At 32.6% G+C, this 142,100-nt stretch overlaps 13 protein-coding genes, 2 long non-coding RNA genes and 2 pseudogenes across 25 annotated transcripts; 9 read left to right on the top strand and 8 right to left on the bottom strand.

Annotated features, from left to right (window-relative positions):
- Positions 1–3,875: 3,875 nt before the first annotated feature.
- LOC111009590 (low affinity inorganic phosphate transporter 1) lies at positions 3,876–9,739 on the top strand. Its single transcript, XM_022282719.2, has 3 exons — positions 3,876–3,964; positions 7,347–8,169; positions 8,790–9,739. The coding sequence occupies exons 2-3, from the start codon at positions 7,390–7,392 to the stop codon at positions 9,615–9,617; spliced, it is 1,608 nt and encodes a 535-aa protein (XP_022138411.1). The 5' UTR covers positions 3,876–3,964; positions 7,347–7,389; the 3' UTR covers positions 9,618–9,739.
- On the bottom strand, positions 8,692–15,416 carry CRY2 (cryptochrome 2). 8 transcript variants are annotated; one of them, XR_002601236.2, is made up of 7 exons: positions 15,134–15,374; positions 14,290–14,720; positions 13,015–13,236; positions 12,042–12,748; positions 10,343–10,990; positions 10,026–10,122; positions 8,692–9,674 (listed from the first exon to the last, which is right to left on the bottom strand). XR_002601236.2 is itself a non-coding variant. In XM_088126809.1 (7 exons), the coding sequence occupies exons 3-6, from the start codon at positions 14,627–14,629 to the stop codon at positions 10,346–10,348; spliced, it is 1,914 nt and encodes a 637-aa protein (XP_087982935.1). In that variant the 5' UTR covers positions 14,630–14,720; positions 14,811–14,933; positions 15,134–15,374; the 3' UTR covers positions 9,903–10,122; positions 10,343–10,345. The 8 variants fall into 8 exon arrangements, 4 of the variants coding, with proteins under 4 accessions (XP_087982935.1, XP_022138409.1, XP_022138406.1 ...); XR_002601237.2 differs by having other exon boundaries at positions 8,692–9,634; XR_015792378.1 differs by having other exon boundaries at positions 10,347–10,990.
- A 16,069-nt stretch (positions 15,417–31,485) lies between these two features.
- On the top strand, positions 31,486–33,390 carry LOC111009610 (transcription factor MYB14). Its single transcript, XM_022282744.2, has 3 exons — positions 31,486–31,756; positions 32,125–32,254; positions 32,546–33,390. Exons 1-3 carry the CDS (start codon positions 31,624–31,626, stop codon positions 33,105–33,107), a joined length of 825 nt encoding a protein of 274 aa, XP_022138436.1. The 5' UTR covers positions 31,486–31,623; the 3' UTR covers positions 33,108–33,390.
- Positions 33,391–35,929: 2,539 nt separating this feature from the next.
- Positions 35,930–36,994, bottom strand: LOC148210488 (uncharacterized). The gene is made up of 2 exons (XR_015792228.1): positions 36,845–36,994; positions 35,930–36,223 (listed from the first exon to the last, which is right to left on the bottom strand). It is a non-coding gene; the product is annotated as an uncharacterized LOC148210488 (long non-coding RNA).
- A 2-nt stretch (positions 36,995–36,996) lies between these two features.
- On the bottom strand, positions 36,997–37,674 carry LOC111008800 (L-type lectin-domain containing receptor kinase VII.1 pseudogene; annotated as a pseudogene).
- Positions 37,675–37,776: 102 nt separating this feature from the next.
- On the bottom strand, positions 37,777–40,937 carry C-NAD-MDH1 (Lactate/malate dehydrogenase family protein). Its single transcript, XM_088126533.1, has 7 exons — positions 40,777–40,937; positions 39,780–39,938; positions 39,491–39,666; positions 39,097–39,377; positions 38,884–39,019; positions 38,689–38,800; positions 37,777–38,202 (listed from the first exon to the last, which is right to left on the bottom strand). The coding sequence occupies exons 1-7, from the start codon at positions 40,817–40,819 to the stop codon at positions 38,108–38,110; spliced, it is 1,002 nt and encodes a 333-aa protein (XP_087982659.1). The 5' UTR covers positions 40,820–40,937; the 3' UTR covers positions 37,777–38,107.
- Positions 40,938–41,787: 850 nt separating this feature from the next.
- LOC111009783 (putative E3 ubiquitin-protein ligase XBAT35) lies at positions 41,788–47,084 on the bottom strand. Of its 2 annotated transcripts, XM_022282991.2 has the most exons (11): positions 46,947–47,084; positions 46,644–46,764; positions 46,395–46,509; positions 45,301–45,381; positions 45,095–45,183; positions 44,657–44,748; positions 44,351–44,432; positions 43,624–43,726; positions 43,450–43,530; positions 43,112–43,203; positions 41,788–42,643 (listed from the first exon to the last, which is right to left on the bottom strand). In XM_022282991.2, the coding sequence occupies exons 2-11, from the start codon at positions 46,743–46,745 to the stop codon at positions 42,011–42,013; spliced, it is 1,470 nt and encodes a 489-aa protein (XP_022138683.1). In that variant the 5' UTR covers positions 46,746–46,764; positions 46,947–47,084; the 3' UTR covers positions 41,788–42,010. The 2 variants fall into 2 exon arrangements, with proteins under 2 accessions (XP_022138683.1, XP_022138682.1); XM_022282990.2 differs by lacking the exon at positions 46,947–47,084 and having other exon boundaries at positions 46,644–46,931.
- A 1,492-nt stretch (positions 47,085–48,576) lies between these two features.
- LOC148210487 (11S globulin subunit beta-like) lies at positions 48,577–50,558 on the top strand. Its single transcript, XM_088126532.1, has 3 exons — positions 48,577–49,205; positions 49,303–49,740; positions 49,970–50,558. The coding sequence occupies exons 1-3, from the start codon at positions 48,624–48,626 to the stop codon at positions 50,360–50,362; spliced, it is 1,413 nt and encodes a 470-aa protein (XP_087982658.1). The 5' UTR covers positions 48,577–48,623; the 3' UTR covers positions 50,363–50,558.
- Positions 50,559–56,239: 5,681 nt separating this feature from the next.
- Positions 56,240–61,149, top strand: LOC111009562 (putative methyltransferase PMT3). Its single transcript, XM_022282678.2, has 8 exons — positions 56,240–56,487; positions 57,484–57,841; positions 58,025–58,189; positions 58,311–58,493; positions 58,725–59,319; positions 59,929–60,041; positions 60,119–60,339; positions 60,457–61,149. Exons 2-8 carry the CDS (start codon positions 57,587–57,589, stop codon positions 60,776–60,778), a joined length of 1,854 nt encoding a protein of 617 aa, XP_022138370.1. The 5' UTR covers positions 56,240–56,487; positions 57,484–57,586; the 3' UTR covers positions 60,779–61,149.
- A 4,785-nt stretch (positions 61,150–65,934) lies between these two features.
- On the top strand, positions 65,935–73,645 carry LOC111009563 (uncharacterized). Its single transcript, XM_022282679.2, has 14 exons — positions 65,935–66,168; positions 67,086–67,465; positions 68,325–68,499; positions 69,453–69,536; positions 69,615–69,856; positions 69,971–70,190; positions 70,456–70,535; positions 70,621–70,705; positions 71,468–71,599; positions 71,698–71,811; positions 71,909–71,956; positions 72,292–72,376; positions 72,958–73,014; positions 73,132–73,645. The coding sequence occupies exons 2-14, from the start codon at positions 67,245–67,247 to the stop codon at positions 73,245–73,247; spliced, it is 1,659 nt and encodes a 552-aa protein (XP_022138371.1). The 5' UTR covers positions 65,935–66,168; positions 67,086–67,244; the 3' UTR covers positions 73,248–73,645.
- Positions 73,646–75,738: 2,093 nt separating this feature from the next.
- On the top strand, positions 75,739–81,998 carry LOC111009564 (uncharacterized). The gene is made up of 9 exons (XM_088126329.1): positions 75,739–75,877; positions 76,129–76,151; positions 76,489–76,585; positions 77,201–77,394; positions 77,821–77,996; positions 79,850–80,024; positions 80,962–81,045; positions 81,124–81,365; positions 81,480–81,998. The coding sequence occupies exons 1-9, from the start codon at positions 75,739–75,741 to the stop codon at positions 81,733–81,735; spliced, it is 1,386 nt and encodes a 461-aa protein (XP_087982455.1). The 3' UTR covers positions 81,736–81,998.
- Positions 81,999–88,999: 7,001 nt separating this feature from the next.
- LOC111009684 (splicing factor U2af large subunit A-like) lies at positions 89,000–96,764 on the bottom strand (annotated as a pseudogene). Its single transcript, XR_015792241.1, has 14 exons — positions 96,583–96,764; positions 95,371–95,658; positions 94,972–95,097; positions 93,813–93,883; positions 93,428–93,515; positions 93,101–93,174; positions 92,918–92,965; positions 92,781–92,840; positions 92,365–92,425; positions 92,147–92,259; positions 91,598–92,044; positions 89,998–90,133; positions 89,633–89,697; positions 89,000–89,293 (listed from the first exon to the last, which is right to left on the bottom strand). The product of XR_015792241.1 is annotated as a splicing factor U2af large subunit A-like (transcript).
- A 7,330-nt stretch (positions 96,765–104,094) lies between these two features.
- Positions 104,095–106,530, bottom strand: LOC148210486 (splicing factor U2af large subunit A-like). The gene is made up of 4 exons (XM_088126328.1): positions 106,474–106,530; positions 106,009–106,359; positions 105,835–105,900; positions 104,095–104,214 (listed from the first exon to the last, which is right to left on the bottom strand). The coding sequence occupies exons 1-4, from the start codon at positions 106,528–106,530 to the stop codon at positions 104,095–104,097; spliced, it is 594 nt and encodes a 197-aa protein (XP_087982454.1).
- LOC111009789 (uncharacterized) lies at positions 105,776–108,601 on the bottom strand. Its single transcript, XM_022283000.2, has 5 exons — positions 108,329–108,601; positions 107,068–107,127; positions 106,694–106,754; positions 106,474–106,587; positions 105,776–106,359 (listed from the first exon to the last, which is right to left on the bottom strand). Exons 1-4 carry the CDS (start codon positions 108,464–108,466, stop codon positions 106,553–106,555), a joined length of 294 nt encoding a protein of 97 aa, XP_022138692.1. The 5' UTR covers positions 108,467–108,601; the 3' UTR covers positions 105,776–106,359; positions 106,474–106,552.
- A 9,278-nt stretch (positions 108,602–117,879) lies between these two features.
- LOC111009715 (casein kinase 1-like protein 10) lies at positions 117,880–123,476 on the top strand. Its single transcript, XM_022282905.2, has 14 exons — positions 117,880–118,682; positions 118,798–118,838; positions 119,172–119,241; positions 119,348–119,496; positions 119,579–119,674; positions 120,213–120,283; positions 120,492–120,553; positions 120,644–120,707; positions 120,800–120,884; positions 121,142–121,268; positions 121,433–121,506; positions 121,626–121,686; positions 121,991–122,115; positions 122,782–123,476. Exons 1-14 carry the CDS (start codon positions 118,607–118,609, stop codon positions 123,061–123,063), a joined length of 1,383 nt encoding a protein of 460 aa, XP_022138597.1. The 5' UTR covers positions 117,880–118,606; the 3' UTR covers positions 123,064–123,476.
- A 1,359-nt stretch (positions 123,477–124,835) lies between these two features.
- Positions 124,836–130,575, top strand: LOC111009717 (putative serine/threonine protein phosphatase 2A regulatory subunit B''delta). Of its 2 annotated transcripts, XM_022282907.2 has the most exons (13): positions 124,836–125,413; positions 125,687–125,911; positions 126,043–126,148; positions 126,238–126,337; positions 126,600–126,705; positions 126,890–126,980; positions 127,475–127,616; positions 127,990–128,137; positions 128,240–128,349; positions 128,763–128,919; positions 129,024–129,149; positions 129,256–129,404; positions 130,149–130,575. In XM_022282907.2, the coding sequence occupies exons 1-12, from the start codon at positions 125,261–125,263 to the stop codon at positions 129,394–129,396; spliced, it is 1,605 nt and encodes a 534-aa protein (XP_022138599.1). In that variant the 5' UTR covers positions 124,836–125,260; the 3' UTR covers positions 129,397–129,404; positions 130,149–130,575. The 2 variants fall into 2 exon arrangements, with proteins under 2 accessions (XP_022138599.1, XP_087982331.1); XM_088126205.1 differs by lacking the exon at positions 125,687–125,911.
- Positions 130,576–136,492: 5,917 nt separating this feature from the next.
- On the top strand, positions 136,493–138,149 carry LOC148210485 (uncharacterized). Its single transcript, XR_015792321.1, has 2 exons — positions 136,493–136,744; positions 137,654–138,149. It is a non-coding gene; the product is annotated as an uncharacterized LOC148210485 (long non-coding RNA).
- The last annotated feature ends 3,951 nt before the right edge of the window (positions 138,150–142,100 follow it).

The raw sequence follows: 142,100 nt of genomic DNA, 5'->3' as shown, positions 1-142,100 counted from the left end.
AATAGCACATGATATCATCACTCCTAGCCAATGCCATAAAATATTCAAATATTTTTATCTGTATCATTTAATTCTTATCATGTATGATCAACTTGAACATATCTCAACGTGAGTTCGAATCCCTTACCCTTTATGTTGTATTAAAAATAAATAAATCTTTACAATTTATGATTTTGTTTTTTGTTTTTTGATTTGGTTGAAAAACAAATTTACATATAAAATATGAGCAAATAAATGAAATTAATTAACCTTCTCAATAATCAATTTTTATTCAATGCTCGTGATTCAGTATTACATAAATATAAAAAGACCAAAATCCTATCAGAGTCGAATTATAAAAACTAAAAAATATATATTTAACTATTTTTTTTTGTTGTTGTTAAAAAAAAAACAATTTTTGGTTGAAAAATCCCTTGGCCATACCTATTTACTTTTATTTTTCTGTCCGCAAGTTAGACGGAAGAACGTAAATGACAACGAAACAAGACAATAAACAAAGTATTACATCAAATTATTCTATGAATATGCTGCACAAATTCAAACGTCCAAGTTTCTATATAATTAATGTTTTAGAAATTTCGGGATGTTAATTTAATAAATTTATAATCCTTTTGATGACGTTTATACTTTCGTGTTTGTTTATTTCTTTTATTAGTTCAATAATACGTCGGGGTAAGAATTCGAACGTCCAACCCTTTTTAGTTAAAGATATATATATATCTTAACTAGTTGACTTGTGTTCCTATATTTTAATCCGGGAAAGAGATGTATATTTCATAATTTTATTATTTTTAAATATTGTTTGATATTATTTTTATTATTGTAGTACAATATATGGTTGTTTTTCTCGAGGTGATGGTTTATTTAGGTTCATATTCTTATATTGTTATATTCACAATTATTTTAAAGAACAAATAAATAATAATTTACTCAAATTGCAATGAAATAGATCAAGTCGGGCCTATAATATATTGTTAAATCATAATCGGTTATGTCAAATCCTACTTTATAAAAATTTTAAAATAAAACCAAATTAGATTAGATTTCAAACAAAGGGCACTTTTGTTAATAAATTAGATGTAATTGAAATCAATATTGCCATGTTTATATTATGATTTACTTAATTGGGAAAAAATTTCGTCATTAAAATTTAAATACTTTGATGTGACAAATAAACAAGAATTTTTTTAAAAGAATGAAAAAAAAAGATAATCAAATCTGTACGAATGAGAAAATCTCTATTTTCTACCATTTGAACGGAATTCAAAATGGAAGATATATCTGCTTTATCATTCAAGAGACTATATTCAAAAGGAGAAGATTCTATATTATGTTTTGCAGGTGTGTCGATTTTTTTTATTCTACAGCGAATTTGGCGAATCCAAGAAAACCAAATTTCTGGATCAACAAAATCAAAGATTATCCGTCATTTCTAAATGTAATTATAAAACAAAATTATGTTATACTATACACTTTTCACATTGGAAACCATAAATATCTAAGTAATTATTTTGATATTACTCAGAACTAGATAAGATACATTTGAAAACAAAGATTAAAAATGTCAAAATATTTTTTTATTGCTCAAACTTGTAGCAAAAACCGTTGAAAAAACTGTCTTTCTTTTTTTTTTTTTTTAATAATTCTTGTGAGCTAAGGACAAAAATAAGTTGGTAGAATTTTCTTTGATCTCTCCCGGATTTTCTTTGATATACCTCATAAAATGTTCCCACAATATTAACATTACCCGTGATGATGGAATCTGAACATACTTCAACGGTTAAAATCTATCCATTTTTTAATCTGAAAATTTAAGTCCTCATTCCTACATTTGTTGTATTATAAAAAAATGTAACGGTTGCATTATTCTATATAAAATTTAAAACCACAAAATATTGTATTTATGTGTTATAAGAAAGATATTTTTTTCGTCAATTATAAACATAATTCAATAGATCAGAACATGAATGTCATTTAAGTGAGTCGTAGTGGATCCAAATGTGAGATTGAAGACCATTAACTTATGTGGTGTGGGTTGAGTCAAGTTAGTCTAGTCAACCTGAACCCTACTCGTCTATTCAAGATACAAGTTCGAGAGACACAAATGACTCAATGCTAAAACAAGTCACATCAAAATTGCATCTAATTATTTTATCATTATTTTTTTTTGGCTAAAGAAGAAACTAATTATGCTACCACATCATCGTGAATTTGAATTTCCATTATATGTTCTCCTAAAAAGCCTCAACCTAAGATTAAGATCAAAATCTCAATTTTATATAGAAATGTCAATGAAAATAGAAAATTTATATTTAAAAAATCATAAAAATATTTAAACTAACAAATAAGTTTTCATCTTTTTAAATGAGTGAAATTATTATTATTAATATTATATCTATAGTTTTTTTGTTGATTTTTTTTATAATGATAAATTTTTTAGATGTCGTAGAAATGTCAATTCACATCGATTTGAACTTATAGATACATATACACGTCGATAGAAATGTTAACGTGTCAACTTTAATTAGCTAAAAAAATATTCTTACTTTGGACTTGTTGGACTTTTCTTAATCTTCAAAATGCAATTCAATTTAGCTTTAAATCGTCTAATTTCGGTGATAAAAGTTTCATTATCCTAACAAAATAACATTATAGTATATATTTAAACAAGAATTAAAAGGTACCTCTCGAAAATAATAATTCTTTTTTCTTTCCCTGTTAAGGTTACATCTATTAAGGACTCTAGTATTACCTATGTATAGTAACCTCTCTAAGTATGAACATAACTTTCTAAAAAAGAAAATATGTCTTTTTCATACCACTAAAAACATAAAAAAAGAAAAATATCAAAGCAAGCATAGTTCAACGGTAATTAATAGATATTTTTTAGGGTGTACACGGATTGGGTTGGGTTGAAGGGGTTTTTTGAACCAACCCGAATTTTCAGGTTGTTTGGTTTAGTGACCCGATAAAATTCTAATGAAAGAGAAATACGAAAATGATCCAAGAATGAGAGGTGTTGGGCAAGATGTGAAACAAAAAAAATGTGAGTTTTGGTTCGATTGCTTCTTTTTTTTAACTATATTGCAAAAGAAAAAAATCACTCAAGAATGGGAGGTGTTGGACAAGAATGGGAGGGACGGTGGTGGACAGCATGCGACGACGATGGTAGATCGGACAACCGCGATGGGAGACGGACAGCAGCAATGGGAAACGAACGGGAACAGCAAACGGCGGAAATAAATCATAAGTGTGAGAGATGGTGAGATCGAGATTGAGAGACAAGATTGGGAGAGGCTGAGAGGGGTGAGAATGAGATCGAGATTTGAGAAGAGAAAAAGAGACTAGAGAGTGATTGAGAACCTGGAGATGGAGGTCGTGAGATCGAGATTGAGAGGTAGAGCTTAAGAGGTGGCGCACCCACACCCGGTTCGGTTCGGGTTGAACCGACTATTTTGTTATTAAAATCGAGAACCGAACCGAATTGGTCGGTTCTTAAAATTTTTAACCCAGTCCAAATCGAAAATTTATCTAACCCAACCCAACCCTTACGGTTCGGGCTGGGTTACTCGGGTTCTTCGGATGATCGGGTTTTTTGAACACCTCTAATATCTTCATGTAGAAATTGTGATTTCGAATCCCACCTCACATGTTACGCTAAAAAACAAAGCATACAAAAAAAAATCTACATGTATAAATGTAATCATATTATTAATAATATAGAAAGAGCCACGTACTCAATGGTTTAGATCAATTGGGACATTAAAAAAATTGTGTGGAAGCCATTGACTTGATGAATCATTGGTTGTAAATTTGAAATTTGGTATATACCAAAAGATGCCCCCAGGGGCAATTCTGGTATTTTGGCTGTTTCACTTATAAAAACAGCCCCTTTATTTTCATCCCACCATTAAAGCAGGCTTCTCTTCTCCACCAGTGTCTATCATTTTCCCAGGAAAATCAGGTTCTCTCTAAACTTTTTAACTTTTAGAATCTCTCCAATCTTTTAAGAGTTAATAAAATTTATAACTATATTACTATGTTTTCTGTCGTACAATATGAGAATACGAACTTACAATCTTTTAATCCAAAATAAATACTTAAACCAGTTAAACTATGTTCCGGTGAGCATATATAGTGTTATTTGCCTATTTATAGAATTTTTTAACTCTATTTCTATTCCTCGGTAGCTCTATCATTACTCATTAATCATAATAATTTTATTTTTTAGTTTTTTTTCATGAAAAAGAAACCATTTTCTAACTTTTAAAAACCAGTTTTAAATTTTTAGGCAAAGTTACATAATACAAAACTATTTTTAGACTAAAAAATAAGCTTAACATGATGATAAACTGATCAGTTCATCATGATCAAGTAATTAGTTTCTTTCTTTCATGTTGGAAACCGTTATTATGGAAGATTTTGGTCTATTTTTCATTTATCTTCATTATAATTAGGCCATTAATCAAATTTTATTATTCTACATAAATTTTAAAATTCAAAATGTTTATGGAAACTAATTTTTCTAGTTTTCTTTTTTTTCAACAACTTGTTGAAGTTATTTTGATGTGTTTGTTTTATTGTATATATAGCATTTGAATACTTTTTTTTAAATATGAAATTGGTTCAAGATGTTTACCTCATAAAATAAATTAAAAATTCTAATTAATGTTCATGTCCAATCCATCATTCAAACTTGACAAAAATATCACTATCTTTGCGTCCATTCAAAATATTTAAAATACACTAAATTTCTCTCTCAATCATATTTTTTTAAAAGAAAATGGGTTTGAATAAATATTATTGTTACTAGTATGTGTTAAGAAGCTGCATGAAGCGAACTTAAAAAATAAATTAAAAAAAAAAACTGATAATCACTAATAAAATAGTTTCAAAAAATTCAGAACTGAAAACAATTTATACTAAAAAATTCAGACTTTGAAAGTTTAAAATTCTAACTCCAAAATAGCAAGTTTAGAACTCAGAAATCTGCTATTCTCTGAAAGTTCAAAAATATTGTCCAAATAGATTGACTAAAATAGAATTTTGACTTTAATTTTTTTTAATACATCTTTTATTTTATATTAAAATTTAAAATTTTAACAACTTTCATGCACTTTTAAAGCTTTTGGGACTTGTCATAAATAGTGCAGTTGTTAGACTCTCAGGACAAATTAAGTTTTTATACTCGAGAAATTCTTCACAAAATTTTGTGAGGATTAAGTTCCTTTTGTCTCGTTTATTTTGTCATTTTAAATTTATTTATCAATTAAATATTAATTTAAAATATATAATTAATTACTTAATCTCTATAATAATTGTATTCTTTTAGTATATCTTCTTTTAAAAAAAATGAAGCGAGATGTGGAACAGAGAATGGAGACGAAGAACGTATTCTCCATCTCCGTCTCCATTTAGGTGATGAGAAAAATATCCGCATCGTACGGAAATCTAAACGAGGATTTGTTCCCCACAGGCTTCGTTCCCTGGGAAAAAATGGATATCCCCACGGCAAATTACATATTTTGCACTAAAAAAAATTGAGGAAAATATCCTATTTTAAAATATAATTTAAATATTATTTTTATAAAGTAAATAATAGAAACCCTGATGAAAAAAAAAAAAAAATTGTTCGGTGGTCCATCACTTCATCCATAGGTTTCATGATTGACAGCTTTTTCTTTAAACAGCAACCTTAAGAAAAGTCAAATGAGTTTATTATGTTTTTTAAAAAATTGAAATTGAAATTAGAATTTTATTTTTATTTCTTGATTTTCTTATCAAATTTATTTGTCAGAATTATTATTGAGTCATTCATAAAAAATAATGTAAACAAAAATTCGAAAGTTTAATCTCCTACTCCTAGAACTCGAAAAAGAAATTAGAGGTTAGTTTTCTTGGTTTTGAAAATTACTCTCTTCCTCAAAAGCATGTTTTATAATATTTTTATTTTTATTTTCGAAATTATACCTATTTTAGTAACAAATTTTGTTATATTGTGATTTAAAAAATTATTTAAAATTCATGCAAAATTTTAAAAACTAAAAAATATATGTGTTTAAAATATGTTTTTTTTAATAAAATTAAATAAATAATCTAACTAAAAAATATGCTTAAGTGATTTTAACAGATTTAAACTAATAATAATAATAATAATAATAATAATAATAATAATAAAACGCTATTATCAAGTTTTCAAACATGTTTATTAAAAAGATAATAGATTTCATCGAGGGAGACACAAAGTGAAAGAAAGAATATCCCTTTTGTCGTAATTGAAATATATATATAAAATTACACCCTCTTCCTATGGGTTGATGGAGGTATTAGATAGGTGGATCCCCTAGAAATTTAAGAAGTTGACAATCAATTCAAATTTCTTGACTTTACTTCAACGAATTAAAGTATATATGTCCAACCAAAAGTCGTGAGTTTGAATTTCCGCCTTCAACATATTGTATTAAAAAAATCTAGAGGGGTAACCGGTTGAAGTCGGCGGAATGAATCAATACCAAGTAGTTTAATGATAATAAGTACTAAAAATGACAACTTTTTAAGATTAACATAGATTTTCTTAATTTCGATCAACGTACTTTCAAGTTTAGTTCATTTTAACTCACGTGCTTTTGTTAGATATCTTATAAATGATTATATTTATCTTATCTTGAGTTTTTGTATTTATTAGTGGTTTAATTAATCATGTTTAAAATAGTATCAAAATAGGGAGTCTTGTGTTCAAGCTCTGTATAGTCATTTCTTCCCTATTTATAATTTGGTTAGATATCATACAAATGATTAGATTTACTCTAACGCCAACAAGTGAGGGGAAGCGTTAGATATCCAATAAACTTAAGCTTTTTGGTTCATTAGTGTTAACATGTACTTAGTCTTGTGTTCGAACACTTGCATCGTTGGACAAATTTAAGCTACCAATGAACCAAAAAGCTTAAATTAATGGGTTGAATAAATTTAATTCAAATATTGATATCTTAACGACTTTTAATATTTTGGTTTTAGTTCTACTTTTAAAATGTTACATTTTGGTGAGAGATAAAAAATGAATCAAAGCTGTCACATCCATCAAAATAGTGTTTTAACCATAATTAGACAACAAGACAGATAAAATAAATCAAAACGAAGATGGTTAAATGGTAATTGACATATATTCCGATTTATGAGTTTAATCCCCAACTCATGTTCTACCCATAACAGATGAAATAAACTTCATTTCAAGTAGATTTTTTAAGTGACAAAAAAAAAAGTTAGTCAACAAGATTTGATTCTTTTTTAGATATAAAAATAAATAAATAAAGTTTTAACCTTTTTCCTTCTGGTAAAATGAGCAGAAAAAAAAGGGGGATTTCCAAATATATCGGAGAAGAAAAGAAAATGAGTCAACTCGGAGTACTGAGTGCACTCGACATCGCGAAAACCCAATGGTACCATTTCACGGCGATCATCATCGCCGGAATGGGGTTCTTCACCGACGCCTACGATCTCTTCTGCATCTCCATCGTCACCAAACTCCTCGGCCGTATCTATTACCACGTCGAGGATTCCCCCAGGCCCGGCTCCCTCCCTCCCAACATCGCCGCCGCCGTCAACGGCGTCGCCCTCTGCGGCACCCTCGCCGGCCAGCTCTTCTTCGGCTGGCTCGGCGACAAGCTCGGCCGGAAAAAGGTGTACGGCATCACCCTCATTCTCATGGTCATCTGCTCCCTCGCCTCCGGCCTCTCCTTCGGCGACTCCCCAAAAGGCGTCATCGCCACTCTCTGCTTCTTCCGCTTCTGGCTTGGCTTCGGCATCGGCGGCGACTACCCTCTCTCCGCCACCATCATGTCGGAGTACGCCAATAAGAAGACCCGCGGGGCCTTCATCGCCGCCGTCTTCGCGATGCAGGGCTTCGGAATCCTCGCCGGAGGGATTGTTTCGCTGATCGTCTCCGCCGCGTTCAACAACAGATTCCCGGCTCCGCCGTATTCCGAAAGTCGCTCCGGTTCCACCGTGCCGGAGGCTGACTACGTCTGGCGAATCGTTTTGATGTTCGGCGCAATCCCGGCCGCGATGACGTATTACTGGCGGATGAAAATGCCGGAGACGGCCAGGTACACAGCGCTCGTCGCGAGGAACGCAAAGCAAGCTGCGGCCGACATGTCGAAAGTCCTCCAGGTACTGTTCTATACCCATTTTAATTAATTTATTAATTTTTGGATAAAATCCATTTTTGTTTTTATTTGGTCTGAGTTTAAAAATTATCATATCTTTTGTCCTTACAAATTTAATTTAGTTTCAAATTTGTTCTTAAGATTAAAAAAATCTTAATTTTTAATTCTTAAGATTAAAAATTAAAAAAAAATGATATGTTTGATATACGAAATTTGAATTTAATTTTTAATTGGTTTTAATTAACCTCTCATTCGAGTTGAAGAGTAATTTTTTTTTTTTTTGAAATAGAGTTAACGAGTAATTGACTTAACAAAATGAGAATAATGAAGGGTAGTAAAAATTTTGCGAATGCATATTTTTTAAATCAGTTGACAAGTCTAGTTAACCTATATCGACGGTTACATTATCATTTAGCTAGAAAATTTAACTTTAAGAACCAATTAAAAATGAAACTCAAACTTAACTAGCATGGAAGTTACAGGTACTCAAATTATAGGATAGTTTTTTAAATTTAGAGACGCAAAGTTCAAACTATAAAAAATGAAAATTTTATCCAAAGATTTTTAATCTTAAATTAGTGAGTTGATGTTTCCTTAATTTCTCTTAATTTTAATTTTTAACAGGTCCAGCTCGAGGCAGAAGAAGAGAAAGTGGAGAAAATCGCGACCCAATCAAGCCATGGATTCGGTTTATTCTCAACGGAGTTCGCCCGACGCCATGGGGCCCACCTAGTGGGGACCACGACCACGTGGTTTCTCCTGGACATCGCCTTCTACAGCCAGAACCTGTTCCAGAAGGACATTTTCACGGCGATCGAGTGGCTGCCGCCGCCGCCCACCATGAGCGCCCTCGAGGAATGCTTCAAGATCGCCCGCGCCCAGACTCTGATCGCCCTCTGCGGCACCGTCCCCGGCTACTGGTTCACCGTCGCCTTCATCGACTACATCGGCAGATTCCTCATCCAGCTGATGGGATTCCTCATGATGACCGTCTTCATGTTCGCCCTCGCTTTCCCCTACTATCACTGGAAGGAGAAGCCCCACCGGATCGGCTTCGTCGTCATGTACTCCCTCACCTTCTTCTTCGCCAACTTCGGCCCCAACTCCACCACCTTCATCGTGCCGGCGGAGATTTTCCCGGCCAGGCTCAGGTCCACCTGCCATGGAATATCGGCGGCGTCCGGCAAGGCGGGGGCGATAGTGGGGGCGTTCGGGTTCTTGTACGCGGCGCAGAGCAAGGATCCGAACTTGACGGATCCGGGTTACCCGACGGGGATTGGGGTGAAGAATTCGTTGATTGTTCTCGGGTGTGTGAATTTCTTGGGGGCGCTGTTCACTCTGCTGGTGCCGGAGCCGAAAGGGAAGTCGCTGGAGGAGCTCAGTGGGGAGAATGAAGGTGACGACAATGCCGGAGGGCTGCAGGTCAACAGGACGATGCCTGTCTCTGTCTGAATCTGGGGACTCTAAATCTGTACGTACATACAGTACCAACTTACATGCAACAATCACCTAGTAATATAATATTTCAAGAATCAAGACTTAGATATTTGAATCTACGAATTTTACAAATTTCATTCTGGAGCTTCTACGATACATGGGATGAGATTCATCTACATGGGTCACTAATTCTCAGTTACGGTGACTAAACTCAGCTCCTAAAAGTAACACAGACAAATTTGAATGATATATGCTTCAATAGCGATACAGTCGAGAAACTCGAGAGGCTGACTGCAGAGATTTGGACACAAATTGCAAAAAGAGTTGTATACACTTTTATGCATTACGAGTGTATTTGTTTATATGTACAGATAGATGGGAGAAGGCATCTAAACTAGGTAACTTGGAGATGGAAAAGTGTACCAAATGTCAGGTGCGAACATGCCAACAATCGGTGTCTAGTTGTGGTAGAACTAGCGTCGTTTAGTAGAGATTTGAAACCATTATCATCCAGCGGCTCCTGCATAAATTTGACATAAAACATGCATTGTCAGAACACATAAGAGACGTTGAAACCCAAGAGTAAAATCAGGTTTGAGAATTCAGAATGTATGCACAAGATATAATCATGAGAGTTTAGAATGCCCACGGCATCAAAATGCGGCGGACGCAATGGTTCTGATGTCAATTTATAACCATAAGCTAATTCTGTAAAGCTACTGAAGTAATTGAAAACTCACTCACTATCCTTGATTGAACCCTCCATCAGAATTTTCTTCAGATGACTGTGGCTGCCCTTTTGATGAGGAACAAAACTGTGGAACAGAAAAAGAAGTTCTGCTGGTGGTTGGGGTTGGTTTCTTAGATGATGAAGATTCGGCAGTAGAACGTAAATCTTCGTCCGATTTCGAGGTCCCAGCTTCACTGGGTATGTTCTTGTTGTGGTGAAATTCCCCTCTCTCTTCCAGGGCTTTGGACCGCTTTCTACTCAACGGATTGTTAACCTTTGAATTTTGAATTGTGGGCACCTTCTGATCATTAGAAGAATTAGTTGCACAAGTTTTTGCTACTGACACAACATTTGTAGTAGGCAAGCGTTGAATCCCATCGGCATTATCCATAACAACTTCATTTGTACCATTTGAGTTCGCCCCAACAGCTGCCTCGATTTCCCGCATTTTGACTATGGCTTCTGTCAATCGTTCAACAGCCAAATCTAACTCGACTACTGGTCTTGGATAGTTTAAACCTAACTCAACTCCCGAAGCTTGTAAGACAGTTTGAGGTGCATCCCAAGGGTGATGTATCCACTCGGTCGGCATTCGTGCAAGCTCAGGCAGCCAATGCCTAATATATTCTCCGTCAGGATCAAATTTGGAACCTTGAATCTGGTTTCAAGAATGAACAATTAGCACGACGAGATAAAGAAGTAGAGGCTGCAATGTTATCTGACTTACTAGCAGTCATCAAGTTGACTTTCATCATCCTTAAAACAGTAATACAACAACAGCGCTAAATTCAACAATTCTTGATAGTCATACAATGAGGCATCACAATATGGTTTTGTATCCAAAATTACTGTAATATGCCAATCAATATTCTTCTTCTTCTTCCTTTTAATTATAAAAAAGAAACTGAATTATATTATCAATACAATGTAAAAGACGTACAGGAGTATGAGGAAACATAAAGAACAAGATGACTATAGCAGGCATTCGACATTTACAGAATGGAGCTGCAGTTACAACAGTATAAAAAGACATCAAATCCAAAGCCAGTGCCCAATCAATGAAGCAAAATTTTGAATTTTTGGACTGGAACAATAATCTGATGACACAGTTCGACAAACTCATACCAACTTCCTCCTGAATTTGAGATCAGAGATTGGCACCTAGACTGTCATTTAGTCATCCCAACGAGATAAAAACAATAAAAATGAGGTAATTCTTTGGAATCCTCAAACAAAGTAGGCAGAAACAAATGGTGTGTGTTAACATGTGGTAGGGAAGCAATATATCAAGAAATTAAACACATTTTGGTTTTAGATACATTAATGTAGATGCCGCTTAAATGTTGATACATGTATGAATAGGTTCATAGACCTAGAGTCATTAATTAACTCAAATGTGAGAGAAATTGTAAACCAAGTTAGTATTTTAGGAAGGATTTCGATACGAGCAATTTCATCTTATCTCAAATATTTATCGTGTTTGATTTTTCTTCTTTAAGTATCCACCGCATTCTTCAAACATTAAGTAATGTTTATAGGAAATGAATAATTCATGTTTTCTTTTGAATATCATCTTCCCAGAAGACTGTTGAATAGCTCCATAGCCGACAATTAAAATTTAATCTTTAAGACATTTAAGTTCATAAAGGTACGTATGATCTGTGTGGTCTACTATTAATGTTTTTAACTCAAAGAAGCTAAAAATATACCTGTGGATCATCCAATCTCTCAAGTTCATGGCCGTCTGGCAAACTCCCAGAAATATATTGCCAACCAAGGATATCACTTTCCAAATCTGCATCTAAAAGAGTGTCCCAGAAATACTTCATTCCCCATTTCCATGGAAGAAGCAAAACTTTAACTGCGAAGGACGAAACTATCACTCTTATTCTGTTATGTATCCATCCACTTGCCCAAAGCTCTCTCATTCCTGCATCAACCAGTGGGTAACCAGTTCGACCCTGCCTCCAAGCCTTAAAGTTATCCTGGCTGGCATGCCAAGGAAAGAACTTCAGGCTGCTCAGTAATGATCTCTCATGGGTGAATGGAAAGTTAAAGCATATATAACGGGAATATTCTCTAAACCCAATAGCCCGGAGAAACAGATTCGTGCTTTGTTCCCCCACGGAGTTTCCCTCTCTTGCCCACAATATTTGTTTCATTCTCACTTTTTGGAAAATATTGCATACACTTACTTCACCAAAATGTAGGTATGGGGACAGTAGAGATGTGGAGCTACCAATTAGCTGTTGCCTATTTTTGGCATATTCTAGCAGATGATTTTCTACAAATTCAGCCAGAGCCTTGTCAGCATTGCTCCAGCCTGGAGACCAAGCTCTTGCTAATAATGCATTGCTAGATTTCTCAGATTCATCTTCAAGACCTAGTTCCTCAATGGAATAATTATCCACCGTTCCTGTCAATGTTAAAACAGGGGAAAAGCTCTTAAGACAATGCACTAAGTTTTCTTAGTTCATAGTAAGCTCCTGTACAGAATAAATATTCAGAAGCTACGATGACTATTCTGCTGATTGATGATTTTAAAATTTTGTTAAAGTAGCAATGCAGCTTCTTACTACTTATCTTCCAAAAGTGACAAATTTAAATTCTAGAAGCATCAGAGAAGGTGTTATCGAGGAACAGTTCAGTTATTAGATTACATATTTCCTGTCAGAAATGTACCTGCAGCCTGCCGTAGTTTCCATGGAGGGAGAGTTGAAACAAATTCCTTTTGCAAAAGTAGACATTTATCCCAATATTCCTTGAAGATTGTAAAAGCATTCCCACTTTCATCACATACATCCCATGGCTCATAAAGAAGATCAGCATTGTAGCTATGCACAGAAATTCCGAGTTCTACTAGTTTTTCTTTAATATCATGGTCTCGGACAAGTGAATTGGGATCTGAGACAAAAAAAAAAAACCAACTGTTAGTAGAATGACCTTGATCTTCCCCTATCTTGACACAGTCACCCCGCTAAACATAAAGATGACAAAAATTCCTTTAAAACTATTTTTTGGCCCAACGTCAAGGAATAAAGTTAAAGATATTCATTTACTAGGTTTCATTTTATTGCTAATGAATGAATCCTCCTTTTGTAGTGGAGGAATTTGTGGAATGAGATAATTAAGTTCCAACAGGGGTGCCTCTCCACCAGTTAAATGGAGATAATTAAGTATCATGACTTGTGTATTTTATACAATATCTACCTTGAATTGATGGTGATTTATGTTGTGTCCATACTCAATGACAGCGTCCCTACAAATTTGAACAAAGTATCAGCTTTCCATTTCTTGCTTGATGTGAAAAAAAATAATACTTCACAAATTGTATGGTTATGTTAAAATACTGGCTTCTTTTGTTTTGTTTTGTTTCTTTTTAATTTGTACCATCCAAAATTTCTGCAATTTTCTATGAATTCTGTTCTGCTTATTTAAGAGGACTGTGATTTCCAATTAACCTTTTCGTGGCCAATTTCCATAATCTAACGTGTGTTGTGAAGCCAATAACTGACTTCATGGCAATCATATTATGTATACTTCGAGATATCTCTTTTCTCCATATTATTCCCCTAGCTTCCAACTAGGTAGAAATGAAGTTATCAATCCGCACCAAGTTTGCTAAGATTTGCTACTAGAAATTTACTGGATCTTTTTAACGTCGTGGAAAAAGTATATATTTTGTTCACCAACGTAAAGCAACATGCACAAGATATCCCAGAGTAGCATCATAACGATCCACTATAAAACTACAACTCAATCAGCTGCAACTCTTAACTAGGAACATGAGCATGCCAGCACATTACAATTTAGTGACGATTCCAGCACACAGAATTCCCAAGAGCTAAATGATACACATAATGAAATAAATAAGTGCATTAGGAGTGTCATATTTGAAAATACCATCAAATTGCAAGCAAAAATAAAAAATAAAAACTAGAAATGAAACGTGCATACCGTAGAGAGAGTTAAATGCTACTTTTGTTGCCCCAGTAGCATTGATACACTCCAGAAGAGAGAAAATAGTACTCCGAGTTTTCATTAGCACAAGATCAGCGCCAAGGGATTTCAATGACTGCTTTAAATGGGCAAGGGATTGCTTCAACCACCACCTCGATACCCGACCAGGATAGAATTGTCCCTCCTCTTTAGGACACCATATGTACACAGGATATACAAAACCATCCCTAGCAGCGGCAGTCAAAGCAGGATTGTCCTCAATCCTGAGGTCTCTCCGAAACCATACTATGGTCTTGTTGCTACCCATATTTGGGGATTCAGAACTTCCAGCATCCATTACAGTATCAAAAAGGTTAAAAACCTTCTCAACATCTCAGAAATTGAAAGCCCTGTGAGGAACACGGATGATTTCACATGGCCCCCAGTTGCTGTCAATCGATATCATAACAACTAATCAGAGATGACTCAAATCATATCACAGATCAAAAAAACATCACATAAGGAGCAGACAATTCAACCTTTGATTTTGGCAAAATCAGTTGGAAAGTACTCTTATATCTAAACAGAACAACATAGAAATTGCACAGTCAAAGAAAAACAGGAACTGCAAAATCCCAGTAGAGAAATAAGCAGTAAACCATCTGGAAACAGAAAAAAGACCATCACTAGCGCAGATTATTGGGTTGACCAGTCTCAAATTAGCACAGTCTTAACAGCTCAAACCAATCATGAGCTCAATTTACAACCAGAAGTCGTTAAAAAGAGAGAGAGGAGAAATAAATGTACTAAAATGATAGCAAATACAGAGCAGCTTGAAGAATAAAGTAGATCTGAGACAAACCTATCTGACTTCACAACAACCTTCAAAAAAGAACATCATTCGCTAAAACCAGAAAACACTAACAAGAAATCATTCCGCAAGCTGATTTCTTTCAAGGCTTTCGAAATACTCAGTTCTAGATAGACTAGAACGATTTCAACAAGATATCGGAAACCCACTTAGCCCTACCTACCAGAAAACAAAAAGGGGTTGAAATTTCAGAGTTCTTAATACTTGAGCCAGAAAAAGAACAAATAATTAATGATACACATAAACAGGAAGAAAGAAAAGATTTTCAAATACACTCACGTACGATGGTATTCGCCTAATTCGAAGTAAACAGTTAGGCTGAGGTTAATTAAGTGAATCACCAAAATGTCTACACGTGAGTTACTCGAAGGATCCAATTTGCTGAAAGATCACATGGACTGCTGACGGTGACGGTGTTAGCAGGCACTTCTTGTCGCCGTATTGATTGTGAGCCCACTGGCAAAGAGATAAGGCTTGCCCCAAGCATGTGCCCCCCTCTTCAGTCAAAAAAGGACTCACGTTTGAATTTCCATGGCCTATTTGGGAAAGATTAAGCAGTTCCTTCAAGCGTGGGCATCTCCAATTTTCAACAGTTGATGCAAATAGAAATGAGAATAATATAACAAACAGTAAAAACTTGCCAGTTTCGAGCTAGAGATTCTAGTTTTTACTAAAAATTTGACAAGGGGAGCTTGTATTGGCAGTTGAAAAGTTAGTAAAAAGCCTAGTTTCCCAAACCTGTCTGAAATTTTTTGACAGCGCTCTGCAGGATCTTCTTATTTAATCAAATTAAATAGTTCATTCAGTCAGACAATTGCTTAACAATTCCCACGTGCAAATGAACAAGAGTGGGGTGTGGTGGTGGTGTCTGTTGATGAACTTTTAAGACTCTGATGGAAAGCTGAAACAATGTGGGGCATTAGAAAACACCAACAATCGCCAAACACGCACTTCAAACTACATTTTAAACCTAGAAAACAATATCTAGCATCGCGATTCGGCTTAAACTCAGATTATATAAATAAATAAAATACCGATTTAAACTTGACTTCTTAGAGATAAATTCAAATGATACCTGCCAAATTTGGGCGTCTGAATGTACTCGAGAAATAGTTTATCGAGACTCCAATGGCGGCGAGAACTTGATTCTCAATCAAGATGAGGCCGATTCCAATATGAATTAGGTCCCCAATACTCCAATTACAAACTCAATCCCTTCCAAAATGGCAAGAATTTCAGAAGAATTGGCGCTAAAAGGGAGGCGAATAGTCTTCGATTAAGTCTGCAACAATGGCTCCTAATAGATGAATTTACCCTTCCTTGAGAGCAGAATGAGGATCAGTGTTGAGTCGAAGAACATTATTATCAAATATGAGGATTCGAACACAGGAACTCTCAACATTTTTATTATATTTAGTTGATGTTCTGCCGTATAATAGAAATGTCACTGGTATATGAAATTGAAAATATCAAAAACTTTTAAAATTCACATTGCATGGTCGAAATTACTTTTGAAAACTTATCACAAAAAAGCTAAAAAAAAAAGTATCTTAAACTTTTGTCGGTACGTGGTACGTGGTTGCTACTAGATAAAGGAGGGCTTAAACCTAAATCTTGGATGTCTTCTTGCCACTGTACCAACACCCAAAAATGTGAACTCGACATCAACATTTAAAATCTTATAAGTTACGTTTAAATGATCTATAATTGTTTAGTAAAACGTGCCCAGTGATAATTCTTTGATGTGGTTTATACTCTTAAAAATGTTTTCGGGTAGTTTTGGGTCACTGGGCCAAAAGCTCTCAAAAGTGTTTATGGTGTGCTTTGGGCTTTTTTTTTCTTTTCAAAATACTTTATATTACTTTCAAATATATAATTTTGAGTGGAAAATATTCAGAATATTTTTTAATAGTTTTGATTAATAGTACATAATGTTTTGCCGTAATTTCTATCCTAGTAGTATAAAATCAAACGAGACCTTAAATTCTAAAGCAATATTTTATTAATATACTAATTAGGGCATTATGTTCCTGTGATATATTCCTTTAATTTTTTAACTCATTTTTTTATAAATAAAAATAGAATTACATGGTCCCAATATCTATAGATTAAAAAATGATGATACAATATTTTTATTATATTTTGGAACAAATTGGAAACGAGAACGAGAAACAAGAAACTTGTTTGTATCGTTTCCATAATTTCTTTATAATTTTGAACACGTTTCTAAAAAAAAGAGAAACAAGAAATATAAATAGTTGCAAAATATGTTTATAGTCATAAGTGCAATAACTAAAAGAAATAAAATAAAAATAAAAAAATTGTCGTGTGAAAAGGTATCTCCATTCAAAAACTTCTACCAAAATGGGGAGGTAGGTATAAAGGTAATTAGCATAAATATATTGTGAAAATCATTTCATTGTCTACTTGGATCAATTAGACTTTTAGAAACGTTGTCACTACTTGAGAAAATTACCAAAACAAATGCTTGATTACACTTTTTTTCCAAAACTTTTAGAAATTCATGTTTTTTTTGCCTAAGAGTGTATATCTAAAACACACAACTTCCAAAATTTACACGTTTGTTTTCATATAAGTTTCGTTGGACATGTAATAAAGAAGACAAAAGTAATAAAATTCAAAGTGTTGGACTACTCCCTAAGAAAATTATCCCGACAATACAAATCCAGTAAGTTTGACCAATATTTTAAATGTTGATATCCATAAATATTTCTAAAATAATTATATTTATAAAAAATTTTAAATTAACAAATACATCTTCCACACTTTTTAAATAAATTAAAATTTTATTAATATTAGTATCATATTATGTTGATATTTTTTTTATTTTATCGATTTTTCTTTTTGGCAATACTATGGAAATGTCAATTAAATCCTTACACCCATGTCTTGAATCTATTAATATATAAATTCGATATATTTATGGAAATTTAATACTCTGCTATATGGTAAAGAAAATTTGAAAAAAAAAATGAGAAAAAAAAAGATTTTATAATTCTAATTATCTACATTTACCCCCAAATGGGTTGGTGGGAAAAAAAATCTTCTCTCTAAAAAAGGAAAAAGAACATGTTTTGGACCCTTTATTAAAATCATTCAAGTTACTTTTTCATCTTCTAATATTCTGCCTAATTCAGTAATTCTCACATGCAACTCGAGTGCTCCTAAGTTCAGAAAACAAGACCCTATGATTAAAGAGAGACAATGGCGAAGCTAGAATTTTTAATAAGAGACACAATCTTACTTTCTAAGGTATAATATTTCCATTCTAAAAATTTACCATCTAACTTTTTATAGATATAATATTTTCATTCTAAAAATTTACTACGCAAATTATATATTAGAAACTTTAAAAACTTTGAATTTTTAGTAATTTTTTCTTTTTTTTTTCCGAGACGAATGAAGATGGATAATTATGCTCCTTGTTCGCCCCTAAATGTTGGGTTTTGGATATAAAATTAAAAAAGAAAGAAAAAAAAAGGTGAAGATCATTCGACCATGAAAAGAGCCCAACTTTTTTGTTGCTCTACTTTTATCTCAACTCGCGTGTGTATATATGTATGTATCTATATATATGTGTGTCTGTATATATATATAGGTAGGTATATATATAGATACATATATTTATACACACACATATACACATGTGTATGTGTATGTGTATATGTATGTGTGTATATATATATATTTTGTTATTATATTTTGTATCGTAGTCGTAGAAAACAAAAGCACTGTGAGTTTTTTGCAGCAGATTTTAGGGTGATTCTACAACAATTTCGTGGCGGTGGCTCGAGTGTTGGCAATATAGAAAAAGCAAATCGAGATTGATATTTTGGGATAATTTGTTTTAGATTATTTTGTGAGTTTTTCATTCATGTACCTAAGTAATTGTGTTGGATTGCTTAGAAGCTAGGGTAGGGACCTTTAGAGATATTTTTGGGGAGAGTTTATTGTAATCCAATTCTTGACAATATTAGTGAATTACCCACATCTGAGTAGTAGATTAGATGTAACCCTTAGTTGGTGAACCAGCTATGTCGTATTCTTGTGCTTTACAATTTCTTCCTTATTTGCATATTGTGGAGTGTGTTTAGATATTTCTATAGAAGAGAAATTATTCAGGACCATTAATTTCTCAACATTAGCTGCGTCAATCTAGTATTAACCAATGAAGTTTGATTGGCAAATTTCAATTCATCAAATAATGAAGATGAATAATGGATGTTTATAGGCAAAGCCAAAAGTTGCCTCTGAAATTCTAAAGGGTTTTCCACATGCAAATTAGACTGAGTAGGCAGCTTGAATTTTTGGGATCTATGTGAATGCATTGTATTAAGAAAAAATAAACTTTTGAATGGAAATATTTTATATGTTCCAACTTGGAACTTCCTAAGTTGTGTAACACCAATTCATTTTTACTTACAATCTTCTTCTGAGAGATCTTATTAAGTTTCCATGTGATCATAAAACTTAGAGAGTTCATTCACTTTCTTTCGCTTTTTTCATTATTCGTGTTGAAATAAATAAATATATATACATATATAGTTCAAAGTTTTAATACAGATATACTTTAAAAATTACCTTCAAAGACTTTCGAATTAAGCGCAGAGTTCATTTAAGTCTAAGATATATGTTCCTTCAACATTTTCATGTATCAGTGGGTTCGACATCGACACAAGGGTAAATCAACATTTTCATAATATTACAAAAAAAATAGACATATATGAAAAATATCAACAAAATATCAGATTAATACATACAGAATATCCATCAATGATACATTTTATCGATATTTCTATCGACGTTTTCCTGATATTGAGACATTGACATTTTCATCGACATCAACATTTAAAACTTTGCATATTTGATGATTTTGATAAAGGAAAAGTCAAGGTACTTAATTAATAGGATCAAAAAATAATATTGACACTCACACCGGAGTTAGTAATTTTTATATACTACTTGTGTAGAAGTTTATTTGTATTAGATTAAAAATTTTAATTAAATCCACTTATTTATTAAAAATAAGTTAATGACTGAAATATGAACTTTTAAGTTAATGACTGAAATATGAACTTTTTTTAAAGAAATAATTGAAATAGAATTTGACCATACTTATAACTTGGTTGACATATTTTTAGATTTGAATCTCTCCTTTACCGATAAAAAATAAAACCCTCCCTATTTTATTACATGTTGTATTTGTGAATATAAATGTGACCATCAAGTATGACGATGCGAATAAAAAATTACAAATTATTTTATAAGAAAATTACAAACTAAAATTATTATTATTTTAGGTCAACAAATCATATGCCAACTTTGAGCGGTTAGTATTAGCTCAACTTATTAAGATTCGATCAAAAGGGTAAAAATTCGAATCCTATTACAAGTTATTAAACTAAAAAAAATTTCAAAGCATATTTCAATCACCAACAAAATATATTTAAAGAGTAAGTGTTAAAATATTTTAATTTTCAAAAAAATTTATGGCTCATGACATGACATCAGCATGACATACGTGAATAAAAGTTTGGACAAATAATTAAAGAAAAAAAGCATATTTCAAATCACCTTAGCCGTCGCACATAAAATAAGATCCGATAAATATAAATACTGCTAGACCCCATTTGATTGCAACTTTTAATAATTTTTTCTCTGTTGAAAGTTAAAACTTATTTATTTACCAATTTTAAGTTTTGTTTTGTAGTTATTTAGGCTTTAGGGTCTAAATAAGTAGTTGGGACTTCACTTGTTCGTGGTTATTGTTTTTTTAATTAATTAAATTAATTTACTAACCATTTAACAAATTAATTAGAAACGGAGATAATAAATAAGAAACTTATTTTTATTATTTTCTAAAATTCTATACAATTTTGAGATTGTTTTAAAAAATGAGAAACAAGAATCATAAATAGTTGTAAATGTTTAGATTTTTTAATAAAATTGAGAATAAAAAACAACAAACAAACCGTCCCTAAACAATCCCTAAAACCAGTGTTAATGTTTTTAAAGTTACTTTTTAGAATCTTTAAATCGCGCTTAATTGTTGTTTTTCACATATTAGTCCAATTTTAAAATTAACTTTCTTTTTATCTTGTAACCCATTTTTAAAATCGTACCAAACTAAAAGTATTAATAAAATATCTACTTATTAGGTAAACATAAATAATTCATAAAAATGGAATATGAGTATAATTTTTTTATTTTTTTTAGTCCAACAACATGTAAAAGGATGGTCAAAGTGAGCATAGTTCAACGGTAATTGGCATATACCTCCAACCATGATGTTGTGAGTTTTCTTACCCCACATGTTGTACTAAAAAAAACATGTAACAAGATGATGATTCGAAACTCTAAACCTTCTATTTAATAATATATAGATTAATTAAGCTAGGTGTATCCTAATTAACTAGTCAAGAAATTAGAAACTTTACTTAATCACATATTCAAATCTTAAACTCTCTTGTTTGAATCATAATACTCTAAAATTAAGAATAAAAATACACCATACTACATAATATATATATATATTATAATGGTATACACATTTCAGGACCAAATTTAATATATTTCACTTCATATTTAATTAACTTATCAAAATTAGTTACATGACATATGTAAATATAAATGTGACATCAACCATGACCTAGGTGAATAAAAATTGACAAATTATCTTTTTAATTATTATTTTAGGTCAATAATACAAAGCATATTTCTATCACTTTAGCCGGTGACACACATAATATAAGGTCCAAATAAAAATAAACACAACTCCCATGATTTATTTATTTATTTATTTTCTTCTTGACAAGAGCAAGTGACCAGAAAAAGAAAACTCAAACACTTAGAAATATTTAGACCAGTTTGATAGCAACTAATTTGTTAATACTTTTTCTATATTTGAAAAGTGAATTTATTTACTTGTATTATTGTTGTTATTTTGAAATCTCAATTAGATTTCAAAAACAATAAATAAATTTTGTAGACAAAATAAATTTTAGACTCTATTGGTGTATAATTATTTTGTTGTTTTTTTTTTAATTAAACTTGTTCGCTAAGCATTTCTTTTCAACTTTTCCTTTTCGAAAAGACTTTTGAAATTTTGATCGAATTTTAAAGTGAAAGGCCGATTTTGGAAAATTACTTTAAGATTTCTTTGTTCATTTTTTTTTTTTTTTTACATTTTTTAACATCTTAATTAACTTTTAAAGGAGGCATTCACATCCATGGAAAATTAAAAAATAAAAAATAAAAAATCTTTATGAAATGGCAAGATAATGTTCAAGCTGAGGTTTATAATATTTTTATAAATAGACTACTATGCAAAATAAAGATAAATTATTATAGTAAACAAGCATGACTTTTTAAAGTAGAGAATCAAAGATGAAATAAAATAAGTTATTAATAAATCAACCTAACTTTTAAAGAAAAATGTTACTTGTCAAACAAATCTTAGATCTTTTACTTTTCCACTGCATTTTTTATCTTCAATTCTATGTGAATGAAATTTACCCACCAACTTTTTCCTATAACCCTTTTTTAAGTAGTTTTTCAAATATTTTATTAACCTAATCAAAATTTTAGGGTTTAGAATAATTTTTATTTTCTAGAGCATTCGTTTTTACCCCAACTTTTTTTTTTTACAGAGTTTTTACCAACTTGGACTATCTATGTGGGGATTGTGAAGTATATGTTGATACGGTATTCAAAATTTTAAGATTTAAAATTTATTATTTGGCTCCATAATAATTAATTAAAAATTATTTTAAAAATTGCATGGATGATCAAGATGGAGAGATATTAAAAACTAATTAAGTGATAAATGTTTTAAACCAACTTATTTTTATTAATTGAGTGTTCTCGTGAGAACACGAACACATATTAATTAATATTATGGTAGTCTATAGCGTCATTTATTCAAAATTTTAAATCAAAGATTATTGTTTAATATTCTTAATAAATACATTGTACGACAGATAAAAGAAAAACCAAAATTGGGCACAAAAAATTGACTTGGATTATTATAAATGTTACAAGTATCAAGAAAATGTAATGCTCAAATCAATAAGATACATTCTAAAAATAAATAAATAAATAAAACAGATTAATGTCTATTTTTTTGTTGCCATTTTCCAATTTGTACGCTTTTACTTTTAAAAAATTTAATAGAGACATTTTCCAATTTGTATTGCATCACGAAATGTTCCGGTCACAAACTTAAAATTCTTGTAATGTTTTTTCCCTTTCTCCATAATCAAATTTATAAATTTTATTTATCTATTTTAATCATACACTCATACAATTATTTAGAAAGATTGTGAAGTTAATTATTAAATTATTTAGAAAAGTTGTGAAGTTAATTATTTAAAAGCTTATAAAAGCTTAGGTCAAAACATCTTGTTCGTAGAGGTTGGAAGTTCAATATCTCATCTCTATATTTGTTGTGTACTAAAAATAAATTGTTAAAGTTAATTCTTCTATTCATATATAATTTAAAAATTAAAAAATATATATTTTTACTTTATTTTATATATATATTGATTTTTTAAATCTAATTCTTTATGATCAAATAGGTATTTAAGGAATGGTTTTGTAATTAAAAATTTTAATAATGTGATGGTTAGTTCTTAGCATTATATATATACTAAGTTTTGTGGTCCATTAACAATATCAACACTCATTATTGGTCGAATAAGCATACATATTAACAAAATATATATTAAAGTCAAATAATCACTTATAATAATGAAGTTGAATGTGATTATAAAAACTTTATTGTAAGTTTTTATATTTAAGTCATAAAGACATTTGAAAATTTTAATGATTGGTAACGAAATTGAATTTCAAAAATTACGTAGACATTTGAGAGGAAATTATATAACTCAAATTACTGATTTTACTGCTCTCCAGAAATTACTTATTCTACTTGTTTGATATACATATATATGATTAAAATTTTAAAGTTTCCACTCCTAATTTTATCTCTTTGATTTTTAGCATTGAAATAATATAGATTAAAAATGAAATTTTCCTCACCCATGAATATTTTCGTTTAAATTCTAATTTTAAAATGTTTATTTTCTTCCATCTATTTTCAATTTCGATTCATTTTAGTATTTGTACTTTTAAAAAACATTTGTTTAATATATATCTAAATCAAGTGCTTCTCGATTGAATTGAATGAATATAATTTCTATGACTCCAACAAACAAAATAAATATAGATAACACAAACATAGAAAATAGCATAACATTATCTGATTCATAGATATACGAAAAAATCTTCCAAATACCAAAATAGAGAACAATAACGAAAGGGTCGTCAATTTTTTTATATTATGATATGTTTTTTATTAAAAAAAATATTTTAATTACTATTAAAAAAATCTTAAAAAGCAATTTCAGTATAGTATGAAAATCTTTTAATATAAAGTTATAATGTATTCGAACAAATTCATTCGACATAAACAATATCATGGGCTAAAATTATAATAAAAGATAAGATTAAAAATTAAATGGCTTTCTAAGTATACGAGACCAAAATCAAAATTTTAAGAACTCAAAGAAAAATATCATTTAAAATATCATTTTAAAGGAGGTAAAATGAACAAAAACTTAAATACCATTATCAAAGTGGGTAAAATGCACAAAAATCACGAAAATATAGTATAAATTTTATTTATTTATTTATTATTATTATTATTATTTTAAAAAACGTGTAAAAAAATACAACTTAAACATGTGCTGTCAAACACTTAAAATCAGCCGACTTTTCATTTTTCAGTTTTCACTGTGCTGCGTGTTCACTTGAAATACAATATTGGAACAGTCAACAAGAGGGGCAAAATTAAATAATTAATAAATTAAAATAAATGTAAAAGTACAAAATTAAAAATAATAATAATAATAAAGGCACATTAAGAAAATAATTATGAAAATTTCTCGACTTGATTCCATTCATGCATTTATAAATGTATTTTTGGTGGGCTCGAGGCTTTGAGCTTTGAGCTGCATAACTTTGAATTCCAAATGTTCTTTTCCTTTTGTTGCAAAGTTTTGAATAATTCAACTTTTGCTATGTATTGAACCCATTCACATTTTAATTATATTGTTTTCCAATAGATTTTTTTAGATCAAAGTATATCCACCTTTTAAATGATAATTATTTATTGAGTTATGTTGGAAATAGTAAAGAGATATTTTTTTTTCTTAACCCAACAATAAGTAGGATAATAATTGGAACATAGCCAGTTGAATTATGCTTAGATCGACTAGTAAAGACATTAATTTAAATATAAAAATTTTCATATAGTAAACTTTTATTTGATAGATATTAGATTAATTATATGTCATTCTGAGTTTAGCTCAACTGGTTAAGATATATATCATCAACCAGAATATTGGAAGTTCAAATCTTCACCCTACATTATATTATTGAACTATATACACATATACGTGTATCACATAAGTTGCTAAATATAAACACAAGCACAATGAAGATATTTATTCTTAGAGTATACTAAAAATATTGAAGCAACATTTTCTAGGGATTATATATTCCAAATTTACAAGCAACTTTAGTATTGTTATTCATATTTATCATCACAAGATCGATCATCTTAGTTAATATCACAAAATATGTACACGATTTTTACTTTAATTAATATTACAAAATTGATACATACACGTTATTCTACATAAAATTTTGTTAAAACGATATAAAATCAACTTAGTTTACTGTCAATGTTTTAAATTTTCATCAATATTTCTATATATTTCATAGATTCGATATTTACATGAGCTATGAATTTGACATTTTTATTATATAACAACCAGTCAATAAATATTAAACATATTTCAACAAAATATTATAAACATAATTCTAATAACAGAAGTTTTAAATTTATTTAGAAATAGTCAAATGATTTAAGCCAACTTTATAATATCTTTTTCTTTCTGAAATGTACATTCCCATCTATATTTCCATAAAATTGAGACCTCGAGACTTCTGTCAATTGTTTAAAATCAATGTTTCAAAGTTCAAACACCGTCTTCTTTGTTTTACAAACACCACTTTCAAAAGCTTGAAAAAACAAAAATCACTCAGAAAATTGAAATATCAAAATAAAACAAATGGGTAAGTTCAATGTAAACAAAAAAAAAAAAGGTATATATATATATCTAAACACAAACAGCTCTCATTTTCTTGAGGGTGTGGAAAAGGGAAAGTTGATGGATAGGTCATGTTTTTAGATGAAAAGGAAATGGAGAAAATTGAAAGTGAGAGTAATGGAATTAATGGGATGGATGGATTTTTGATAGCAAAATCAATGAGAGGAAATTAATTGAGGGTGTTCAGTTTTCTCTGTTCTTCTTCTTAATCATTTGTCAAAGTCAAACTAAACCCCAAATATATAAAACTTTGACCAACCATGTTACCTTTTTCCCTTTGTTACCCCCACCAATTTGGTAATTGTTGGAAAATTATTGGCCACATTCTTTGACTTTTCAACTCATCCCTACAAATCCAATTCATTTAAATATATGGTCTTTTTTTTTTTAGTCAAGCAAAATTATCCATGACTTAACCAGATGGGTTATGTTCATATCAGTCAAGCTCGTTTTTAACCTTATTTTATTTAGAGCTTAATCTACTTCGATTATTATGGACCTCTCCAACGAATTTTTTTTTACATAAATCTTGTTTAGGTTCGTGAACTTTAAAGTATATTTTATTTCTTGTTTCTGAATTTTCGGCAGGTCTATTCTAATCTCTAGACTAAAAAATTAATAATAATAATTAATAAGTTAATAAATAGATAAAGTTCTCATTCTTGGTTGTTGTTCTACAACATAATATTCATTTACTTAATACCCACAAATATTCATTTACTTAATACCCACTCTATGATCTAGGAACTAAAATAGTTAGCTAACATTGTCAAAATAGATATTTTAAAAGTTCGAATACTAAATTTGAGATTTAAATCAATTTTAATTGATATGTTTTTATATTTTTTATAAATAAAATTATAAAAAAGGTTTCCCAACTCTATAATTTTATATATAAATCTAAACCGGTAAAATTCAACTTCTATAGTGTATTATAACTCTTACCATTATAGATTATTTTCTTATGAATATGATAAAAAAGGGGTTCCCCCGAAATATCATAAAAATGTCTCAAATAAAATGTCCCTAAATATTGCAAATATCTAAAAATGTTTTTATTTTGCAAGGAAATAATGAAATAAAGATGATTAAACATCGGATAAATGGATATTCCTTCAACCTGACTTGTAAATTATAATTATTTTTTTTCAAACAGTAAATTATAATTGGATAGCTAAACCCAAAAATAGACTTAGATAAATAATAGAATAATTCAGGTTTTTTTTTTTTAGCAATGAATAATTTAGTTATAGATTGTTAGATTCGAATGAATATTAATTTATGTCTAAATCTATATATGGTTTAGCTTCCACGTAGCAACAGTATATTATTCATAGTAGCTACATTAAATATTCTTTTGAAATCGAATATATAATTAAAATAATAAAAAAAAAAGACAAACCAGGCCAATGTGCATCCAACTACGACACTAGAAAAATATTTTTTTAAAAGAAGTGAAGCTTTTTGAAGTCTGCAAGTTTTGGGGAAAATTTTAAAAATTAAAAAATTGAAAAAAATTGGAAAAAATTGGACAGGCCGACAGTGGTTTACTTTTTTTTTTTTTTTTTTTTGGTGGGGGCATGTCCTTTAGTGCATAGATTCTCTTTTGTTTCTATTTAAAATGAACCATTTATTCTTATTAAAATACCTTAGCCACCAAAATAAAATTAAAAAATACATTTGCCACCTCTAAATTACTTCTTAAAAGAATTAATTCTTTCTCTAATTATGAATATATAACCTTCTCTAAATATTTAATGTACAAGAATGATTGAAAGAGAGAATCTTATTATGGCCGGTAGTTATTTGTGATTTTTGTTATATATATCTTTTTACTAAAATTTCATTTGATGTAGTTAAATTGGTTAGGATATCTATCTCCAACTAAAAAAGTTGTGAGTCTCAATCCTCACTCTCATATATTGTACTAAAAGATGTATTTAATAATTACAATTTCTTATTTTCATTTATTTGAAAAACAAAAGTTTAATTAATTGAACATTTTCTACTTCTCCTCCTTAGTATAAGAAAGTTTTATTTTTTAATTACATAATAGGTTCAAATCTAGTCCCATAGCATTTAAGAAACCTTAAAAAAAATGTAAGTAAAAAAGTTCAGGAGCCAATGAAGATTTAAATTTAAACAATATTATATGTTCTTTCTAGGGCTATGATATTTGTACATAATTTTATAAGTAAAAGGAAGAGAGTATTAAATCTAATATTGGTATCCCAACCTTTAAAAAGTCTATTTTAATTTCTAAACCTTTAGATTTATTTCATTTTAGTCTATCAATTTTTGAAATGTATATTTTAATTTATAAACTTAAAATATTGGTTCACTTTGTTATTTTCTGTTTAATTATTTAATATATGGTAATATAACTTATAATATATGCATTAACCTAGTGATATTTATTAGGAGACAGGCTTTAGAAGGACAATAACAAAAATCAAAACAGTTAACCTTAAAACGTTAAATGTCATATTTTGAAACTCTAAAGATCGAAATAATTATTTTTTAAGTTAAAAAGATTAAATTCAACATTGGAATTGGAAAGTTTAATTAGAACTAAAATAAGATAAGCCTAAAAGTTGGATGACCAAAATGACATTTTAAACCACCATTCTTTTACAATATTCTAAAATACCATACTTTTTCTTATAGAATAAAACAAGAAACCACGTATACTTTTATGTCGTAAATAAATATATTTTTTACATCATTAAAAAAAATTCAACTCCTTAAAATATCCAAATCAATATACGCGAAAATATGAGATCATAAAATTCATGGTAAGTCAATAAAAAAAAGGTTGAATATTGGACCCAAGATGAGAGTACTGAAAAAGACTCATGATTTGTTGTTTACTATAAAGTTTGATAAATTAGAATAATTCAAGTTAGGTTTAGAAGCAAATTGATGAGGCTCTTAAATAAATAATAACATATTATATTAAGTTTAACGTCACATAATTTAAAATATCGCATTAATATTTGACTATGATCCAAATGGGTCCTTATGCAATTAACCCCACTGTTGTTTGTCATGTGGTCCAAAATAAAAACTTTTAATTTAAATTTATCTTCTCCAAAAATAAATAAATGGGTTATTATAAATTTATAACGAACCCCCACGTGCCACGAAGCGACGTCGAATCGTCATAGTGAAGTAGCAGCCAGTTTCCTCGAGGGTTCTCACGACGACGTCGTTTTTAGTTTTATAATTTATAGTTTAATTTTTATTTTTTAGGCTGCTTTTATTTACCACTAGAGAGCCATAGTGGGGAATTGATTATTATTTTTGGACCAATTCGCTTCTTTTCCTTCCTAACTGACTTAATTTATCTTTTTTATTATTATTTTTTTATATTACCGCGTATTTTTCATATGTTATATATCTTGGAGTCAAACATTTTCTTTTCTTTATATATTTTTTATATTAATTAACAAGCTTGTGAAAAGTTAGGAAAATTTTATGTTCTTTAATAATTTGAAGTCTCCTGGATGAACACTCACAAGTGATTGATGATGACGACTAAATTAATAAAAAAAATTTAGTTTAAGTTTAATCCCTCATAATCATTATTATATGTATGTTTTTAATTAATTTTTTGCTGTTGAAAATTTGAATTTATGTATTCAAATTGAGTTCTTGGGCGTCTACCGACGCACACGAATGAGAGATGGGAATGAAAAAGGGTTTCATGTGTTATACTTTTCAATTGTTACAAGAATTGTATCTTTGAAAATGAAGGTCGGTTTGATATGTAAAAGTTCATCTGTATCTTTGGAAAAGAGAAAAAATAAGTTTCCAAACAATTGTATAGGGAAAGCTCAACTAAACGTACTAACATTTGAATGGTACTATACCATTCTTTTGATAATGATTTCATTTTGTTTTTACTTTTTAACCATATTTAAATGTGTAGAACAATTTCCCTAAATTATCTTGTAAATATCCATTACAAAACGATGTTTAGAGAATATTTTAACTACGTCCTCAAATTAATACTAAAAATATGGTTAGCATATATATTGAGAAAATATATAAAATAATACTTTTTTTTTACCCCCTAATTTGTCTGCTGTTAAAATGCTCAATATTGTGTAGTTTTCTTCTCATTCACCCCTCCTCCTCCCAAAAAAAAAAAAAAAAATTGAAACAAAAATCTAGAATTTAAATATTTTTATACACAAAAAGATTAACATGTAAAATTTTGCAAAGAAAAATCCATTACATATATACCCTAACTTAAATATTAATTTAAAATTTTGAGTTTAACTATGGTTGAACATGATATATAAGCATGTGGTTAAATATATCTTTTGATCCTCAATGTTTGGATATTTTTTCAATATAATTTCAATAATTTAAAAAGTTTCAATTTAGTCTCTCGCTATTGTTAATTGTTAAATTTGGCTAATGATAAACTTACATGGCATATTACTAGTGAATTAGAACAAAAAATTTTAAATGAGAAAAACTTAGAATTTCATCTATCTCTTTGAAATTTGGAGGAGGAATTAGAAGTTTTTGACCTTTTCCCTCTTTTGAATTTTGGAAATGTACCAAGTAATATGATACATAAGTTTATCATTAGTCAATTTTAACATTTACCAATATTGAGAGACTAAATTAGAAAAACACTAAAATATTCGTTTTTTTAGTGAGTGATTCAAATTCATAACCTCTTAGTCAAAGATAGATCTCATTGTAATATCATTCACACACTCCTCGATGAAACGGATATGCACCATCAAGCCTCGAGCTTTTAACTACCCAAATTCTTCCAATCACTCATATAAAGTCTTTTAACTTCTCCCACAAAATAGTAAAAAAGAAAGCCCCACTATTATTATTTATCATCCCATATTTTTTAATAAAAAATAATTAAGAAAGCCCTAATTTTGGCGGCTAGGATTGGCCCTTTATTATCATTATTATTATTATTATTATTATTATTTCTTGGACTAAAATTCAGAAACCTCGTTCGTGGAAGTTACCCCAACCCATTTCCAATTTGAACGTAGAGCTGTTTTTGTCGACTTAGACTATTATTCATTCAAATTTTATTCAAAGCACCTCCTTTTGGATTTGTGGACATCCATTTCCTCTCTCAATAACATCTATAAATACCAATCCATTATTCACCCTCTAGAGTCTCTCAGTTCACACCACTTTCAGCCAACCAAAAAAAAAAACTTATTTGAAGAATTGAAGAACATAAACAAGAAGAAAGAAGAAGAAGAAGAAGATTTTATAGTTGAATTTGAGATCAAATCAATGGGGAGAGCTCCTTGTTGTGAGAAAATGGGGTTGAAGAGAGGCCCTTGGTCGCCTGAAGAAGATCGAATTTTAACCACTTTTATTCACAATCATGGCCATAGCAATTGGCGTGCTCTTCCCAAGCTAGCTGGTGAGTTTAATTTCTTCTTTCTTTTTTATTAATAATTTGTGGGTTTGGAAAAAGAATGAATTTTTAGCTGATTTTCTCTCGGGTTTTCTCGGGATCCAAACTGAAAATAAGTAGAGAAAATAACCCATGTCCCAAATCTACTCTTTTTTTCCCCTTTCATATCAGAAACCCAGAAAATCCCACGTCTTGAAATCAAAATAAAGATAGAGATTTTGATTCTCTCTGAGTTCTCTCGTTATCCAAACAGAAAAACCAGAAGAAACCCAGAAAAAACCCACGTCTTGAAATCAAATTTCTTGAGAAAAAGTTTGGTTTTTTTACCCAATCTTTCAGATTTTCTGATCTTTGTTTCTGTATTTTTGGTGTAGGTCTTTTAAGATGTGGGAAAAGTTGCAGACTTCGGTGGACAAACTACTTGAAACCAGATATTAAGAGAGGCAACTTCACCAAAGAAGAAGAAGACACCATTATCAACCTCCACGAATTACTTGGCAATAGGTAAATTCTTAAAACTATCCTAAAGAAGCAAAATTTACCATAATAGTAATTTAACATTAAAAATCAAAACAAAAGAAATTTTAATACATCTTTTTTATTAGTTAATAGATCTAGAAAAAGAAAAAAAATAAAAACACAAGCACATGCATATGCTCAAACACAAACACTAAATACTATTTTTAATTTGGCTACATGAAATGAATACTCACTTTATTTCTATATTAGGAGTGAAATAAATTTGCTTTTGAGCCTAATTTGTGTTTACTTTTTTTTTGTGTTTGTTTACTATAGATGGTCGGCAATTGCAGCCAAGTTGCCTGGTCGGACAGACAATGAAATTAAGAATGTTTGGCACACCCACTTGAAGAAAAGGCTCCAAAAGAACACCAAAATCTCACCTCCAAAATCCCAAAACAAACGAAAAAATCAAACTAAACCTCAAAATTCTTCACATTCTTCCTCAATAATAATAATGTCTCCTTCCTCACAACAATCTTCCAGCTGCGAGATCTCTTCGGTCACGGATTCTTATGTAACTGAGAATGAGTACTACAGCTATGAGGCGGAGGAGGACGCGGTGGCTCTGGTGGAAGCTCTGCCGCTGATCGACGAGAGCTTCTGGTCGGAGGTGGTAATTGAGAATGAGATCAATGAAAATGAGAATAATGAGAATGGTTCGAATTCTAATTATTACGGTGAAGTGCAGACGGAATTCCCAATTATGTCGATGGATCATATGGTGGAATTAAATGATGATGACAAGAGTAATGGTCAAAGCCTTGATGATGACATGGAATTTTGGTACGATGTTTTCATTAAAGCTGGAGGAATTTCAGAATTGCCAGAATTTTGAGATGATGAACCAATAATAATGGAAATTAAAATTCCTGATTTTGGAAGCAACTCATTATTCAGAGAATTAATTCGCTCGAGGAGGAAGATCTTTGAATTGTGGAGGTGAAAATGGTGAGAAAATTTTAGAGTTTGGAAGAGATTTGGAGATGTGAATAGAAAGCTAGTCGTAAATGGAGAGAGAGAGAGAGAGAAAAAGTTTCAGATTCATTTATTTGGGACTTCAAATTGGGATTTGTATATTCTTTTTCAAGTGAAAAAATGAATTCTTTATTTGTTTTTTCTTTTTCTTTTTTACTTTTTTATTCGCATCAAGTTCTTGAGACAATTTTAGTTCCAAAAGTTTGGAGTAAATAACTTGACTAGCGTTAAAATGACATGGCAGTAAAACTACTAATTTGACAAAATATATAAATTTAATTATATATTGGTGGGTTCTATTTTTTTCTTCCCTTCCTCTCTCTCCTTCTCTCCCATCTCTAGCGAATCTTGTCACGCCATCGTCTCATTTCTATCCTCCCCATCGCTCATTGTTGCACCATTACTCTCACGGGAGTCGTTTTAGTCGACCTCACCGGAGAGAAGGAGACACCTCATTCTAAATTTTAGGGATTAAAAAGGGGTTGATTTTAACCAAATAGACACCTACTTCCAATCTAGGATTAAAAATATTTTTTTTCATTTTTTAATTAAAAATATATTAAGTGGGCAAGATATTGTAATGGTTTTCTTATTTTTAACGTATAATGATAACTTTAAAGAATAACAATTTTAGGAAAAGTTTGGATATAAAAATCCAGTCTTAGTTATAATCATACTTTTCAATTTTGTCTTCTATTTTGAAACCCTTTTTTTTTTATTTTATCTTAGCCTATGTGTTAAAAACATGTTATTGCTAACAAAAGTATTATGTATGTATACGTAACAGGAGTAAATTACACTTTAAATTTAGTATTTGGAATTTGAACACATCTCTATAAATTGCTACTAAATCCAAAATTTTAAATTTTGTTATATTTAATCTCTAAACTAAAAATCTAAGAATATCCAAGGCCTGCATGGAAAAAATCTCATACTTGTATCGTAGGAATAAGCAGAAACTAAATGAGAAAACAATTAAAGTGAAAAGAGAAAAAATCACGGTCCATAAAGAAAAATTCACTATGTAAAAAATTATTACAATCTCACAGATTTCTCTCCCCGACTCCAATTACACAAAAAACACTCTCAAAACAAATACCGCTTAGTTAATTGGAGTTGATATATTAGACTTAAATATTTCAATCGGGATTATTAAAACCTAAGTTTATGAGCTCCTTTTATAGTTGTTGGAACACATCCCCTTGTATTAAGTGGGACAATTTTTTTGTACTTTTCCAATGTATTCATCTAACTCTTCAAGATATTTTTAATTCTATACCATCGTATCTTCGACTTTTCTTAATAGAAAATTACGATCAAAATAAATTTATGTAATAAGAATAAAATCAAAAATTAAAAAAAAATATATATATATATATAACTAAAGTAGGGACCAATTTTTCTAGGATTCTTCGGGATATGCCTTACGAATGAGCTCACTTAGTTGGTTTCGTCTACATTACTTTTGTCTTATTCATTATCGATTTTTTAAATTGCTTTTTTTTTTAATTTAAGAAAAAAAGAGCTTTAATAATTGAGAAATATGGACAGAGAGAAGAAGAAAGAGTGAGGGACAAGAATATGGAAACATAGGAGATGACGAACTATCACTCAAGATTAATAACTTGGATGATACGTTTGATTAAATTTCTAGTCAATAATATGTTTTATTTGTCAAAGATTTGTTAAGTCAAATTATTCCACCTATGATCATCCCAAACAAAAATGTTTCGCATAAAATATATTTTTTGATCTCTACATTAGAGGATATGTTCATGTTTGGTCCCTATATTTAAATAGTAGAAAAATTATGTAGCGATTAACTTTGGCTTACTTGGCTTGAAATTTTTTAAATGAGGGTTTAAAATTATTTTATATTTATTTTTCGGCGGGTGTGACACTTTCCCTCTCTTTCCCCATCAATTCCTTTGGCCGTTGTTGTTGCCGCCTTCGTCGTGCCTTTTCTTCTCAAGCACTCAAGTGCCTTTTGTAGTAGTCTTGTTAGGTGGGCCATTTACGCGAACTAATAATCATAAATCTCTACTCAGTGTAACTATAGAATCCCGAAATAAATTAAAGTTTGATTTTTCCACCAGAAAGAAAAAAACATGCTTGAAACCATTCGTGACATCTTTTCATTGCCATGAATTCTCAAAATAGTCAAACTAACTGTCATGGAATATTGGAATTTTTTATTTTTCATTACATATATAAAATGTCATAGAATATTGTAGAAATTCCTAATCACTATTTTAATTTCCTGTCCAAATCAATCGTGCTTCGACCATTTCGTGACAGTTGTTGACTACGTTGAATCTAAAAAACAATTCATATTTTGTGACAGTTTTTAACTGTTATAACATTACAAAAATCCTGAAATTAGCTTTTTCTTTTCGGCAAAGGATCCCACGTTTATAAGATAAGAGACCTAACAATGGTTTATAATATAAGTGGGCTACCCTCTCATTGTCAATTGGTTTTGAGATGAACCCCATGAATATTAATAAAACGCGTTCCACAATTTGTAATAATTTTTTTTTCTTAATTTGCAATCTTTTATATTGTTTGTTAAGGATCTCACATAAAATGAACCTTACAATGGTTTATAATAAACATGGACTATTCTTCTCATTACCAATTTTCTTGATCGGAGATGATATGACAATTACCACTAAGACTCCCTTCAGCAATACAATAGTTTTATCAATATTGAAAAGCCTACCATACAAATAGTTTCGGACATTTGCAAAAACAATGAAAAGCCTAAAGTACAAATATTTTCAGACATTTACAATAACAATAAAATTAGCTTAGGATACATAAACTATATTTTTATATTGGCATAGACTTTTTGCTTCTTGTTTAGTTCAATAATGGCCAGAAATAGTCAAAGCGAGTACAGGTTAGCTGTAATTGACATATACGTCCAACCATGAAGTTGCGAGTTCGATCCCTCACTCCACCCCACATGTTGTACTAAGAAAAAAACAATGACAAAAAATACAAAATAAATACATAATATCAAAATAGTATATCACTAGTATACTTTATCAAACATAATAGAATAGGAGAAAAATTTTGTAATATTTGACAAATTTAAAAATACCACTATAATATTTTTTCCGTACGGAAGAAAACAACCAAATAGTAAAATAATTTACTTCAAAAAATTAATTGCTATTTTAATTTCAAATACATGTTTAAAATGGGCTTTTTTTTATTAATATTATTTCTATTAATATTATTGTAAATGAAATTTATTTTAAAAATATCGTAGTTTAATTAAAAATATTAAAAGTAGGGTAGGTTTTGAAATTTATTTAAAAAATATCGTAGTTTAATTAAAAATATTAAAAGTATGGTAGGTTTTGAAACTTTTTTTAAAAATATCGTAGTTTAATTAAAAATATTAAAAGTATGGTAGGTTTTGAAACTCATTTTAAAAATATCGAAGTTTAATTAAAAATATTAAAAGTAGGGTAGGTTTTGAAACTTTTTTAAAGATATTGTTGTCTTAAAAAACTGAAGACAAGAGATGCAATTTTTTTTTAATTTTGAACGTCTGACCACCTCTTCGTTTTTTTTTATATTAATCACCTCTTCGGCTAGCCGTCGCACCCAATCCACCAATGACGGCTTCTCTTTTGTCGCCGACTCGATTTCTTGATATGTGATTCAGTGCGGCCAATACTCCAATTCACAATCCTCCATTTCCGCTCTGGATCTGGCTCTCCTCCGATGCCCGACGATCAAAATCCACGAAATCGCTGCGAGGAAACAAAGGATGAGGAAATGCTGACGGTCACTCTGGCGATGAACCACTTCGATTTGGTGATTGGGTCTTTTGGGAGGACGAATGAGGGCAAACCAGTGGTGATCAAACTCTCGCTTAACGAAAAATTGATGTTACTGAAACTCCAGGCCAAAATCTTGTGGCTCTGTACCAACTGCCCGGTGGCGCTCGTGAACCCCACAAATATTCCGTCGATGAAAATTTCAGAGAGATTGACAGAGACATCAAACAATGGCCGCCACGGCGTTCTCATCCTCGCCGGCGCCATGGTGACGTTCATGAGAAAATCGGAATAGTCGATCCAAACTTGGTAATTTTCGCCGCTATTAAGCTTGAGTCTATTGAACGAATCCCCTCCACTACGGCCGCCGTTCGACCAAAACCCAACCTCTTCGGTGGAGTTCGAGGTCAGAGAATTAAAGTTGATTCCCACATGATTGTCGTTGGGGTCGTTGAATTCTTGATTGGCAAACACATCAAATTCAATTCCAAAGACGTGGTTGTTGGGGTTCCCATTGAGCGAAAATTTGAGAAAACCCAGATTCTGGGCAGAACTAGTCCTTTCGATTCCCGCCACCGGGACGAAGATGAAAACAAGGCCATGACCGGGCAAAATGCCCTTGTAGGGAGCCATGGCAAAGATTTCAAACAAATGTGAATCTGAGCCAAGCTCAACCTAACGACATGTGTTAAATCCTACCTTATAAGTTATTGTAAAAAAAAAAAAGAAGACAAATTGGAGAGAATTATTGAGGTGGGAAATATTATGAGAATCCAATCAACAAAGTTCATGTAAGACTCATCACACAAACAGGCAGTTGATGATGGGGGTTTCATTGCCGGTTGAAGAAGCTTGTAAGGAAATTAAAATCCTCAACAAAATGGAAAAACAGAGGGAAATACATAAACCAGAGGCAGCAGAAATATTGTCCTGTTTCCACTGCTTCCTATATAAGCTCAAGCTCTTAACAATGGCATTATTCAAAACTGTAGCCACTCATCAAAAAGTACGTAAATTAAGAGCCACCTTACTACGAACGTGAAGAGGAAGAAGAAGGGAAAGCTGTTTAGGAGAGGCACGAGTAAGCCAAAGCCTTTTCCTCGCTGAGCTCCTCTGCAGTCAAGTCCAGTTTCTTCCTTGAGAATTCATCAACAGAAAGTCCTGGATCCAGAGAGGATCACACACAATCAGAAAATATCTCACCGTCGACTATAACTTTGCAGCATAAGAAATCCATAACTTTTACCCTTAAATTACATCTTTAGTCCTTAAATTTTAAAGTCCAAAAACTTTTTTGATATTTTTCTAATAGATCCCTAAACTTAATAAGTATAACTCAGAATTCAAGGACGTATATCACACAAAACTGAAAGTTAAGAACTTAGTATACAAAATTTATAGGTTAAACTAAAAAATTAGCTAAACATTTTTTAAAGTCTATGGACTCGTTAGACAGACGTATCAAACACTCCTTGTCGTATAAAGACTTATTAGACACAATTCTGAAAGTTCGGGTTCGAAATTTGTAATTAACCAGATTTTTGTCACCATCTATTGTTTTACGTTACTGGAAGGAGTCTCAACATGAACGTATCAAAAGTATATCAGGATCATGACGTGGTATCTGAGGAGGAAAGTAAACAATACCTTGCACAATTGACCATTCACCGTTACGACAGGTGACGGGGAACGAATAGATCAGTCCAGCCGGGACATTGTAAGATCCATCAGAGTAAACTCCCATGGAAACCCAGGTGCCCTGGAAGGAAATCAAGTTTTTAATGAGCTTTTAAATCAGTCTTTCAAAGCACAAAGTTAAAGGACTATAGAAAAATCACCAACCTCCGGAGTTCCAAGAACCCAATCACGAATGTGATCGCAAGCTGCACTAGCAGCAGACAACGCACTTGAGAGCTTCCGGGCTTTGATGATTGCAGCACCACGTTGTTGAACAGTGCTAATAAACTCTCCATTCAACCTTCAATAAAGAAAAAACCATATATTATTGCAAATGCGTCTCTTTAAAATTGGACAGATATGGTACAGAAACTCTACCATGCATCATCGGCAACAAGCTCACGGACAGGTTTCTCCTCACCAGATGGTAACTTGACAGTAGCATGGTTAACATCAGGGTATTGTGTAGATGAATGGTTACCCCAGATAATAACATTCTTAACATCAGATACTTGAACATTCAATCTCTCTGAAATTTGGCCTAATGCCCTGTTGTGGTCCAATCTAGTCAAGCAAGAAATATTCTTCTCGGGGATGGAGGGAGCAAATTCCTTCAAGATCAACGCATTAGTATTTGCCGGGTTAGCAACAACCAAGACCTGCAAGAGCAAGGAGACCAAGAGTCAGTTGTCTGACCATTCAAAAAAATTAGAAGAACATTACTTTTCAGTAAAATTATTTATTTATATGGAATTCAATCAACAAAAGTTACCTTACAGTTGGCGGCAGCGTGCTTTTCAAGGGCAGAAGCCTGAGCCTTGTAAATTGAGACATTTTTAGACATCACGTCTTTTCTTTCCATACCCTCTTTTCTTGGGAATCCACCAACCATAATAGCAATATTGACACCAGTGCATGCCTCAACCACATCAGTTGTAGCAACAACACCTAAAACATTGTACCAGGCATTCATGCATTATAAGATAATCAACAGAAATCGAAGGACAGAAACCACAGAAGGAGCTCGTTCAGTATTAGTGAAAGATTGCTGTATCATATACCTTTAAGAAGTGGGAAAGCAGCATCAACCAACTCCATCTTTACGCCATTCAATGACTCGGCAGCCGGTGGGATATCAAGCATGTGCAAGATTACAGGTTGGTCAGGTCCTAGCAACACTCCTCTGGCAATCATAGGCACAAGGGCATATCCGATTTGTCCTGAAAAAAACAAGCAGTAAATATACTACTTCATATGTAAAATATTTAAGGGGTCAGCCAAACAAATCAATTAAGTTTTGGTCTTAATAATGTATTTCCTCTATGAAATGACAAATCAATTCCAGTAGAACTGCTCACGTGCACCTATTCACGAGAGAGAGAGAGAGAGAGAGAGAGAGAGAGAGAGAGAGAGAGAAGGATAGCTATTCAAAAAGAATAAGTTGGGATTTAATTGACCAAAAATAGGAACTCTTATCCAAATAATTTTGACAAGGAAGAAATATACGAGCAGCATGAGGCGAGATTTCTGTTTACAAGAACTAATCAACATGCAACTGGTGACATCTGCCCATTAACACCCAAAGTAAAATCTCTCGTAAACATCAAGCCACACAGATTCACAGGCTAGATCCACTTCAGTTTCTCCGCCTATATCCTATAGCATTCTTACTGCAACCCTTGGACGCGTAAAAAAATAAAACTCAATGATCCACGAAAGAATTGGCATAACAGAACGAAAACTCTCAGCGATTGTTCAAACTCCTAACAGAAAAAGATGAAGAAACAGACGAAATCTCAAACACAGCAAACGAACGAGCAAAAACGTCAACCAGTGAGAAAATTCGCAGCAGAAACTTTAAGAAATGGATTATAACCAACAGATCTGATCGTAAATTCAAACCAAACAACAGATGTGATAAGCAACACAGTATCAGATCTCAGGCGAGCAGAGGCAAAAGACAAAGAAATCAAGTGGCGATTGGATAACATCTCAGATCAACTAGATGAGCATCAGTAGAACCGAAAAGAAAGAAATGCAATGGTTTCAGTACAGTACCTGCAGCTCCAGTAACGAGGACTCTAACAGGTTGTTTTGCCATGGCTGAGGACGAATCGAAACGAGAGCCGGAGAAGAAGAAGATTGAAGAACGCGAATCAGTGGGGGTTGTAGAGGAAGAAGAAGAAGAAGAAGAAGAAGGGATATTTATTGGCGTGAAGAAACAGAAGACACTGAAACCTAAGGGAGCAGAAATTTCTCTGGTCACCAATCAAACGACGCCGTCACCACGACCGGGGCTTGACGGCCGTCAAGTCACGGTTTTAACGGTGCTGACTTGGCGGAAAAACAGGTCTCTGTCTGAACGCGCGTGGGATCATCGTGATGCGCGCGTCAAGCATATTCCGCTTCAGATGCGACAGCGGGAAACTACATGTCGTAGCGGTGGGCCATTAAGATTACAACTACATGTCGTAGCGGTGGGCATTTCACGAAATGATTAAATATCGCTTCAACTTTAATTTATTTGTGGCTGTGAGGCTGACGCTTTTCAACTGAAAATTTGAGTGCCGGAAAAAGAAAAATGATTTGAGTTTATTTGACGAAAGAGATTGAAAATAAGCTTTTTATTTTTGTCAAACTTTATTTTCTAATAGATGCAACCCGTATGTTTCCTAGATTTTTATGCCAAAATAATATAAGTTATGGAATGTATTACAAAATTAACTCAGTTCAATTAAGTAAGACAATCAATAGATTTTTATGCCAAAATAATATAAGTTATGGAATGTATTACAAAATTAACTCAGTTCAATTAAGTAAGACAATCAATAGTGAGAAGCTCATACAGCGGACTGTTAGTTCAGTGGTAAATCACATCGTTGATATTCAGTGGTAAATCATGTCCTTGATAATTGTATCATTGTGCCTGGACTGTGAAATCTTATTGATTGATTCACGGTGCCGCCCTCCTACTTATAATCCAAAAAAAAAGTTGGGTTTTATGAGCTTACATTTATGTCACCAGTAGGATTGACACACTCATAATTTGATTGAACTGAACACTCATAATTTGAAATAAACAAATTTATATACAAAATATATGTTCAACTGTGTTACACAAATCTAACTCATTAGCCAAATAACTCACAATATATTACCACACTTTTTTTTTTGTTGGAAGAATAACAATCTGCCAGTTTCGTTTAGAGGAATTTACATCTATACTTCAGAAGTTTTCATCTCAGACATCTATCGTACAGTGGAAGGATTTTCACCTGTTTGATTTGTGGGCTCAAACTGCATACAACTTTATGACTTGATTAATCTTGGTGCGACAAACTGGGCAGCCCCAGTTCTTGGCCTTGACCTCATTCAGACAAGACATACATCCAGCCATATGGCCACAGGGCACGCATGCTCCCTCCACTGGGGCATCCAAACATATCACACACGACGAGCTGCCACTGCTTTGATTCATTTGATTCTCAGTGAATGAATATGGTACGTCATCTACGGGATGAGAATTGACTAACGGGTAGTCGACTGTACTGGTGCCAGCCTCGAAAAGTCTGGTTGCACCTGGTGGAGCTGAGGGGACTGCATTTGGAGGGTGTGTCATCTGGGTGACAAGGACCGTGTTGTTCAGCGTCTCGGCGTGATGGCTTGGATTGTAACCGTGGCTAGCTTCATGAGCTGTCCATTTGTCGGTACCTGTTTGCGGAGGCACATGTGGGGGTAGCTGGCTACTACTGGAGGAACCTACCTCAGAACATGAGTGGGGAGTATGAAGCCGTGCTCCTTCCTGCGCAGCTGACTGAATGGAGGCATTTATGGCCATTGCAAGCTCCGGATCTTCCACACCGGCCGGTACAGTCGCAATGTTGATCGGGCTCTGGTGATTATGCCAAATTGTAGGCTGCACCACCTGAAATTTCAAAACAGTTCTTGATGTGTTATCATCAACCTCAGAGCAACATTCAATGGCTACACCGGGCTTACAGGCTTAGCCAAAAAAAAAAGCACTTCAAAGACAGAGGACACCGATGAGTACACATGAAGAAATTATTCCAGAGTTTATAGTACTAAACCTCTTAGGAATGGCGCTAAAAAACTGTTCTCGATTTTTTTTTTTTACAATACTGTATTTCGAATACTAAAATCCATTTGGATAATGAATTTGATAAAGTTAGTTTACAGTTAAGTTTTCTCAAGACGGTATGGATATGCAAAACCAAAAGCTTAAGGATAATTTAAAACCTTCAGGTGTAAATTAGATATAAAACTTTAAAATCATAATTTTTCATATTATCTTTTTAAATATAAGACGAGGGGAGACCTCCTTTCTTCTTTGCTCTGCCTTGGGTTTCAGTTGAAAAAAGAAAAGGAATAGTACCTTTGGCTGAGGAATTCCTTTGCAAGCATCACAAAACCATTGAAGTTGTTGTCTGTCATACTCATTGGCAGGTGCAAGTCGAAGACGTATTGCTGCAAAAACCAGAAATGAAACAGAAATACTTGCTACATCTCAAAAATAACAGCAAAAATATGATTTCATGTGCTGAAGAATTTGGAGTATGGAAAAACAGTGAGTATATATATAAGACATTTTGGTATTTAAAACACAAAACTTTCCGAACTCTATAATTTATGTTGCAGGTAATTTTCAAACATTAAGTACGTGAACAATTGATTTTTAAACAGAAGCATATGAACGAATATTTTCATGCGTACTCTTTGATTTTCGAAATCGACTTCTGGTCTCCCAGGAAGTGTGACAACTCCGTCTTCGCCTCCTTCCTTTTGAAACTAAGTCTGAGAGCAAAGTTGAGACCAATAAATAAAAGAAAAATGAAGAAGTCGTTAACTTATATTGAAATAGGGTGTCTTCCAGCAATAAGAAATTACTTGGAGAGTTGTCGACAATAACAACAGACGGGTCAGCTTCCTGTATCTTATGTTCTTCTAAATATGATTTCCACAATGGAATAATTGCACGTGGTTGAGCATCCTGTCCATCATGAGCGAGACAATGTAGAGTCCCCCGGTATAAGTAGTATAACAACATAAAATAAAAACAGAAGTATCTCATTCACGATAAATTACATCAGATCAGAGCAGTAAAGACAGATTTTCAGAACACTCGCAGGAACCAACCTTTTTAATTTTATTCCAAATGTTCACCAAGCGGTATATTCCCTTTTCTTTTTCAAAACAAATAGGAGCTAGCTTATACGGTCTAAAAAAGAAACTCCCTTACTATCCTATATATGCCATAGCTGATCCAGAGATGAAATGATTACCAGTTTGATTCAACTGCCAAAAGAAAAAGATAGATACATAAAATAAAATCTTCTTGCTGGAAACCAGAAACTGGTGAAACGTTTTGCAAGAATGACATAGAAGTTCTATGAATCATTCAAAGGGCTTGGAACTAAGGATATGGCATAAAACTCACACCAGATTTGACCAGCAGAGCCCTATTTCTTTCTCTCACTCTCCCTCCCTATTGTGACCTTGATATAAATCATATATATTCATTTTCTAGAGGCCAGAAAAGGAACTGTTTCTGAATCAGAATAATTATTAAATACAGTCAGAGGAAGAAGAAGAGCGACATATGTTAGAACCATACCTGCAAGCTACTATATATGGCAAGCTCCAACTTATTAGGCTTCATATGATTTCGAGAGCCACAATGTAAAACGACTACCCAACTGCAGACATTGATTGTAAAGTACAGGTTATATCGTGCATAAAATCGTTCATGGCTTTACAGAAAAACTGGACAAAAGATTTCGTCAATATAAATATCAAAAGATAGTGTAGTGGAAAAAATTACTTAATGGCTTCAACTGCAAACATACAAGGAGAGTACCAATATAAATGGAAAAAGAGGAGAGGATAAACATGACTAAAATCACTTGGAAAAAGTACTCACACTTTTCTCGAAAGGAGATGAGGAGCTAGTACTTCGAGAAACTCCGGCCCATAAAATTCCCGCATCCAACCAGAGAACAGACTCATATGATTCTACAAAACGTCATAAGAAGCATCCTCTTCAGAACAGAAATTGGTAAGAAGATGAAGTTGCTAGTTGTTAGGTTAAAAGACAGCTTCAACACCATTAAAAAGCCATTTTTGTGTTAAAGAACATATGTGTAAGAGATGAAATATATCCGAACCTATTAATTTAAGCATTCAAGTGCAATGGTAATTTAACATAGTATCAAACCAAGAGGCCCTACCCCTGATATGACGTAATTTTCTCCTCCATTGATACTAATAGTTCAATGGTTCGATTTCGTAAATCAAATTAACATCTGAGACGTAATATGAAGGGTATTAAATATATATAAAAAATAATATTTATTCTAACCTCAATGGCACGAACAACATTCTTGTGCCTTGCTTCTCTCGCAACTTCCAATGGAGTTTGACAAGCATCGTTAATTATCAAAGTATTTGCTGGCAATTGGAACAACAGTTAGCAATTTTTATAGCGAAAATGGAGGCTGTGTAAACGATTATCAGATAATGGATGTAGACCAAGTTATTATATTCATGTAACAAAAATAAACAAACCTCTGTAAGAAAGAAGTAATTTAACAGTGTTTTCCAAGCCTCTTCTAGCAGCATGGTGTAACGGCGTCCCACCATTACGGCCTATTAGAACATGAAGCCAGCATCAAAGAGTTACAAGAGAATAAACAACTACAGCCCAATTTAAACATATGTCCCACAAGCACTAAATTCCAATAACAAACTGATATGAAAAGATGAAATATTAAACTCATTGGATAAATTGCCATAAAATATCCAATATGTAAGGCTCCATTTCATAACTATTTGGTTTTTTATTTTTAGTTTTTGAAAATTAAGCTTATAAACACTAATTTCACGTCCACCTGTGTGTATTTTTGTTTTGTTATTATCTTTCTAAAAATGCCTTCAAAATCTAAGCTAAATTATGAAAACTCAAAAATATAAGTCTCATTTGATAACTATTTTGTTTCTAATTCTATATTTTACAAAATTATGTTTGTTTACTCACCAGTATTTAAGCATATTTTTCACTTAAAAACATATTTGATTTCTAACCCGAATTTCAAAAACAAAAACAAGTTTATAAAAACTACTTTTTCTTAGTTTTCAAAATTTAGCTTAGGTTTTAAAAACATTTTAAAACGTTGATGACAAACCAAAATAATAAAAAAATACATGGGTAAAAGTAGTATTTATAAGCTTAATTTTGAAAAACATTTAAAAAAAAAAAGAACAAAAGCCTATAGTTTTTAAAATTTTTATTTCTGTTTACAAATTTTGACTCATAATTCAAATATATGTTTAAGAAAAGTTTAAAATATATCAAAGAAATAGTGAGAAAGTAAGCATAATTTTGAAAAATAAATAAATAAAACTAAAAATGGAATCATTGTCAAAGAAGACCTAAAGCTTTCAATAATGTAACCAGAATTTTGAAGACACATGTATATGCATATCTGATAACTCATGTAATTGAAACCAAAAGTAACAACGGAAGGCACATTTTAACCAGATTTGAAGGCCCGTTCGTATAGTTGCAGGGATTGACTTGATAATTGAAAAAACAATCTGTAAATTCGTATCACGAATGTATAAAAAACTCACGAACATCACAAAGAAAGAAACTCGCAAACCTGGTCCAAACGCATTGACATTAGCGCCAAGTTCTAGTAACGTTTTCGCCACGTTGTAGAGCTCGGGATTCAAACAGGCAACGATCAAGGGGGTCTTTCCTTCCCTGTCAACCCACTACACCAAATGCCCCAAAAACAAGAACAAATTACATCAGACATGAGAACATAATACAACACAACAAAAACGCAAACAAATTCATCCACGACCGAATTAACAGATTGAGAAAAAGAATTTCAAATTAGAATCACCTCGAGAGTTGCACCTTCTGCAGCAAGGGCTTTGATTCCTTCAATATCGCCATTGCCGGCGCGCTGATACACGACCTCATCTTTGGACGCCTGCTGCCCCATTCGGAATCCAGATACAAACCTGACACGAGAATTGACGAAGAAGATAATTGAAATTTTTTCCAAAAAGAAATCTCTCGTTTGTCAGGTAGTATCAGGAAAATTGGAAGATTCAGAATGTGCGGAAAGGATTGTTCTAAAAATAAATCGAAAACCACGCAGGGGCTCAACTATAAACAAAATTTGTGAGAGTGGGTTACTTACCGGTGAAGAAGTTTGAAGAATGCGAGAGAAAAAAAATGGAGGACTTAGAAAAGGGGGAGTGACGTAATTTTAGAGAAATATTGGGGCTTCTTGGGAATTCTGAGGAAATTTCCTATCCGTCGTTTTCTCGCGTTTAATTCATTAATTAAGATCTAAAATAATGTGTAACGCTATGTTGTTCGGTGTTATCTCACTTGGGTTGGGTTCATTCAATGGACGCGTTTACGTCAAAACGACGGCGTCTTTAGTTTTTCTTTTTCCTTTTTTCTCAATTTTGTTTTTTACCCTTTAAATTTGTCAAAAATGTTGCCAACGTTGAGCCGTAATTAAAACTTACTCCTCCCGAAATCAAAAGTTCAACCTTGTACTCATAATTTATTGTACCGAAAAATTAGAGAAATGATGAGTCAGATCAAATGTTAAAAATATTTACTTATTTTACTAAGATCAAAAAAATCTTCATTTTCACTTGTACAATTAAACTACACTCGCTGCTTCCTACTTGTTTACAAGTGATTATAATATATAATTTACTAAGAATAAATAATTCATTAATTTTATTTTTTGTTTCATTTCTTCCCTCCCCATTGTCAAAGAGAGAAAATAATAATAATTTTATTCTACTTTCATCCCTCCCATTGTCAACGCACAAAAAATAATAATAACAAATTTAAAAATAGTCAAATGAAAATTAAGAGCCAATATTTGAATTAAGAAATGTATAAACATGAATATGTAATATAAGAACTAATTCAACAACCAGTCACACACAATAAATCTAATTTTAAATAAGGGAGAGTGTCTATTGAATTGAAATAAATACATTTAGTAACAAATACAAAAAGTTATTGGTAATATTTTTTGTCCCCAGGAATGAGAGATTGCTTTGAAATCATCTCCTTATACCCAACTCTTGATGACATGTTTCTATGAGAATTAAACTGGATCGATACAATAAGTTATATTACATAACTCATTTTATAGTCCCATCATCAAATTAAAGAAATTCAATAATATTCTAACTTTACATAACTCATTTTAGACGTTGATTTCGATTTTTTTTTTATAATTACTTTGCATAACTCAAATTACCTTACACTTAGCTCACTGAAGAGTGGCCCTTGGAAACTACTGCTATTTTAAGTAAAGAGTGTGCTGGTGTTTTATTTTAGTTGTATTTATTTTCTATATAAAAAAAACTTGAAAATTAGAGAGGAGTCTTCGAATAGCATTGCTGGGCCGAAAGGCCCAACATTTTTGAAGGTGGGTTCATCACATATATCCACTTATTGGGCTGTCCAAGAGAGAGGACCAACCAGGCCCAGTACAGCCTATATATTATATATAAACAAAATTGAAAAACAAAAATGAATTTGAGTTACCTTTCGAAGTGGACAAAAATTGAGGTGGATCTTTGAGAGTCCGTGCTGAACGTCCGTGGCGGCTCGAATATGCAGTAGTCAGAAACGCCATGGCAACTGGTGCGTCTTTTCGAGAATCTCTCCACCACGTATTCTGCCACCACTTCATTATGTGTTTGAACCACCGGCGACGCCACATCCATTTGTCATCCGTCACCGCCCCACCGCTCCTCCGCCGCCCTCTTATAAATACTCCCCCACCTTCCTCTACGTTCCTCACACCAACAACAGAACCAGCATCCTTCTTTTCTCCGCCATGGCTCGCGCTTCTTTTCTTGCCTTCTTGTGTCTAGTCGTTTTCATTAATGTCTGCCTCGCCCAGATCGAGCAGATTCCTTGGGAATCCCAAGGAGGCGAAGCGGCGGATCAGCACCGATTCCACTCCCAGAGACCGTGTCGTCTCGACAATCTGAGGCCTCAAGAGCCCGTTCACCGGGTCCAGGCCGAGGCCGGTTTCACCGAGGTGTGGGACCAGACCAACGACCAGTTCCAGTGCGCCGGAGTTGGCATGATCCGCCATACAATCCGGCCGAGAGGTCTGCTTCTGCCTGGATACACTAACGCGCCCAAACTCATCTACGTCGTTCAAGGCTCCGGCATCCACGGCGTCGCGATCTCCGGCTGTCCGGAGACGTACCAGACGGATTTGAGAAGATCGCATGGGGGAGCGGCGTTCAGAGACCAGCACCAGAAGATCCGGCAGTTCAGGAAGGGATTCATCCTCGTCGTGCCGGCCGGAGTTTCTCACTGGATCTTTAATCGCGGACAATCCGACCTGGTTTTGATCGAGTTCGTCGACAGCCGCAATGTCGCCAATCAAATCGATCCTTACCTCAGAGTAAGTTTAACAAAAAACTAAGTATTATGATTGAATTTGCTTACTGTTTTGAAAGAGGAGTTCTGAGATGATTGTGCGGTGGTTATTTTTTTTTCAGAAATTCTTCCTCGCCGGAAGTCCACAACTAATTGAAAGAGGCGCCTGGGAAGGAGAGAGCCGACGAGGAGGAAATGTGTTCAGAGGATTTGCAGACGATCTTCTGGAACAAGCTTTCAAAATCGACCACGAATTGGTCAGGAAGATTAAGGGAGAAAACGACGAGAGGGACAGAATCGTCCAAGCCAACGAAGATTTCGAGGCGCTTCTTCCGGAGTCTGATGAACAAGAGAGAGAACGCGAAAGACACATGCAATCAGAATCAGAAAATGGCATAGAAGAAACCATATGCACGCTCCGATTGAAGCACGACATCGACCGATCTGAACGCGCCGACATCTTCAACCCACGCGGCGGCCGCATCTCCACCGCCAACTACCACAACCTCCCCGTCCTCCGCCAAGTCCGCCTCAGCGCCGAACGTGGAGTCCTCTACAGCGTAAGCAGAGTTCAATTTTTACTCTAAAATCTCTCCCTGATTTCTTCAAAACTCCAATTTCAAAAACCCTAACAACATTTATTTCTCCCAATCTCCAATTACGAAAAACCCTAACAGCGCTATTTCCATGAAATCTCCCATTTCAGAAACCCTGACAATGCTAATTTCTTCAAATCTCCAATTTCGAAAAACCCTCACACTGCTAATTTGTTCAAAATCTCCACCGCAGAACGCGATGCTGGCACCGCACTATTCCGTGAACAGCCACACAGTGATCTACGCCACCAGAGGCAGAGCCCGGGTGCAAGTGGTCGACAACTTCGGGCGCTCGGTGTTCGACGGCGATCTTCAGGAAGGGCAGGTACTGATGATTCCACAGAACTTCGTGGTGCTGAAAAAGGCCGGCGATCGAGGATTCGAGTGGATAGCATTCAAGACGAACGACAACGCGATCACGAACTTGCTGGCCGGACGGTTGTCGCAGATGAGGTCGCTGCCGTTGGGCGTTCTGATGAACTCGTACCGGATTTCGATGGAGGAGGCGCAGCAGCTGAAGTACGCGCGCCAGGAGCTGAGGGTGCTGAGCCCGGGGAGGTTGTCGCAGCCGGGAAGAAGAGACTGAATGAATGAAGGAGAAGAGGCTGGCAGAAGGAGTAATGGCAATATAATGGAAATATGTAGTAAGTGGAATTTAGGGAATAAAGAGCGAGCTTTCAGGTGCCGCCGCCGTCGAGAGCTTGTAACCGGCCGGAAAAAATGGAGAATCTCTCAGAGAAACTGAGCTTTAATAATAAAATAATAATAATATTTGCCTTGTTTCTTCTGCTTCACGCTTTAACTTCAAATTCAAATTCCATGCTCCGCGGGCTTTCTTCGATATTCTCTTTGATTAAGGATATATTTTTTAAAATATTATTAATTTTAAAACTTATTTTTAAAATGAAAAATAACTTTCAATAAGCAAAATAATGCTTAAGCTATAGTCTAGGTTTCAACTCCCAATATTCTAATCTTTTTTATTTCTTTAGCAAATAGAATGTTATATTACCATTATTTTTTCCTTTTAAATAAGTTTTAATTTAAACAAATGGTACTTAATTGAAATGTATCCTCTCCTTTGAATAAATAATATTTATTAAAATCTTCTTAAAATCATCTTCAAAAAAAAAAACCTCCTTAAAATATTTTTAAAAATCTCTCAATTAGTACTTATTGAATCTCCTTAAAATCATCTTAAAAAAAGCTCCCTAAAATCTTTTTAAAAATCTCTCTTCTCTCTTCTATATTGTATATTTTTTTTCCGTTTAAGTATTACTTATTAAAATAAAAATATATCATTTTTTAATAGTAGTTATTTTATTTTAGGAGGGAGGAGAGGAATTATTTTATAGTAATTACTAACATTTTATAGTAACTATTGTTTATTATAAAAAATTGAAACTTTTTCGATAGTAATTATTTTATTTGGAGAGAAGATAGATTTTAATAAGTAACCATTTATTTCAATTTATACTTATTTAAAAGAGGAAAAATTGCAACATAACATTCTATTTGTTGAGAACATTAGATTCAAATTGGAAAGTTGAATCTATAGCCCCATACATATTGATATAGGTCTTTGTTTAAAATATCACATATGAACATTATTTTTTAAATAAGTTTGAAAGTTATGAGGATTGAAATGATTTGGAATTTCTAATTTTGTTTTGGAACATAATTAATTCTTAGATTTTAGATTTTAAATTTTAAATTTTGTTTGCAATTATACCCTTAAAAGTTATAATTATATATATGTCCTGCCCCTCTTTCCTTCCTGTAGCACCCCAGTTGCTAGCACAGAACTTAAAGATTTTTTTCTTAATTTCTTTTTCTTCGTGTTTTGGCTTCTTCAATTCGACCAGATCAAGATAAAATTGGAATTTAATGGGATATTTAGGTTATCAAAACTAGATTTTAATTTAATAAATCTGCCTATCAAACATTTGTTTTTCATTTTTACTCTTGTCAATTAACCAAATCGAGTCCAATAATCAATAATGTAACTTAAATTTTTGTATTTTTATGTCTAACATGTATATTCTAAATTAATTAAGTCGTAATAAGCACATTATATAATATTAGACATAAAATTGAAGTTTAATTATTAAGGTGCCATCCTTTTTTCAAAAATTTGACTTCAATTTTTAGAACGTTTACAAAAACTTTACGTCGGAATCAGGAGGAAGTTCATTTAAAAAAGTCATTTCTTTTATGATATATGTCAATTATCGTTTAACTATCCCTACGTTTTGACCTTAGAAAGTTAGTTTTGGAATCTATAGGAAGTTTTAATAAATAAGATACAGTCAAAATTCAATAATCGGATGAATATTTATGGTAGAGGGAAGACAGCTGTCGGCATATGTGAACTCTACATATTTGAGATCCATACCAACTTTAATTGACCTTTTTTATTTTTGAGAAAATTTTAATTGACACAAATTAATTCTCCATTTTACTTTCGTTGTCATTGCCGACGGAGTTTTTTTTTTTTTTCTTTCTTTTTCTTTTTCCTCCCAACAAATTATAAGATTGAGGGGGTGAAATTAAAAAATAAAAAATAAAAAAATCGTTAGTCATACGGGCGGATTGATATGTTAATGTTAGCAGACATATTGTTAACATTGGATTGAGGTATAGTATTGAAATGTTACATTGAAAATATCGACATGAAATATAAATAAGAGGCGATGAGTATGTTTTAAAATATTATAAAAATAAAAATTATTTAAATTGACAAATAAGCATTTTATCTTCATTCATAATATCTGATATTTTGTTGATAGTTTATAATACTTCGTCAATTTTTTTTTTTAATATATAATGAAAATATCGATTTCATACCTACGTCAATGAGTTCCGTATGAAAAAAGATCTGAATTTTAAATACTCTGGATTTAAGTATGTCAAATTTTGAGAAATTCGTTGGTTTAGTTGTAGTTATTTTTCTAATTTAGTTTAAACGTGTGTTAATTTTACAATTTGTTATAAGTTTAAGATTGATCATGTGAAGGAATTTATTTATTCGAAGTTAAAATTGTTTTACGAATCTAAATGTGAGATAAAAGAAAATGAGCTAAATAAAGGATCAAGAATCGTTTTAAATATTCTCTTAAAATCAAATGAACTCACAGTTATTTTGAATTATAATTGAAATAAAATTTGGATTGATTCTTGCTCGATGATGATTTTATTTTTAATTTTATGTTTTTAAAAATGATTCCCGACACATAATTTCTTTTAGTTTTTTTTTCTTTTTTTTCATCTCTTTAAAACACAATTAAACTAGTCAAATAAAAAAAAGAAACAAATAGAAGCTTTTTAAAATTCTTTTTGTATTCTAAACAATTAGACTTAAATTTTGAAAGCATCCTAAGATTAAAAAACCACAAGTTAAATAGTGTTTATAATTTAAATAAAAATGGTTATTGAAAAATGTCTAACTTATAAATTTGGTAATTGAATTCATAAGTTTGTCTATTTTTTTATTCATCTTTTTTTTTTGTCATTGGATTTAATATGTAGTTTCAATTTTGTACTATTAAATCACTATGTTAAATTTTGCTGCGTTAACAATTATGCTACAACTTTCAAATCTACTTGAAACTAACCTTCCATGTAATTCTTTAGTGATATAATTAACGTTGACGAGAAAAGTACTAAATTGATGTAGTTAATCATAGAGACTTATTAAACACAAAACTAAAAATTTTAGTGACTTGTTAAAGACCTTTTAAAGTACATGTACCAAATAAACAAAAACCATAAAATTTCAAGAACCTATTAAACATTCAAAAGACTTAGATACAAAACTTTTAAAAGTCTAAATGACCAAATTTATAGTTTAATGAAAAAATTATTATTAAATATTAAAATACATTTTTTGTCTCTAAAATTTGGATTTGATTTCTATTTGGTCCATAAGTTTAAAAAATATCACTTTTAGTTCCTAAGATTTAAATTTAGTTTATATTTGGTCCATAAATGTTCAAAATGACATATTTGGTCATTGAAGTTTTAATTTAGTTTTTAAATTGGACCTTGAGATTTGAGTTTGAGTTTTTTATTAATCACTCAAGTTTGGGTTTTATTTTTAATTTATCTATAAATTGAGTCGACCATTAGTTGACCTAACAAAATATAATAATGTGACGGCTAACGTATGTTTATTAGACAAAAGAGAACGAAGAATGTAGTTAGATTAACTAGTGGTATGGCCAAATCATGTTACTTTTGAAATTTCAATGACCAAATTGAAACTAAAATTAAATCTTATCAACAAAAAATGATAGATTTTTAAACTCAATCACGAAATAGAAACTAAGTACAAATCTCATAGAATAAAAATAATAATAATAAATTAAATAAATATATTTTGCGACATTTAAATTTATCAAATACAGAATAGAGATTAGAGAATGGAATACTACAAAATCCAACTGTAAAGCAACGATAAAGGAGAAATAAAGGAAAGCGACTCATTAGACACAATCTGCCGAAATTTGACAGCACAATTAATTAATTAATTCTCTTTTTGAAAAGAGAAAAACAAATTTAACCGTGCTGTTAAAAATTTAAAAAGAAAAACATTATAAATAATATCCTCGTACTATTTTTTTTAATCAAAGGAATATCCTCGTACTTTATTTACGTGATGCTGTTTTTAATTTTTTTTTAAATTTTTTTATAAGTTATAAACTTTTAAGACTTAAAAAAATTGTATATTTAATGTCAATATTTGTATGGGAATGTGAAACTTTTGTCTTTTTCTTTTTCTTCTTTTTAAAAAATAATATATAGAGAGAGATGTTTTTTAAAATTAAAAAAACTGATTATGATATCAAGCAACCGTTGTATTAAAAAATCATGAGCAAAAATTTAAATGATTGTCCAACAACATTCTTTTAGGTAAATATCTATCATTTCTATTAGTGGGTGTTAAAACATGGTTGTCAACTTGGAGAAAGAATTAATCCATTTATGGGATAAAACAAAAACCACAAAAGAGAAAAAAAAAAAACTTCAATCAATTTTTCAAACATTTTGGGAAGGAATTATGAATTTTCTTCGGCTAAGGTGAAGCATTTTGCAGTTTTGTTTATGAAAACTGTTATCCTAGTAGTCGAAATTCTAAAAACAATATTAATAAAATTTTAAAATGTAGAATTACATTATACATGTAATTATAAACTCATTTTATTTTTTTTTAAAATTAAAACAGGTAAAATATAATATATTGTAATAAATTATATAACATTGTAAAATAATAATTATACCAAATTTATAACAAAAATATTAATAAATTAATTATATTTTAAATTAAACTAAATATTTAGTTGGTAATTATTAATAGTTTGCAAATATATCCTAAATCGATAGACAATTCTTTTAAATTGAGATTCAATTTACAAATCTGTCACCAAACACGTATATTAAAACAAATTCTAATTTCCATTAAATCATTTGTTTTCATATTTATGTTTTATGTCACCAAACACTCTATTCTTAGTCTAAAATGATGCTATCTCAGTAAACATCAAACCAAATAACTTCACTATCGGCAACGTTCAACATATAAAAATATTAAAAACACAAGACATCAAATTAAAATTTTTTAGACAATGAAGGCTAAACCCAAAGAAAAAAACAATATAGGGTAACATCCGTATTTTTCGTTTACAATTTTGTAAGAAACGTAAATATTCTGTAGCTGTTCATATTTTTCGTTTCTTATTTTTTAAATCACATTTTAAAAAATGTGTAGAAATTTCTTTCTCGGTTTTTAAATCACGTTTTCAAAACTGTACACAAATTTTGGATTATAGTTTATGATTCTCATTTCCTATTTCTTCAAAACATAAATAAAACCATCATTTTATAATACTTATGCATAATAAATGTTTGAAATAAATGAAAGGTAAAAACTTTCAATATTTAATTTAAGAAATTAATCTTCACATAAACTTTTTATTTTTAAAGTTCAGAATGGAGAGCCCAATAAACCATAATCGATTATTTCTGTTTTCCAAATAAAAATAAAAAACAATAAACAATAAATAATTACTGTACCAAAATAAAAAAAATAAAAACCTTATCAAACAAACTCGACTAAAACATCTATTATTTTATTATTTTCTTTTTTCCACGTTACCACATCACAAATGAAGGGTGGTGATTTGAGCCAAAAAAACAAAAGGGTTAATCACAATTAACCCAAGTGATATAATTATTTAGCATCATAATTACTAATTAGTGGAGATAATCAATGATTTAATCTAGCAGTAGGATTGCGCTTGAATTTAGGAGCCAAAGGCAAAGCCGTGGGTGGGAGTTTAATTAAAATTAAATCTGAATATATATATATTTATTTATATTTACACACGATAACTATAAGGTAAATTAAACTTAAACCCTCGTCCATGGCGACGCAATCACTCTGTAAAAACATCACTCTCTCTCTCTCTCTCTCTCTCATCTCTCTGTGGCAGAGGCAGAGCACTGAGTACTTAAGACCAGGTCCTTCCCCAAATTAGTATAATCTCTGCATCATACCGAAACTCCTAGATCTGATTTCTCTTTCTGTCTCTCCGTCCTTCACATTCTTCTTCTTCTTCCTCTTCTCTCTCTCCTTCTCCTTCATTTCTGCTTCAATCAGTCACTGGACCAAGCTCTCGCCGTTTCCCGCATTCGCTTTCCGATCCGGTGCCAGTAAGATTCCGCGGCTGTATACTTGTTTTTCTTTGTTTTTCCGACTTTCGGTGATTTGGGTTTGTGTTTGCGGTGTGTTTTTGTTGGTTTTTTGGATCTCAATTGGTTTAGGTTTATGGATCTCGTTTGATTTGGATTTGGTGATTGGTTGGATTGGATGAGTTATTGATTGGCTATTCTTGATGCATTTATGGGCTGTGGGTGGGATTTTACTCTCGCGATTTTTTAGATCTGGGGATGGATTTGGTTGAGTGCACCGACACACATTGCTTTCGTCTCCTTCACTGTTTTAGTATTTTGATGTCGGTTTGGTGATGAGATGATCGTTTGAGCGTATCCGATGTTCAATTAGGTCGAATCTTGCGTTTGTTTCTTCTGTTCTTCTTACGCAAGTGTCGGTTCAATTTATCGTGTCTTCAGTTGCGTGAATGTACTGGATAGAGTCTCTCTCTCTCTCTCTTCTTCATGCGAACTTCAGCTGCAAAATCCTTGAATGCATATAAGAATGTTATGTGTTTTATTCCCTCCATTTTTTTTAGACTTGAAAGAAGATTTATTGCTCAAACTTACGTCATGGTGTTTGAGAATATCAGATTTGTTAACCCTTTATTTTCCGGGAACGGCTAATGACACTTATCACAAGTTAGAGTAATTAATCTATACCGACATTTTGGGCTAGAAGCTTCTCTAAGATAAAAAAGTTCAATTCTCTGCTGGTAGATAACGGATTGCAAGTCAAGTAATTAAATTCTGCATTTGAGTGCATTTTGACCTGGCATTTCGGCTTTTCTGAGGCGATAAATAAATTGAACTTTAAGTCAATTTCAATAATTTCAAGTAAAACAGGGTTACATATTTGTACTTTTTGCCTTTTCTTCTGTAGAGGAACCTCATGCTTTCATGACATTTTGGAGGCCGGACCTCTTATTCTCCAATCTACCCGATTCTTGCTTGTTTCGTGGTTTGCTATAAACTTATTGTCATTTTCTACTGTAGCTTCAGGAGGGGAGGTTATCCAGTTTCCCTTGAAGTGATACATGCAACATTGTTTTCATACTTGGGTCAAAGTATATAATTGAAAAACTTTAAAGCTTGATAAATGACGAGGGGAAGATCCGATGGAACACAGAAGAAGCGTTTAATCGCTACCATTTGTGTTGTGGCAATATTTCTTGGGTTTCTATATGCATATTATGGATCCATTTTTGGCAATCAAGACCGTGGTGCATTAGCTCTGCAGCGTGGCAGCAAATCCTTGAGCCATTTTTTGATGGGGAATGAAGACTCTGAAGAATCTTCAACTGCAGCTGAGCAGGAAGATGTGGAAGATGATGTCGTACCAAAAAGTTATCCTGTAAGTAACTGTCTTGACTCGTAGGTGCTAATAACAAACAACTCTCTTTTCTCAATAAATGCGAATAAAATATTCATTAGAGTTCATTTCCATTTTTGTTTTTAATTTTTGTTCAACTTCCAATATTTTGAGTCTTGATGTGATTTGAATAGCCCTCATGTAGTTTCTCTCCTTATCTCAAAGGTCTGTGATGACCGGCATTCGGAATTAATTCCCTGCTTAGACAGACATCTCATATATCAAATGAGATTGAAACTGGACCTTACTTTAATGGAACACTATGAAAGACACTGCCCACCACCAGAGAGGCGGTTCAATTGCCTGATTCCTCCTCCAGCAGGATATAAGGTAGCAATTTGGCAATTTGATAACAGTTAGCATCACCTGAAGGTTTTGCGTAATACCAACTGCATTATCTCAATCTATGGTTGGTTTCTAACTTTTACTTGTTAACAATGTATTGCTGCAGGTCCCAATTAAGTGGCCAAAGAGCAGAGATGAAGTGTGGAAAGCAAATATACCTCATACTCATCTCGCACATGAGAAATCTGATCAAAACTGGATGGTTGTCAAAGGTGAAAAGATTGTGTTCCCTGGAGGAGGTACTCATTTTCACTATGGAGCTGATAAGTACATTGCTTCAATTGCAAATGTGAGATTTCTGAACCCTTATTTATTGTCTAGAAACTATCTTGACTACAAAGTTTGCCTTTTGGACTTTGTTTCAAATGAGAAGTTTATTAAATGACTCAAATTTGCATGTTATTAGGGAATATCATGTTTTATCTATAACATTCATGGTTTTGACTCAAGTTTATGAGTTTATGTGCAAAATGCTTAACGAGCAATTGATTAAATGAAAATGTTGGCCTTCATCTTTCAGATGCTCAACTTTTCAAATGATAATCTAAATAATCGAGGAAGATTGCGTACCGTTCTTGATGTCGGTTGTGGTGTCGCAAGTTTTGGAGGATATCTTCTCGCTTCTGATATTATAGCAATGTCCTTAGCACCAAATGATGTTCACCAAAATCAAATTCAGTTTGCCTTGGAAAGAGGAATTCCTGCATACCTTGGTGTTTTAGGAACCAAGAGGCTCCCTTACCCAAGCAGATCTTTTGAACTTGCACACTGTTCTCGTTGTCGTATAGATTGGCTTCAGAGAGACGGGATTCTTCTTCTTGAGCTAGATAGATTACTTAGACCTGGAGGTTATTTTGCTTATTCATCACCAGAAGCATATGCACAGGATGAAGAGGATCTCAGAATATGGAGAGAAATGAGTAACCTTGTGAGTCGTATGTGTTGGAGAATTGCTGCAAAGAGGAATCAGACTGTGATTTGGCAAAAACCTCTAACAAATGAGTGTTATCTACAAAGAGAACCTGGGACTCGTCCCCCTCTCTGCCGATCTGATGATGATCCTGATGCTGTTTGGGGTGTGCAGATGGAAGCTTGTATCACTCCTTACTCTGACCGTAAGTCCCTTATTGATAAACTGGCTTGATTTAGATTTTTGTTTTCCTACCACTAAATGCATCATTTTTCTTAGAGAAATTTTACCGCATAGCATAAAATAATATGCAACTTTTCTTTTTCTTTCAAATATAGCATAAGTGTGACTTTTCTTTTTGTGTTTTATAATTACATTTGAGTTTGATTGTGCTATTTTTTAAAAATTAATATTTATTTTATGCTATTTATGTGAATACTTTATTTTTATTATTATAAGTACCTCTATTGAACTTGCTAACTTGGAGTACTAACCATGTGCCGCTGCTTCGCCAATGGAAATTATTTAATTTGTTGGGTTTAAAGCTATGTGGCATAGAGCATATGACATTCTTCGGTTAATGATTTTTAGCATATATTAGCAGCCTGCTACTTGCTTTGAACGAAGTGGAACTGGTTTCTCCTGCTTTCTTTGTTACAAAGTATGTAGTGAGATTTCCATTGTGCTACTCGCATATGCTGACATGTATCACACCCTATTGCCAGTTAACTATATTGGCATGCTAAATTTTAACGTTCATTTTGGGTTCAATCCATATGCTTGCTCAGTGATCACATTGGATTTGTCGATGCAGATGATCATAAAGCCAAGGGCAGTGGATTGGCTCCTTGGCCAGCTCGATTAACTTCACCTCCTCCACGACTTCAGGATTTTGGCTATTCAACTGAAATGTTTGAAAAAGACATGGTAATTTATGACCTGGGTAAATTTGGCTAATTGAAATCTGGATGAACGAATAACTAAACTTTATCGTCTTGTTGCAGGAAAGTTGGCGGCGTAGAGTCGAGAGTTACTGGAATCTAATGAGTCCAAAGATCGAAGCGGATACTGTTAGGAACGTGATGGACATGAAGGCATATATGGGATCATTTGGAGCTGCTCTGAAGGACAAGAAGGTTTGGGTGATGAATGTTGTTCCAGAAGATGGACCGAATACTCTGAAGTTGATATATGACCGAGGCCTCATAGGCACTACTCATAACTGGTAATGCAACTGAAAAATGCACATTCTTATCCTCAAGGTTTCAAGGAATTGCGGAATGTAATTTTAGTTTCCATCAAATTAGTATGTTCAAAGTTTCTCTTGATATGCTTTTACCAGGTGCGAAGCCTTCTCAACATATCCTCGTACATACGATCTGCTCCATGCATGGACCGTCTTCTCCGACATCGAGAAGAAAGAATGTAGCGTAGAGGACCTGTTGCTCGAGGTGGACCGCATACTCAGACCCACAGGTTTTATCATTATCAAGGACAAGCAATCTGTTGTAGATTTGATAAAGAAGTACCTACCTGCATTGCACTGGGAAACAGTGGCTCACGCCGACGCCAACTCGGATTCTGATTTGGAGAGTGACGAAGTCGTGTTTATCATCCAGAAGAAACTGTGGCTGACAAGCGAGAGTGTCAGGGATTCAGAATAAGACCAAAAGAACCGTCTTCTTTACAATTCCCTGTTGCTGTTAAATTTTCCGGCGCCCATCGCCGCCCAGAGGGATCAGATGACCAGCAAGCAAGTCAAGAGCAGAGATGCCAGTAAAAATGGTTCCTTCTGTTCATTAACGAGATATTTCACATTTCTATTTATTTACTCGTGTAATGCTTTAATTGATAATCCATAGAGGATGGATATTCTTCATATTTTTTCCCCCTTTTGCTGTCTGTTTTGGGCCATTGTCTCTAGTCTGCCTAAGTTATTTGATTATTAATTGAAGAATGGAAGATTTGGCCTGAAGGTCATAGGAATATATAACTCTTTCTTCAGTGATATATAAGCTTATTTTCTCTCCTTTAATGTTCTTGCAATGCCATAGCTGTTATACATTTACAAAATGTTGAAAACAGAGCCAAATGGGCTCTCAATTCTGTGTTATTAATGAATAATTTGCCTGTTTTGGGAAAGGTGATGTAGAAGAAGAAGAAAATATGTGGAAGAATGAATGAAGTGAGTTGTAAAAGGTGACCGACGTGCCTTTATTAGAAGTTTGACGATTTGTGAGGCTGTCACATCTGCCCAAAACGCGTTTGCACATTATGGTATCATTTTCCTGTGGACCTTTCTGTTTTCTTTTTCCTTTTTTGTGGCCTTGGTTGGGAGTCAATTCTGGATATTGATTCCAAAACTTGTTGGTGGATACACAGATTTGAATCCCGATCTCGGGAGTTTCACTCTTTTGAGACCCTTGTCAAAATAGCCTATCTGAAGAGTTGAATGGATTAAAACATGTATGATGAATTTGAATCTTTATCTGTACATATAGTAGTAATACAAAAGAAATCCATGTCAAAATATATTTTTTTAAGGCTTTGAATGATATATTTTAATTTCTCTTAGACTTTTAAATTAGCCGAATTTTGAAAGTAGCTTTAAATACTTGTTTATGTGGATATTTATTGATCATGTGATTGAAACGGAAAAAAAAAAGATATGCTGATGGATGAGATTGATTCTAAGGACTTATTTGATAACATTTATGTTTCTTATTTCTAGTTTATCATTCACAGAAACTTATGCGTTCGGTAAATTTGTTTCGTTTCTCATAAACTTTTCCAAGAAACAGTAAATAGAAACATTATCAAAAGAGCATAATAGAAACTTGGTATTTTGTTCCTAAACTTTCAATTTTGTATCTAATAAATCTATAAAATAAAAAAAAATGTCTAAATATGTTCTTAAACGAATACTTCCTAAAGGTTATGAATCAAACTAAGACTTTTAAAGTTCAACAATCTATTAAATATGACTTTAAAAATTTACAGACCAAACTTATAATTTAACCTTTATCGAAATATAATACAATTAAAGTTTAAGGATTTATCATCACAAATTAACCCAATAAAAAGAAAGTAAAGAAATTTCGTAAGAATAAATTCAAACCACGTAATAGTCACCTAGTTTCGTGACAACAAAATGTCGTAGACGCTTGTAACATTAAAAAAAAAAGTAAAATATAATTAAAACTTAAAAGCAAATATAATCCATGTGTTGATGGGGAGTTGCCTTCAGCAATCTTTTCCACCCATTAATTTGGTGGTTGCTTAGGCAGATGGCAATGGAGATGATGGTCCCTGCAGATGCCCCAAACCAAAAGGAACCTCCACACTCATTTTTCTCATGACGTCACCTTCTTTCTTATAATGCAAGTTCTTTTAACTTCTTCTTTTTATAATATATTTTTGCCTCTTTCTAATTTCTTTCCCCCACTTTATTTTTCTGTGACCCTCATAGAAAAAAAAAACAATAATAATAATGTAAGATTTGTAAAATGTACCATTCACAGCTCCTTCTTCTTTGTCCAATGAATTAATAAAGAAGTCTTTGTTCTTATAATTGTGTGTCACTTATTTTCTTTCGCTTGTTAGGTAAGGAAAGAGATAAAAGAAAAAGGTTAAAAAAAAAAGGCAAAAGGTTGCTAACTCTAAATGAATAGTTTTGAGATGGAGTTCAAGTCGTCGTCGTGGTTGTCTTCCCATTCACATCGTGTTGGTTATGAATTGGATAAAACTTAGATGTTTTTAATACGTATAAAAAACTGATGGACACCTATTTTATTTTTTCTCTATACTCATCTATCTTATTTGTCAATTTTTTTTAATGGTGATAAGTAAGAGATACCAATTCATAGAAATGCATCTAAAATTATAATAAAATTATTATTTTTATAAGACATTTTCCAATGCGTATAAATTAAATTATCTCTTCAAAAACAATTAGTATCATCTCAAACTACATTAATTTTTAAATCGGTTTGTTTGCAAAGGAAAACTTGAGATTGACTTAATAATATAAAACCAGGGAGAATAATTTTAATATCTTAATTGGTAAGATAAGAAAAACAATTACGAATTTGACACTTGTGGTTTGAACCTAGTTTTAAATTAGTTTAAATGCTTGAGAACCTGTAGTTTGTATTTAGTTTCAATTTGATACTTCTGATTTTGAAAGTTGCAATTTGACATTTAATCAACCATTACAAATCATCGAATATATCCTATATGTGACCTGCATGACAATGAATTAACACTTTGTTTCGAATTTTTTAGCAACCAAAAGATGATTTAAAGATTAAATTGCGAGAGTTATCCAAACTATACAAATCAAAATGAAAATTTCAAAATGAAATAATTTAAAGTATAAAAAATTAAATTCAAATGAAGTATAAACTACGAGACTGAATTGAAAATTAAAACAAATAATTGTATTGAATATAGGGCGAGTGGAGGTGACGGCGGAGAGAGGCGGCGATTGAGAATGGGAAGTGGGCTGACAGCGCAACCGCTGCATCTCCGGCAGACCTCAAGGCTTTGAAAATCCTTACCGGAATCCAACTGTTTCCCCACTCTCACTTATTCTCCTCACGCGCTCACCCCCTATTTCAATCTCTATCCGACGCCGTTTTGTTTTTTTTTTTTTTTGGGGGGGGGGGGGGGGGGGGGGTTTGCAAACACTTTGGTTATTTATATTTCATTTTCCATCCCTACTCCATTCTAAAGTCAATCTGCCTTTAATAATCATACAACTCACTTTTTGACTTTTTATTCTTATAAATTTAGTTCAAATGAGTAAAAAATTATTTTAATAGTATTGTGTACATATGGATTGTCAAAATATAACAAAAAAGTTTAAAATTTTAGTAAAATAATATAATTGTAAATTCAATATAGTCTATAAGATAAGATAATTTGATGGTTCAATTTTCACCTTCCAATTAGTTTGAACTTAAAATATATATAACAAAAAAAATTATAATTAACGTGTAACAACATTTTTGTAGAAAAGAAGGCTACAAATCATTGGTGGACAGCTAAAACATTCAGTTTTAGGGATAGAAAAATGTATTTCTCACCCTCACTCTTTGACTTTGTCATTGTCTATTTTTTTTGTATATTTATTTATTTATTTTTATCCATCCGATGAATATCTACTTATCCTTCTCCCTAAGCACGTAAATGACTACTAAAATTTATTATATTTGCATTAAATTCGAAATATGATAGAATTTTATGAGGTTGTTGAGCTTAAATATTTATATTTGGGGTAAGGTTTTCAATATATAATTAATTTTTTATCTTATTTCAACGCAAAAATTAATTGCTTGAAAAAAAAGGGAGTAAACACATGTAGCCACAATCTTATTAGGAAATTCTTTGATCTTATATTAATTATGAGAATAAAACTTATCGTCAATATTATGTGAGAGTAATATCCTTAAATATTGACATAATTGTAATTTACACACCCAATAAAAAGTTAATTATCAATAATGGGTACACAATTCATCTTATAGATTGATATGTTTATATGTATCAAGTAAAATCATACTTAAAAATACACCATTTAAGGGACCTTGATAAAAGTTTCTGTATAATTTAAAAGGCTAAATATAACATTATAAAAATAAACATGAAACTTAAAAGTTAGGATAAAATTCTAAGCATTGAATTAAGTATAGAACAATTATTTTTCGATGCATTTGATAATTAACATCAAGAACATACCATATTCTTTTTCTTCGTTTGAATATTACGTCATAAATAAAGAATTTAATATTAAAAAACCTATAAATCTTTTGTAAAGATACATTTATATTAGTTAAGCCGAACATATCTCAAATGGTAAAATACTTGGTCAAATGTGAGTAATAGATTAATTGGTTAAGTATCCTCAACTAAATGACATGTTTAAATTTCAACTCTCATATATGAGCGCAAGTACTAATGTAACGAATTTTCACCTAGACAAACTATAAAGGAGCGACTTGTGCAAGGGAAGACCTGTATAGAAGGAACAAACATTTTGAAGTTCAAGTTAGTTTGGGTTCGATCTAAGTCAGTCGGTTTCAGACAAAATTGCGTATCTGAGTCCTGAGAGTGAGTATCCTTTTATTGGCAGATGGAAGAGACAAGGCAGTTACGATCGTTCCGACATGCGATTATGTTGTTATATTGGTTGTCGATCCTGAGGTTGGCACTTTGAGAGTCTATGGATCATATAAGCAGTATGCTCAGTCTATGTGATAAGTCAGAACATGACGTTGTCTAAATTCATTGGGATAAACTTTTTGATCTCATAATTGGTTCACGTGGCATGTCAGATTTTACCCTCCAACACTCCACATATTATTGAACTAAAAAAACTGATAAAAATATATTACATCCATCCTAAAAATTAAATGTTTTAAAATTTCACCTCCACGCAACTAGAAAAAACTACTCTATGTACTAATAGAATTTGAGAATATATTTTTCTTGCCCATTGCATCTCAATTTCACAAATTATTATTGAAACTACAGAAAATAAATAAATAATTAAACCCGAACGTAAAATCCACGTATTTTCTGTTATATATCTCGCCCGAGACTATCGTGATAAATTGAAGACATCAATCTCGTCTTGATTAAAAACGAGAATAGGAGATTAATGGCAATAATAAATAATAGTAACTAAAAAAAAAAAAACACACAGAGTGAGAGTGGATTAGTGGGAAATAATGCGAAACAGCAAAATGAAAGAAAGGCACGAAGTCTACGCGTATAAAAAGCACTGATTCAGCTTTTTTATTTTTATTTTTTATTTTTTCCCAACACCAACAAAAGAAAAAAAAGAAAAAAAGCTAAAAGAAGAAAGAAAAAAAAGAGAAGAAAGAGGGAGAAGAATGGGGCATCCGAATCATGAAGACAGAGTGTTCCTCTTCTTCACTGCTGCTTCCTCACCCGAAATCGCGGCTCGTACATTCTCTCACTCTCTCCTCTAGGGTTTCGCTTCGCTTCTCTTTGCTAATTTCCTGCTCTTCCTTCATCGTCAAGTTCTACGGTACTCTCTCTCTTTTTCTCTTTTTCCGATGTCTAATTCTCCTTCAATGCCTGATTTGTTTTGTTTCTTTGAGTTTTATACTTGTTCGTTGCATTATCTGATCTACCTGGTTGGACGTTTCTGCTGGTATTGTGTTTGTTTGCTTTTAATTTCAGCCGATTGATCTGGTTTGGTTTTGATTTTGTTGAAATTCGATAGCTGGCTTGTTTTCTGTCAAATTGCGTGGAGAATGTGGATTGAGATTCTGTTTCCTGAATATATTGGTTGATCGGAGTTTTGAGGGAGAGTTTGGTGCTTGTTTTTCGTTTTCTGGCTGTTCTGTGACAATAAGCTCGTGAGAAAGAAGAGGATGTAGTTTTGGAGGATGTCGTTTCAAATTTCGAGAAAATAGGTGTTTGTGCGTCGAGATATTTGACGGATTTAAGTAAACTGGACTCTTTCGATGGATTGGACATCTGACTGGTCAATTATTTGGTGCAGTAGATACTATCTCAAGCATCATAGTTGTTGCTGGTCGTTTCTATATTTGAAATTACTTACACAGCATTAAAGTTTTGGTTACTATCTTCTAAGGGAGGCTTTCATTACATTCTGGCATAAACTGCAGCTGAGTTGATATATGGTCAGCAAATATTTTATGAGTTTGAAGTCTGCTGGCTGCAGGGCGCATTGCTCTGTAACACTAAGATGTTGAAAACTGCTCATCAGAAAGCTTTAAGGCTTGAAGAAGTTTATTCATTTATCAATGCCTTAACTATACACGACCGGAACACAATGATTTACGTTTTAGTGTCTTAAAAACATTGTATAGTTTTGTTGTTTTTTTTTTCATCTTCAGCAGTGATATCATAATTAGAGCCTTTTCTTATGAATAGTATTTATTTTCTTCTCATTGTTAGATTTTCTTTTCCATGCAGGAAATCACATTATCTAACCTACTGAAGACGCACTGCTCAATATATCTATGTTTCCTGTACCCAATGCATACTGGGTGAAACATGTCATACTTAGTTGTTGAATTAAAATGAACATTGGGAAGCGTGGTTTAAAATTTAGAATATTAGTTTCATGATATAATGGAGGCTACTAGGCGTTGGTTTAATAAGTTCAGATCGAAAGACAAGCCAAAGTCCTCAACAAATAAGGAGAGTACAGGCAATGCGAGAGATGCATCAAGAGCACCAACCAGTGAAGAGGTACCCTCAAATGTCACCAAGCAGAAGGTTGCAGCCGCCAAACAGTATATTGAAAACCATTACAAGAAGCAAATGAAGAGCTTGGAAGAAAGGAGGGAGAGGTTGGAATTGTTATAGTTTTTTAAAGTTGTGTGGGCACTGAAATTTGATTTTTGTGTCCCTGTCATTGTTCAATTTTCCTGCCCACCTTTTTACTTGTCGGTCTGCATTACCTCTCCTTTTGAGCCACCGTCAAGGCTTTTTTCACTGTCTGCATTCTTAAGCATATAATTTATTTTGGGGAAGGCATCCAATCACACACGTTTCTTTTAAGGTAGCCATTAGGTGTGAGCTATATATCTAGTTTGAGACACTGCCGTTTCCTATGCAATTCAAATATATACTGGTCTGAAATATGTCTTTTATTTTACTATTTAACGTTTTCACTTTTTGTGATTATATTTTTATAATGTCCTATAAAATAAGTGAAGTGTCTTGGTGAATCATCAAGAGAAAAATTTTATGCAAACAAAGAAATATTTTCAATATATATAAATATTTTGGTTTATATGCATCACTGATAACTGACTTCCAATATTATTACATGCATGGTTCTTGGTTGCATTCACCTCTAGATTCTCAAAACTTACCTGAAAAGTTATTTGTGGAGTTTAGTTTATTTTCCTATGGTATTATCTCCTCCTCCCTCTCGCTCTCTACTGCCTTTCCATCTTCTTGCAAAGTACTTCGTAACTCATGCTAAAATTGCTTGGCTTAGGTCTTAGTATTATTTGCTCAATCTTGTTCTACAGATGCTTTTCATTCCAGTTGCACACTTGCATCTTTAGGTCAGATTGTAGTTATTTCCTGGAAGCTAATTGAAGTCCTTGTCACCTTGGCAGTTTAGTTAATCTTTTATGTACTTTTTGAGTGTATTAATTTTTGTACCTTGGCGTAATGTTGTCATTGCTTTCTTTGCAGACGCCATGTACTAGAAAAGAAGTTGGCCGATGCTGAGGTCTCTCAAGAAGAGCAAAGTAACCTGCTTAAGCATCTAGAGAAGAAGGAAACAGAATATATGCGTCTTCAGAGGCATAAAATGGGTGCTGATGATTTTGAGCCACTAACAATGATAGGGAGGGGTGCTTTTGGAGAGGTATGAATACTCTCTTACATGAAAGTTTATCTTTTCTTGTTTGATTGTATGGCTGGAGCTGGTCAAATGTCAAAGTGAATGATAGTACCCTATCACTTATATCCTCTTATTTTTTCATATTACATTGGTGCATCTCCCCCACTTGGGGGTCCTCTGCAATAGTCCGGTTGGCAGTGAGATCTTGCTTGTAGTTTCCATTAACATTACTGTTCGATGATATGCAAGCAAATAGATGAAGTTAACATAAGTTTGACATTCATAGTGTGCTTGACTGGATTTCTGGTTTGAAGATCAATAAGGTTTGTAGCTCAGAGATGAATTAGCTAGAATATACTATTGTGCAGAGAGAGTGAATTATTGGCCTTTTAAGTATTTGGGCAGAGGAGGCCAGCCAATTTAGGAGATCTGACCTAAATTTTTTGAACCTAGTTTAGATTCTAGATTAAGCACAGCATGTTGGGACGTTTTTGTCCAATTGATGAGAGGTCCATTATTTAGGCGCTAATTAGAGATCAGGTGGACAGGACAAACTTGGTAATCACTGCCCTGACGCAGAAGATATGGAAAGAGGCAAATTAGAGGATTGTTGAAGGCAAGAGCAGTAATATCGTAGGTTTGGTCAGTCTATTTTGTGACTTCCCTTTGGTATTTGATCACAATAGAGTTCTATGTTGCTTTATTTTTAACCTTTGACCAATTGGAAAATTTTCTTGTAGAGATACCTTTCTCTGTGTTTAGGCATGGCCTCCTAGTCCCTCTAACCTTCTGTATCTCCTCTTTATTAATGGTTTTGTTTAATGTGGTTATCTCCTCTTTATTAATGGTTTTGTTTAATGTATGGGCTGAGAAGACATTTTTAGTGTCTGATGTCAGATTCATGGGGACAGTCTATGACAGTTTGTTAACTGATTGTTCATTCTTTGAGACACATTTCCCTTTTCATTGAGATACAGGTTAGAGTGTGTAGGGAGAAAGCAACTGGTCATGTATATGCCATGAAGAAGCTCAAAAAATCAGAGATGCTTCGAAGAGGCCAGGTATGCCTAGATTCTGATTATAGACACTTCATACGGTTTTGGTCACTATTTTGTTGAATGCGCGTAATTTGGCTATAGGTTGAACATGTGAAAGCTGAAAGGAACCTATTGGCAGAGGTTGACAGTAATTGTATTGTAAAGCTGTACTGCTCTTTCCAAGATGAAGAATATTTGTATCTTATTATGGAATACTTACCTGGGGGAGACATGATGACTTTATTGATGAGGAAAGATACTCTAACAGAAGACGAGGCCCGATTTTATGTCGGCGAGACAGTTTTAGCTATCGAGTCAATCCATAAACATAATTATATTCATAGGTTAATGTTTCCTGCTTACTTTATTTTGTAATCTGAGAAATTCCATTGCATTGTTTTTGTAGGGGCACATATGTCGTTCTTGAGAGTGACCCTTATTTTCTGTACACTTTGCAGAGATATCAAGCCTGATAACTTGCTTCTTGACAAGGATGGCCATATGAAATTATCAGATTTTGGATTATGTAAACCATTAGATTGTAGTAACCTCCAAGAAAAGGATTTCTCCCAGGGAAATAACCTTAGTGGAGCTCTTCAAAGTGATGGGCGCCCTGTGCCATCAAAACGCACACAACAGGAACAACTACAGCATTGGCAAAGGAACAGGAGGATGCTTGTAAGTAGTTCAATATCATGTATGGTGGATCCGTAATTACTTTACATTAGTCACTTGTAAACTGGTGAACCAAAGTTATCCTTTGCTTGGTCCTGATTGACCTTGGATTTGGGCAATTATTTTAGGGGTTGGGTTTTTTTTTTTCCTTCTCTCTCTCTCTCTAGTGAAGTTCTCATTTTAAACTTTTACAACCACATATCTTACTGCAAGGATTTTGTTGCTTACCTGAATTTTTTATTTGACATCAAGGTGATTTGTGATGCAGGCTTATTCTACTGTTGGAACTCCAGATTATATTGCTCCAGAAGTTTTGCTGAAGAAAGGATATGGAATGGAATGTGATTGGTTAGCATCTTAAATTCTGCTCAATCACGTTTATCTTGACGTTTCAAGAGAACATGCCAATGACATTTTGCTAAAAATACTTCAGGTGGTCACTTGGTGCCATCATGTATGAAATGCTTGTGGGATATCCACCGTTTTACTCAGATGAGCCAATGTCAACTTGTAGGAAGGTAATATGGAACTAGTTTCAAATTATGCTTATTGTTCTCGATTTCTTAACATAAATGAAAATCAATATTCTTACGAAGTACATCATATGTGTGTTGGTCCACACTAACTGGATGAGAATGGATTTGTGGAAGAATAAGAAAGAAAGCCAACCAAAATAAAACAGGTAGAAAATAGAATATAACTTCTCATATTAATATTTACTGAAGTTATTTTAGTATCAGAATTAAAATGAGAAGATTAATATGGGTGTTACTAACTTAATTTTTGATTGGTACAAGACTCGAACAATGTAGTGAAGCAAAATGTTAAAATAAAAATTGGAATTGTCAAGAAGAATGAATAAATGGGAGACTGATAAGTCCAATTACTATTTTGGATAAAATTCATGTAAAAATTATGCTTTACTTGAAGTAAATAATAGTTAGAAGAATGGGGAGAATAATATTCATTCATTCATTATAATTCCTAGCATGTAAACAGAGCCTTAACTTTCTTATTTTATTACCTAGAGACAGGAAACTGGCACACTTATGATGCTCGAGGCCTTAAAGGGACATGGTCTAATTTAAACAAATCATTCTATAATCTGTAGCTTAGTTAATTATTTAGGAATTGAATATTTTTCTTCTGACATGGTGTAATTTGGATAAATCATCTCTAATGTGTAGCTTAGTTATTTTGGAATTGACTATTTTTTCTTCTGATTTGATATTTTTTTCACACTGTTTCCTAAACAATTTCTTCTTTCACCTATGGTTCAGATAGTTAATTGGAGAACTCACTTGAAATTTCCAGAAGAAGCAAAACTCTCTCCAGAAGCGAAGGATTTAATTAGTAAACTCTTGTGCAATGTTGAACAAAGGCTTGGGACCAAGGGTGCAGATGAAATAAAGGTGGTGTGGTGTGTTCTGATTTTGATTATCATTAACATATTAAATTCCTAAAATACTGATAATTAACTTATTGGTTGATTTGGCTTTATTATTTATAGGCGCACCCATGGTTCAAGGGCATTGAGTGGGACAAGTTGTACCAAATGAAAGCTGCATTTATTCCTGAGGTCAATGATGAATTGGATACTCAAAATTTTGAGAAGTTTGAAGAGGTATATGAGTAATTCATTTTCCATATATATGATTGAACCACTTCTGCTACCCTTGTGCTAACTTGTTCTATCTATCTAATTATGGATGGTGTGATAGACTGAAAACCAAATCCAGACATCGTCAAAATCAGGTCCATGGAGAAAGGTTAGTTTGTCAGGCTCCTGATCATGTATCATTTGTTTCTTGCAAACCATTGGAATTGCTCTTTTTCCTGTTGTGGCTTATGTTATCAAATCCATTTTTTTGGGAATTAGCTGAAGATATTTGATAAGATTTCTGGGTTTTATTTAGCCTTTTGTCATTTGTTTTCCAGGGTTTTTAGATGATGTAATTATTTTTTTAAAGAAACGAAAAGAAAAGAAATTGAAATGACAGCTATTTAGTACAGACATTCATTGACCTGCAAATCACTTATAGGACATTGCTAAGTGCTAACTAATATGCTGCCCATTTGCTGATTACATTGCTGTTTAATGCAGATGCTGTCATCGAAGGATATCAATTTTGTGGGCTATACGTACAAAAACTTTGAAATCATTGATGATAATCAATTGCCTGGAATCGGTATCTCTCTGCACACCTTTCACAAAATTTCTCTCTTTGTAGTTTGGCTCGTTATTATATTACATGCATGGAGGAGAGAATCTTTTTGCTTCCCGCCCCCACTTCCCATAAACCAAAGAACCATATATTTGTCCTCATTACCTGGGGTAATGCACGTTGATGCTATGTAAGTTGTTTTGATTGGTTGTCTTTGTTTCTCATTGCAACTTTTCTTAATATTTTCTGGGGAAATGATTGTTTAGTCGAGTCATAGTTATATATTTGGAAAGGTAGATTATGTTGACAAATGGCTTATGACTTCCATCTTTGTTTTCTCTAATTAATGACTCAACAATGTTCAATTATAGCCCAAAAAATTTAGGGTTAACTGTTAAGGTACATATTGTTTGTCTAGTTCATGCATAGCTAGCTAAATGTGATAACTTGTGACAAAAATGTGTAGCACGAAAATGTCTGCTGTTATTACATGAAATGCCCTCTCCGCTATCATAATTTTATTTTGGAAATATTGTCTTTTTCGACATTTTCATGGTCGCTTTTAATCCTCTTACGCCAGTTGTCTGTGGCCTTCTATTTGACAGCTGAATTAAAGAAGAAGAGTGCGAAATCTAAAAGACCTTCCATCAAATCTCTTTTTGGTAACTTTCAAGCCCTTAAGAAGCCTTCATTTTCTGGTTACTGCCATTCCGTATTCTTTCTTGAATTTGCTTCATTAATGTCCTTTTTAAGTTAATTATTTTGTTCTCCAACCACAGATAACGAATCTGCAATGGCGACCAATCAACCCGTTCAAGGTAGCTTTTTGAAACTCTTGCCTCCCCAACTAGAAGTCCCCGAGAAACCGATGAGCGCCAACGAAAAGTGTTCATGATTTTAGCCCGTTTGCCGGAGTTACTTCCAAGGAACAATCATGCCTTCTGGTGAGAGACTGCGTTTTGTTTAACTGCTGCTTTGCATATTTGGGTAAATTTTGGACCGAAGATTTTAGAGGGCAAAGGCCTAATTTATTGGAAGTGATAAAAGACAATCAAATATTGGCTCTGTAAAATATTTCCATGGAGGTATAGGTTCTTTCAAAACTCAAACTCAAACTTTGACTTGTTCTTATTCTTTCCTTCTATTTATTTTCAACCCCTCTTGCAAGATGCAAATTTCCTCTGTTCAATTCTAGCATTACTATTCCTGTAATTAACTCACTGTTGTTGATAGTTGTATCATATTTTACATATGGAAATTTTAGATTCATATAAAGATATTCAAGTTTGTATTTTTCTTTCTGTTTTCTCTTTCAGCCTCAATTCATTAGTTCATAACTTCCATTATTCACTTGATTCAGTTCTTTCGAAAGTTTCATTCGAGTTCCTTTGCCTTGCTTAAATTTTATTATTATTATTTTTTTTTACCAAATTCAACTGTAATGTTAGACAAGGATTATTAGTAAATGTTTCACTTGTGAACAAGGATTAAAATTAAAATTTAAATATAGGGACAAATTATTAATTTAACTTATTTTAGTGTTGTAAGGGTAAAATATTAAGGGTATTAAGGAGTTCCATCTGTTTTGATTTTCACTAAAATTATTGGAATTCTAATAATAATAAAATCTTATTTACTTATATTTAATTGGATACAATGTGTTGAAACGTAATTGGGAGAGGTCAATTGTACTGAGCTAATGTCGGCGTGACACTAACGTACTACATGTTTAATACTTGAAAAAGTTGTAATATTGAATAATATTAATGGGATATTGACACGAATAACTGACCTAGCAAAGTTATTATTTAATTTAAAAAACTGTGAAATTACATTGGTGCCCCTTCCCTCCTCCATTTTATCCATCCTTATTCTTGTTGTTCAATTTTCTCTTCTTCTAATTTTCGGTCTCCATTTTTGTCGATTTCTTCCGATTTCTTGAAATATTAAATAATTAATTAAAATAATTTAATTTAATTAAATATCATATATTTAATAAATCATATTCAAAAGCTCCTCTAAAAATAGTTTTGACGTGCATCATATCTGGATTAATGTGTTATTTAACACTCTTGCGGACATCTTCAAACAGGTCGGTGATAAAATGTTCTTGGCAGTTGACAACGTATTCCGACGTGAGGAAACTTATACTTATTACAATTATTATAGTTTTTCTAAATAAGAATACCGCCTCCAACACAGTGAATTTGTGAAACGTTCTTCCAGTAAAGGAATTTCTATTGATGGTATAAACCTTTGCAGCAGCAAGCTTTAAGATGGTCATATTACTACACTTTTATTGCGGTTTCTTCATTTTTTTCCATTAGCAATATAATATAATATATAATTCTTTAAAAATTTGAAAAAAAAAAGAAGAAAAGAAAAATATATTCCCATCCAATAAGACTGGATAACTAAGCAGTTAGCACTCTAACTACATTACATTACTCTAATACATTACGTTAATCTAATACCATCAGCTATATAAACGAAGCCCCCCTCCTTCCTTCCTCACTCACTCACCAGCAAAAATGGAGCAAGCAGGTTTATCATCGGGGACCGGCATGGGAAGCGGCTCTAGCTCTCCACCAGAGGCCTTCCGAAACTATCAAGAACATAATATAATACGTGAGTGCGAACTCTTGATGTCGAACAGAAAGCTTCAACAGGAGCTGGATGACCTGAACGTCAATACCTCAAAGAAGGTCAGAAGCCTTGAAGAGAAGCTTGCTGAAACGCAACAAGAACTAGAACGTGAAAAAAAGGAGTCGAAGGAAGTTAGACGGTTAATGCTGGATCTTGTGAAAGATCGTGACGTACTAATTACCAAGTTGAAGGATGAGGTCAAAGAACTGAGTACTCAGAATTTCAAGCTGTTGGAGAGGAAGAAGATTGAAGACCTTGGAAAGAGCAGCGCCGAACCTAAAATGAAGAACTAATCGCTGCTGAAGGGTGGGTTTGTTTTTTGATTGATTCTGGTTATTGAAAAGTGTATTTGATCCTGATCGGTCAAGTATATGAATAAAGCAGTTTTTTCCTTTCCTTATCTTCTGAAACTTCTTTAATTCAATGCATTAATAATATTCTCCCCTCCCCGATTTTTTCTCCCCCCTCCCTTTCCGCTCTAGCCGCCGCCGAGTAGGTGAGGTCAAAGAAAATTGAATACTAATTGAATCTGTGTTTTTAGATTTATGTTTTCGGATCAATAACTAGTTAGTTATCTCGGCTACTATTTACGGACTGATCTATAAGCAGAGGGCACCAATTTCGAACCGTAGGATTCTCGTTGGCTTTGCTTCTCCCAATTTTCTCAGCAAATAATTTTCTCGGGAAACAAATTCCAAATACCACAGAGAAATTCAGTGGATCATACACGAAATTCAAATATGACGGATTACGACGGGAGAAACGAAGGTAATGGAGAAGACGCCGACCATTATGGCGATGGTTTTTCTCCCCAAGCTCGTGGCGGCAGCCATGGTGGCCACGATTCTCACAGCGATTCAAAACCTCATGTCTTTTCATGTATGCATAATTCATTTGTTGTTTTACTGTTCTGCTTTGATTTTGGGAATCGATGATGGTATCTTCACTTCCAATTCAAGTTTATTGTCCTACTCTGCAAGATCGAAACATCATCTTTTAAGTTAATTCTCGGAGCTGAGACTTTTATTTATTTTTTCAATTGGAAGACAGTGATTTAGTTTGAGGTTGGGCAATTTGGTGGATAGTAGGAATTGGATCTGTTTCGGCTATGTACATTTAAATGTGTCTAGTTCCTGGGGCTGACATTGTAAAGGTCTGATGGAATGAAATTTCCTTATTATAACCATTTCTTTTTGTTACACTTCTGCACCCCCTCCAAATAGGTCTTCTTAGACTTATATGGCCTACAAGCTATGTGATTACGTGTTGTAATATAGGTTAGTTATTTCTATTACTTTCTGTCTCTGGTATATATATATATATATATTTTTTTTTTTTTTTACCTTACAATATGATTATTGTTATGATTGTTTCTTGCTTTGTCCAAACAAATTGCTAAAGCAATGCAATGTTCCTGTAAAATAACTTTTTCTTGTTTATTCGGTAGGTGTATGCTATTCCTATGTTAGTGTATCTATGAGAATCTGCAGTTAAATTTACTTTCTGATTCCAAATGCTCTCACAAAACACATGGTTCATGGAATGAAGAAAATATCGTGAATGCCATTCTTTTGCAGCATGGTTCTTGTGAGTGCTATTCTGAAACATCATCCTTTTTTTTTGGATCATCTAGAACAAATGAAACAAAAGAGCTTTCATAGAAGAGGAAAGATTTCTCGTTTTTTTGTGGGTTGAAATTTGTTTTCAAAGCTGCTACTTGGTTTAAACTCAACAAGTTTTTTAAGCCTTTCTTGTATTCTCTTCCTTAGCTTCGGTTGAGACTTTCCTCCCCCCTCTATTATATTTCATTTTATGAATGATATAGTTTCTTCAAAATCTTACCGATGTACTATTCTTTCGAGTGTTATACTTGTTCGGTGCATTATCTGATCTACCTGGTTGGATGTTTCTGCTGGTATTGTGTTTGTTTGCTTTTAATTTGAGCCGATTGATCTGGTTTGGTTTTGATTTTGTTGAAATTCGGGAGTTGGCTTGTTTTCTGTCAAATTGCGTGGAGAATGTGGATTGAGATTTTGTTTCTTGAATATATTGGTTGATCGGAGTTTTGAGTGAGAGTTTGGTGCTGTTTTTTATTTTTGTTTTCTGACTGTTTTGGGACAATAAGCTTGTGATAAAAGAAGAGTATGTAGTTTTGGAGGATGTTGTTTCAATTTTAGAGAAAATTGGTGTTTGTGCGTCAAGATATTGGACGAGCTGGACTCTTTGGATGGATTGGACATCTGACTGGTCAATTATTTGGTGCAGTAGATACTATCTCAAGCATCATAGTTGTTGCTGGTCGTTTCTATATTTGGAATTACTTACACAGCATTGAAATTATGGTCAGGCAATATTTTCTGAGTTTGAAGTCTGCTGGTTGCAGGGCGCATTGCTCTGTAACATTAAGTTGTTGAAAACTGCCCATCAGAAAGCTTGGAGGCTTGAAGAAGTTTATTCATTTATCAATGCCTTAACTATAGACGACTGGCATGGAATGATTTGCGTTTTAGTATCTTAAAAACATTGTATTGTTTTGTTGTTTCTTTTTATCACCAGCAGTGATTTAATAATTTAGAGCCTTTTCTTATGAATAGTATTTATTTTCTTCTCATTGTTAGATTTTCTTTTCCATGCAGGAAATCACATTATCTAACCTACTGGAGACGTACTGCTCTATATATCCATGTTTCCTGTACCCACTACGTGTTGGGTGAAACGTGTCATACTTGGTTGTTGAATTAAAATGAACATTTGGAAGTGTGGTTTAAAATTTAGCATATTAGTTTCATGATAGTTGGTTTAATAAGTTCAGATCGAAATAGAACCCAAAGTCCTCAACAAATAAGGAGAGTACAGGCAATGGGAGAGATACATCAAGAGCACCAACCAGTGAAGAGGCACCCTCAAATGTCACCAAGCAGAAGGTTGCAGCCGCCAAACAGTATAATGAAAACCATTACAAGAAGCAAATGAAGAGCTTGGAAGAAAGGAGGGAGAGGTTGGAATTGTTATAGTTTTTTTAAGTCGTCTGGACAGTGAAATTTGATTTTTGTGTCCTGTCATTGTTTCATTTTCCTGCCCACCTTTTTACTTGTTGGTCTGCATTACCTCTCCTTTTGAGCCACTGTCAAGGCTTAAGGCTTTTTTCACTGTCCACATTCTTATGCATATAACTTATTTTGGGGAAGGCATCTATTTTCAATATGTACAAAATATTTTAGCTTACACGCTTCACTGATAACTGACTCCCAATATTATTACATGCATGGTTCTTGGTTCCATTCACCTCTAGATTCTCAAAACTTACCTGAAAAGTTATCTGTGGAGTTTAGTTTATTTTCCTATGTTATTATCTCCTCCTCCTCCCTCTCTCTACTGCCTTTCCATCTTCTTGCAAAGTACTTCGTATTTCGTAACTAATGCTAAAATTGCTTGGCTTAGGGCCTAGTATTCTTTGCTCAATCTTGTTCTACAGATGCTTTTCATTCCAGTTGCACAGTTGCATTTTTAGGTCAGATTGTAGTTCTTTCCTGGAAGCTAATTGAAGTCCTTGTCACCGTGGCAGTTTAGTTAATCTTCTATGTACTTGTTGAGTGTATTAATTTTTTTACCTTGGCATAATGTTGTCATTGCTTTCTTTGCAGACGCCATGTACTAGAAAAGAATTTGGCCGATGCTGAGGTCTCTCAAGAAGAGCAAAGTAACCTGCTTAAGCATCTAGAGAAGAAGGAAACGGAATATATGCATCTTCAGAGGCATAAAATGGGTGCTGATGATTTTGAGCCACTAACAATGATAGGGATGGGTGCTTTTGGAGAGGTATGAATACTTTCTCTTACATGAAAGTTTATCTTTTCTTGTTTGATTGTATGGCTGGAGCTGGTCAAACTGGTCAACCGTCAAAGTGAACGATAGTACCCTATCACTTATATCCTCTTAATTTTTTCCTATTACATGGGTGTGTAAGGAATCTCCTTACGATTCTTGGTATTAAAATGGCAAAGAAGATTAACAGTCAACCAACCTATTCGAGAGGGTTGGGAGCTCTCCCCCTACACCGACTTCCTCTAATTAACCAAAATGATAATTGCCTTCCTCCCTAAGCAACACTCCCTTTTATACCCCTAGACATCATGTACCCCTCTCTTGGGACCCATAGACGGATCCCAAACAAACTAACTCCCACGTATATTCTCCCTTCTACCCCTCCTAGTATATACATTCACAATTGGAGGCCTTACATCACCCTCCCCATCAAGATTCACCTTGTCCCCATGGTGAGTATTAGGAAAAAAAGTCGCATAAAAGTCTGGAAACTGCAGCTTCAGCTCCCTTTTATACCCCTAACACTGTCAGACTCGGTGTTAGGTGAATCATCAAGAGAAAAATTTTATGCAAACAAAGAAATATTTTCAATATATATAAATATTTTGGTTTATACGCATCACTGATAACTGACTTCCAATATTATTACATGCATGGTTCTTGGTTGCATTCACCTCTAGATTCTCAAAACTTACCTCGAAAGTTATTTGTGGAGTTTAGTTTATTTTCCTATGGTATTATCTCCTCCTCCCTCTCGCTCTCTACTGCCTTTCCATCTTCTTGCAAAGTACTTCGTAACTCATGCTAAAATTGCTTGGCTTAGGTCTTAGTATTATCTGCTCAATCTTGTTCTACAGATGCTTTTCATTCCAGTTGCACACTTGCATCTTTAGGTCAGATTGTAGTTCTTTCCTGGAAGCTAATTGAAGTCCTTGTCACCTTGGCAGTTTAGTTAATCTTTTATGTACTTTTTGAGTGTATTAATTTTTGTACCTTGGCGTAATGTTGTCATTGCTTTCTTTGCAGACGCCATGTACTAGAAAAGAAGTTGGCCGATGCTGAGGTCTATCAAGAAGAGCAAAATAACCTGCTTAAGCATCTAGAGAAGAAGGAAACGGAATATATGCGTCTTCAGAGGCATAAAATGGGTGCTGATGATTTTGAGCCACTAACAATGATAGGGAGGGGTGCTTTTGGAGAGGTATGAATACTTTTTCTTACATGAAAGTTTATCTTTTCTTGTTTGATTGTATGGCTGGAGCTGGTCAAACGTCAAAGTGAATGATAGTACCCTATCACTTATATCCTCTTATTTTTTCATATTACATTGGTGCATCTCCCCCACTTGGGGGTCCTCTGCAATAGTCTGGTTGGCAGTGAGATCTTGCTTGTAGTTTCCATTAACATTACTGTTCGATGATATGCGAGCAAATAGATGAAGTTAACATAAATTTGACATTCAGTGTGTGCTTGACTGGATTTCTGGTTTGAAAATCAATAAGGTTTGTAGCTCAGAGATGAATTAGCTAGAATATACTATTGTGCAGAGAGAGTGAATTATTGGCCTTTTAAGTATTTGGGCAGAGGAGGCCAGCCAATTTAGGAGATCTGACCTAAATTTTTTGAACCTAGTTTAGATTCTTGGGACGTTTTTGTCCAATTGATGAGAGGTCCATTATTTAGGCGCTAATTAGAGATCAGGTGGACAGGACAAACTTGGTAATCACTGCCCTGACGCAGAAGATATGGAAAGAGGCAAATTAGAGGATTGTTGAAGGCAAGAGCAGTAATATCGTAGGTTTGGTCAGTCTATTTTGTGACTTCCCTTTGGTATTTGATCACAATAGAGTTCTATGTTGCTTTATTTTTAACCTTTGACCAATTGGAAAATTTTCTTGTAGAGATACCTTTCTCTGTGTTTAGGCATGGCCTCCTAGTCCCTCTAACCTTCTGTATCTCCTCTTTATTAATGGTTTTGTTTAATGTGGTTATCTCCTCTTTATTAATGGTTTTGTTTAATGTATGGGCTGAGAAGACATTTTTAGTGTCTGATGTCAGATTCATGGGGACAGTCTATGACAGTTTGTTAACTGATTGTTCATTCTTTGAGACACATTTCCCTTTTCATTGAGATACAGGTTAGAGTGTGTAGGGAGAAAGCAACTGGTCATGTATATGTCATGAAGAAGCTCAAAAAATCAGAGATGCTTCGAAGAGGCCAGGTATGCCTAGATTATGATTATAGACACTTCATACGGTTTTGGTCACTATTTTGTTGAATGCTCGTAATTTGGCTATAGGTTGAACATGTGAAAGCTGAAAGGAACCTATTGGCAGAGGTTGACAGTAATTGTATTGTAAAGCTGTACTGCTCTTTCCAAGATGAAGAATATTTGTATCTTATTATGGAATACTTACCTGGGGGAGACATGATGACTTTATTGATGAGGAAAGATATTCTAACAGAAGACGAGGCCCGATTTTATGTTGGCGAGACAGTTTTAGCTATCGAGTCAATCCATAAACATAATTATATTCATAGGTTAATGTTTCCTGCTTACTTTATTTTGTAATCTGAGAAATTCCATTGCATTGTTTTTGTAGGGGCACATATGTCGTTCTTGAGAGTGACCCTTATTTTCTGTACACTTTGCAGAGATATCAAGCCTGATAACTTGCTTCTTGACAAGGATGGCCATATGAAATTATCAGATTTTGGATTATGTAAACCATTAGATTGTAGTAACCTCCAAGAAAAGGATTTCTCCCAGGGAAATAACCTTAGTGGAGCTCTTCAAAGTGATGGGCGCCCTGTGCCATCAAAACGCACACAACAGGAACAACTACAGCATTGGCAAAGGAACAGGAGGATGCTTGTAAGTAGTTCAATATCATGTATGATGGATCCGTAATTACTTTTCATTACTCACTTGTAAACTGGTGAACCAAAAGTTTTCCTTTGGCTTGGTTCTGGTTGACCTTGGAGTCGGGCAATTCTTTTAGGGGTTGGGTTGTTTTTTTTTTTCCTTCTCTCTCTCTCTCTAGTGAAGTTCTCATTTTAAAGAAAGATCCTCTCTCATTCTTGTGTTTGTTTACCTTTATTCTAAGTGGTAAAGATTGTTTGCTAATCTGTAATCTTAGCTACAATGGATATAGCTTCAACTCTCTTCTAATTCTTCCTCTTCTTGTCTCCTAAACTTTTAACTTGTTGAATCTTGGCACTATTTTTCAAATGGGTTTGTTATTTACTTTTTTTTTTCTTTTTTAGGAATTTTTTGTTTTGTATTTTTCCAATTTCTCGGCAGTGCAGGCAGAACTTGGGAAATGGACTAGATTTACTAAATTGAGTGGGTTCGGTTGGTTGGGTCGGTTTTTCTTAAGTATGAAATCGAAAGATGATTAGTTGGTTTGGGTTGGTTTTGTTGGGTGGTTGGCTTGGTCTGATTTTCAAAACTTTGGTTTTGGTGTCGATTTTTCGCAAAACCAATTTAGTTAGGGCACAGAAATGAACCTCAGAAATGTCTAGGAACCTAAAACTAGAACTGTTATCGTTTTCTTTTGTGGAAAGAAAAGAATATGTGCTTTCTTAAAAATTAAAAAAAAAAATCTATTATTTTCCCAGTGACAGAATTGGAGGTTTCAGCAATTGATTTTTATGTTTAAAATATCGTGGGGTTTTGTCCTTTTTTCTTTATAGTAATTGATATTTAATTTATGAAATTGAAGAATGATACGAAGGAAAATTTTAAAAAAGAAATGAAAGATATGTAGCTTATTTCGAATAAAACGAGAGAAGGCGCTTTACTGAAAGGTGTGTTTTTTTTTTCTTTTCCATATAATTGAAAATAAAAAATTATTTGTTTACTCAAAATAATAATTGAAAACTTGCATCTAAGAAGCAAATGGAAATATAATCATAATGTTTTATCATTATTTACAAATACTCAGTAACAGTGTAATTATGTGGTAATGTCACAAGAATTTGAACTTTCAACTTTAAGAATTCTTAGTTTATTTTAATATTGGCCGTGAAGATTTGAATTTATTTATTTTAGTGACAAAATTTCTAATAAACTTATGTTACATTATTCAATTATTTATATTATATAATATAATATAATTAAAACAAATTAACCATTTATTTTACATATTGGTAAAGATAAAAGGAGATGGACCCATGCTGAATATGGCATTCGCCACGCTTCGAATTTTAGAGCTAGTTTGCTAAAATGGGCTTGAAGATAATGGAGGAGGGGTTTGAAAACAAAATATCTAATTTGATTCTAAATTTGTGGTTTTAAAGTTAATTGCGTTATTTTATTTTCTTTTTAAATTTCCAAAACATTTATTTTAGTCTTTTATTATATAGGTTTATCATTAGTCATGTTTCATCAAGTTCGTGACCAAATTTCGATTTTAAAATTTTTAAAATCTTATATTAGAGCCAAATTTCAATCTTAGGCCCTATAAATTATGGATCCATCACGCTTCCGCTACACGAGTCTGATTTTTTATAATTAAATATGATTTTAAACATTTAAGTTGATGTGATATATGTTGGATAATTTAATTAATATTTAAGTGAATTAATTGGGAGATTCATGCACTCCAAATAACTTAATATCTTTTTAAGTTTATATCCAAGCAAAGTTTCAAGATATATTTGTCCTATTCGGTAGAACCGGTGAACTACACTTAGCTTCTGGATAGATGTGTGGGATAGAGGGCACGTGGTACCTATTGACTATTGCCCCCCTTCTCATCTTCTTTGAGATCACTGTGTGAACGGAAGGTAGGAAGAAGGGATAGAGGTCCGATGAATTTTGACTAGTAAAATATAATCGAATGAATAAATGTCGTCCATGCCAATGATCGAGTATGACATATGAGTCCAGACCTTTATGTAGCTTACTTGCACCAGCCTCTCTGAAAAATTCCTCATTTTTCTCTACCATCCAGTTTTTGCATTTTTCATAAAGCATCGGTAAAGGTCAATAATACCGACGCCGGAGAAATTACGTGTCGCTGTAACTCTAAATTTTTGCAGTGATGGTCTGATGAATCTAAGGGAAAATATAGTAAATCAAGAAGGTGGTCTGGTCTGAAGCGGAGTTCCCCAACAGCATAGAGCTCGGGAAGCTCGAACCCGGCCAAGATCTGAACCACTACTAGACTAGACTAGTCTGGGTGACGTAGTGATTATTTCTATTAGTTGTGATGCGAACATCCATTTACTTATGAGATTAAAAAATCCCGCTCTTAGGTTCAAGAATTTTGGTCAGATCCCCCAAATTGGATGGGTTCCTCTGCCCAAATACTAAAGCCAATAGTTCACTCGCTCTACACGAGAGGTATATGCCTGAATGCCTCTGGTTAATTCATCTTCAAACCAGAAATAAAACAATTAGGTTCTTCGCTATACAGTAGCACGACTGGTTGCCAGAGCTCGTCGAACGGGTTGTTCTTCGGGTTCCGGTCAAACACGTTAGGTTATTCTTCATAGACGCATTTTTTACAAATCGCCATTGAAGGATTTTTTGAAAATTAGGACTGGTTAAACGTATATGGGAGGATTTTATGAGAGAAACAGTTTCTATGCCTAATGTACGTTCAAAATCTTTTTGCTCCCTAAATAAGTTCGATATTGGATTGAAACATAATGTTTAAATTATCTCTCCTACGTCTGACATAGTAGAATTTAAATTCTATTTTAGTTTATGAACTTTCCATATTTTTGTACTTAAATTTTCAAATCTTTCGTTGTTTTGGTTTTTAAGTACTAAGGAAATCTTCCTTACACACCGTGTACCCGCTCCACATTTGAATGCATATAGAGTTTTGTAAAGAGAAAAATATAATATATTTTTTCTTCTAATTTATTTAAATATAATATAATATATATATACAAGTGACTAGCAATACTAAATTAATAATTGATTAACCACGGAACAAACACTCTTGAGTTCGATCTTAGTATGGAGGATCGAGCTAGAATGCAACACATTGAAGTGGGAGTGATCAAGTGCTCCATTTATAGGTTGCTTTGAGAAGCTTGGTCATTCCTCTTATAAGGTCTGATCGTCGAAACTTGGGTCAACTTTGAGAAGCTTGGTCAAGGTCATTCCTTTTGTGAGGTCTTACAAGGTTTGGTGGTTCATTGCTCAAGGTGGGTTAAAGGTTAGAGCTTTCGACTTAAGTTGGGCGTTTAAGAGTTTGAAGTTGAAACTTGGAGAAGGTCTACCTAAGCTTATATTTGATGGGAGCTCATCCTTATGGCGAAACAAACCTATGTAATAGGTTAATCCTAGGCGGAAGGTTCTTGAATAATTGGACACGTTCCAGTCAATCCTACTTGCTAGATGACTCTTAAACTTTGAAGAACCTCTACATTAAAATGGGGGAGGTGGTTAATTAATTTAATTTAAAAATAATTCTAAATTAAAATTAATTACCTAATTAAGTAATTAAATTAAATTAAATATTAATAATTATTAATTAATTAAATCAAATTATATTAAATTAATATTTAATATTTAATATTTAATTTGATTATTTAAATATTAATTAATTAATTAAACTAATTTAATTTCATTAAATATCTTGTTTGACGTCATCTTCAAACAGGTCGGCTCGGCCGGTTTTTGACAGCTCAATTCAGGAAAAAAAAAGTACTGCTGTATAATATTATATTTATTCACACTAATTTTACTTTTGTAAATAAAATTTTAATGACGGTGGACACACCACATATTTATTATTACGATACAATAATTATTATTATGATATTGACGAAACATGAAGTAAATTGAAGAAATATCCCCATTACATTTTACAGTAGTATCATAAATTCTCTCACATTTACGTGTAAAAAGGTAAAAAGGAGGGCACCCAAAATAAAAGAGAGATTTGGGAAAGTAGAATATTTATTGTGCATTGTGCAATAAATGTATGAGAAAGAATATAGAAAAAGGAGCAATGAGGAACGGGTTAAAAGAAAAAGAAACTTGATTGTGTTCGAAACTTATGGATCCATTTTTGTTTATTTTCTTTCGTTGGAACGAAAGAAAGAAACTTGATTGTGTTGGAAATGACAACGAGAACCAGAACAAAGAAAAAAAAAAAGAGTAAAGAGTTAAATTAGGGAACGTTGGCAAGAAAAGAGAGTTTGATGTAACTTTTTGTTCATCTCTATGAGTTCGTTGCGAAAGTCGCGGAGGTCCTCCATCCGCTCCTTGTGAGCTTTGGCCCTCTCCTCCATCTGCTCTCTGTGAGCTTTGTCCCACTCCTCCATCTGCTCATTGTGAGCTTTGGCCCGCTCCTCCATCTGCTCCTCGTGAGCCTTCTTCATCTTTTCTATCTGGCCCCTTAAGAAACTATCCTCGGCCATTTCTTCAACCTCTCCCCATATCTCCCTCTCCCACCTTTCACACATTATTATTATTTCATCAACTCTAGAATTCTCATTCTTTAATTATTCCTATTATTTATACACACTGATATTCAAACAATAATAATAACAATTCCCTATAATTTTGTTGAATCAAGCAACCACTTCTTCGTTAATTTAGATAACTTTGGAGTCCAAGTCTTTTGCAATTAGTTTTTTTTTTTTGGTTGACCCACCTAAAAACTTCTAATATACAATTCTAAAGGTAATTTATATATATAATTTTAAATGCATTGATATAAAAAAAAAACACAAAATTGATTTATTATAAAAAATAATAAATTAAATAAAAAAATCTAAAACTAAGTTATATATGACAAGATTTAGGGTAGCGCGTAAATTGAATATATAGCTACGTCATGTTTCTTGAGTGCAAGTTTTTCGAAATACTCCTCTTTTGTGGTTTCACATCCTTGAAAAATACACGTAAGAAATGTAAACTTGTGAAAAGAAATCATTCAATTAATAAATGATTTAAATTAAAAATTTATTCATTTAAAGATTAAATCAACTCACTCTCCAACTACAACCCTTGGATATATGTGGAAATAAACTAAATTCTATATAAACTTCCTTATATCCTCATATATACAATAGTTCACACGAAATCAGAAATCGAAAACAACCGTTGGAGACTACTTGGACATGGAAGGAACATTGAAAGGGTTTAACAGTGCCAAAAAAAAAATAGGATTTTCAACATTGTACAAATCTGAAAGAGAAAACTATTATGATATATTGGAATGCAAACCTTTCGATCGAAATAAATGGAGACGAACTGCTCCGGCAATGGAGGGGGACCAGAGATGAAGGAACGGCGACCGAAGACGAAGGAGCTGACAAAAACGATGAGTTTTTTAATAAGAATAACGGAGACAGCAGCGGGATAAGAAAAACGGATACGGCAGTCGGAGAAGAAGGCATCCAGACGACGGCGGAGGCGAAGGAATGCAGAGACAGTCGACCGGAGACGGAAAACAAAGGAAGCAGAAGAGTCGGAGGAAGGGATTTGAAATTTTTCGAAAATGGATGATTTTGGAGATTTTTGTGGTTTTGGTTTTTTTTTTTTTTTTTTTGGAAAGTACAATTAAGCAAGGATTTAAATTGTAACTTCCCAATTTACCAATTTGTGATTTTAAAAATTATTTAATATTACAAAAGAATATATTAGTAATTTGTGTGATGAGTACCCTCCTAATTAGGGTTGTTTTATGACAAAAGTGTAAATTCTATACATTTCAATCATTTTATGCAAATATGATTTCTAAATAGTCCATCAATGTACAAATCCCTACTTAAAATAAGGAATTAGTGAATATGCCTAAAAGAAAATAGAGGAACGAGGCAGACATCAGCATGTGCAGTGGGGCTACTGCAAGTAAACTCACATGGTCTGAGCTCCTATGTTGCTCTATCATTTGTTAAGGATCCCACATTGATAAAAGAAGAGACTTTAAATAGGTTTATAACAAACATGTGCTACTATTCTCATTGTCAATTGATTTTGAGATGGAACGTCATGAATATTAATTTGGTATCAGAGCCCAAAACACTCCCATGAATGAGCTAAGCGAAAGAGTTTAAACTTAATTGTTTAGATTAGCCAATTTTATAAAATATCAGAATTTCTTTCAACGGCAAATTTACAACGTTTTTTTTTTTTTTATTAACAAAGCGAATAAAAAATCAAACATTGAATTGAAATAATCTAAATCGATTTGACCCAAAAAAAAAAAACAAACTAGTAGAAATTCATTTATTATTATTAAAATAATAATTTAATTATATTCTATAAATAAATGAATAATGTAATGTAAGTTTATTAGAAAATTGTCACTAAAATAAATATATTCAAATCTTCACAGCAAATATTAGAATTTCCTAATATTTAAAGTTGATGAATTTGAAATAGGATATGTAAAATAAAAATAAAATTCTTGGAAGTTCAATTTCTTGTTACATCATCACTTAATTACATTATTATGGATATGTGTAAATAATGATAAAACTCATTATGATAATATTTCCCTTCACCTTCTTATATGCATTTTTTCAATTATTATTTTGAGGAAACAAATAATTTTGTTTTTCAATTATATAAAAAAACATACATTTAAATAAACACCTCTCGTTCTATTCCAAAGAAAATATTTATAAAGAAAGAAAGAAGTTACAAAGCTTTCATTTCAATTTTTTTTTTTTTTTTTTACTTCTATCGTTCTACGATTTCATAAATTAAATATCAATTACTATAAAGAAAAAATGACAAAATCCCACGATATTTTAAACATCAAAATCAATTGGTGAAACCTCCAATTCCGCCATTGGGAAAATAATAGATTTTTTTAAAAAAGAAAAAATAAGGAAAAATAAAACAGTTCTAGTTTTAGGTTACTAGACATTTCTGAGGTTCATTTCTATGGCATACCCAAATTGGTTTTGCGAAAAATAGACACCCAAACCAACATTTTCAAAATCAGACCAAGCCACCCACCCAACAAAACCAAACCAACTAATCATTTTACGATTTCAAACTTGAGAAAAACCGACCAAACCAACCAGGATAGTTCAAACCAACCGAACCCACTCAATTTAGTAAATATAGTCCATTTTCCAAGTTCTGCCTGCACTCCAAGAAAAGAAAAAGAAAGGAAGAAAAAAAACATCAAACCCATCTGAAAAATAGTGCCAAAGATTCAACAAATTATAAGTTTCAAGAGAAGAGGAAGAATAAGAAGAGAGCTGAAGCTATATATCCATTATAGCTAAGATTACAGATTATCACACAATCTTTACCACTTAGAATAAAGGTAGATTACTTTTTCTGGTTTTTTTGCTAATGACAAATTTGTCCATAACTGTGTTTGTAAAAGTACTGAGAGAAATTAGGCATCATACTCCCCTTGGGCAAACTTGTTCTCTGGATAGAATACAGCCACCACTTGGTTCCCTCCAAATTTTCTTCCATTCAAACCAGCTCGAGCTTTGGTTGCGCTATCAATGTCTGCGTACTCCAAAAACACCTGCTACAAATTAAGTCACGAGAACAGATCAGATACAAGTGTCCGTACCATCTCACGGACGCCCTCTTGGTGGGTGAATACTAAATATTCAAACTAGTTTTGCTTGCTAGAACCATTCCTGAAAGAAGGGGACTAAACAAAAACAAGAATGAGAAAGGATCCTTTTTTTCTTTTCCGGGACAAAACTTGATGAAACGGAGGAGATCTAAGTGAACGGTGAATGGAAAGAAAATCTGAGATTGGATTTTCACAATTTCTCCATTCCTTTCAAGGGATAAAAACCAATTTCCCAGGGACGAAATGAAAAACATGGTTGCATAAGGTGCAAGAAATTCATGCCTTTCCAACTCCGGGTGCCATATTGTTGGGTCTAGGACGGGGGATAACAACGTTCACGAGTGTACCTGCAAAGGAATAATAAAATCATTTGAAACCACAAATTTGCAGAATCGAATAAGAAACACATTACACATATCAGGTGAGTGATTTAAAGATAAGAAGGTTATGGAGGCTTGTCTGTAAGTTCTTTGTCTGATTCTTTCTACCAGAATGTGAGGACAAGAAAAGGCTGTAAAACAGAGATATCACACAGAAAAAAAAAACAAACAAGAAACCGATAAGTATGCATGAAGCCTTGAAGTTCATAACTAAAATATAGAAAATCCATGATGAGAGGTAAACAATCGATCGGTGCATTAGTTTACCAAATTTTCCGCCTTCCCCACGCATGTCTTCCATGATATCTTTGTAGTCTTCGTCATTAATAAGCTCTTCGGGAGAAACAACTTGCGTAAGACAAATAACCTTGGTGGATACAGCCCTTGGTTGTAGGATCAGCTTCTGCAAGAGAAATTTAGTAAGACAATGAATCACCAAGATAATACTTCACAATTATAAATTACAATACATCAGGACTGGGGATGAGAAAGCCCCCTCCTGACGAAAAGCTAGTGAATCAAAGCTTTCCAAGTGTGTTTTGAACCCATAGTAAGCTGAACACTATTTTAAAAAGAATCAAAAGAGGCTACAGCACCCCCCAAAAGTAAAAAATTCTTTGATTTCTCTCCCTCAAAATATTCCAAAGCAAAGCTCTATAACTACTTTTGTCGGTCCTAATTAACGGCATGTTTGAAGATGATTTTAGAACGGGTGATTTTAGAAATGGCAAGTGACTTTGTTAAAGTGATTTCTATATAATTGTTTTAATATCTGGTTACACACTTTTTCAAGTGATTTTCATATAATTAAAAATGATTTTGAAAGATTTATCTTTGATTTCAAGGTAATTCTAGAACCACTAAACAAACAACGTACATTTGAAAAATTATTTAACACCATTTATTAGTTAATAATTATGATGAAAAAAAAAACATGATACATATAACTAAATTAATCAATCTCAATAATTTTATAGGGAATTTTAGAGGGTATGAGGCAAAAAATTTAGAGAAATAGAAATTGGGGACTAAATTTTAGGGAGAACAAACAAAATTAAAGATAAAAAGAAAAAGTTGGAGAGCAACAAAAGTCTTAGAGAGGAAAAAAATAAAATTTCTCAATATTTAAGGTGAAAATAAGATAAAATAAAATGAAAATTTTGAAACTTAAAACAACCATTTTAAGGACTAATTTTCAAATAACTATTTGACCTAAAATCCCTAGCAGAATCACTTCCCAAGTGGTTGATTGGGAATCACTTATGAATCATTGTCAATCATGCCTATTATAAAATAGAAGTGAATTTGGCATGAGAGTGATTCTAGTGATGCCAAAATCACTTCCAAACGTGCCCTAACAATACTCCCTCTAAGTATTTCATCAAACCATCTTCAACTCTCGCTAACATGCTGAACCTTGATTTTTTGTGATACTCACATCACACTAGCAAAACAAAGTTCAGTACAGATTTCAGGTCTTGTTCTTTTTATTGGTTCATTCTTGCTTACATTATCAAGTACTTCTAATGCAAATAGAAAGTACATTCTATAGGTCAGTTATCACTCAAGTATTATGACATTCTATTCCTTTTAAAATAAATGTACAAGTTTAGAATATACAACGCATTTTCCGTCCATCGGGTCACTCCAAAGAACCCATATACATGCTGGTTGAAGCAAAAGGTTAGATATAGCAATCTTGATGAAAATATGTAGTAATAATGTTTCCTCAAGTTTCTCAGTAGAAATAAAAAGACTCTTATATGCCGAGAATTTGATGATAGATGCCTATTATAATTTCTGCACGTGCAATTCATTTAAAAATTCCACATAAATAATAGAGGGAAAGCCTGAAACTTCCACTCACCTGCAGTGCAATTTGCTGCTGTGCATGTAACAAGACGCTTTCTTGTTCTGGTTTTGGTTGGTTAGCTCCTTGATTTGCACGCCGAACCGTGAGTGTCTTCTCGCCCATTTTAATACCGTTCAGGGCCGCACAGGCTATGTCTGTGACTGAAAGATCTTGGTAAACACAAAATGCGTAGCCTTTCGAATTTCCAGTCTCTCTATCTTTCACCAGATCAAAACCTCGTAGGGGCCCAAAAGACTCCAGCAACTTTCTGACCTGCGCTTCTGTCAAGAAATAAGCAAGTCCACCCACAAAGATGCGGCCTGGCCCCTCAAGACCACCAGCAGAACCTGGTGTTATGCCAACAGCAGCTAGGTTTAGATTTGCATTCGGTTGGCTGGGACCAAGTGTTGCTGCAAGTGAAGGATTGTAATCACTAGGTCTTCGCACCTTAACAGGCGCTCCCTAATTAAAAAGAAAATAACAAATTGGAGAAATATTTTCCTGAATAATTCTTGTTCAAACATGAAACATGTACATGAAATAGTTGACAACAAAACTAAGTACCTCAAAGATGATCCCATCCAGGGCCATTGCATTACTGGCTTCCTCAACAGATCTCATCTCCACAAAAGCAAACTTTTTCTCGTGATTTATGTAAACATTTACAACCGCATCTCCTATAAATGATGGATGGTCAACATACAAGCTGATTAACTTGACATGGCAATAAGAATCACCAAGACCGTTAAACATATAAATAGAAATTAAAAAAGTCACCATACCAGGGCCGGCAGTGTTTCCTCCTATTGCCGCCATAACCTGACTGAAAAATGTTGCAACAGACTGCAAACAAAAAATGAACTTTATGGATAAAATACGGTATCCTACTATATGGAACAATGTTTCTGGTATGCCTTTATTCAATCAACTAAAAAAACATGGCAAATGAAGAGGAAATAATATGCCAATAATATGTCAACACAGATATCAGGATGTTTCATCTTTGTCAATACAGATTCAGAATATAAGGAAAACTAAACCTTCACAACCAAATTAGCTAAAGAACTACATCTGGATACATGGATGGCATAGAACTCCAAACAATAATATATGTATGAAGATACGGGCTTCAAATAATTAAATTAAATAATATAATAAAATGCCAATAAAGAAGAGTGACAAGAGGTGCAACAAAAACCTGTTCGTTTGCTGTTGGGGGTAGCCCTCCCACATACACACGCCGGGCATGTCTGGTAGCCTGAAAACAGAACACACCTCGCAAAGTTTTCAGGTTTGTCAAATAATAAAGAGCCGTACAAGGCACCAAATGATTACCTGTTGGGTCATTGCCTGAACTGGCATAACAGGAAGTGCTCCAAAGGGCTGCATGAAAACAAATAAATGGCAAAAAGGGTAAAATACGATCAATACATACATACAACTGTCAAATAATTGATATGTCATTTGTATATAGTTTGTATCACTCCATTCATTTTACTAGGGGAGAAGCAGAATTACCTGACCCGTTGCCAACGGAAACACTGTAGGAAACATTCCAGGAATAGCTGGAGTTGCCCCAGTCATCTGGCCTGCTAAAGAAATTAGGCTAAATCTCAGAAATTAATCACAATTCAACCCAACAACATTGGCACACGCATAATATTTCATGTATCACCTGAACCTACTTGATGCTTCATGAAACACAATATGGTGTATAACTTTAGTCTCTTCCAATAAATTTTTTAAGCATAAAAATTTAATACATGTACAAATTCTGAGTAATATTTGTAGGACTACCAAAAAAGGAATAAGTTTCCAGATGAATATGAACAAGATCTATCTAACCGGTGCATTGGTCCTTCTTGCATATCAAAGCTACAGAAGTCAGCTCACGCCCATTGTCAGCACAGAGGGGCAAGTAGACCAGCATTTCCTTCTCACAACATTCGACGATACATAGAAACAAAACAACAAACAAACACCAAACACAAGCAACAAAAAACAAAAATACCTCTCAGTACCAGAATGAGTGTAGCAAGTAAATAACAAATAATTGTGCAGCCCATCCAAAGACCACATTTTTAAATGGCTACATATGCTGATGAAGGAACAATATATAGCTTACCCAATGACACCATGCATTTTGTTGTCAACTTTCCACACTATATCCAACAAAGAGAAGCAGTTAAATAATACAAAAGGATATTCCAGTGTGTGAGGATTCAGGTACCTGCAGCAGCAGTTGCACCAGGCAATATTGTAGTAGTGGGAGGAGCCATGTCAAAACCACTAATTCTTTTGCTGCAGATAAAAGAATGTCAGCATAACAAGTTCAAAGACAAAAGAAGCAGAAAGGCACTGAACCATGAATCTCATATTAGGGAGAGCCACAACCTGTTTGATACAGAAGAAATTCAACTTGAACTACAAACAGTATGGGAATATATGTAACTTATGGAGCACTTATAGAACCAAACAAAGATAACTTATCACTCACGTTAAAATGTTGTACGGTTCCAAACCATATAACTCGTTTTTAGAAAAATGACACCTAGATACACAACTAAAATACAAGATATGAACATCCCTTATAGAACTATGACCTTAAAAGAATATAATGACAATTATTTAATGCCCAGAGGAAAATAAAACTCTAACTATACATTTCTTAAAATGAAACTGCGGACAAATATTTCAAAACATTCTACATACTAACTAATGTTCTAATCATTTTTCTGTTGTACTCAGAAAAATAAAATAAAAATCATTTTTCTGTTCATTTTTTAAAAAATAAAAATAAAAATTTTCATTTAAAGAAGGAAATTTACAAGGCAAAGGCCTCTTCAATCAGAAAGACCATAATTACAAAACTCCTGATGAAAGGAAAACTAAGAGAGAACAAAAAAATACGGTTCTCCCAAATGACCTTCACCACTTTCTTCGTAGACTACTGACCTACACAAAATAGTATTCTCGCTATCATCATTAATAAACACAGGGAAAATAAAATTAGTAATTTTTCAATGTGTGGAGATTTCAGAAAATAAATGCAGTTGGAGAAATTCCAGATAGCCATAACTCAATCTTTAACATTACAAACAATAACTACAAACAGTGCTTAAAATTTTCAACAAAAATCATACAGTTGACCTAAACAACAACATATTTCAATGGCTTCTAAACATATTATCTTGCAACTCACATTTACATACATGCCAAAACTAAACCCAAAATACAAAGGGAAAGCCCCTCCGTAAAGCAAATAATTACAGTAAAGAGTCAAAATATTGAAACCTACTCAATTTCAATTTTCAACCCATAAACTTCAGATAGATGCACAGTATAACAATATAAAAGAAAAATAAAGCTATTTGACTTCCATAACAAACCTTTTGGAACGTGATCTTGACCATGATGGAGAAGGTGTCCTTGACCTATGCTCAGATATTCCCTTTGAGCGAGAACATGATCTACGTCTATGTCTGTCTTCACGGTCTTTATCATAATCTCTCCGCCTATACATGAAGAAACAGGCCAATTTAATTGCTATTATCTCCAATGGTAAAAGTAATTTTAATCCCCAAAAAAAGGGTTATCATACCACAAAGGTTCGCTAAACACTACATGACAATGACACAACATAATGTGACCATGTTAAAGCTCTAAAGTGCAAAAAGTAAGAGCCAAGAATGCATTGTGAAAAACAATAAGAGCAGATAAATACAGAAAACATTATCTTTAGAACTATAACATGTATGTGGAAAGCAATGATGTTAAATTTTCATTACCTTTCAACGTCCCTACTCCTGTAGTAATCATCTTCATCTCTACCTCTGCCCCCCTCCCTTCTCTCACCTCGATCCCTGTGGCGGTCTCTGTGATGACAGTCACGATTCCTATCACGATCCCTATCCCTATCCTTCTCTCGGTCCCTTTTCCCATCCTTACTTCGCTCCCTATCTCTTTCTCTACCTCGGCCCCGATGATCTCGTTCCCTGTCCCTCTCCCGATTACATCCCTTTTCTCTTTCTCTATCTTGACTTTTTGAAGACTCTTTCATAATCTCGAGAACCATGCTGCAAAAGAATAGTAGATCAGTAAGATTTTGAAGAAACTATTTCATTCATAAAATGAAATATAATAAAGGAGGGGGAGGAAAGTCTCAACCCAAGCTAAGGAAGAGAATACAAGAAAGGCTTTCAATTATTGTATAGCTTCCAAAAAAATTTCTTGAGTTCAAACCAAGTAGCAGCTTTGAAAACAAATTTGAACCCACAAAAAACGAGAAATTTTTCCTTTTCTGTGAAAGCTCTTCTGCGTCATTTGTTCTACATGATCCATAAAAAAAGGATGATGTTTCAGAAGCACTCACAAGAACCATGCTGCAAAAGAATGACATTCACGATATTTTCTTCATGTGAGAGCATTTGGATTAAGAAAGTAAATTTAACTGCAGATTCTCACAGATAGACTAACATGGGAATAGCATACACTTACCAAATAAACAAAAGCAAGTAATTTTACAAGAACATTGCATCGCTTTAGCAATTTATTTAGACAAAGCAACAAACAATCATAACAGTAATGATGTTGTGAGGTAAACAAAAATACCAGAGACAGAAAGTAATAGAAAATGACTTATGTTAGAACGCAACTTTAACCAGAAAACACGTAATCACATAGCTTGCTGGCCATATAAGTCTAAGAACAAAAAGAAATGGTTATAATAAGGAAATTTCATTCCATCAGACCTTTACAATGTCAGCCCCAAGAACTAGACACATTTAAATGTCTCCTACTATCCACGAAATTGCCTAACCTCAAACTAAATCACTATCTTCCAATAGAAAAAACAAATAAAAGTCTCGTCTCCGAGAATTAACTTAAAGACGATGTTTCAATCTTGCAGAATAGGACAATAAACTTGAATCCCAAAATCAAAGCAAAACCAAAAACAACAAAGCAATCATGCATACATCATTTGAGTGTGTTAAGAAGACCTGAGATTTCGAATCGCTGTGACTATCGTGGCCACCATGGCTGCCGCCACGAGCTTGGGGAGAAAAACCATTGGCATAATCGTCCGCACCTTCTCCATTATCTTCGTATCTCCCGTCGTAATCTGCCATGTTTGAATTTTCCGTGTGATCCACTGATTTTCTCTCTGGTATTTGGAATTTGTTTACCGAGAAAATTGGGAGAAGCAAAGGAAACGAGAATCTTACGGTTCGAAAGACGGTTCCCTCTGCTTATATATCAGTCCCTAAGTAGTGGCCCTCAACGCGGCAAGGGGTATTTCTGGTAATTTGGTTTTACAATCAATGGAAAAAGGATAACTAACGTCCAGTCGTTGATCGGAAAAGATAAATCTAAAAACAAGAATCACGGTGGTATTCTATATTGGATAAAACTGAAAATTTTCTAGCCCTCCCGAAGAATTTCCATATTATTATAAGAAATAAAAAAATAGATATATTTTATGTCCACCTATTTAACTCACTCTCTTAATTTAATGGTATACATTTTTCCTCTTATTTACTACTTTTATATGTGATTATTTATTTTTTAATCTATTTCTCATTTTATTATTATTTACGTCTCCATTTAAACGAAAAATTCATTTTTCTTGTAGAATGTTTTCTTGTTCTTTCTTACTTTATTTTTATCTATTCCATTCTAATCATTTTATATCTTTTTTCATCTTTTTAATGCATTAAAATATTTTAATGCATTCATCCCTACGTGAAGAAATAAATCTACAATTATTGAACTATTTGAAAATAAAATTACAAACAAAATGAAAATAACAAAATAAAATAACAAACATTCTTTCTTATTTTAGAAATCTATAAATGACAACAGAGAATAAGATATAAAACTACTCAAATACAAATTTTATTGGTTTGAATAAAGATAAAAAAAAATGTAATAATAGTTAAATTAAAAGTAAAGATATCAAATGTAAACTTACCATAACTTAACTATATCCCAATCAAAAAGTCATAAATTTGAATGCATACATATGTTGTACTAAAGTAAGAAAATTATTGGAAAGGCTTGTTTTTTTTAGTGTTTCTGATATTTGGAACAACTGTTTTTCAAGTTGATTCCCAACGGATACACCTTGTAGTAGTTTTGTCAATTTCATCCATAATGATCTTTGAATTAATAAAGATCTTGCTGTTTCAATAAATAAAAAAAATTAAGATGTCAAAAAAATGAAAGAGGGAAAAAGGAAACAAAATGAATAAAGAAAAAAATTAACAAATAAAAGTTAAAAGGAGAGAAATGAAAGATGTAAATAAGAAATAAATAAAATAAATAATCACCATAAGAAAGGTAGTTATACTATTTAAATGAAAAATTCGTACCCAATCTCTTTAACCCTATTAAAAATGTCCTATTACCTTGAGAAAAGAGGATCAAGCCCTTCTTTTTCTTTCTTCTGATATATAAATGGGCGCGTTTATGTAGTTCGAATTTTTATTCATTTTAATATTTGTACTTTTAAATTATTTCTATACTTTTTCGATTTTTGTTTATTTTAGTCTCTATATTTTTAAAATACTCTTTTTGATTTATGTATTTAAAAAATGATCAATTTGATCCCTGGACAAAGAATAAAAAAATAAAAATAAAAATTCAGTCAGTAAAAATATGGAATCGAATCGACGATTAAAAATTGTTTTGTAATTGATCGTGTACAAGTAAGAAGATTACTTGAAATAAGTAAATGGTTACTTAGCATGATCCAAGACAAGATAAAATGGACAATTAGAGGAATGACTATATTAAATAGTGCGACCTAAAAATGGCAAAAAGTATCTAACATACTAGAATTTATTACGTGGACAAATATACACTCCCACCAAAATAGCTAAAATTATTCTGACACTATCCTAAAATTTTGTGGCAAAAATATCCTTGAAACAACTCTTTGTTACAGCTTGATCTTAGGAAATAAAATAGCGAATCAAATTAAATGTTCAAAATTTCAAAAATAAAAATATGTTGAATGAATACTTTAAAATAAAAAAAAAATTAAGATGTAGAAAAATATAGAAAATGACCTGACAAAATATAAAATCAATGAAAAAAGAGTAGAAAAAATAGGATTGAAAAATCAAATATATTTTTTTAAATTCTGGAGCGGTAGCTACATTAGGAGACATAATAATTAATATCGAAGCAACCTTAAAACTCACGAATGTCTCCTTCTTCCCCAAATTGAGGTTACAATTGAAGATACCTTCTTCAAACTTACAAAGAGAATATTCACAATTGAAGTAATTTTTCAAATTTTTTAGGATTATGCGAAGAAAATGTTCACGATAAAAACTCTTTGTTCTCCGAAATTAGAAATGACAGTACATATTGGTTGAGTAAAACTTAATATGGAAGTACAGTGGGTTGGTGAGAAGTTAATTGTTTGAATTAAATGTGTACCCGACACAACTTCGGGCAAGAATTTTTTCAGCGGTTATCGATTATAACTAAGGGCATAATAGTCATTTCATGTCCTCTAAGATTCCATTAATGCTTAAACTGAGTCACAAAATTATGTTTTGAAAAAGCGAGTCATTTCAACCAATGAATTATTTGAGTTAATTTCCCAAAACCAACTCCTACCATTAAATTAAATAATTGATAGGTAATTATTTTATAAAAAAAATCTATTTTTATATTTTTCTCTATGTAGTTCTTAATTATTCAATGGGAGTGAGAATGATATTGTCAAATATTTTTGGATTACGTACTAGTCAACAATCCTGGCTCGGTTTCTAATGCTGCAGCATTTGAAATAGAATTTATGAAAAATGTAGATTTTCTTTTTTTTTTTTTTTGTTTCTCTAAATTTTTGCACTTCCCGCTGGGCTGAGAAAAATAAGACAAATTCAAAAAGCTAAATTTTATGTCAATGAGTTTGTTTTTATATTTATATTCATACTATACTTATTTTAATTTGTCTTTTATCATGTTAAAGTTAGTGTAATCCAAAATATATTTTTGGTAGAAAATAAATTTCTATTTAATTTTTAATCAAATTTCAAAAAAAATAGTTTAATCCTTGACTTATTTAACCGTCAGTTGGTAAATTTTAGATTTGCATGACAATATTAAATAATTTTATATTATTTTTATCTAAAATTCAAATTTCTTTTATTCAATAGATTACGAATATATTCCTTTGTTTTCTACTTTTTTTCTTCTTCTTTTCTTTTTTCATGATTGAATTGAATCCAAATTGAACATAAATTTTAAATGAGTCAGAATTGGTAAGGACAAAAAAATACATTCAATTCAATTAAATCAGAATGGATTAACCCATTAGCTCAATGGTTGGCTTACTTAATCTTGCCCTCTAGCATTATTGTAATAAGACATTTATTTTTTAAAAAATAAAAGTGCGAGTGAACATGTACCTTTGGTAGTAGCAGAAAATATATCCATCAAGGATCAAATCATATTTTATAAAGAAAAAAGGTTTGATTTAGCCGACTTAAGAATCAACCACGGCCCATTAATTTATTTGTTTCCTTTTGAATTTTATTTGATTTGCATTTTAATAATATAGGAAAAAAAAATAGAACGCGAAGCTAATTTTGAAATTAATGGATCAGAAGAATGATAAAAAAAGAAAGAAGAAAAAAATCTTAGAAGTTTAATGAAGGTAGAAGGATGGTCATTTATAAAACAATCATTTTATTTATGTTTTGGAACAAATTGAAAATGAGAAGAGAGACCAGAAACGGAAACGTTACCGAACAGGCCCTAATTTATTATCAAAATCTAAAATTGAAACATAAGTTAACTTAGCAGAGCCCTAATTTCTTCAAGTCTCGTAATCTTCTAACATTCCTTCCAATGTGGCTTTGAAGTGGGTGATATTTGCCCAAATATCTCTTTTGGCCTCCTCATCATGGCACTGTTGGTATTGTATGTGAAGCTCTATCCACACATCCCTCAATTCTTCCACCACCTCCTCCATTGCTCCAGTCATGGAATCGGGATCGGAATCAGAATTCAAAGCCATATTTTTTAATTAGAATTTGATGATCTTCCCCAATTAGTAATTTATAGACTCTGTTTTTCTCTCTATATCACACAATTTTCCTTCTATTCACACCATTCCTATTCTGATCTCTCTCACGCGGATTTCATTCCCTGATCATCTCTTTTCTGTTTCTTTTTTTTTTTTTTCCTTTTTGTTTCATTCCCACAATTATGAGCATTTGTAATTGATGATGAAACTCCTTGTGATTATATTTCCATTTGCCTTCTTCAATGCTGTAAATAGTGCCAAAGATTCAACGAATTAAAAGTTTGAGGGAGAAAGAGGAAGAATAAGATAGTTGAAGCTATCCATTATAGCTAAGATTAGAGATTAGTTAGCACACAATCTTTACCACTTAGAATAAAGGTAGATATATTTTTTTTTCTGGAATTTTTTTGCTAATGACAAACTGCTTGCAAAAGTAGTGAGAGAGTTTAGGCGGCTAAAGATCCCACATTAATAAAAGAATAGATAAGTTTATAATAGACGTCGACTTGGTTTTGAGATCTGACCCTATAAATATTAATATGATATCATAGTTCAAACGAGCATCCGGTCAAAAAATGAGATCCGATCCACATTGTCTATGTATAGTGATGTTGTTCCGTAATCTTTAATCTATAAATTAAAAAATTATCTTTGGTATATACCTTCAACCAAGAGGTTATGAGTTCGAATCCCCTCCTCTACATATTGTCGCTTTTTTGGTTGATCGATTTTTAAAATATGAATTTGTAATTGTATGTTTGAATTTTGTAGAGAAACTTGAATTTATTTAGGCTCTATGTACATTTTATAGACTAACTTTGTATCAAATTTCCAAATCGAGAACAATCAAACAAATTAAGTCAGCAGATGTTGAAGAATATAATAGAATAGCACTTACTTAATATTGGTAAAGATAAAAAGGGGAATCACAACACCAAATTTTAACTAGCTAGGAAAAACATGCTAAAGATTAATATAAAATAAACCATTAATTCTTCAAATCTCAGCCCATATGGCTTACAATCTGATTTCTTCATCGCCTGTCCATGGAATCATAATCAGAATTCGAATTAGAATCAGGCATTCAAATTAGAATCCATTGGGGTTGTTTTTTTAATACAACTTGTGGGGTAGGGGATCGAATTGTTTTAATTCTCCTAGTTTTTAGTGGGTCATTTTTCAAAGCTTTTAAATACTCATATATGCAACCGTGTTCTTATTTGAACGTACAAATAAGATAGATATTTTTTCTTCGATTCCCTTTTTGAACTTGTTTCAATCATTCAATTCAATTGATATTGCTCCCTAGCAATAAATCTTTAGAAATAACATAAATTAAAAATTGTTCTATATTTAGGACCTTAGAAAATAATCTAAAACTTTGATATCTTGCTAAATTTAGGGAGGGGAAGTGGCAGAAAATTACAAAATAAGATTTCATATTGAATTAAATTTTTAAATTGGATACGACCCAAATACTTGATACAAGAAACCAATACTAAAATAATTCAAATTATATCAAATCATATCCGAATCATATCAATATTATCACACATGTTCTCTTTCAATTATATTTGAAAATTGTTTTTGTCAAAAATCAAAATAATGTATTCCCTTGTTCTCTACTTTTCTCTTCTTTTTTTATGTCCACTGAATTGAATCTATTACAATTTTTGTTCATATTGAAATGAGCCATAAGGACGTAAAAAAACAATTCAATTCAATTGAGTCACAATGTATTAACCCATTAGCTCAATGGTCGGCTTATCTTAATTTCACCCTTTAGTATTATTGTAACAAGACATTTATTTTTTTAAAAAATAAAAGTGCGAGAGAGAGACTGAGAGTGAGGGAAAAAAGGGATAGACAATTAATCCCTCAATCCCAAAACCAAATGAGCTTCCTAATGACGTGAACATGTACCTGGTCTATGACAAGCATGAACATGCAAAGTGGTGAGGAATCACTCAGTCACCAAAAGTACAAGAAAAGATAAACGACATGCAATACTAAATACATAACATAAAACGTCAAACCGCCAGTCTCTTCTCACCCATTTTAATACCGTTGAGGGCCGCATAGGCTATGTCTATGGCTGAAAGATATTGGTAAACACAAAAAACGCATATCCTTTCAAAATGTCAGTCTCTCTATCTTTCACCATATCAAAACCTTGTAGGGGTCCCGAAGTCTCCAACAACTTTCTAACGTGCGCTTTTGTGAGCTAATAAGGAAGCCCACCCACAAAGATGTGGTCTGACCCTTTAAGACCACCGGTAGAACATGGCGTTAGGCCAACAGCAGCCAGGTTCAAATTTGGGTAACAACTGATTAATGTTAGGCCTTACCGGTACGCCCATGCTCAAAAGACAGAGATTGAGAGGTTGATAGAAGAGATGCTCACAACCGGCATCATCTGCTCACGTACCAGACAAATTTAAGACTACAGGGCTCTAAACAATGTCACCGTGCAGACAAATTTTCCATTCCAGTCATTGAAGAGTTGCTTGATGAGCTACACGGATCTAGAGTTTACTCCAAGATAGACCTTAAAACTGGCTATCACCAGATTCGGCTAACAGAGCAAGACATTGTTAAGACTGCCTTTAGGACTCACAAAGGCCATTATGAGTTCCTAGTGATGTCGTTTGGCCTCACCAATGCTCTGGCCACCTTCCAGGCGCTCATGAACCAAGTTTTTGGACACTACTTACGTCGATTCATACTTGTTTTTTTATGACATCCTCATCTACAGCCCTAATATGGGAACTCATATCCGCCACCTAGCAATTGTGTTTGATGTGCAGAAGGACCATTCTCTATATGCCAATTACAGGGGGTGTTCAAGTACAAAGGTTGCTTAGTCATATCAAATACTTCTTCACTACTACCAGCCATCCTAAGAACTTATCATAACTCGGTGGTGGGAGGACACTCGAGATTCTTAAGGACCTACAAGCACTTGACGAGCGAACTCTACTGGTCAAGGATGAAAGAAGATGTTAATGGTCATGTGGAGAATTGCACCATTTGCCAACCCAATAAGACCATGGGCTATTTCCCCTGTGGGTCTACTTCAACCCTTCGCGACATCTAATCGCATATGGGAATACATCACCATGGACTTTGTAGAAGGCCTCCCAAAATCAGCAGGGTTTGACACAACTTTTGTTGTGGTAGATCGCCTCAGCAATTACTCCCACTTCATTGCCCTCAGTCATCCGTTCTCGACGAAGACAGTGACAACAACGTTTGTAAGGGAGGTAGTGAAGTTACATGAGTTCCCCAATTCAATCATATCAGATAGGGACAAGGTGTTCATTAGTCAGGCTTTAAAGGACTCAATTGAGGAGGAGCAGTGCGTACCACCCCTAGACGGATGGACAGACAGAGAGAGTGAACCAATGCCCGGAGACCTACCTCCGCTGTTTTTGTAGTTAAAAAGCCCAAACAATGGTATCAATGATTGTCACGGGCCAAATATTGGTACAACACCACATACCACGTCTCCATCAACACCACCCTTTTCAATGTGGTTTACGGACGCCAACCTCCACCACTGATCTCTTATGGGGATAGAAAGACAACCCTGGACCAGCAATTGAGTGATAGAGACAAGGCAATTGAACGATTGAAACACTAGTTGGTTATTGATCATAACAAACAAGGTTGATCTACACCACCAGAAGTTGGAATTCGAAGTAGGAGACTTGGTGTACCTCAAGATACGACCCTATCAATAGATGTCCTTAGCAAGGAAGCGTAACGAAAAGCTATCCCCTAAATACTTTGGTCCCTACACCATCTTGAAGCGAATTGGTAAGGTGGCTTATGAGCTTGATCTACCACAGGGGACAACCATTCACCCGGTTTTCCATGTCTCACAATTGCGGTTTTCCATGTCTCACAATTGAAGAAGGCACTGGGACCTAATGCCACTATCGAGACTAATCCCCCAATTTTAGTCGGAGGAGTTCGAATGGGTGGCAGAACCTAAGGGCATCGTGGACAATAATGGAACCAAGAAACAAGTGAGGCAGAAGTTCTGGTGACTTGGAAAGCCAGAGATGACAATAAAGCCACATGGGAAGCCGTCAGCTAAACTTTCAACTGCAGTTTCCAGAATTCCACCTTGAGGACAAGGTTCTCACGAACCGGGGGGTGATGTTAGGACACCTGTGTTAATAATATATAATAGGAGGGGTAGGGGTGGAAATTCACTACCAACCGTTAGGGTACCTAGGGGTGTAAATTTGTCGGTTCAGGTCGGTTTTGGGACGAAATCCACCTGATCCAAAAATATCCGGTTGTCATTCGATTCAGGTAGGTTCAAGTCGGGTCGGGTTTCAGTTTTTTTCCCTCCTCCTCCTCCCTCTCTAGGGTTTTCGTTTCCATAGTGTTAACACCCTTCAAATTCAGAAGCCACAAAAAAGACATGTTTCTCAAAGCTAAACAAGAGAGAATGAATTTTAAGAGATACGCTCGTTTTGATACAAGAGAGAGGATAAGAGATTCAGTACTATCTAGCCCATAAATCAGATGATAAATTAAAAAAAAAAAAAAAAAACTTTTCTCAGTCGTAATTAAAAAAAAAAAACTTTTCTCAGTCGTGAGTTTGTCGAAGAGACTAAAGAGGGATGGAGTCATCGTTGCGTGTCGTGCCGCCATGAATTTGTTGAATTTCTGCCGCAATTTGTCAAGGAAGGTTTTGGGTTGTCGAGCACCGCCGTTGATTTGTTCCATCGCCATTGTCATTTGTTTCGCCACCACGATGCGACCACATTTGCAGAGACAGTAGAGGGAAGGAGGAGAAGGAGCAGAGGGAGAGAGAGTGTGTAGACGGAGGGAGACAACGTAAAAGTGTACGGAGGCGACGCACATAGTTTATCTTTATATTAAATATTAGGGTTTTCGGTTTTCGGATTAAACCGACCCGAATCAGTATCTATGATAACCGAATCGAACCAAACCGATCGGTTCAAATTCTTTATCCCCTAAAGGGACCAGATTGAGTTTGAATTGTACAAGTGAGTGGTGCATGCGGGGACAGGGTATATCCCCTGTGGATAGGTTGTAGGTAAGTTTTATTTTCATCTTTGAGTGTGCAAGTTAGGGTAGGAGAGTTGCCAGTCCTGTCGAAGCAGATTGGATGTTTGTATGGCCATTGGCCTCGACTTTGCATTTTGAATATCATGACAGTAAGGAATACCTTACAAATTAATCCCTCAACCCAAACCCAAAAGAGTTTCCTAATGATGTGAACTTTGTACCTTGCCTATAGTAGACACAAACATGCAAAGTAGTAATGAGTCACTCAGCCACCAAAAGTACAAGAAAAGGTAAACAACATACAATACTAAATACATGACATAAAACGCCGAACCGTGAGTGTCTTCTCGCCCATTTTAATGTCGTTGAGGGCCAAACAGACTATGTCTGTGACTGAAAGATCTTGGTAAACACAAAACGCGTAGCCTTTCGAATTTCCAGTCTCTCTATCTTTCACCAAATCAAGACCTCGCAGGGGCCCAAAAGTCTCCAGCAACTCTCTGACCTGCGCTTCTGTGAAGTAACAAGGAAGTCCACCCACAAAGATGCAATCTGGCCCCTTGGCAAATTTTGGCGTTAGGCCGACAGCAGTTAGGTTCAGATTTGGATTCAATTGGCTCCGACCAAGTGTTGCTGCAAGTGAAGGATTGTGATCCCTAGGTCTTCTCACCTTAACAGGCACTCCCTAATTAAACAAAAAAAAAAAAAAAAAGTAACAGATTAGAGAAATATTTTCCTATATAGTTTTTGTTCAAACATGAAATATGGACACGAAATGGTTGACAACAAAACTAAGTACCTCAAAGATGATCCCGTCCAAGGCCATTGCATTACTTGCTTCCTCAACGGATCTCATCTCCACAGAAGCAAACTTTTTCTCATGATTTATGCAAACATGTCAAAACCACGTCTCCTATAAATGATGGATGGTCAAACATACAAGTAGATTATCTTGACATGGCAATAAGAACCATAGAGACCATTAAACGTATAAATAGAGATTAAAAAAGTCACCATACCAGGGCCAGTGGTGTTTCCTCCTATTGCAGCCATAACCTGACTGAAAAATGTTGCAACAGACTGCCAACGACAAATTAAATTTATGAATAAAATATGGTATCCTACCATATGGAAAAATGTTTCTGGTATGCCTTTATCCAATTAACTTAAAATGAATAGTAAATGATATGTCAGACACAGATATCTAACGATATTTTCATCTTTGTCAATACAGATTCAGAATATTAGCTAAAGAGCTGCATCAGGATGATGGATGGCATAGAACTCCAAACAATAATATATATCTGAAGATACGGATTTCAAATAATTAAAGTAAATAATAAAAACAAATAAATGACAATAAAAGAAGAGTGACAAGAGGTGCAAGAAAAACCTGTTCGTTTGCTGTTGGGGGTAGCCCTTCCACATACACACACCGAGCATGTCTGGTAGCCTGAAAACATAACACACATCACAGGTTTTCAGGTTCGTCAAATAATAAAGAGACGTACAAGGCACCAAATGATTATCTGTTGGGCCATTGTCTCGACTGGAATAACAGTAAGCACTCCAAAGGGCTGCATGAAAACAAATGAATGGCAAAAAATGCTAAAATATCATCAAAACATACATACTACTGTCAAATTTAATTTTTTTAATATCCGTGAGTGTCCGGGCCAGCTTACGCGCACCTCGAGTAATCTCACGAGGCAACCGTTTGACCCTACAACATTTGGTGCCGGAAAACACAAAAGAATTACTAATTCCTAAGGTAGGTGGACATTGTGGGATTTGAACTCATTCCCTCCTAATTTTTGGACCAATAAGCCACCCATGATGGTTATACTTCTGTGAAATTTGAACCCACAAAAATCGAAAAAAATTTCCTCTTTCTGCGGAAGCTTTTTTTCATCTGTTCTAGATGATCCAAAAAAGGATGATGTTTCAGAATAGCACTCACAATAACCATGGTGCAAAAGAATGACATTCACGATATTTTCTTCATTCCACGAACCATATGTTTTGTGAGACCATTTGGATTAAGAAAGTAAATTTAACCGCAAATTCTCACAGATAGACTAAGATGGGAATAGCATACACTTACCAAATAAAAAAGAAGAACAAGTTATTTTACAAGAACATTGCATCGCTTTAGCAAATTACATAACAAAAATCATATATTGTAAGGTAAAAAAAATAAATAAATAAATAAAAAAAAGGTACCAGAGACAGAAAGTAATAGAAAATAAGTTATGTTACACCACAACTTTAACCAGAAAACACATAATCACATGGCTTGCTGGTCATATAAGTCTAATATGGAAACAATGTTATTTTCAGAATTTAACAAATCTGCCTGCCAAATAACTAAATCCATTTGATTCAGATTCAAAATAAGAACCAGAATACAAATTCTCACCCGTACATAGCAGAAACAGATCCAACTCCTACTATCCAAAAAATTGCTTAACCTCAAACTAAATCACTGTCTCCCAATTGAGAAAATAAATAAAAGATGATGTTTCGGTCTTGCATAATCGGACAATAAACTTGAATTTGGAGTGAAGAAACCACCATCCATTCCCAAAATCAAAGCAGAACCCTAAAACAACAGAGGAATTATGCATACATCATTTGAATGTGTTTAAGAAGACCTGAGATTTCGAATCGCTGTGAGTATCGTGGAGCGAAGAAGCAAGAGCTTGGAGAGAAAAACAATCGCCATAATTGTCCGCGTCTTCTCCATTACCTTCGTATCTCCCGTCGTAATCTGTCATGTTTGAATTTTGCATATGATCCACTGAATTTCTCTCTCGTATTTGGAATTTGTTTCCCGAGAAAATTTTTCGCTCATAAAATTGGGAGAAGCAAAGGCGGTTTCCTCTCCCTAAGTAGTAGCCCTCAGACGCGGCGAGCGATATTTCTGGTAATTTAGTTTTACAATTTTTTTTTTAAGTACTGGTTTTATAATCAAATGGAAAAAGATAACTATCGTACCTTTTTTTTAAATTTTATGTACCTAAATTAACAAATAAATATGTATAGAATTTACACATTTGTAATGTATCAACCTTATTTAAGAGGGTATCCATCACATAAATTATTTAAATATCTTTTTGTATCTACGAATTAATTTTAAATTCATTAATTGGAATGTTATAACTTGGATCCCATAATTTTAGGTTGATGATATTTTCTAAAACAAATTAAAACACCAAAACATTAAAAAGAAAATCCTAAATTCCCAAAATTGAAAACCTCCCAAAATATCCCCAAATCCGGTCTAAAAATCTCCCAAAAGAAAGAAACAAAAAAATGAAACATCTATTTGACAGAGGTTTTTGTAGCAAAGAAATTGATAAAGATTTGAAACAATATCCCCAAATCTCCCAAAATTTGAAAACCTTCAAAATCCAAAAATAACAATCGTCCAGACCATGAGATGTTTAGAACTTCAATTTTGGAGGACCCTGTCTACAGAACTATAAGATAGATATACACATATAAAATACATACACATATACAATATATACTCATATATACGAATATAATCAGGAATACCAAGACTATGAGACATTTAGAACTTCAATTTTCTATACACACAAAATATATCCCCATATGTACCAATCTTAACGGAAGACTAATAATTACCAATGGTATGGATGACCCTTTCTACAAAACTATAAGATATATGTATATATATCTTACATATATAAAATATATACACATATACAATATATACGAATATATACGAATATAATCAGGAATACTAAGACTATGAGATTAGAACTTCCATTTTCTATACACATACATAAAATATATCACCATATATACCAATCTTAACGGAAGACTAATAATTACCAATGGTATAAACAGAAGGGGACAGGAGATGAGGAAGGCGTTGCACGGCGTCGGAAACATGCAAAGAAGTCGATGGAAAGTTTATTCAACGACGGAAATTGAAGGTCTGGACTTCTCTGGGGATAAATACCTCATTGATGGAAGCACTGCACGGCATCGGAAACGTGCAAAGACGTTGACGAAAAGTTTATTCGGCGACGGAAAGAAGAAGATCTGGACATCTCTGAGGAAGAAGGAATAAATACCTTGTTGATGGAAGCCCCGAAGAAGGAAATTGAAGGTCTGGATGTCTGAAAGGAAGACGGTGGGGAACAAAAAACGGTGGTTGGAGACGGCAGCAGACGACCTAAATTATTCAAAACATAATTTAACAAAATAGGAAGTTGTTAATTGGTGAGAGGAAAAAATATTTTTTGAAAGAGGGATTTGAGGAATTAAGGTTGAAAAATTGAATGGGGCCCACAATAATTAAATGAATATAATTACAAATTAAGTATTCAAATCTTTAAAATTTAAAAATTATAATAAAATAAAAAGCAATAAATAAGGTAGAAACGGTGTTAACATAAAATCCTACCTGAAAATATCTAAAGTGTAAATTTTGAAAACTAAAGATCTTTTATGAAATTAAGATTTAAAAATAGACCCCTAAGATATTATCTCTAAATATTTTATCATTTCTAAATGAGTTAAAAATAATTAATATATATATTTGTGACATTTTGTTGATATTTTTCATATTTTGTCAATTTTCTTATACTATAATGGAAATGTCGATTCACCCCTCATGCCAGACCCATGAAAACATAGATATGTCGATGGAAATGTTGACCTATCGACGGATATTTAAAACCTTGCTTAAATCTAAAAAAAATAAGTATATTATTATTATTATTATAGGGATGCAATTACATGTTTTTTTTATATTTTTTATATGTGCTTAATAGTTAGATTTAGGTCAAACCAAGCATAACTCAAGTGATTAAGACACGTATCTCTGACTAAGAGGTCATGAATTCGAACCCCCACCTCATATGTTGTGTTAAAAAAAATAGTTAGATTTAGAATTTAGTAAATAGTTTCAAAAGAAAAAAATTAAATTAAGTTATTAAATATCGGTGACATTTTCATGTATTTATGGTGGGATAAATCAATATTTTCATAATATTGCAAAAGAATCAACAAAATATAAAAAATATCTATGGTCATGATGTTAATATTATTCATTTGTAACTTATTTATAAATGGTGGAATACTTATTGTGTTATTTTAAATAATTTTTTATAATTTTTTAATTTTTATAATCTTTCCAAAAATATCTATTGAAAACATATATTAAGATACTTTTTCTTTTTTGCATCGACATTTAAAATCGTTTTTAGAACTTGAATATCAATTTTGAAAAAAATTGTTCAAAGTATTTAATAATATATTTGTAAACTGAGGAAGTTACCTCTAAATATATAGTTCAATCTATATTAATTAATTAATATATATGTTATAAATATGGAATAATATATTTATCAAAATTGGTATATTTGCTACATTTTAGAGTTTCAAATTTAAAATCTGAAATTCACATCACTAAAATTACTTCGAATAATATGAAAATTCTTATAAATAAAACATAAAAATAAATCATATCAAAACTATTTTGCAAAATCAATTATAAATAAATATCTTTTTCTAAAATAATTTATTATACAAACTCCAAAACACAATCTTATTCCAATTAAACCCAAATTATTTATATCAGTTTTTGTTTTTCTAAATCAATATGTGAAGTCAACAATAATTTAAAAATTGTAATTCAAGTATAGCTCAACCAATTCCATCAATCTCGTATTAAATATAAAAAATTTGAAAAAAAAACATCAATTTTAAACATGGCTAATGCTTAATATTGTACTTTTTATTTTTAAGAAGTTAAAATAAAAATGGACTAAATTGTAGGATGGTATAATTTCAATGTTTGAGTGTAACAATCTTATATTTGATGGGGGTGGTCGAACCTTTTGCAACATTTAAAAGCTTAATTGTAAAATTTCGTAAATTTTATAACGCGATTGGTTAAATTGAATGTTTGAGTGTGTGATTGTAATAATTTATATAGTTTAAGTGTGGTTTTTGGCTGCATACCTAAATACAAAGGCATTAGTCAGTAACCTTTCTAAAAGTTTGAAATTTAACTCTACTAAAAAAAATTGTATAATACTTTGTGTAATGCATACTTTAATATATAGTTTATTTTAATTTATAACTTTAAAAATATTCCATTATAATATCTAAATTAGTCAACATTATGCAAATCTCTCTCTCTATCTGTTTTTTCTTTTTCAATCTTTTGCCATCTTTTATCATTCTATAAGCTTTCAAACTATATAATTTAGTCTATAAATTTTGAGGGAAAAAACGATGTCTGCAACATTCCTATTTAAAATCTCTATATTTTACCCTAATTCAAAGTTAATATTATTATTATTTTGCCATCTAATATTTGCTCCTTCAATTCTTGATTATTTCCTTTTCGTACCATATGCGCTTAGGCTTGACTTAAAAACTTTGCAAACCCTCTCATACATGTCAACATCATTATTATTAATCTACATATTCAAGATCATATTATTGATATATTAACTAATTTACTACCTAATAAAAGGATAATCAAAATAGTTATTATTTATAAAAATTCATGGAATAGAATTTTAGATGCATGAAAATGAACTTTTTTAGACAGCCATTTTATAAGAATATTTATAACGATAGTTTCGAAAATATTTGAATAGTTATATAATTGTCTTTACGGGATTTTAGAATATTAAAAAAAATATATATTTGTTCCAACAAAATATCTTACGAATATTAATGTAATTTATATAATGATTTTATGTGTTTATAAATTTAATAGTTTACTTTTCTCAATTTAGTTTATATTAAAATTAAATATTACATTGGAGAACACGTTAATTTATACTAATTTGATATTCTCATAAAATATTTATTATTAATTTTTCATTCCAATTTCAACTTCAAATTTTGCTCCCAAAAGAAAATAATAGGATCGATTCCAACTTTATTGGATTATATTTTTACATGTATCAAATAAGAGGGGAATAATATTGGTTTATATGAAATTTTCTCTTTATTTTCCTACTTAGAATTAATATAAATTTTGAGAGAATATACCAACTTAATAAATAAAGATATTATACAATTTAATTGAAGTTTATTTATATGTAAATGTAATATATAAATATACTTAATTTCATGGAGTTTTGTTTAAGCTAAATTTTAACTGTCCTAAAAATGTGTGTGAACTTACTGAGCGAAACATGGTACCTACACAGAGAAGAGAAAATAATTTGCACATAAGTCAGTTACAGTTTGATCTATTTATCTCGGGATGAGGAATCAAAATTGTGTACCTACGTATGGAGCATGACTCGTGGGTCCCACTCACCTGCTGCTTTCTTTCAGTAGCATGACTCGCGACAAGATGTGTGGACGACAGTTAAGTGACTTCTACCTCAACTCGGCCTTAAGCCCAACCTCAGTTGATGATTTCATATACCCTAGCTCGAACTTTTACTAGGATAACTTTAGGTATGAGTTCTCTTATTGCAAGTCTTTTGTTGTTTTTTTTAATATCCGTGAGTGTCTGGACCAGCTTGCGCGCATTCTAAAATAAATTAATAACCTTTTGTTGTTATTTTAGAAATTTTCTATCCTATATTTGAAAAATAAAAATTTCCCAACAATTTTTATAGCCCACAATCTATAATATGCACAATTATCTATAAAGTTCAGTATCCTACCTTACATTTGTTGTACCAAAAAAATATATTAGTTAACAGTAGTCTATATTTTTAAATAGCACCGACATTTTATCAAATGAGAGAGGATAACATAAGGTTTAATTTTCACTTTGATGATACAAACTTTCAAAATTCAAAATATTAATTTTACTCCTCAAATTCTTAGGTTTTTCATATTTTAATTTCTATATTTTCAAAATGTCTATTCTTTTTCATAAACTATATAACTATTTTAACCTTTGATTTTATATAAAATCCACAATATCAAATTTTCAAAACCTATTCACATCAGCATATATTATGCCACATAAATTGATGGAACAAATTAGAATAAAGTTAGATTTGAAGATAATAATGGAATGTAGTAGTAGCATGTGGGCAGCGAGTGGTTGAGTCTTGACTAGACCACAGGATTCCCTCACTTGAGGTGTAGAATGTTGTCGGATTGGCGTTGGGATGTCGGGAGGAGAGAACGACATGTAGCCCCAGGTAGGGAAAAAAGGGGTGTACTGGCACAGCAGATGAGATGGAGCGGTCAAAATCAGTACGACGACGGCCAATAATAAGAGGGCACATGGCGTTGCCGGCGGTCTACTTATCATATCCCATTATTCGACAAATATTTTTTTTGGGTGCCCCACTTTTTCCATCTGTCACCAGCAACCAATCAAATGAGTCATATTCTCTTTAATTTCTTAAATAAAATAAAAAATCTTATTGGGTAAATTTTTTTTTAATTCATCTCATTGGGAAAATTTGGAGAACCATGCCACCGCCGTTTATACAGTAAATAGAAAATTCAAGTGAGAACTAGAAGAAGATAACTTATTAGTTTACCTTTAAATTTTAGTATGAATTTTCAATTTCATCGAATTATAATTTAAAATAAAATAAGCGTGGAAATAACTTCATTGTGTATTGAAAAAATATTTTAAAATTTATTTTTCATACGTTTTTATCGATTATAAATAAAATATGTCTGGCATAAAATTAATAGGAGTTTAAAAAAAGAAACAATTTTATGGGTTTTTTTAGTTCGTTGGTTTCAGTAAATTTATACCACGATGGATTTTCGTTGAAACTAGCTAGTTAATTTTTTGAAAATTTTGCATTGCTTCTTGTTAATTTATAGTGTGGAAAAATTGAACATGAGATACAAATTGCAATACTTATCTAGGTTGAAGTGATGAGATGAAATTAAAAATTTATGGTAATTTTTGATTTACGGCACCAAATTTGGGAGTGAATTTGATTTTTCCCCTTATTTATTTTAAGCTAAATATATGTTTCATGGTGGTGTTTTTTTTCCCAATTTAGTCTTTGTTGTTTAAAAAGTTTCAGTATAGTCTCTTATATTTTAATATTTGTCAACAATGTTAAAATTGATTAATGATAAACCTATATGATGCAATATTGAAATAAATATTGATATTTTGTATGCCTGAAGAACTAAAGTGAAAAAATTACTTAAAAATTCAATGACTATAATTGAAATTTTAAGGATTAAATATACTCAACTTTTAAACCATAAATTTAGTACACAAATAAAATATAAAAAAAAAAAAAGAGAAAGGGGATGCATCATTATCAAATGAATTTTAAATATCTTTGAATTTGGCACGACATTTTGGGATATTATATATAAAATGTATATTTTAAAAAGGATAATAGGTGAGACAAGTACATATTGCTCTCTCATTGCTATTTCTCATCATTCCTTATAAGACTTTTATTTCAAATTACAAAGCAAATAAAGTTGATTAAAAATTTCCCTTTTAAGAAAAAGGCTTAAATTGATATACACAACTTTGCTTCGACCACATAATTTCCTATCTACCTATTTTGAAAAATGGGTATGCAAAGTAGAGATATTTTGCAGCTCCTTTTTCAATCCACGTTTTGAACTTTTATCAGTATCAATAATTAAAAACAAGACTATATTGTAAAACTTTATCTTTATTTTGTTTGTATTATAGAGCCTAGTTTCATTTTTAAATAGTGCTTTTTCATATAGAATATGATTTTTTTAAAATAGGAAAATCAAAAGATTCATCAACTTTTATCATTTCTAACATTAATGGCTCTATCCACTTACCTAAACGGATTGAGAAGTATACATTTATATAGAAAATACAGTATTGAGTAAATGAAGACTTATACATACGTAAATACATTATTGATCGTCCGGAACTTTGTAAAAGTCAAGCCGACCAGTCTAGATCTCAACGACCAATCATCGTAAGGAACGAATCGAGGATCACAATGTCACTTGTCACTATCTTTAACCCACTTTTTCCACGGCTGTCGTTAGCTCGTGTTGTGAGATGTTTGGTCAAGTCCTATAACAAATGAAACCTTCATTTTTTGTACGTTGAAGTTTTCGAGACGAATATAATCGCCCTCGAAGCGATGTTGAAGACCTGAAATTTACAAATAGAAGGGTTTGCCTTACTTTTCAGGTATATAGAACTATTATTACTACATAAATCAGATTTAGACTTACTTGAGCGTCAGAGTCTTTTCTCTCTTTATCCAGGTTACATACGTTCATTAGCCACATGAATTCGAACTTTGCATAATTGGTCAATTTTGTGATCAAACAATATTATGAATTATAAAAGTGTATGATTTGAGAAGTAAAATTTAGTTGTCTAAATTTAAAGTTAGCATGCTTATTATATAAAATACACGAGGGTTCACACTCTATAATGACCACTTATGTTGTCCCGTGAAATTAGATACAAGCTCAGGTATGAAATATAACTTCATAAAGGTCAGAATGAGGCTGAACCGGTGGGATTTATTAGAAAATTGGCCGCTTGGATGTGGATGTGGCTTATAACGATTCACAATCTTGTACATTAATTGGGTTGGTGATAAAAAAATCTGAGAAGGAAAAATTATAGCAGTTAAGAATTAAAAAAAATGTAAATATTTATTGTGAATTTTACTATATGCAAATCCTTCAAAATTGATAATAGCTTAAATTTGCGACTAGTTCAAGAGATCTGGACGAGAGAGAAGTAAACTTTATCGGAAGAGCTCGTTTGGTAACGTTTTTGTTTCTTTTTTATTGTTCTCGCTTCTCATTTTTTATATGTTTGGTAACTCATGTTCCTAACACTTGAGAAATATTTTAAAAAATTGGCTAAATTTTGGAAATTACAGAAAATAATTTGGTTATTCCCGTTTTCGTTTCGAGGTGAGTTTAGCTTAAATAACATATTTTGTGCATTGTGTTTTTTAGAATTAAACTTCATGGTGCTCAAAATCCGACGAATCGATCCAGGTCGTCTTACTAATGGGATGCCCTAATACGTTACAAAATTTAGCTTTAGCTAATGATCCAAGCAGAGTAATAATAGGAACTAGTGTATCGAGTTTCTTCGTAGCATTATCTATTAGAAATGAATTTTCTAGCATCTGACTCCATACCACTGAAGGATTTAGTCGCACACTTGAAATATAGCCCAAAAAGTCAAGAGAACGCTTGGATAATTGGTTTATATAGATCCTTTCTGGTTGTGACCACACATAAAAATGACATTGCCATAAATTGACAAGGTAATATTTCCACTTATTCATCAGAAGTGGCGTATCTTTTGAAACCAGAATAGATTTTCCTTGATATCTAACATAAACTCCTTGACGAGCTCAACTATTCAGGTTCAATTCCCATCACAGGTTGTTGTATTAAAAAAAACTAAAAATAAAAATTATAAACAAAATATCACGAAATGACCTAAATTACTTCAATTCGCTTGAACGATTCCAAAAACTATACGTCGAAGTGGTTCCTTCTTGGGCGTGTTATCCATTTTAATTCAAAGCTAACACTTTTTATATTTGAAATTCAAGAAATTTACTATTTAAGTTTGATCTATACCATTGAATTTTTGTCAACCATTGTAGTTGGCTAAGTAGATATTGAATAGTAAGTGGTTTTGGGAGAGTATCTTTTTTTTAGTATAACAAATACGTGGATTTTCCGCTTCAAATAAAAACGTAGATGTTATATCTATAATGTAAAAAATCTCACATATTTACAGATAACAAAACATTTTAAAATGTAGCTTAATATGAGAATAATTCGATCCTAAAATTATATTAAGTTTAAATCTCTGAAACCTTACTAAGAGAAATAATTCAACCAAGATTTTGATTGAAAGTATTTATCATGGATTAAATCCTTGCCAGAAAAAATAAGTCAAGCCTTTCATTATCCAAAATTTAATTTCTTTAATATATTATTGACCTATAGGCTAGAGTTCATTGGTCCATTTTACAATTATCTTTTTAGGAAAAAAAAAAGCTTGTTCAGGGGAGAACTGATTTAAACTCGAATGAATTTCGACAAATTTTTTTAGAGTAACGTTTTTCTCCAACTATATAAAAAATTATTAGAATTTCTTATTGATAAAATCAATTATCAGAAAGAATTAATGATCTTCATTAAATATAAAATTTTATTATTATTATTATTATTATTATATCATATTATCATCCAGCTTTTGGCCATCAATTATCATTCAGCGTACTTTCTCATCTATTTTGCTTCGTATTCTCGGCTCCTCTTTCCCTCCCTTTCCCCTTCAATCACATCTCTCAAAATACCTTTCCTTTCGTCTGAGCTTTCTACAAAAATCAACCCCCTCATCGCCTCAAATCTGTTCTCAAATTCTTTTACAAATCTTCTTATATATATTTTTAGTTCATTTTTTTGATTCCTTGCCGTGAGCATCGCAAGGATTGGATTCTTTTCATCTTCAAAGTTCAATCATCTCCTCCATATTTTCCCCCCTACACTAATCTCTGCAGTCTGACAATTTCGATTTGAAGATCCTTTTCTTTATCCTTGTGTGCATTTTTTGGGGAAATACATTATCCCACCCTCCCCCAAAAGACAGAAGAGCTTTTTTGTTCGTTTTGGGGCTTGGGGTTTTTGCTCACTGACTATCTTCTGTTTGTTAGATTCTTCATTCTGTACCATATTCTGGGCTTTTAAGTGTGGTTTTGAAGTATTTTTGGCGGTGTGGAGTTGGATTTTTTAGCTTTTAGTTTATTTTTTTCCGAAGCTTGGAAGTTTTTCTTCATCGTCGCGTTTAATTCGAAGTACTTGGATCTGGGATGCGCTTGGAGATTGAAATCCTTAGGAATTTGCGGATTGGCAGTTGAACTATTTCTAAAAAGGTAATATTTTGGATTGCTGGTTCTGCTGGATTGGGTTTTGAACTGTAATTCGATTCTAGCAACATCATGGAGCATGTAATTGGTGGAAAGTTTAAGCTGGGCCGGAAGATTGGAAGCGGATCCTTCGGTGAACTGTATTTGGGTATGCAATTTAGTCTCCTTTGAGATGGGATTTTCAATGTGTCTATGTTCTTGTCAATTATTTTGAGAAGAAGATTATGCTGGTGTTGATATCGGCTTGGTACGGATTGTTGTAGGTACTAATGTGCAAACAGAGGAGGAAGTGGCTGTTAAGCTGGTATGTGAATGATCTTCACATTCCTTTCTATACTTTGTGCAGAACTTTAGGAAGAAAATATGAGTTTGTTAGTTTAGTTTTATCTACTCAATCGTTCATTGTAATTTATAATTTGTCTATTAGTATTTAGAACTTAATTGCAATTTTATTTAACTTTTTAAGATTGCAATAATGGAATTTTTTTGAACTTTTCATCAATGATATGATATTATGAGTCTTCTCCCTCCATGAGAGTTTGCTAGTGTTCTTGGGATGGTGGGAATTTGTTTCAATCTTACCAAAACCTGTTCTAAATTTTCAATACTCAATAATGATATATTTTTTTTCTTGCAGGAATCTGTGAAAACCAAGCATCCTCAGCTTCACTATGAGTCAAAACTCTACATGCTTCTCCAAGGAGGAAGTGGGTTTCTCTTGTTTCTTGCTTCCCTGATGAGTTTGATATTGATTTTATTATTGTTTTAGTTTACAACCCATGTGTGTAACTAATATATCATTCATTTGGATAGCTGGTATTCCTCATCTCAGATGGTTTGGAGTTGAGGGTGAGTATAATGTCATGGTTATTGACCTCCTTGGGCCAAGCCTTGAAGATCTGTTCAACTACTGTAGTCGGAAACTGTCCTTGAAATCGGTTTTAATGCTTGCCGATCAGTTAGTAAGTATGAATTAATTGGAAGAAGGTTCTGTTTAAAATGGTTACCACTTACCCCATTTATTCTCTTCATTTGTTCCTTTAGATAAATCGAGTTGAGTACATGCACTCACGGGGTTTCCTTCATCGCGACATTAAGCCCGACAACTTTCTAATGGGACTGGGGCGGAAGGCTAACCAGGTATTTAGTATTGTGTATCTCATCTGGGCATGCCTATTTTTCTTTTATACACTTCACATCAATTGATTGCATCTGAACCTTCAGATCATAGAGCAGCATTTATTCTTGAAAAAGATGTGCCGGCCATGTGTTTTGGTCGGTAATATTTAAAAGATAAGTGACGATATATATACATAAAAAAGATCACAGCCAGAAGGATGCCTCATTTAAGAGATGCTATATACTCAATATCATTGATGAAAAGTTTAAAAAGTCGCCAATTACAACCTAACTGTAGTTATTATATACATAGAGCTTTTAATTTTCTTCTTGATCGATAAAGCTAGATAGAAGACAGCTAAACACATGAATTCTTGCGGTTTGAGATGCTAGAATTTTAGATAATGTAAAGAATATTGTCATTGTAAATTTTTTTCTCCTGTTATGTTTTGGCTGTGTGAATGCGGGTGTATGTGGGCATTGGAAAATTGTTTTATTGAGCTAGTGCATGATGATGTTTGCCTAAGTATTGCCTATTGGCTCATTATTTGTCGAACAGGTATATATTATTGATTATGGTCTCGCAAAAAAGTATCGGGATCTTCAAACACACAAGCATATACCGTACAGGTATTTTAAGTGCAAAGTAAAAAGTCGGGGCAATGATACTGTTGGCTCATTTTCATTGTAAACGTAATTAGTTTCTTGGTTATGTGAAAGTGCAGTTCGCTAGCATTGTTGATCAGTATAATGTTTTCTTCCATAAGAACGATAAAGAAGTAATGTAAAAACTCCCTTGAATGAACAATGAACCTATTTTTTTCTTTTTTCTTGGCAGAGAAAATAAGAATCTCACAGGAACCGCTCGCTATGCGAGTATTAATACTCACCTTGGAGTTGGTCAGTCAACTTTTGACTCTTGAATTCATCCATTATAAATTTAAATTCATCGAAACTTATCCAATATATATATATTTTGTTTGATTGCAGAGCAAAGCAGAAGGGATGATCTTGAATCTCTTGGCTACGTGCTTATGTATTTTCTCAGGGGAAGGTTTGATGCTTGTTTTGTATACAGTCTAATCTTCTTGTCTTTTTAACCCAGTCCAAAATTTAACTTTGTTTTTCTTTAACTTGTTATTTCAGCCTTCCCTGGCAGGGTCTGAAAGCAGGGACTAAAAAGCAAAAATATGATAAGATTAGTGAAAAGAAAATGGTCACTCCAATCGAGGTATTTCTACATCTTTTACATAAGCCTTGGAAGAGAAACATAATAAACCACCGTGGTTTAATCTAGTGGTCAAATGAGTGAACTGTAAATGCGTAGCCTGATTTCTTCTCAAAGGAAATATATGGATAATTTATAACGGGAAACAATTGTTGGTTTTGTATGGAAACCTGATTCCTTATCTGCTACTTTGTTTGGTAATATTGATGAGCTTCGAATATTTAGACTTGCTACATTAAGGGGCTACCTTGTTTTTTTAGGTACTCTGTAAATCTTATCCAACAGAATTCACATCATACTTCCACTATTGCCGATCTCTAAGATTTGAAGACAAACCAGATTATTCTTATTTGAAGAGGCTTTTCCGCGATCTTTTCATTAGAGAAGGTTAGTTCTAAGTCTGAGTACCTACTCGAACTACTGCAGTAACAGTCAAAAGACCTTATTTAATAGATATGACTACTAATATGCATATTGAAGCATTCTTTCTCCATTTTCTTATTAAAGTTTTATAAACTTGTCGTTGGGCATGACAATTGTAATTGTTACAGGTTACCAATTTGACTACGTGTTCGACTGGACTGTATTGAAATACCCACAGACTGGCTCGAGTTCTAGAACACGAGTAAGTACTTGAAAAGAGAAAAAAAGAAGGAACTATATCTATTTACCTTGACGGTCAGTTTTATCTTCTTTTTTTTTTGTTCTTATTCCTGTTTCTTTCCATGATTTTGTCATCAATAGGCCACTGGGAAAGCAGCTGTAAACCCTGGACCATCTGCAGAACGAGTGGAGAGGCCTTTAGGTATGGAAGTTTGTTTTAAAGCTCACATAGTTTCACTTGCATTGGCCACTAATGTGAATTCTCAGATAGAATAGTTTTTAAGTTCAACTGCTGGGGAACATCTGGTTAGTTGCTGTTTTTTTCTTTTTTTGTTTAACTTCAGTGGTCTTTTAGCATTTGGGTCTCTAACAGGGGTGTCGTGTTGGTTCAGTTTTGGGCAAAGGCTCTTTATTGCTTAACTTGATTGTCTTTATGTTCCCATGATCTTTTTCCCTAAATCTCAAGTGAATTGAAATTATTTATTCTCTTTTAATATGTCAATTAGTGGGACAAGATATCCGAGATAGATTCTCGGGTGCGGTAGAGGCTTTTGCTAGAAGGAATTGCTCTGGGCATGGTCTACACAGTGATCACTCCAGACACAGATCTGTGCCTTCTTCCAAGGATGTGGTGAGTTATAATTTACAATAAAAAATTTCAGCTAAATTACAAATTTGACTCAGGCATAGGTTCAATTTGGTCCCTACGATTTTAAAAGTTCCAATTTAGTCCCATGGTTCGGGCTTAGTCTTAAGTCAGGTAATCTTAAAGTTTCAAGTTGGTGCCTTATTCCTATGGTTTTGTTTCTATTTTACTGTGTCCTAAACCCGAATAAACTAAACATTGTTACTCAAATAGAAAACTTCCATGTGAAAAAATTCATCAATGTGGTGACGGTAGGAACAATTTGTATAGGGGCTAAATTGAAGCCTATGGAGACTAAATTGGAACATTTAAGATTATAGAGAACTAAATTGAAACTTTTGGAAAAACTAAATTCTTTGCTTTTGGAAAAACTAAATTTTTTGAACAAAGAACCAGAGCTAAATTAAAACTTTTAAAAATCAATAAAGACCAGATTGAAACTAAGCCTAAACCATAGGGACTAAATCTATACTTTTAGAACCATAGAGAATAAATTAAAACTTTTCTCAAACCTCTAAGTTGTAATATAATCTAAAAGATCACATGTTAGAATCATTCGCCTAACTGTTTGTTATCTGGTAATAGTTTTTACCGACTAGAGCTCGAATACTTCAATTTATAGTAATTTCTTTTCCTCTTCCAATGTTGCAGCAACCAGATTCAGAAAGAGCTCGGAGTTCTTCTCGGCAAGGCAGTGCTTCTAAGAGGCCTGTATTGTCAAGCAGCCGGCCCAGCTCCTCTGGGGAGCCAAGCGAACTCCGGTCAAGCCAACTTTTATCAAGCAGCAGTCGTCTCTCTGCTTCTACTCAAAGGATTCAACCCGGGACCGAGTCAAAATCATCCTTTCTCCGTTCTTCAGCGACAAAAGGCAGCCGTGATGATGCACTTCGAAGCTTTGAATTATTATCAATTGGCACTGGAAAGAAGAAATAAAAACTTGATCATCAGGTGAGGAAGTACAAGCATTCTCTGTAGTTCCTGTTGGATTTCATCAATATGGTTACAATTTTAACATCTGTAATGATGTCTTCGTATTCATCGTCGGATTCCAACCCCGCCCCGGTATGTATATGTGCCTCTTCAGGGGTTCATATGATTACTTACAAACCTTTTTAGATTCATCAAACAGAGAGATTAACAAAAGCTCTCGGGAAATTGTATCATTTGAGGCGGCAGTAACTGTAATAAATTACCCCTCTCGAATTCGTTCTTTCATGGAAAAGAGCTTCGACATGAACCCGAAAGAGGTATACACCCCTGTGGCCTTAGCTGATGATGCAAAGGGATGGAGACGATTCCAGCTGATCTTTTTGGATGAATAGAAAGAAAAGTTAGCTTTAACTTTCTGTCCTGATTTTCCTGTCTGCTGTTACTGTTATCCTATAAAAACCTGATTTAAATGGTGGCTCTAATGAAAGAAAAAGAGAAATAGTTGCCTTATTGATCACAGCAAGAAGAAATTGAATGACATAACATATGAACAATTTTATGGTGTGTTTGTTCTATTTGAGAAAATGAACTCTCACCGAAATAATCATACGATTCAAATAATTTGAACAAAATTCTCACTTTAATCTCTATAGTTTAGCAATACTAACTTGTAGTTAATTAAATGTTAAAAAGATAATTTTTTTTCAAAGAGTGGGAGGTCAAGTGTTTGAATCGCATAGGAAATAGGAAAAAGAACTTGTAGATAGATATATATTTTTTTAGTTCAACAAATGTGAAATAGGGACTTGAATGAGAATTTGTTGAATAATTAATGATTTGTTGAGATGTCGCTTCACTTCGAGTCTCTCTCGATATGGTCTCCTACCACTTTTCTTTCTCCCTCTATAATAAAAAAGTTGTAGTTTTTTTTTATAGCAAAATACTTGTTTGCTGACATGAGCATGATTCAATAGGTCAAATTTTTATATTTTGTTCAAACAAAAAAACCTCAGCCCTTCTAGTCATATTTCTAGGTATCAAAAACTCATATGGGAGATCGAACGAGAGAAGAAGTATATGTCAATTATTAAACTATGTTTATGTTGGTTAAATTTAACTATCTTTCTTGTTAAATGAATATTCTTTTTAATGAGAGTTTAACCATTACATGGAACTTTATCATAGAAAATTTACTTTTAATTTATAATTTCTAAGAATAAAAATAAATGAGGAATCGTGGAAACCTGATCCTAACGATTTTTTCATGGGGAATCTCTTCCCTAATCTACAAAATTTCGTGAGGACATGAAATTAAATAGGGTGGCGACAATGACGCCTCCTGTCCAAACATTTCTAACAATGACAAGACTTATCCAACACAAAAATGAAAGATTTTTAAAGTATATAGTTTAGATAGACACAACTTTAAATTATAAAGATAAAAGACACACAACTAAAAATAAAATAAAAAAATTTATAATTTAACTTTTACAATATTACAATTAAAAAAGTATGAATTTAAATCTACAATCTTTTTAATAGGATATTTTGATTTTTTTTTTTGAGAAGATAATTTTGAATTTAAATCTACACTACAATCTTTAAAAAGGGATATTAAACTTCGTATTAATTACAAATAAAATTTTACAAGAAAGAAAAATTATTGGGGCGGGGCCCAAGCCAACGCCGGCGATTCGACGATTACTGCTTCGTCGATCAAAATCAACGGCTCCTGTTCCATTAAAAGAAATGACTAGCAGTTACATCCGTACGATTGCCCATTTTGCTGGACCTCGCAGCGAACTACAGTTCTTCTGCAGTTACAGTCGGGTAGGAGCCGGCGAAGCTTTTTCAATTTTCCCTTTGAATCCAAAAACCCTCATTTTCTCTCAGAATAAACCCTCCATTGAATTTGAATTCCCTCTCTACTTCCACATGCAGCTCCGTCGCTCTCATTCCTCAGCGATCGTTTCGTTTCAGAGCTTCTAATTTAGCGGAAACCGTCGTTGTTTGGTTCCAAGTTTTGTTGATTTCCAGTTGCTGCTGCATCGTTTGTTCTTTGGAGATCTCGTTCAAGTGTTTCTCACTGGAGTGAGAGTAGAGTGTCGAGTTCATGAAGATTGGGAATTAGGTTTTCGTTTGGTGGTGATTTGAATTTGAAGTTCGTATGAGAGTTAGATAGAGTGATTTTAGCGCGGTGATGGATACGGAGGCTGAAGGTGACGTAGAGTTGCTGTTGGATACTGAGATGTTGCAGCTTCCGGATGTGTCGCCGTTTGTTCTGAAATCCAATCCCTATGTCGTTGAGGAGCTGTTTTCGCAGTGGCTTTCGCTTCCCGAGACTGGCCGACTGGTACTTCGATTCATCTTTATGCTTCTCTTTGTATAAAGTCAGTAAATCGATATAACTTGAGTGTTCTGTACTTCGAAATTCATGATTTAAGTTCTTTCTGGCTTCCTACAAAAGCGAAGGAAAAAACTAGTCTATTATGGTTGCCACTGAGTGCGTTTAGGGATTCCTTCTGCCGAAATTTTCGTATTGTGTAATAATTTGTACTGTAAACGTTCATCTCGATTCCCGCCTCTTCTGAAGACCCTTTTTCCCCAAATTATATTTTGGACTCAGGTAAATTCTTTGATTGCTGATGCGAAGTCTGGTGCTTCTTTGAATGTTGGCGGGCACTCTACTGTAAATTCTCTACCTTCCATGTTTCCTGGTGGCAGTACACCTCCACTCTCACCACGCAGTGCCTCTGGCTCCCCACGTACTGTGAAACAGAGGGTTAGCCCTTCTTCGTTAGGCTCTCCACTTAAATTGGTTAGTGAGCCAACAACAGAGGCTATACCACAGGTATAAAGGAAACAGTAGATTGCTCGTTACGTAGTAGTTTAAGTATGCAGGGTTTATACTTGACTACAAAAAGTTTCGTTAGAGATGTTACCGGTTGACAGGGCCTCATGAGTCTTATAAATTGTTTGCAGTTCTATTTTACGAGTGGCCGTCCACCACTGAATGCCATGACAGAAGATTTTCTATCTAAAGTGAATCAATTTTTTTTGTCTCGCTTGGATGGAGTGCAAATAAAGGGTGCGTTTATGTTCTTTTCTTGCTAGTTCCTGTGGTTCTTTTTGTTCGTTTTTTGAGGAATCGTATTTCATTTTCCTTTTCCATTGCAGATTTTAAATTTGTCACGAAGGTGATCTGCAAGTTACCCTCATTTCTCTCTGCTGCTCTCTTTAGGAAGATTGACATAAACTGCAATGGAAAAGTATCAAGGTATGCATTTTAGAATGCAAGTATAAATATGTAGATATGAATTTAAAAATGAAAGTAATTCAGGTAAGCACATAGGCACATAGGGGCTCCTCCCACTGTATTCCTTTGGATACTTTTCTTTGTTTCCACATTTGTTGAATAATTTGATTGATGTTTGGAATATGTGCAACATGGGAATATCAATTAAATCCTGATGAATGACCAGTATTTGTTTTATTGACGTTTTTAGAAGTCCATAATGACTTTGTTGCTCATTTTATAGAGAACAGGTCATTGATTATTGGATTACAAGCAACATGTTGACGAGGGATTTAGCAACCCAAGTATACACTATTCTCAAGGAACCAGAGCGGAACTACCTTGTTCAGGTTTGTTTTCTATCAAAAGATGAATATTTGTGCTTAGAATTCAACGTTGGTGTGTGTGTGTAATTTTTTATTATAGCTTGGCTGAGTTCTTTTCTATGAGAAAATAATCACAGGGAAAACTGTCTTTTATGCTCAATTCTGGATATTTTTTTCCCTCAAAATAAAAGTCTGTATCTTCAATCAGGATGATTTCAAACCTGTTCTACAAGAACTTTTGGCAACTCACCCAGGGTTGGAATTTTTGCAAAGTACACCAGAATTCCAGGAAAGATACGGTGAGCAGGTTACCTTGATGTGTTATCAGGAACTAATTTTGTAGATATGTTGGTTCTTTATACATTGGTGACCTCAATCACATTGTTGCTTTTACTAATATAATCTAATGATGATCCCATCATGTCAATTTGTCGATACTCGATAGAATATACCTAGTGAAGTTTTAGTGAAGCTGCCATACTTTCAACCTAAACAAGCCTAATAACTGCTAATTGCTCAAGTGATTGATTTAAAATTTATTTAATCAATTGAAAATATTCAAACCTATTTTCTAAAGTTTTTTTTTTTTTTTTTTCAAACTCATGAATTTTTCACTTACTTCCTATGGTTAACTTAATTGTTTAATGGCTTGATCTAATAAATTTTAGACCACTTGTTTTTCTTTTTTTTTGTTTGTTGTTCAAAATTACATGCTAGTCTTATCTTCATATGGATCTAATGTCTTGCAATGTGAAACTGATTCTGCGTGTACTTTCTCTTACAAATGGAACAGCTGAAACAGTCATATACAGGATATTTTACTATATTAACAGATCCGGTAACAGTCGTATTACCCTCAGGGAGTTGAAGCGTGGGAACTTAATTGCTGCAATGCAGCATGTGGATGAGGAAGAAGATATCAACAAAGTCCTAAAGTATGCTCACATGTTGACAATGCTCAGTTTTCTTAGAGGAAATCAGAATGCTATCTATAGGAGGCAGATATTTTGATACGCACCCGCTTTCTAAGTGTGCTTGAATAATCACAGATATTTGCTCTCCCCAAGGGAAATTGAACATGATAAAAGACTCTCTTTGTTTATCAGTTAATCTTCTATCGAGGAGATGGTGAATTACTTTTTGGTCATTTTATGAAGAACTGAGGATTATTTTATTATATTATTTTTACTTTAATCCTTTTGAAAAAATAGTCTACATGCTATTTTTCTATATATGCTGAAAAAGTCTGTTTTTCATGTTTGGATTTAAATCTTTTGTTGTCACAATTATTGTCCTTTTGTGGTTTAGGTACTTCTCATACGAACACTTCTATGTGATATATTGCAAATTTTGGGAGCTTGACAATGATCACGATTTTCTTATTGACAAAGAGAATATCATCAAGTATGGTAACCATGCTCTAACTTTTCGGATTGTTGATAGAATCTTTTCTCAGGTTTGAATTTTTCCCCTTGGATTACTCATCCATTGTCTGGTTTTGCTTTAGCTTTACTCTTAGGCCGACAAGCTTTTTATTTGCTGAATCTTTTGCTCTCAGGTTCCAAGAAAATTTACTAGTAATATTGAAGAGAAGATGGGATATGAAGACTTTGTTTACTTCATTTTGGCTGAAGAGGATAAATCATCTGAACCTAGTCTTGAGTACTGGTATATTTTACTCTGTTGTGCCTGGAGGTCGTTTCAATTGTGTAAACTGATTAACTTCTCTAGTTTAATGCATTGGTCTTTGAATTCTTAACGTAATATGTTATACAACAATATTTTAAAAATATTCCTATACCTCAAATGCAAGAAAGGTAGAACACCAGACTTGGATCGAATTATCAACTGCAAGATCAAATGTCATGAAGTTGTCTAATTATCCTTGTGGTGTATTTTCACTAGAAATTTTAGTTGCAGCCTCTCGTCAATTTAGATCCTTGTCTACGTTCCTTTGTAATTTTTCAGATCTTTTCCCAATCTCAATTGGAATGTAGTGGAGGTCTTTATCTTTCTCACTAGGGGGAGTAACATAAACAGAAAAAAGGATGTTATGTGATCTTTTAGATTGATTTTTCTAGGTTCAAATGCATTGATCTGGATGGAAATGGAGTGCTTACGAGGAATGAATTGAAGTTTTTTTTTGAAGAGCAGTTGCATCGAATGGAGTGTATGACTCAGGAACCAGTGCTTTTTGAGGACATATTGTGCCAGATTTTTGATATGATTGGACCAGAGGTCATTTCATTTCCTTGTCCTAGTTATTGCTCCACCTTTTGTGACCTTCATCGACTTGTTTCATCTGAGAATATTATTTTTGTTGATGTATCTTTCATTTATAGAACGAGGAATGCATATCCTTACGAGATATCAAAGGCTGCAAACTAGCTGGAAATGTTTTCAACATCCTTTTCAATCTCAACAAGTTCGTTGCCTTTGAAAGTCGTGACCCATTTCTAATACGTCAGGTAAATGTGAAGTTTGTACCTGAATTTTCAGGCACACATGGATTTGGACTTCAATTGTGTTGTGCTTTTAAGTGCTGATGACAAGATTAATGTTCTATGTCGTCAGGAACATGAGGATCCAACTTTGACTGAATGGGATCGATTCGCACATAGAGAATATATTCGTCTTTCCATGGAAGAAGATGTTGAAAATGCTTCAAATGCAAGTGGAGATGTCTGGGATGATCCACATGAGGCTCCTTTTTGACATAATGGGTAATCTCTTGCTCCTCCATTCCTCTTCTTGTGTTTTTTATTTTATTTTGTTTTTATTTTTATTTTATTTAAATTTTAGATGTGGAATATGCTCCCAATTGAAACTGGAGTTGTCTGAGTGGACTTATTGTAAACCTCCTCCAGCTCAAAAGGCAAAGGAGTTCCAAAAAAATAAAGTGAATATAACTCCTAGGGGGACAAACGCTAAACCTCACACATCTCAAACTGAAGACATTTCCCTTAGAAAGTTCTCTTGGGCCCGTTTACTTAAAGCTCAATCCCGCGACCCATACTCACCCATAGGTTTCCCTTTCAAGAAGAAGCCTCGAAAGCCATTCAGCTAGCACAGAGATCTTTTTGTTCATGATGAGGTGCCTATGCCACCTAGCTGAATGGAGTGTGATGCAACCTTCCAATTAATTAGATGAACTTCCTTTTCCATGTGATGACCCTTTGAAAGAAAATCCCTAAGAAGTTCTCAATAATCTTGGTCACTTTCCTGGGGATATTGAACATGGAAAGGTAAATAGATGGAAAAATAGACCGAGCACCTTGATAAAAGTGAGCCTACACATCTGGATAAAAGAGAGTAATTCCTTTTACAAATTCTAGCCTTATTCCTTTCCATCAGGATTGATCAAAATGCCTTAAACTTCGCTTGCTTGCTACAGCTACGAGCGTGTGAGAGCGTCTGGTTTGTGTCCTCATGTATTAGCTTCTCATTTTGTGGGATTTTAAATGCAGGTGATGTTGAACACAGAAAAAGTACTTGCTTGATCGAATTATTGGACGATAGACGAGAGATGTCCTTCGCATCACTGCAAAAGGTTGGATGCACGAGAAGTGTACATTAAATGAAGTTCCCCAGCAGGCTATATAAGTCTGGCCAAGTGAGACTAAATTCAATGCTTTACATATTTCCATGATATCCTTTTGCCGTTCCTCTGCTCAATTTTTGATTTGCAGCAACAGCTCATATCTCTCACTTTGTCGTTGTTCGAGTTACTGTTGTATTTTACATCGTATAAGCTTTTACAGATTGAATTTGATGTCGTTTTGTTAGATTCGCAGCCCAAATAGCACACCTGAAATTGTATGTCAAATTGTCGATCACAATGTTCCACCCGAAATCAATTGTATAGAAACGACACTCACCCCTTCCTGTGGCCAAGTCTGTTGAGTTCTTTGTAATTGCATTGTCTCTTAGATAAATTCTTCAGATATTGCTTGAATTTGCAGCCAGCTAAACCTCCAGATTGTTCCAAATCACAGGCTTTATTGGTGCCAGAGGCATATGCTCTTAAGATTGTGGGTTTGAATCTCCACTTCAACATGCTCTACTAAAAAAATGGGTGCCAAATTTTCATGGGAAAAAAGGTTGTCATCGTTTAAGATTATTAAGTCTTAAGTCTTAATTAAAGTCTTAAGTCTTAATTAACTAGTTCTAACTGTATTTTGAAGGTTTATTTAAAAGAGTGGTGTTAATTGAGAATAAACTTGAGAGGTAAGAAATTAACAATACTAAAAGGAAGAAAATAACCTTTTTGTTTTTTTTTTTGGAAAGGAGAGAAATTTTGAAAGACAATTTTTCTGACTTTCTCTGAAATCTGTGTCATAAATGGTATAAAATAAGGCTCCACGTAAATAGTATAAAATAAATATGTATCTTAAAATATAGAATAAAGTATAAAATTTTACAAAAATAGTATAATTCAATCAAAGTTTAACTTGCCAAATTGCTCTATAATTTGGATTAGGTTTATCGTTGATATTGACCTTAAAAAGCAGTAAAAGCAGTAATAGGTACACAACTATTGCACGGTAAATAAGTTTTATCGTAGTCATTTGACCCTCCTAAAAATATCTATTGAATTCATCAAGTTGTTCCAAAGAATCAAAACATAATAGAATTTCTTGTTGGTTCTCTATAAAATACTCATTTAGATAGGACTTCTAAAATCGTCGTAGTCAGAAACCTGTACTAATTATCTTATTCACTTAAATCATGTTTTATGCTTTAATGTTAACATTTGGTCTAATTGAAATTTTAGGTAATTAGAAAAAAAATAGAATAATTAAAAATAGAATAAAAAATAGAATAAAAAATAGAATAAAATAAGAAACAAACCATAATATCTTCATTTTGTGTTATACATAATATGCTATTTTTGTAAAAATATAAAAGCGTTGATGTAGTTAAATAAACATTATTAAAAAAAAGTAAATATATATTATTTTATTGTGTAGTAGAAATTTTGAAAATAATTTTGATGTAACTTAAAGGAAAGTTAACAGTTGGCTGGCAATAAAATTGTTTGAGATTATTCTCATTTTGCTAATTGGAATTTTGAACCAATAGCTATTAAATTCTAATTAAATTGTTGTATATGCTCTTTAGATTCATTTTCAAATATATCCTAAAAAAATATTTATTTCAAATTCTAACCTTGATTACCCAATTTTATTACTTTTTTTCCTTCATTAGATTTAATAAAACCTAAATAGAAAACTAGATAAGTAATATTAGTATGTACAAGCTGAAATTTTAGTAAGACCACTCTCTTGTTTCTTAATAAAGAATATTATAAAATTTTCTTTTGTTCTTCTACCGTGTGAATCTTATCCATATACAATAATCTATTAATTTTCATGATTTATCTCTTCAATAAATAGTGTCAAATATATCAGAGAATTTACGTGACACTAATGTAGATTGACGTGATACTTATATATCAATAATTTTTAACACCCATTAATAACATGATTATAGATGGTTGAGATCAATAAATTTAAGTATTAAGAATTAAATCCAAAGTATAATTTGATGAAATAAAAAATAATTCTTTAATAAAACTTTTAAATGATCTCTTTAGATATAAAACCAATAGTCAAATGACCACTCAAAGACACTTCATTTGTTTTCATAATTGAAATTCCAATCTTATGTTTTGGAATGTAATCTTGTGGGCCCCACGCTCTTATTCAACAATAAGAAAACTATAGGATTAATTACCATTTATGTTTAATCCATAATATATACTAAATATAAAGCATCTAGAAGGAAAATTAATTAATTCAAACACCCAGCATTACATTAGGTTGTATTAATGCAATTATAGAATTTAATGAAATTTAGAAACCACATATTATGGAATCTCCTTAATGACTTTAATTTAATTTTGTATTTTTATCAATTGTGGGAAGAAATTAAAGACATTACCAAAAGATTTAAAAAAAAAAAAAATTGGAGAAAAATCTAAGAAAAATTGTTAAAATCTATAACCCTTTTGTTGTAATGATTTTTGTGAGAAGACAGATCTCCTTCCAAATTTGGACACAGCACTTGGGGAAATTACAACTCCACCATCATAATTGTCATCATTTATTCAATAGCTTTTGGTTCGTAGCTAAAAATTTATGTTCTTCCCTTAATCAGATTACTCATTTAATTCTTCAAATCAAGATATTACCATCTTTAATATCAAAGAGAGAAAGTCCAAAGCATAAAAACGAAAATTATGGAAAGAAAATACTACAAACTTCAATGCAGGTACTGAAAATGAGACGTGATTATCGATTCTATGCTATCATATTTTTCTTTAGAAAATAAAGATGAAGCTTCATTGCGAATGACTTTTGTGACACACTTTCTGGTCTTCAGCTTATGGTTACTCTAAATTGGAAGCTTGTGTTTAAATAATACAAATGAACAAATTCAAGAATATTTAATTTGTTTACTTGTCCTTATGATATGCGTAGAAACGTTATAACTTAAAATGTGGGTTCATAAGTACTTGATTCATGTAAGAACATTCCTTTCTGTAATTCGTAAGATTAATACTCATATCGTGAGATAGATAAAATTTATGTACCAAACATAAGCTAAATTTCTTATCGTAAACTAAACATATTTTCTAAGTTAACTAGATACATCAGCATCCTTTAGCTAACACTACATCATAAATATAGAGTGTATATTTATCTTTGTTTTACGAACTTTTTTGTTTAAAACATTACATCACGATACAAGATGCAGATTCTAAGTTTTGATCCAACTATGTCTTAACCGTTGGATTGTGTTCAAATTGACGATAATATTTTGGGAGAGGTTCAGATGCACACCACTGTAGGGTCAAGTTGGCATTTCTATTTTTCTTGTAGGCGCAATTTTTTATTTATTGAGGGCTACAATAATATTAAATATTTAATATATAGAAATATTTCTTAGGTACATCTCTTAGTTTCCAAATTTATCACATTTTTCTAAATAATATACATGAAATTAAAATACAAATCTAGTATGTATTTACTATTTTCATTAGAAAAAAAAAACACACCCACAATAAAAATATAACTAGATTGGGAGATTCAAACTTCAAATCAACTCAACTCTATTCATGATGACCAGTAAATTCAATATTGATTCACAATTATTCAAAAAAAAAAATATTGATTCACATTTTAAAATAAATAGTTCCAATAAATTTAAATAAAAAAAACGTCCAAGTCTAATCAATAAAGCTACGAAAATATTTTGTGATAGATTTGATGAAGAACCCAAGTTGATTTCCCATATTTCTTAATGGTGTCTTAATTACACCTAATTTTGACAAGAACTTAACTAGCATTAATTGGTCAAAAACTTAGTTAATTGACACTTCAAATAATTAATTTCAAACAATAAAATAAAGTTCTATCTTTCATGCAATCCTTTGAAATCCCACAAATGGGAAGGGATTTTTTCCTTTTTTTTTTTTTTACCTATAAATTGCTTCCAATTCCCAAATCCTTCAATGCAAAAATTTAATCATCCCTCTGTTTCTTCATTTCTTCAATCTCCGCCAATTTCTCCGGTGAAATCCCTCTCCGCGATGGCCGAATTCGGCCGCAGCACCGGCCAAGGAACCGCCGCCGATCTCCACCATCTGCGGCCGCTTCTGATTCCCGGTGGTCCGCTCGTCGCTTGCCGAATCTGTGACGCCGTGTTCTCCAGCAGCCAAGCCCTAATTAACCACATCGGAGCTCACGTAGCCGACGATGGCGCCGCGGCGGCGGCGGCTTCCAGAAGACAGAATCAACAACAACAACGAAGCCAAACGTCTCGGTTTCCGCCTGGTCCGCCGTTCTCGCCGCCGCCGAGAGCGGCGCCGATGTTTTTGCCGAGCAGATTTTCGGCGCCTAATTCGCTAGGTTTTGACGCGGCCGAATCGCTTTGGCCAAATCAACTCTCGCCATTCGCAAGAAGCCTCTTCAGGGAGGGGCCGCCGTATCCGCCGGCCGTCGGTCAGTACCTTGGAAATTGGAGTGCGGCGGAGGAGGCGGCGGCCGGCGATTGTACGAAGCCCTATATAAATCAATTGGAGAAATGCCTACCGAAAGTCGCCGACGGAGCTGAAGAAGATGACGGTCGTCAACTGTATTTCAGCAAACTGGACTTGACATTGAGGCTGTGAAATTAAAAAAAAAAATGTAGGCAGAAAAGAGAAAATTTACCTTTTTTCCTTTTAATCTTATAAAAATATTATATATTATTTTGCTTTTATTTGGAAGTCAATTTTTTTTAATTGATTATTTGATTCAATTTGATTGTTTTCGTCAATTTTCCGTAAGAATATTGATGTGAATAATTTTTCACATTGCGTTAAAAGTTGATGTCGTGTGTTGCTCTCATTGAGACTTTATTTTTAATTGAAGATATCTTGGGTACAGTGTTAGTTTGATAATTCGCGATAAAAATATTTTTAAAATTTTAACACAAATTTTACCCGAAACCCTTCTATATCTTTATGGTTATATTTCAAAAAATATATTGAACGTAGCGTTGTGATAGAAAAAAATTAGATTGGAAATAAAATATTAAGGGATTAAAATGGTTATTTTTAAAAGTATAGAAACAAAAATGAACATTTTTTTAAAGTATATAGATTAACATATACCAAAGCTAAAAGTATATAGATCAAATGAACATTTTTTAAGGTACAGTTACCAAAATAAATCAAAGATAAAAGTATATGAACCAAAATAAACCAAAACTGTACATGGAACAAAATTGTGTTTTAACTGGTTTTTATTTATTTAACTAATTTCACATCTTTTAAGCATTAAGGTCTAATAATTAATTTCACACCGACACCAACCTTGATTATAGATTTACATTTCTACTTACACATTTATAATATTATATCATCCAAAAAAAATGATTATTTTATGAGATTAACCGAATCACATGTAAGTTAATTTTAAATGTTTATCTATTTTCATCTCTAATTGAGCCTTTATCATTCAAAATCTAAATTTCATCATAGAAACTTTTATTGAATTTTATAGGTAGTCTCTGTCATAAAATTTGACAATAATGAGATTTATGTGATAAATGAAGTTCTAGATCTTATTTTTCAATCACTCGTTAACTCGGGTATAAAATCCTATGATATTGACGAAATTTGAAATTTAAAGCTAGTTTAGCGGTAAGACGTCTACTTATCGAATTAATTCTCACCCTAAAAAATTAAGTTTTGAGAATTAGAGTAAATAACAAAAATTAGAGACTAATTTTCCATAAAAGATATTGATATAGTTAGAATACTATCTTTCCAAAATGTTTATTTTGATTATCGTACTTTTAATTTTGGTTCATTTGAATTGGAATGTTCATTTTGATTTTTGTATTATTAAAAATAATTATTTAGGTCTTTTAATTTTATTTTTAACCTCATTTTTTCTATCGCAATTTCAACATGGCACTACACTCAACATATTTCAACGTAACCATGACTTTATATCAATTGATTTCTATTATGTGTAAAATTTGTGTTAAAATTTTGAAAATAGAGACCAACATGATTACTTTTTAAAAGTAAAAAAATCAAAGCGAACATTTTAAAAAGTACCTGATGAAAATGAACTAAAATTAAAAATACAAGACGAAATTAAGAATTAAAACTGAAAATAAAGGGATATTTTATCCAATCGATATTTACTCATTTTTCTTTCTTATCAAAATTAATTAAATCTTTAATCGATCATTTTTTTCTGATGTGAAATATATTTCACATTTAATTTTCATAATTATCCGACACAAGAATGAACTTTGTTATTATTTTCAAATAAAGTTGCGGTTTGAGAAGCAACAGCCCCACCAAGCACCGCCCTCTGATTCTCTGGGCTCTGGCGGCTGTCCGAACAATTCTGAGCCACTCAACGAGCAGAAGAAGCCATAGCCTCTCTCGCAAAAAACCTCTTCTCCGAAGACCCAAAATTCGAGAACCAAAGAAGATCAAACAATTTAGCCGTAGTGAGAACGTACTTTAAGGAACTTCCACCCAAAAGTCTCATTTATTGTAAGTGGGTCTCTCTCTCTCTCTCTCTCCCCTGTTTTCACTGCTTTCAATTTGCTATGTTCACTTCCGTAACCTGTTTGATATAATGCCTCTGAGAAACATATCCCATTTTGTAATAATAAAAAAGAAAAAACTAGTGGGGCTGGGAGTGCCCGAAACATGTTTGATGTAATGCCTCTGAGAAGCATTTTCATTCTTTTTGAAATTACGATTTTGGGCTTGGACGTTAGTTTCAATTTGGTGTCTATAGTCTTAAAATTTTCAATTTGATCGAAGCCGTAGTTAATCTCTCAAACCATCTATGTCATTGTCATATTGAATACGCATGTTTTTTTTCATAGAGTCACGAGGTAGCCAAATTATGTGCTAGTTGACTGTATTAAAATTTTGGTACGAGTCAAAAATAGGTGAAATAGATCTGTTTTTGGGTTGGAGATTGGTTCATGAGGTGTAATTAGACCATAAGGATCAAATTAAACTTAACCCAAACTTTTATAAGCTAAAGTGAAACTTTCAAGAGACGATATAAACTTAAGAATCAGTGGGATCTTCGAAGACATGTTCGATGTAATGCCTGCGAGATTTTTTTTTTTAATTATTTATTTTTTTGTGAAATAAGTGGAGTTGAAATTTGATATTTTAAATGTCAATGTCGATGGAAATGTTGAGTCTCAATTTAATAGAAATATCGATGTCTATGGATATTTTTGTAAAAGTTAGAAAACTTAAAAAAAATCGTAAAAAATATTTAAATTAACAAATAAACATTTTCCTATTTCTAAATTAGTCAAAAATAATTAATATTAATATTATGTATATATTAATGTCGATATTTTTTTTATTTTGTGGAAATGTCGATTTATCCCTCGTGTCGACGTCGAACTCATGAAAATATGAACATGTTGATAGAAATGTCGACGTGTCTATTCAATTGGTGACATCGAGAACCTGTTCGATGTAATACCTGTGAGGAGACATTGCCATTTTGCTTTTCAAAAAAACCGGTGGGGTGGTTGTTGTCGTTGGTGACGTCCGTAACCTGTTCGACGTAATGCCTGTGAGAGACATTTTTCCACTACCCCTTTTGGCTTCTTCCCCATATTTAAACCAGTGGGGTAATTGGTTGGTTTACTTAGAAGAATAATCAATCTGTAACTCATTTTTGTAAAGTAGAAAAGCAAAAAAGGTGGTGCTCAAAAATCATGAGAAGTAATAATAACTCCTTGTTTGTTCCTCTTTCATTAATTGCATCAAAAGCTGGTGAAATTTTGGGTGTTGCTATGGGGGACAAAGAGAGGGATGGGCCAAGGCCACTGTATGCCCTATAAACTGCCAATGTGAATGAATAATCCTTATGCACAATCATTTTAACATTATTCAAAGTTATGTAATAATTTTATTTGATTATTTGATGTTATATTATTGCTATTGAATGTTTTGTTTTTGGTTGTTTATATCAGTTTACTAGACGCCCAATAAGGTGTACAATTTGATTGAATTGATTTTGATGAGTAGTTAAAGTTATGGCTTGTCTTGGAAGTAATTATTTACTTCGAATTGACAACAATTTAGCTTTTGAACTTTAGTGTATGATAATCTAATATACGTAGTTAAAAATTTGTGATAATTTAGTCTTGCTATAAAAAATCTCATCAAAGTTAGATCTTGGTTTTTATTATGTAAGGATTTAGTTTTTGTAATTTATAAACACATTTGATCCTATCATTTAATCGATCTACATATATAAGAAACTCCCATTAAATCTTAATAATATTTTTCACGGTAGGAATTAAATCATTACAAATTTTAAAATTTAAGAATTAAATTGTTATATACTAAAGTTAAAGGGTTAAACTGTTACAAATTTGAGAATACAAAGACTAAATCGTTACAAAATTCAATAAAAGTGATCAAAAATAAATTTTAATTTTCAATTTAAATTAGGTTTGCATGGTATTCAAATGAGTACGTTGGACGAGATGTTTTTCAATAGTTTCTAAATTTAACTTAGACAATTTCAAAAAATTGACGTATAAAATAAAAATTTAAAATCATTGTTAAAAATATAGGGTGAACCATTCCAGCTCCCATTAGTTAAATTAGGGTTGAATTTATTTTATTTTTATTAATTTTACTTTTTATTTTTTAACATTGAATTCAAATTGATAGATAAATATCTATCAGTTGAATTATGTACAGAATTTATAATTTAAGTATTTTGTAGCTGCAATGATTAAGTCTGGTTTGCACACATAAATCTTATTATAAATAAAATTTTATACATGGCTTCAATTTCAACGATGAAAATTGTGAGTGAATAAAATAAAATGACCCCACTTTTATCAAAATTACCAATTTGAGAAGTCAAAAAATAAAAAATAAAATTACCAATTTGAAATTCCACTTATGCCCTGAAGTTCCAAAGTGTAGAATGCCCACCGTGTTACGAGTTATGACAGTATTTAACGCATGAAAATAACCAAGCAAACTGATGGAATAGGGGCATTTAAGTCATTTCGCCATTTTCCCTTCTAGTTTCTCATAAAAAATGAAAAGAAAATCGAGGAGAATAATCTCTAGACCTTCTGCTCTAAATAGTAAACTAAAAAGAACGAACAATAGAATACACTGAATTTTGTCATTTGTTAAACAATATCTCTATTTTTTTAAAAAAATTCAATACTACCATTGATATCATATAAATGTTTCAAAAATATTGTTCAAGTAAACATCTATTAATATTTTGAACGAAAAGTTGACGTGGCAGAATCTATAATGATGTGACAATTAACGCGACAATTTTGTTCTAAAAATCTTCACTATCTACCCAATTTTACCTTAATCTCACTTTTAAATTCTTCTATGTCAACTTTCCGTTCAAAATATTAGCAGTTGTTCGTTCAAATAATATTTTTGAAGTTATTAGGAAAGATGTAGGGTAGTATTCAAAGTTTTGAAAGGATAGAGGTATTTTTGAAACAAATGTCAAAGTTTAGAGATATTTTTGTAACTTAATTGAAAAATAACAGACAAATAGATAATTAAAAATACAACTTGTATACAAATATCTATACCTTATTAATTGTAAATCCAAGCCAACCTAAACATAGGTGGGTACGCGGGAGCGCACTTCTATTTTCCCTTTACTAGGCTAGTGGAGGGTCCCGTGGTTCTTATACCGTTGCGTTCTCGATCCTTTTTTTTTAGTGCTTCGACCTGAAGCAATAGTTTAACTTTAGTTTAGTGGATGAGATGACTACACTCCAGCTCACTCAAGAATAATGGAACGACAGTGGTTCGTCGGCAAGTACGTTTTGATCTTAGATGTAGTACATTGAAATCCTGAACCACCACCACGAATGCTACCGTGCATTCACTTTCAACTAATTAAGACACCTATTTTCGATCAAAATATTGTGAAATCGAATCCCGCCCTAAAAAAAATCTCATAATCAAAGTATATGTTTAATATAGAAAATGAAGTATCAGACAAGAGTCTTGTAAAGGGTTCAAATTCGTTAATATTGTAATTAGTGGGGGTATTATTGATGAAACAAATAAAAGAAAAATAGGGGTAGTTTGGTACTATGGATAAATAGTCAGACCTAAAATCAACATGTCCATTTGAATAAAAAAAAAAAAAGCCAACTACTCAACTGATATATAAGGGAAATGCCAGCCTATCATATACCAAGGCAATAACTGAATTTTTAGTTTACTTAGCCAAAATAATAATACTAATAATAAATTTGAATAATTCATTAGTTGTATTTATTTTTAATAAATAATTTATTGTTTATTAGTGACAGTCTAATTTAATTTTTTCATTCAATATCAAAATTCTCGCACTCTCCTTGACGACTTCTATTTTTGTAAAAACAACAGAAGGTCATATTAATTAGTTTACTTAGCCAAAATAAAAATAATAACACTAAATTAAAAGAATTCATTAATTTTATTTATTTAGAATGAATAATTTATTGTTCATTTGTGACGGTCTAATTTATTTATTTATTTTCCTTCTATTTTTCAGTAAAAACAAAAGGTCATATTTATAATTTTCATTTGATAATGTTCAATATATATATATATATATATATATATATATATATATATATTTCCTTTTGTAATTGTTATATTTTGCAATATTATATTTCTTTACATAATGATGTTTGATGATTAATGATCGATGATGACATTGACTTGTTTTTCTCTTTTTGTTTCCTCTTTTACAAAGATTTCAAATAGTTATCTCACTTAAATAGAAAACATAATTTTAATCTTAGACGAAATCAATTTAATTTTTCTGGTTGAATTATTACTAATAATTACTTGTAATATTTTTATTAAAAGAGGTTATTATGACAATAAATACTACATATGTATTTAAAAATAAATTATTTAGTTTGACTACTATTTTTATGTGTGATTGGTAGGGGAGGGATAGATTAAAAATGTAATTAAATAACTATATTTCTAATGGACATGAAAGCGATTTCTCATATTTAGTTTTAGAGAGAGAAAAAAAAGTTATAGTAATAAATTATGATTCACCTAAAAAAATCAATATTTTCATAGATAGAATATTTGGATATCAATGTAAACATCAATTAAAAAAATACCAATGTAACAATGAAAAATGTCAAAAAATATTGATAATTTAGAAAAGAATCACCAATTTAAAAATAAATACAATAATATAGATTTCTAACTTATTTAACAGAGTAAAATATCATATAGATTAGTCCAAATAAAATCTACAAATTTCTCATTTCCACGATTTATAAATATTATTTCTAAATATCAATATTATTACTTAGAAGCTTTCATTAATTGTCTCCATTTGAAAATTTAACATTTTTATTAATATTTATGTCAATTACCAGAGATTTTTTTATAAGGAGAGAGACTTAGACTTATAAATTATATTGAATTAAATTACATTTTATGTTACTAGAAGTCGTTTCATTCATGATGCAACATATTAGAAATACAAATAAAAATGCATAAATTTTAATTTACCATATTAAATATTATTAAATATAAAACAAAATGAACCTATTTGGAAATGATTCTAGAAGGAGTGATTTTAGCAAAAGAGATTTAGTGATAATTTATTTTATGAAAGTGATTTTTATATAATTATTTTAACACACTTCAAGTAATTTTTATATAATTTAAAATGATTTTGAATTATTAATATTTGAATTTTAAAAGCAAATTTGACCCAGTTCTATAAAAAGAAAATCTAAAAGAGAGAAATTGTAGTATACAAACATTTTAGATTGAGAAATAAAGAGATGAAAAGAACAAAAAATTCATAGATAAATTACATAATCTTTTACCAAATTTTTAG

Source organism: Momordica charantia, assembly GCF_013281855.1.
Source record: "Momordica charantia cultivar OHB3-1 chromosome 7 unlocalized genomic scaffold, Mcharantia_2.0 BLBB01000007.1, whole genome shotgun sequence".
Lineage (NCBI taxonomy): Eukaryota > Viridiplantae > Streptophyta > Magnoliopsida > Cucurbitales > Cucurbitaceae > Momordica > Momordica charantia.
The sequence above is the reverse complement of the archived record's forward strand: the minus strand, read 5'-3'. Positions and strand labels throughout refer to the sequence as shown.

Excerpts from the sequence above, each read along its gene's own strand:
- LOC111009590 (XM_022282719.2), top strand. The coding sequence starts at position 7,390 with ATGAGTCAACTCGGAGTACTGAGTGCACTCGACATCGCGAAAACCCAA. Across the intron at positions 8,170-8,789 it reads ACATGTCGAAAGTCCTCCAG|GTCCAGCTCGAGGCAGAAGA; the intron begins GTACTGTTCTAT and ends AATTTTTAACAG.
- CRY2 (XM_022282717.2), bottom strand. The coding sequence starts at position 14,629 with ATGGATGCTGGAAGTTCTGAATCCCCAAATATGGGTAGCAACAAGACC. Across the intron at positions 12,749-13,014 it reads GAAACTACGGCAGGCTGCAG|GAACGGTGGATAATTATTCC; the intron begins GTACATTTCTGA and ends TAACATTGACAG. Across the intron at positions 10,991-12,041 it reads AGAGATTGGATGATCCACAG|ATTCAAGGTTCCAAATTTGA; the intron begins GTATATTTTTAG and ends TCTTGAAACCAG.
- LOC111009610 (XM_022282744.2), top strand. The coding sequence starts at position 31,624 with ATGGGGAGAGCTCCTTGTTGTGAGAAAATGGGGTTGAAGAGAGGCCCT. Across the intron at positions 31,757-32,124 it reads TGCTCTTCCCAAGCTAGCTG|GTCTTTTAAGATGTGGGAAA; the intron begins GTGAGTTTAATT and ends TTTTTGGTGTAG. Across the intron at positions 32,255-32,545 it reads CACGAATTACTTGGCAATAG|ATGGTCGGCAATTGCAGCCA; the intron begins GTAAATTCTTAA and ends TGTTTACTATAG.
- C-NAD-MDH1 (XM_088126533.1), bottom strand. The coding sequence starts at position 40,819 with ATGGCAAAACAACCTGTTAGAGTCCTCGTTACTGGAGCTGCAG. Across the intron at positions 39,939-40,776 it reads CCTCGTTACTGGAGCTGCAG|GACAAATCGGATATGCCCTT; the intron begins GTACTGTACTGA and ends TGTTTTTTTCAG. Across the intron at positions 39,378-39,490 it reads ACGCTGCCGCCAACTGTAAG|GTCTTGGTTGTTGCTAACCC; the intron begins GTAACTTTTGTT and ends TTGCTCTTGCAG.
- LOC111009783 (XM_022282991.2), bottom strand. The coding sequence starts at position 46,745 with ATGGGGCAGCAGGCGTCCAAAGATGAGGTCGTGTATCAGCGCGCCGGC. Across the intron at positions 45,382-46,394 it reads TGTCAATGCGTTTGGACCAG|GCCGTAATGGTGGGACGCCG; the intron begins GTTTGCGAGTTT and ends ATGTTCTAATAG. Across the intron at positions 44,433-44,656 it reads CATCTCCTTTCGAGAAAAGT|TTGGGTAGTCGTTTTACATT; the intron begins GTGAGTACTTTT and ends CAATGTCTGCAG.
- LOC148210487 (XM_088126532.1), top strand. The coding sequence starts at position 48,624 with ATGGCTCGCGCTTCTTTTCTTGCCTTCTTGTGTCTAGTCGTTTTCATT. Across the intron at positions 49,206-49,302 it reads AAATCGATCCTTACCTCAGA|AAATTCTTCCTCGCCGGAAG; the intron begins GTAAGTTTAACA and ends TTTTTTTTTCAG. Across the intron at positions 49,741-49,969 it reads AACGTGGAGTCCTCTACAGC|AACGCGATGCTGGCACCGCA; the intron begins GTAAGCAGAGTT and ends TCTCCACCGCAG.
- LOC111009562 (XM_022282678.2), top strand. The coding sequence starts at position 57,587 with ATGACGAGGGGAAGATCCGATGGAACACAGAAGAAGCGTTTAATCGCT. Across the intron at positions 58,190-58,310 it reads CTCCTCCAGCAGGATATAAG|GTCCCAATTAAGTGGCCAAA; the intron begins GTAGCAATTTGG and ends GTATTGCTGCAG. Across the intron at positions 60,340-60,456 it reads ATAGGCACTACTCATAACTG|GTGCGAAGCCTTCTCAACAT; the intron begins GTAATGCAACTG and ends TGCTTTTACCAG.
- LOC111009563 (XM_022282679.2), top strand. The coding sequence starts at position 67,245 with ATGGAGGCTACTAGGCGTTGGTTTAATAAGTTCAGATCGAAAGACAAG. Across the intron at positions 68,500-69,452 it reads GGAGGGGTGCTTTTGGAGAG|GTTAGAGTGTGTAGGGAGAA; the intron begins GTATGAATACTC and ends ATTGAGATACAG. Across the intron at positions 71,600-71,697 it reads AGGGTGCAGATGAAATAAAG|GCGCACCCATGGTTCAAGGG; the intron begins GTGGTGTGGTGT and ends TATTATTTATAG.
- LOC111009564 (XM_088126329.1), top strand. The coding sequence starts at position 75,739 with ATGACGGATTACGACGGGAGAAACGAAGGTAATGGAGAAGACGCCGAC. Across the intron at positions 75,878-76,128 it reads AAAACCTCATGTCTTTTCAT|TTCCTGGGGCTGACATTGTA; the intron begins GTATGCATAATT and ends AAATGTGTCTAG. Across the intron at positions 81,366-81,479 it reads AAACATAATTATATTCATAG|AGATATCAAGCCTGATAACT; the intron begins GTTAATGTTTCC and ends TACACTTTGCAG.
- LOC148210486 (XM_088126328.1), bottom strand. The coding sequence starts at position 106,530 with ATGAGATCCGTTGAGGAAGCAAGTAATGCAATGGCCTTGGACGGGATC. Across the intron at positions 106,360-106,473 it reads TGGACGGGATCATCTTTGAG|GGAGTGCCTGTTAAGGTGAG; the intron begins GTACTTAGTTTT and ends TTGTTTAATTAG. Across the intron at positions 104,215-105,834 it reads TTGAGGGATTAATTTGTAAG|GGTTGTCTTTCTATCCCCAT; the intron begins GTATTCCTTACT and ends TTGCTGGTCCAG.
- LOC111009789 (XM_022283000.2), bottom strand. The coding sequence starts at position 108,466 with ATGCAAAATTCAAACATGACAGATTACGACGGGAGATACGAAGGTAAT. Across the intron at positions 107,128-108,328 it reads ACAGCGATTCGAAATCTCAG|GCTACCAGACATGCTCGGTG; the intron begins GTCTTCTTAAAC and ends TTATGTTTTCAG. Across the intron at positions 106,755-107,067 it reads CCCCAACAGCAAACGAACAG|TCTGTTGCAACATTTTTCAG; the intron begins GTTTTTCTTGCA and ends TGTCGTTGGCAG.
- LOC111009715 (XM_022282905.2), top strand. The coding sequence starts at position 118,607 with ATGGAGCATGTAATTGGTGGAAAGTTTAAGCTGGGCCGGAAGATTGGA. Across the intron at positions 121,269-121,432 it reads CGATCTTTTCATTAGAGAAG|GTTACCAATTTGACTACGTG; the intron begins GTTAGTTCTAAG and ends TAATTGTTACAG. Across the intron at positions 122,116-122,781 it reads TGCCTTCTTCCAAGGATGTG|CAACCAGATTCAGAAAGAGC; the intron begins GTGAGTTATAAT and ends CCAATGTTGCAG.
- LOC111009717 (XM_022282907.2), top strand. The coding sequence starts at position 125,261 with ATGGATACGGAGGCTGAAGGTGACGTAGAGTTGCTGTTGGATACTGAG. Across the intron at positions 125,414-125,686 it reads TTCCCGAGACTGGCCGACTG|GTAAATTCTTTGATTGCTGA; the intron begins GTACTTCGATTC and ends TTTTGGACTCAG. Across the intron at positions 128,920-129,023 it reads TTGATATGATTGGACCAGAG|AACGAGGAATGCATATCCTT; the intron begins GTCATTTCATTT and ends TTTCATTTATAG.